Consider the following 144,179-nt stretch of genomic DNA (forward strand, 5'->3'; position numbering starts at 1 on the left):
AAAAGAATCGGGTGTACTGCAATAGTTCGTAATCGTCATAAGATAGAGAGCAAATCGCCTTTTTATATTTCAGGCGGTCAAATGAAAGAATCGTAGGTTCTTTGATCAATTTTGCAAGAAAGGATGTTGTGCCTTATTTTAAAATATTTTTTATCAATTATTTTAATAGTTAGGGTAATAGATTATGTTGAGGTTGGGCAGTGGGCACATTTATCGATTTAAATATTCGTATATTGAAGATCTTTGTAACCGAAATTATGCCACCAAACGGCTTTCTTCAAAGTATTCAAAAACAACAATAATGTTTCAAAATCTATTATTAAATCCATCAAAAGTTTTGTGCGAAATGTTCGTCAAACTTTGTTCCGGATAGACAATATTGAAAGGAGCAGATATGTAAACATCGCGTGACATCTCTATTTTTTACCAGGAGAAATGCATTATGCAGATGCACTGACCCAGCACACGCGTAGTAGTTGTCAAGCTACCACATGGAAGTGTACCGGAGTGTGGGACTCTCACGCACTAAACCCTCCTTGGACTCCAACCCTAATTTCCCCCCGGGACAGCTTTCTAGCATTACTTCTGGAGGATACTCTGTACTTAATGTACTCATTCATACTGACTCACTCACACCATTTGTTTGAAACTTACTTGGATGCTCACTCTAACACATGCCTCGAGGAGTCAATAGCGGTAACTGTCTGGGCCAACAGATACTTAGCGTATACGCTAAGACACTCCTACCATGTATAGTCTATGCCAGGCATTGAAAGCGTGAGTGAAGCGGACGAGCTTTGATCTAATTCAATCATAGCATCCTATGCCAGTGAGTGAACGAACAGCCTTGCTCAGATGGATACCAAACAACGATTATGAGCGATCGTTGCGTTGCTACGTAAACAACGAGCAACAGAGTTCGCCAAGCCAAACTTGGTATGGTATCTAGGGAATCTACGACTGCATTTGTGTTACGCTTGCTCTACTAGAATAAAACCAAAACACATAAGGTGTTCTGCGAACTTAATTTTCCTAATGTCTGAAAAGATTTTTCTAACAGCGTGTGGTAACAACACTCATTGTTAGGTTACCAAATGATTTGCCTCGCTCAGTTGTCTCCCATTGGTGAGCGATGAAGATCTTTTAACATTGAATCAACGAATGCCAAATTTCAACGATCTAGAAAGCATCAGCGATTAGGCCGCAGTAGAGCATCAAGTTGGCATGAATTTAGCCGATTTTTACTCATGATCTGATTTTTTGACGTAGGACTTACGTCTCTTTTTACTATTCCGGGTGTCATTTCAAAATATTCAAATCGACCGCGTTACGCTGCGTTAAAAGATTTTAAACGTTAATAGCGTTCGTCTCAGTGGACGAATTTCTGCGGTAAGCCCCTCAATCGACAGATTTCAAGTATGCCTTCCATGTCCATGCTTGATAAGACCCGAAAAACTTGTTTCAATAGGCATGAAACTGTTTTCAATGAAAAACATTGAGATCAAGGGAACCTATAAATATGGGTACCGCATAATTCTTGCATCATTCCATTACCACGTTCTGATTGGTGCAGACACCAGCGAATGAGCAACCGCTGGGTCTACCGAGAAGCCATAAAATAACGCAACGCGATTTTTTCCTTTCATTCTGACCGGGACAAGCGAAGCAACCGCATCATCGATTGAACAGCACTCACACCTTTTAGCAGGGAATGAAGTCTGCACCGACCGCTTTTTCGGCTCGACACTATCGAAGCGACGATCATCAGCCGAAACCTAGCCAGTACATCAGCACTCAGCAGTCCACCCTACCGACCCGACAAAGCAGCAATGCTGAGCAGATACCGGCAGCAGCAGCAGAGTCGAGCCGAGACCGGCCGGCATCGGTGCTGAGCCGAGACAGGCTGAAGAAAAGCCACATGATGCAGCATGTATTCAGAGAGCCAATAATAGAGATCAATATCAATGCTTTCAATACCCTTCGGGATAGAAATTGTACTTGGGTGCCAAATCCAATATTCTAGAGATAAAATTTTATGCGTGATTTTCATAAATAGCGTCCAGGCTTGTAAAATGTCATCTGCATGTCATTTGACTAATTTGCTCATAACTTTCTTTAGAAGCAAAATTTCTTCCATAATTTTGAATGTACTCATAACGCTTGAGTAGGGTTATATTTTTGTCCAAGGGTACATTGCTCTAAGTATAACATCAAAGGCTGGAGAGTGAAAACTCTCCAAAATGTCACGTGTCATTTGACATAATGTCATTTGAATGACATTTTGCCTCCCACGCCCCAGATTACATATTTACAGCAAAGTCTCGTTAGACAAAGTTGTAGGCCCATTTAACCGCTATAAGTTCGTCATACAACATAAATTGATAGCTACCTTCTGAAACAAGTTCTGAGAAAATTATACAAACGAATGCAAATGACATTTTACAACACTGCAAAACTAACAGTGGATAATTTTTCTGATTTAACCGCGAAGTGGACGAAGGACTTCACTTGACCATGCCTTTAAAAATTCATAAGATGTCCAAATCTCTCACATAATCTTATATGTAGATAAACATTGTTTGATACTGGCCGCACACAAAGCGAACGTGACTGAATGATCGTCCCATGTTACCAATTCTAAATCGTATCACCCGAAATCCCATGTCCGGGTGTTTCCTTCCTTCTACTACTAACAATGTTGTCTCAGAAAAGAACACGTACTTCCCACCTGAACTGCAATTCTAAGCTCGCTTGCCCGGCTTATTGGCCTGTATCTAGCGAAAAGTCCCGTTAGGAAATAGACGCCAGCAGCGAGCAACAAGCGTAAAAAAGAAGAAGCCCTTCTCGAACGCGTTGATGATGATGACGCTTTGGCTGACAAAGAAGCGGGATACAAGACACTAGCTGATTGGCCCACCAATTGGGAAGCAGAGAAGATTCAAAATAACATCTACATCCCCTGCTGAGCCAATTTGTGGTTTATTTCAGGCAGTCCTTCAGTGGGAAGGTTGCCACTGTCGAGGCTAATATTTCGTGACCGGGCAGATACTTCCTGAATTTTTTTTTGATGATTCTTGTTCGAGGTAGATTTGATTTCTGTGTCGGTTTGATGAGAAGATTTTGCCAAGGAATGGTATGCAACGCCGATTATTTATCCAAAATAGTTGATGTGAGAAATTTGGACATATTTTGTATCTTAAAGGCATGGTCAAGTCAAGTCCTACGTCCACTTAGCGGTTATGTCACAGACATTACCCACTGTTCATTTTTCAATGCCTGGTCTATGCAAGAACTGCAGCCATGCCTCGTGGTGACGATAGCGGTTACCCGCTACGACACTTCTTCTTCAGCACAGACCGATCACTCACTCTTCTGCCAAAGCAGGCACTGCCTCACTTTGGGTGTGTGGATTCAACGCACTACCACCTTGCCGCAGAAGCAGCTTCTCCAAATGTCACTCGTCCCATGTGAGTCATAATTGGGTGCTCACCCTAACACTCCACTGGCATGCCTCGAGGTGTCAATAGCAGTATGTAGGGACCAATCAACGATACTATACGCTACGACACTCAGAGCCCACTGCCAAACCCCACCACGTTTTAGGTAGGCCCCCTAACTCACAGAGGTCGTGGGGAGGGATTGTAAAGCCCTTGGACATTGTCTCTACTGCCCCTTTGACATCACTCATTGAAAATGAGAAATTCCAGTACTGCTCCAGAGTATTTAATCCCAGCAACTAATTTCGGTGTTCGAAAGGCGGTGAGAAAACATGCCTGAAATCATTCATTTCATTTATTTAGTCTACATCTAAACAGATAACACTGAATCAACAATTTGACGCCACAATACACGGTTCGAGGCCGCATCTCTCCATCCTCGCCAAGTCGTTCTGCACCTGGTCTGCCCATCTCGCTCGCTGCGCTCCACGTCGTCTCGTACCTGCCGGATCGGAAGCGAACACCATCTTTGCAGGGTTGCTGTCCGGCATTCTTGCAACATGCCCTGCCCATCGTACCCTTCCAGCTTTAGCTACCTTCTGGATACTGGGTTCACCGTAGAGCTGGGCGAGCTCATGGTTCATTCTTCGCCGCCACACACCGTCTTCTTGCACACCGCCAAAGATGTTCCTTAGCACCCGTCTCTCGAACACTCAGGATCCGAGGTAGACAAATTCCTCGACCACCTCAAGAAAAATTCCTCGACCACCATGCCTGAAATAACCTCATCAAATAAAAACCAAAAAATCTTATCCTCATTTTATTTGATTTTTCGCGGAAAGATTGTAAGAAAAAGTTTATTTACTTTGTGAACGCAATCTACAAAAGCTATAGCCATGCGAAAGCTGTAAAATTCTTCTAGGTAATGCAAAGGGAGATGATGTTTTTCAGTTGAATACTTCAAAAATGTGATATAATTTTCATTTTTGAAACCACCACATTGTTTTCAATTAAACATTATGTGGGCTGAGTATAATTATTCTCATGATTCTTGATTATTGGGTGAGAAATCAATGTAATTCAAGTGACCATTGCCTTATTGTTACAATGAACTCTCCCTTACTCGAAATTGAAGGGACCATCGAGTTCGGGAGGTATCGAGATAGGGAACACATTTATATTCAGCTGTTTGGTCAAATAGTTGAAATTCGTTTTCCTATTAAGTGAAGTGAAAAGCGAGATGTCCGAAATGAATAGTGAACAGCGAGAACCTAATAATGAGAAATCTGACGTTAGAAATGAGTACAAATTAGTGAGACGTGAGTACTGGGAAACGGAAGTGAGTATTGATTAGAGAGATGTGTGCAGTAACATGTGAGTAGTGGAAAGTGAGAATGAGAAGTGAGTAGTTAGAAGTGAGATGTGATAGTTGCGAAGTGAGCAGTCTATGTAAGTTGTGAGGTAGACAGATCCAAGTGGTGAGAAGTGACATATGATAATTGGGAAGTGGGAAGCGAGAAAATGAGTAGTGATAAGCTAGTGGAAAGACATAAGACAGAAAGAAGAAGGAAGAAGAAAAAAAGAAGGAAGGGAGAAAGAATCTCGTGTGTTACCTATCGTTCCTCGGTCATCACTTCTCTTACCACTCCCTTCTCACAACTGACTTCTCGCTCTTCATTTTTCACTTCTTATCACGTACTTCTCACGTCTCCTTTCGCACATCTCGCTTATCATCTCCCTTTTCTTATTACTTAGGATCTGTTCACAAATTACGTAACGCGTTTGGGGTGATGGGGGAGGTTGACCTTGCGTTATACTTTGTTACACAAAAAGGTGGGGGAGGTGGTGGGTACTACCAAATGTTACGCGTAATGCGATTGAATATTTATTTATTGGAATTTTTGAATAACTGATTGAAGCAATTGCTAACTTGTCTTGACCTAGAAGATAGATCCGCATTCACCTAACCTCTTTACTACCTTTTTACGCATAATTGTCTCATATAAGTCTCTAGAATAAATGAATTAGAATAATTTCAATGAAAAAAGTTTTCTTATCAATTCAGTGAGCCAAAGTTCTTAAATTTACCAGTTGGACGACAGCAATGAAAGATTTTTTTCAAACGTTTTTCTCCTGAACTAACATCCTCATCTGATAGAAGAAAGCTATTTCATGTACCGTGATTTCCCAGAAAATGCGTCGAGTCAAATACGGGACATTGAGGTCGAAATACGTATCTGCAAGATAACAAAACGTAGTGGAATTAAACGGAAAGTACTAAACTCGTCTTAGACAGTTGAAGACATTCCACTAAAATAGCTTAAATATTTTTTCCAGAAAATGTTTGTTTTAGCAGATATTTGGTTTCCAATGTTTGTTTTCAAAATAATGTATCCTCAAATCGCAAAGTTCGTAAGTGGCTTCACTGCTCGTAAAACTTGTCGTGATTTTTTTATATTTTTTCTTATGTATTCCCGACAGGCTATCTGGCTTTCGCACTTTAAAACAGCTAAAACCCATACGCGGCACAAAAAAAATCTGAATTTCAAATTTTCTAAGTTACGCGTTGGGTGGTGGGGGGGGAGGGGTATTAAAATGTTACTTTTTGTTACAAGGGGGAGAGAGGATGTCAAAAATTCCAATTTTTGCGTTACGTAATTTGTGAACAAAAACTTACTTCTCACCTCGCACTTCTCACTTAGCACATCTCACTTCACACTCTTCACTTCTCATTTTTCATTTTTTACTTCTCACTTCTCACTTATAACTTCTTATATCTCTCTTCTGACTTCTCATTTCGTACTTATCATTTCTCACTAAATTCTAACTTCTAACTTTTCACTACTACATACTACGCATCACTCTCTACTACTCTCATTTCTAACTTTTTTCTTCTCATTCCTCATTTTTCAATTTTTACTTCTCACTTTTAACTTGTTATATCTCATTGACTTCTAATTTCTCACTTTGCACATCTCACATTTAATTTTTTACTTCTTACTTTGCACTCCTCACTTCTCATTTCTCACTTCTTACATCGATTTTTTTACTACTCACTTCTAACTTTTGACTTCTCAAATTTTTCTCACTTTTTACCTTCAATTTCTCGTTTCTAATTTCTCGCTTACCATTCCAATTTTTTTATCTAACTTCTCACTTCTAATTTCCCATTTCCCACTACTCACTTCCTACTTCGCAATCCTCACTTCTAATTTTTTACTTCACACTTTTCACTTCTTATTTCGAATTTGTCCCTTCTCACTTCTCATTTCTCTCTTCTATTTTTAATTTCTCACTTGTCGTTTCTTATTTCTCGGCCCAAGGATCTTATAGATCATTCAGTAATTTGCGTTCGATCAATTAGTAGTTTGTCAATAATTCATTCCAGAAGCTGAATTTCAAAATGTGTTGTATTGTGGACTTCTAGTGCGAAGGTTTGTCTACAACTCTGCCTAATGGTTCGTTGTTAGAATTCAACTAATAACGGAGTTATAGCGCTAGTTGCAGCAACTTAAACTAAATGATTGGAATTTTGTTATCATTTAGTGTCTAAGTTACTGAAACTATAGCTATAACTCCGTTACTAGTGGAATTCAAACAATGAATCATAAGGCAGAGTTAAAAAAAAACCTTCGCACTAAAAGTCCAGCATACAAAACATTTTGAAATTCCGCTTTTGGTATGAGCTATTTGCAAACTACTAAATGATCGTACGCTAATTACTAAATGATCAATAAATTCCTTGTTTCTCGCTTATCACTTTTCAGAGTAAGAGTAAGGGAGAGTAAGGGAAAATATCGAGTTACGGAGAGTTCACTGTATTGATAAAGAACAGATACCCTTTTTAGGCTTGTGAAAAAATCGCAACTCTTTACTTTATACAAAAAAATCTTTTAGTTTTTTTAACATTTTTAGTTATTACTTTGCAGCCGTCGCTACTTTGTTTTTTTTCTGCCGACGTATATACTAATGTTTAATATCATTTTCTCTGTCTTCTCTTTTTGATGATTCGGTCAAAATTAGTGTCGATTGGTATTTGCTAAGATTTTCAACTCGACAAAACAGCCCACATAAAATTCGGCCCACCTACCCCACTGGATGATATCGAGAACAATCACGATTTACAAACAAAAAAGTGAGAAAAATATATAAAGCTCTGAAAAAGTGAGATTACCCTCGAAGCATTTATTCCATTTTGAAGGGTATTGGTTACGCTTTCCAGCATAACACGTTTTTGGAAATCGGATGAATATTGATTCGGTATACAAATATGACTTAACCATAACATAAATTTACTCACTAGCACCAAAATAGCAAAAAAACGTGGTCCTATGCAAACAGAAATACAAAAATATCTGAAATAACATCCATACAAGGGCGACCTAACACCCCACCAAAACCATCATAATGCACTTTAAAGCATTTTTACAAAAGTCACGCGCCCAACCTGCTTCGGTCTCCCCCACCACTTGAAACTTGATTTTTTATATTTATTTTATTTTGAAATTCTTAGAAATCTCTGATATTGGCAAACTTTCAAGCAATAACCCAAAACATCAGAAACTTCTGAGAATTCTTGCCTAATCTAATTTGGCGCAATTCCAGAAATATTCAGGGGTTGCAACATAAAAAAATACTCAGGGGTTGGAAACATACTGAAATTCTGAGAAAATCTTAAAAAATCACGTAAAGGAGCAACAATGCCAAGCCATTCACATTTATTTATGTATGTATAAATTTATGTATGATATATCTCTCGTGTTCTAGACTTCCTAGAAAATTTCCACCTCGATTCCCACTTATTTCCTGTGAATCCCTGATAGTGATAGTGTAGTTGTTTTCCGTTTATTTAATGTGCGAAAATAGTTTATTCCATTTAGTAAACTACTTTATTGGGTAAAAGATAAAACGCTTGCACAGCTTGCCTGCTAAAGTGGCTGCTAAATAATTGAGACACAGTGAGTGATTTTCCACGCTAGTTTATTACGTTCATCAGTTGAAGAAATATATGAATCTAACGTAAGGTAACTAAAATATGCTTGAAACACTTTTTAAACAAGCAGTAATAAATATCTCTTTCAAAAACCTTACCTTCCGTGTCCCTATACATTTGTTTATGCTGTATTTTGCAAGCAATTTTAAGCAGGCTCACATCTCTAGAGTTCGGTTTGCGAATTTGTCCCCATGTATTATCAAAATGGTGGGATTAATGGGCTTTCGACACGAAAAATCAAATATCCGGTCTATTTAAAATACATGAGGTATGTAGTATGAGACTACATTCGCTCAGTTTACATACTATATTTGAAATGAGCCAATAAAATAAGTTACTTTCGCAAATAACACACCATGCGTCTCCATCATTTGCACAGAACTTTCGTCGATTTTCCCGATTTTCCCTCACCAATTCCGATGGCTGCGTACTGTAGCCGCACGCTGCAAACGCGAAGCGTCGCTTTGACAGCTTCTCATAGTCCTTGGCCATATACAGATGAAGTCCTTGCCAGCTGGTCCGCTGTCTGCTCTCTGTGGTGGTAGTGAAGCTCGAATGGTGCATCCTTTCGCTTTCCCACAGCAGATTCATTGTAATGTGCGCATTCGCAATTTGAAAGCATTCGTGGTTCGACAGCTGGCTGACAAGATGGACCGTACACGGTGCAAAAGACAGACAACGGGCGTTGCTCGTGGTGGATGGTTGGCTTTGGGTTACTGTTTGAGGTACGCTATCCCAAAAGGATTCGTCCGGCTGAGCTTTGTAAATGCACAATTGGTTACGATGGTGTCTGAATGCTGCAGAGATGTGTTGCGTATAATTGTGTTTGTGCAGTATGCTGTTTGGAATGAAACCCGCACAGTGCGTTTTCAGGGGGCAATAATGGTTCTGTTTGCCATCGTTCATTTCCGCTGTTTGTAGAGAGGAAGGTCAGTTTTGATTGGGATGCCCAGTTGTATGTACTTTGTAGTCATTGGCTGAATAACAGCGCTTTTTTCCATTTACAGTTGGGTGTTGTATGACACAACAAAGAATCGCTTGTTTTATGTTATGCTTTCAAATGATGCAACATTTTACGCGACGAAATGGTATTAATATAATGTGATTACAGCCTGCAGTCATTTCGGGTTACATAGATAACAGAAGGCTCCCGCAAATGTATACCAATTGATTCTGGATTACCGTTTGCCATCAGATGTGCAACAGTCACTCATTTCAAATCATGAGTGAGCAAATGAGCAAAAATTCAATAGCGAACATACTTCATTCAAGTTATATTTATATCAGTTGGATGTTGTAACTGTAACTGAAATGGAGAAAATAAAACACAGAATAATTCATCTGGTAATGATGCTGCTTTTTGGTGTATTCAATCAATTAATTAGCTTACATTTAACCAGATAACACTGAATCAACAATCACAATACACGGTTTACCACCTACTGAATACTGGGTTCGTCCATCCAAGTCCATGGTCCATCCTTCGCCGCACCACACCGTTCTCTTGCACACCACCAAAGATGATCCTAAGCACGCGACGCGCCTCTCGAATACTTCGAGTGCTTGCAAGTCCTTCTCGAGCATGGTCCAACCCGCATAGAAAAATATCAAACATCAATTTTTCCACTAATCATTTTTCGATTATACATTTTATGATAAGATTATTTATGGTATAGTAGTAAATTATACACCAATTTTACCATGAATAATTTTGACGATAGCCTCTACAATTTTTGGAATTTGGATGATACACTGAACGGGTCGTTAAGTATCGTTACCATTCAAAAATTACCTTTTTTTGAACAAAAATTTCTGTATCATTGAGGTTACAATCACTTTATCATGCATTCAATGATTCTATGAATAATAATCGTTTGGTGTATGATCGAAATTTAATTATGAATAGTTTGACATTTTTCATCTGTATCATAGAATCATAAAAGCACTATTACTTGAAGAATTATCATTCCATGAATAGAAATTGAATAATATTACCGATTTGATGAATGGTTCATTTCTATTCGGGAAGTTTCATGTCCATATTAAGATCTACCGTATGAATATTTTGTATATAATACATTTGGTGCGGGTGTGAGTTCTTTTTTACCGCAGTTTCTTCTGGAGCCCGTAGTAGGCGTCGGGCCTCCACAGATGATGCGCCTTTGTATTTCACGACTATCATCCGTTAGCAAGAATCCAAAGTAAACGGATTCCTCGACTACCTTCGAAGATATTTATCCCCGTCAGTTGTAACAATGCCTACTGTCCTGTCGCGCTCAGTTCCGTCCACTAGCATTAACCTTTCTAACGTGTTCGGGTCAATATGACCCGAATCGCACTTTCAAATTGTAATAACTTTTCAACGCAACAATGTGAAGGTTTGAAACTTCTTAAATTTTCCTATTTCGTGGTAAACTATGTTCCTGAACGTTGACCTACTTTGAACGACGTTCCTGCAAAACTAAAAAAAAAACTCACACAGTTTCTCAGATATATACCCAATACTATTTCAGAGATGACAATTAAATTGCAGATAATATATCTACAGATGTTCTAGGTTCTTCAAACCATTCTGGATTTCAGAGCCTTTATCTACCAGGTAAATTACGCTTGGTACGAAACCAGTAGCAATCCATGATGCCCATACCGGCCCTTAGAGGCCATACGCCTAATTTACGATCTAGATATTGTGTATCCGGAATAAATCTAAACCGCTTTTTATACCGAAGTTGGATTTTTTTTTCCAGATTACAGGCAACTTTCCTAATTTCGGAAGTAGTGCGCTGAATTCGCTTAAAGATGCGCTAAACAACGCTTCAATTAGTTTGACAGATAAAACTTCGGAAGAAAGTTTGGTTCGGAAGTTCCGACTTCCGAATTCTAAGTTGGTGCTACGCCGACAATATACAGTATCCCCCCGCTTATCCGGACCTCGCTAGTCCGACGACTTGTTAGTCCGGATCTCGCTAATTCGGAATTTTCCGGATTAAAAAGTATCAACACCCATTTAAACACATTATGCTGTCAGTTTTCAAATTTATGCTGTGATTTTGTTTTGATTCATTTGTATGGATTTGACAGTCGGATTAACGAGAGAAACCCCGGTAGTCCGGCCACAGACAAACAGGCGTAACACTTCTCATTTCAACATCGTTCACGTGTTCAACGGTTGATTTGAAATACATCTGTGCTACGCGATTGTGCCAAGAGAGGCGCTAGTGTTCAATCGCTTTGACATTTGATTAATGTATATGCTGCTGAATGTTTTCTGTGTTGATGACGATGATGATGATGATTGATATAGATGTATGCGTTAGGAGAGTAATTCTCGCTGAAACCGGGCCACTATTTGCACGAGGTTCTTAAAAATACCTAAATTTATATTCTTTCGAAAGCTTTCGGCGAGTATATTAAGGATCCGAGTTAAATTCTTCAGAAAAATGAACCCATCGTTAGTTATACACGAAATAATTTTAATCGACCCCTTGATTTTTGTCAACTCTTGACTCACCAAAACTGTCATAACTCCAACAATTCTCAACCGAAAATAGAGATCAGCATATCGTTGGAAAGAGGAAAAGTGCATCCTCAATTTGCAATAATAAAAATAAAAGAAGCCATATTGAATTTGGCCGCCATCTTGAATTTCTTTTTAAAAACTATTTTTTCGCCAGGTTCGCAACCACCGATTTTTAATATTAATACATCGATGGAAAGCTTAGCTTATATTGTGCATTTTGTCCGAAAATCTCAGGTGTATGTTTTTTCTATCAAAAGTTATGTACGATTTACCAAATTATATTTTGAAGGGCCATCTGACCAACGAACATTAGTTTTATGGTTAATATGGTACTACGACGTCAGTTCCTTGATTTCATACACTATTCGAAGCCAAATATGTTTCAAAAATGAAAAGCATATCCACAACAGTATTTTATTTGAAGGGCTCAAAAGTTTTGAGCATAACGAAGCCGTATTCAAGTTATTGTATTAAATAATTCAAGAATTTTGGTATTGATAAATCGTACATAACTTTTGATAGAAAAAACATACACCTGAGATTTTCGGACACAATGCACAATATAAGCTAAGCTTTTCATCGATGTATTAATATTAAAAATTGGTGGTTGCGAACCTAGCGGAAAAATAGTTTTCAAGAACAAATCCAAGATGGCGGCCAAATTCAATATGACTGCTTATATTTTTATTATTGCAAATTGAGGATACACTCTTCCTCTTTCCAACGATATGCTTATCTCTATGATCGGTTGAGAATTGTTGGAGTTATGACAGTTTTGGTGAGTCAAGAATAGACAAAAATCGAGGGGTCCATTAAAATGATTTCGTGTATAACTAACGAGGGGTTCATATTTCTGAAGAATTTAACTCGGATCCTTAATATACTCGCCGAAAGCTTTCGAAAGAATATAAATTTAGATATTTTTAAGAACCTCGTGCAAATAGTGGCCCGGTTTCAGCGAGAATTACTCAGGAGCAAACGTCAAATGGGAAATAATCATGGCCGGCTGTGTTTCTCGCGATTCTGATAACAGATGGCAGTAGTGTTTTCCGAAAAGCGAATGACGATAATTTTTCGAACAGTTTGTATGAAGAGTTACGTCTGTTTGTCTGTGGTCCGGCCATACATTTGTCGGATCAGCGGGGTATACTGTATATGTATATTTTACCTACCTAAGCTGGATAGGGTTGCTACTCGGAACATGAAAGTATGTTTTCCGCGAGCGGTAATGGCCTCCAGCTAGCCTGCGGGTTAGTCTCTGATTTGACGTTTCTGGAGGTCAACTGCACCCACCGTTCGAGAATTTTGATCAATGTGGTATATATACGAAGGCTTGAATTCATTTAATCAGCACCTTCTTAAATGCCACAATGGTCAGAATGCTCGGAGCGGTGTGTGCAGTTGACCTCCAGAAACGTCAAATCAGAGACTAACCCGCAGGCTAGCTGGAGGCCATTACCGCTCGCGGAAAACATACTTTCATGTTCCGAGTAGCAACCCTATCCAGCTTTCCACGCTCGGTAATGGCGGCTTGTCGGTGTGTAAAAATCAATCGGTCGCTGTACTGTTTGACACTATCCAGCTTTCCACGCTCGGTAATGGCGGCTTGTCGGTGTGCAAAAGTCAATCAGTCACTGTACTTTTTGACACTAGCTGGAGGAAAACTCACTGGCGAAAAGGCCTTTTTTCCCTTCCCCTCACCCAGGAACGCCAGTGGGCTTTCCTCCAGCTAGTGTCAAACAGTGCAGTGACCGATTGATTTTTACATACCGACAAGCCGCCATTACCGAGCGTGGAAAGCTGGATAGCTGGAGGAAAACTCACTGTCATCGAAAAGGCCTTTTCTCCCTTCCCCTCACCCAGGAACGCCAGTGGGCTTTCCTCCAGCTAGTGTCAAACAGTACAGTGACCAATTGATTTTTACACACCGATAAGCCGCCATTACCGAGCGTGAAAAGCTGGATACACGGAGAAAAAACTTTGGTAAACACAACCATATTTTAGTTAATTTCAACCTAATGTTTAGGTTGATTTGAGTCCAAACAAAATTTTAGTTTGATTTGACCATATGTATAAATTGAAACAAACTAGAAAAATATGTAGTTATTTTTCTTATATATTGGTAGATTCAACCAAACTTTGTTTGAATTTGCTATTTTGTTGGTTGTTTCATTTTGACAGGTGATCAAGTAAACTAAAATGTTGGTAAAATCAAACAAAAAGTTTAGCTTGAAACAAATAAGAAATAGTTTGGAACAACGCTCAATTGTTGTTTGAATTAACCACATAGTTTGTTATTTTTAGTATACCCTCCACCCTTTCTCTTCAAGCAGTTTCTTTTTTCCATATATATTTTGAAGAAAACCAAATGTAGACAGATGCAGATCGAATTCATATTCGTATATTTTTTTAAAATAAAACACTCTATTTGTAAATAGTTTTGCGGCGCTTGGATGAATTCCACTGTATGTGGCGAATGTTGATTATTCGTCATCGGGCTGTTTTACAATCGACTTTGACTGAAACAGATACATTAATTAATTAGTTGTTGTTTAAGGCATATTGTTGTACGGCATTAGTAAAAGTATTTATTAATGCTTACCCGTTCTCACTCAGAAACTTCCACTGTTTGTGGAATAAAATGAAGACTCCTGAAAAAGCCGCCTCAATCGTAAGATTGATGACTTATCACTACATTCGTTTACCTCTACGCACGAAGATGGCTGAAATTATAGCGATACTCATTTGAGATTCTACGGTAAAAGGCAACAACAAAATATTAACTTACTCATTTATAGAACTACTTATAAGAAGCAGTTTAAACTTTTTAAAATAAATCACAATAATCACTAAAGAGTTGTGATCTGAACTGCCTTTTTTAATAGCTAACGGTAGCAACTTATAGTTTGTTTTGAAAATAATCAAAAACATATTTGATACAAATCCTCGTTTTGGTTGAATCAACCTAACAGAATGGTTTGTTAATACGTACAGACATACGCGGCGAACAACCTGATTTATGGTTAATACAAGCACAATTTTTAGTCGAAACAATACAAAATATTAGTTTAGAACAACCATATGCAATGTTGTTGTAAAGCAAAACAACTAGGTAGGAACAACCAACAAAAACGTTTAGCTTCAAACAAATTTGTTAGGTTGAAATAACAAATTTAAATATAAAAACAACTAAATTTGTAGTTTGAAAAACAACCAACAATTTGGTTGTTTCAAACTAAACAGTTTCTCCTCCGTGTAACCAGTGAGACCGGCAGTGAGACTGACGAAATGGCAACGTATGAAAATGCTTGAAATCGTGAAAATAATACTGGCAGCACTTAAACTTTTTGCTTGCTTCTTACACGGAAGAAAAAAAGTACCCAAAATTGAGTATTTTTAAACTTACTTCTGAGTTATTTTTTCTCTTCTCTTTCATCCACTCTTTCTTTTGTTGTCAAAAACAAAAGAGCCAAACAATCCAACGACGCCAGTTCAATACGGGAAGCCAATTTTGAGTTTTATTACCTGAGGTCGAAATTGAGTGAATTAAACTTAAATTTGGGTCAATAAATTTTCCGTTGGGTACTTTTTTAACATGGGAGTTGTTGATGTCTGAGCAATAAAGTTTAGCATAAAGATAAGAAAATGTACGTTTATGATAGGGTCGGAATGCGAATATGGTTTGGTGCGTCACCGAAAGACAATAAATAAACAAAGCCAAGAGACGACGAAAGAAATGATAAACTACCCGTGATGACGGCGTGGCGGGAAGATCGGCGTCAGGTCAGGTAAAGACGTTAGGATCAGGTAAAACTTAGACATAAGAAAATCCATAATTGTAAGTAGAAATAGGAAATAAAATTATTACCATCTCAGCATCGTTAGAGTAGAGTTCATTCTTCATTTGTCAGAAAAGAAAGACCGTCTCTCATTGATTTTTGCGAAATCGGTGTCATCGTGAGAAGAGTAGGTTTCTTGGTTAAAGAAACATTTGGTGGCTCCAGAGAGGAATTAAGTGTTTTCCTCACGGTGACCGTTGTGACTAGTTCTTGCTTTGATAGTGAAATCCTAAGACACGACGGGTGATTGGTCTAGGTAAAAGAACGATAACGGTGAAAGTGCATTGAGAGTAATCAATCAATTCTCGGAAGTAACCCGAGAATTATTTGCAACAAGCAAGAAGTGAAAAGGTCCTTGGACGCGACGGACAGTCGGCCAAGTCAAATTACAAAGAAGAAATTCGTGATTGTGGTGAAAAAGGCTCTTGGACGCGACGGACGGTCGGCCAAGTCAAATTACAAAGAAGAAATTCGTGACTGTGGTGAAAAAGGCTCTTGGGCGCGACGGACGGTCGACCAAGTCAATCCATCTAGAGACGAGTGGTAGCGAAGTTAGATCAGAGGGTTAGTAATAAGTGATAAGTTAGATCATTAGAGATTTAGGACGAAAGTTCTATCAGAAAGTTTCGTGTGAAAAATAATTTGTCAGTTTTGGTGCAGTGATCCCGTTTCAGTTAAAGTAGCAAAATGTTGCAAATTGTTTATAAAGAAAATAAGAAGGGAAATTGTAAGCTCTGCACTCGTTCCGATGAAAGAGAGTCAATGATTCAATGCGATGATTGCCTTTTATGGTTTCATCAATCTTGTGTCAATTTAGAATCTTTACCTAAGGAAGGAGAAACCTGGCAATGTCCACGATGTTTAGAGATTTACTCTAAACTAAAAATATTTGAAGAGAAAGAATCTAGAGGACTAGATACATTCTTGAAAATTCACAAGGAAACACAAGAAGCTCAAAATAAGATGTATCAAGAATTTTTTAAAATAATGAATCTGAAAATGGAAAAAAGTGAATCATCTTCAATTGTATCCCCTTCTACTTCTTATGCTTCTACTCCCTCAAATGTGCCGGTTAATCATACAACAGCCTCTTCGAATCAAATAGTAAATTTGCTAGCTAGACAATCTCTAGCAGAACTCCCATATTTTGATGGTTGTTATAAAGTATGGCCTCGTTTTAAGACAGCCTTCGATACAACTACAGTTGCTGGAGGATTTTCGAATTTAGACAATTTAAATAGACTGCATAAATATCTTAAAGGGAAAGCTATGACTTCAGTAGCCCCGCTTATGGTAGATGCGGATAACGTTCCATCCGTTTTAGTCCGCCTTGAGCAACAATTTGGTAGACCGCAAGTGGTTTACAATGGTTTATTAGACGAGTTGATGTCTGCTAAACCTCCTAGGATGGATAATCCCAAAACTATGATTGATTTCATTTCCGCTTTAGAAAACATGGTAACAAACATGAAACTTCTAAAGCAGGAAGATTACCTCAACGATCAGAGATTGTTAAAAGATTTAAGTGGTAGGCTGCCATCCAGTTTGTACCAGAGTTGGTTGAAACATGTTACAGAACTCCAGGCAGCGGCAAACGCTCATAATCAGGTAGCAGCTAATGCACAAAACCAAATTCAGTTAAGGGCTCCGACATTAGAAGTATTCTACAATTGGCTAAAACCGCAAGGGGATTCAGCGGTTATCATGTTGTCGGAGCAACCCAAACGGTTGAATAAGCCTGTGAATGTACATTCAATTAATAATGATCGAAAGCAGGTTACTGCTAAACCAGGTATTACTTGTTTTGTCTGCAAATTACGCCATAAAACAACAGAATGTGGAGAATTTAAACAAATGGATTTACAAGATAGGATGAAATTAGTTCAACAAAACAGATTATGTTTTACATGTTGCAATTCGTCGAGTCATAATGCTTACAATTGCAGATGGGGAAAAATATGTAATGTCGATGGATGTAAGTCAAAAACCCATCACTACCTTTTGCACAGAAGTCAAAAGGTGAATTTAGAGGAAAAGAACGTAAACCTACATTTGAATAAGGGCAGCACATTGTATCAGATAATGCCTGTAATAATTGAAAATGGTTCGGTCAGGATCGAAACATACGCTCTTTACGATCCCGGTTCATCTTCAACTTTGATATCAGAGAAGATAAGCAAACAGCTCAATGTTAAAGGGCAGATTAAACCACTTTCCATATCCTGGACAAACGGTAGTACCCAGGATGAAAATCAAAATCTAGAGATTGAGATGAAGATAAAGGGAACTAGTGGAAACAGTTTTTCTTAAAAGGGTAAGGACAGTTAACCAATTGTCATTACCGAAACAAACTGTAGACTTTGGTAAATTGAAACAAAAGTACCCATATTTGCGAGATGCAGAAGTTTCGAGCTATAGAAATGCAGTTCCTACAATTTTGTTAGGGTTTACCACATGCATACTTGATGAATGGTCTAGAATCTTGCAGTGGAAGATTTAATGAGCCCATTGCTATGCGAACAAGATTAGGTTGGGTAGTATATGGTTGCGAAAGCTCAAAATCTCATTCAACAACACAACATTTGTTTTAGCCATTGAAACAAAATCTGAAGAAAATCGCTTAATGAAATTGTCAAAGGTTATTTTTCAACTGAGCAATTTGGTGTTATGGCTCCTGAAAAACCTTTGTTATCGAAACATATAGTAAGAGCTAACGATATCATGCATAAAACTTTGAAATACAATAATGGTAGTTATGAAATTGGTTTATTATGGAAGGATCATGAGGTTCAGTTTCCTGATAGTTATCAATCTGCATTAGGAAGATTGAAAATTCAGGAAAAGAAAATGGCAAGTAATCCAGACATTAAAACCTGGTATACAAATAAAATTGAGGAATATGTAGATAAGGGTTATGCTCGCAAGCTCGATCCGAATGACATTAACCCTTTTGTTACCGACAGGGTACCCGGGTACCTTTTTCGTTTTCAAGTGAATTTTTTTTAGGGTTCTGAACATCGCAGGAAATTGAAACTCCGTGACATCTTCAAACTCGGCAAAATTAAGGTTTGGGTGGTACGAAAATGAAAATCCAGTAAGGGGGGCTTGGGGAGGGGCTTCTGAATATTTTTACCCCGTAACGTACCGACAGGGTACCCGGGTACCCACGTTTTGGTATGACCATAACTTCGTCAGTTTTCAACCGATTTTAACGATTCCGTTTGCTATGGATTAAGAAATTCATCCTCTATCCGATCCATGTTACATAGGACCGATCCGGATTACCTGGTTACCGGAGTTCCGGATTTGCTAGACCATGTCTCAAAAATGGAGAAGTTGATCTTATAGAATCCAAATGATGATTTCTTGGACCCTGAGCTACCAGTTTCGCAGAAAATTCGAGGATTATGACTTCCCAACGTATTAGGACCACGTGATCATATGGACTCGGAACGGACATCCCGGAATAGGTTCCCGTGGGCCCTATAGTGGCCGCAAATTCATTCCTGGCAATATGGGTATCAAAATTCTTGAAATTGTTTTGGGAACATGTTATTCATATAGTTGAAACCATAGGATGGATATGAACCGGAACGGTCATTCTGGAACAGGTTCCCGGAGGGCCCGTAGTGGCCAAAAACTCATTTTGAATAAACCCTAGCAATATGGGTATCAAACTTCTTGGAATTGTTCCGCAAACATAATTTCCATGTAGTTGAGACCATAGGATGGATATGAACCGGAACGGTCATTCTGGAACAGGTTCCCGGAGGGCCCGTAGTGGCCAAAAACTCATTTAGAATAAACCCTAGCAATATGGGTATCAAAATTCTTGGAATTGTTCTGGAAACATGTTTTCCATGTAGTTGAGACCATAGGATGGATATGAACCGGAACGGTCATTCTGGAACAGGTTCCCGGAGGGCCCGTAGTGGCCACAAACTCATTTAGAATAAACCCTGGCAATATGGGTATCAAAATTATTGAAATTGTTCCGGAAACATGTTTTCCATGTAGTTGAGACCATAGGATGGATATGAACCGGAACGGTCATTCTGGAACAGGTTCCCGGAGGGCCCGTAGTGGCCAAAAACTCATTTAGAATAAACCCCGGGCAATATGGGTATCAAAATTCTTGGAATTGTTCCGCAAACATAATTTCCATGTAGTTCAGACCATAGGATGGATATGAACCGGAACGGTCATTCTGGAACAGGTTCCCGGAGGGCCCGTAATGGCCAAAAACTCATTTAGAATAAACCCTAGCAATATGGGTATCAAAATTCTTGGAATTGTTCTGGAAACATGTTTTCCATGTACTTGAGACCATAGATTGGATATGACCCGGAACGGTCATTCTGGAACAGGTTCCCGGAGGTGAGGGCCTAAAGTGATCATTAATTCATTTGGTAGAATCCCTGGCAATATGGGTATAAATATTCTTGGAATTGTTCCGGAAACATGTTTTCCATGTAGTTGAGACCATAGGATGGATATCAACCGGAATGGTCATTTTGGAACACGTCCCCGGAGGGCCTACAATGACCATAAATTCATTTGGGAGAATCCCTGGCAATATGTGTATCAAAATTCTTGGAATTGTTCCGGAAACACGTTTCCATGAATTTGAGACCATAGGATGGATATCAACCGGAACGGTCATTCTGGAACAGGTTCCCGGAAGGCCAGTAGGGGCCAAAAACTCATTTAGAATAAACCCAGGCAATATGGGTATCAAAATTCTTGGAATTTTTCCTGAAACATATTATTCATAAAGTTGAAACCATAGGATGGATATCAATCAGAACAGTCATGCTAGAACAAGTTCCCGAAAGGCCTTTAGTGGCCACAAACTCATTTAGAAGACACCCTGGCATTAAAGTTCTTGAAATATTTTCGGAAACATGTTTTTCCAAGAAGATGGGACTGATGTTGGGTCATCAGGCTGAATGGCTGTTAGGCCGAATGGTTATTGGGTCGAATGAGAAGTGAGGAGTGAATAGTGAGAAGTGAGCAGTGAGAAATTGAAAGTAAAAAGTGAAAAGTGAAATGAGAGAAATGAGAAGAGAGAAGTGAAAAGTTACACAGTGTTGACCCGATTTTGTCACTCCTCGATTTTATCTACCTCCGACTTTATCACATTTTCGACCCGATTTCATCACGTTCCGCTTTTGTCACGTTTTTGCATCCATAACATTTTTTGAAAATTTCAGTCGTTCTTTTTATTTTTGTAAATTATTCAGCAAACACCAATGATACTTACAGCGTCTGTGGTTCATTATAAATCATTTCTGAGTACCTGTCAAGAATTTTTAAGTCTTTTTGACAAGAAATAACGGGAAAAGAAGATAGCAAGTGTTTCTTCTAAATGAGGGTCCCCTCGGAAACCTGTGTGAGAATGACCGGTCCATTGTCAAACTATCTTATGGCCTAATAACCCAAAAGATCATGCTTCCGAGACAATTTCATGAATTTTGATACCCACATTGCCTGGGCTTCTTCAAAATGAGTTTGTGGCCCTCTTTAGGCCCCACGGGAACCTGTTCCTGGATGACCGGTCCGTTGTCAAACCATCCAATGGTCCAATTACTTATCAGATCATGCTTCCGAAACAATTTCATGAATTTTGATACCCATATTGCCAGGGTTTCTTCAGAATGAGTTTGTGGCCACTTTAGGCCCCATGAGAACCTGTTCCAGGATGACCGGCCCGTTTTCAAACCATCCTATGGTCCAATTACTTATCGGATCATGCTTCCGATACAATTTCATGAATTTTGATACCCATATTGCCAGGGTTTCTTCAGAATAAGTTTGTGGCCACTTTAGGCCCCACGGGAACCTGTTCCAGGATGACCGGTCCGTTGTCAAACCATCCAATGATTCAATTACTTATCAGATCATGCTTCCGATACAATTTCATGAATTTTGATACCCATATTGCCAGGGTTTCTTCAGAATAAGTTTGTGGCCACTTTTAGGCCCGACGGGAACCTGTTTCCGGAATAACCGTTCCGGGATTAATTCATAAAATGGTCCTGTAACGTAGTTAAGTTATATTCATTAAATTTCTAACGAAGTTGATTAGTCATAACGCAAGAAATCTTCATTTGGTTGAATATATATCTTCAATTCACACATACTTTGGGACTTGGCCCAGTTAATCCGGAATTCCGGTTACCAGGTAATCCGAATCGGTTCTCTGTAACATGTATCGAATAGCGGGTAAGTTCCTGCATCCGTAGCAACCAAAATCGTCGAAATCGGTGAAAAACTGACAATGTTATGATCATTTTAAGTCCGTGGGTACCCGGGTACCCTGTCGGTAACGTAAGGGTGTTTTTTTTGTCGGTAACAAAAGGATTAAATATGCTGATAAAAAGACTTATTATTTACCATACTTTTTAGTAATTAATCAGCATAAAATGCCAAGATTGGTTTTTGATGCCAAGGCAGAAATTCATGGAGAGTCATTGAATTCAAAACTCCTAACTGGGCCTGATGCTACAGCATCATTGTTTGGTGTTCTCATTAGATTTAGAGAACACGGTGTCGCGGTAGTGGGTGATATTAAGGAGATGTTTCACCAGGTTAAAATTAGAGAAGCTGATCAGAAGGCTCAATGTTTTTTATTCCGCGATGACCCGAACAAAAAGCCAGAGGTTTATGTCATGCAAGTTATGACATTTGGAGCTACGTGTTCTCCCGCATGTGCTCAATTTGTAAAAAACACAAATGCCGCAAAGTTTTCAAAGAATTATCCAGATGCAGTTAACATCATTACGGAGAATCATTATGTTGATGATTGTCTTGCAAGTTTCCGAACGCCACAGGAAGCTATTAAGGTAATGAATGAGGTAATCAAAATTCATGATCACGCAAATTTCGAAATTCGAAAGTTTGTATCAAATTCAGATGAGGTTTTGAAAGGTTTACCTATAGATAGAATTGATAGTTCAAAACTTATACCATTGGATATGGACGAACCATCATATCAAAAGGTTTTGGGAATTTTGTGGAATACTGAAAACGATCAATTGGTGTATAAAGTTGATTATCCTTCATCTTCAGATACATTGACGAAACGTAAGCTGTTGTCAATTGTTGCGAGAATGTATGACCCACTTGGTTTAATTTCAAATGTCACCATAGAGAGTAGAATTATATTGCAAGATCTATGGAGAAGTGAAATTGGTTGGGATGATGAAGTACCTGAAAACATTAAGAATCGTTTAGATGCATGGTCTATTAGAGTTAAAGGTTTGGATTCACTTAAGTTTCAAAGGTGTTACTCCAAAGCTTTAGAGGTTACAAAAGCGAGGTGCACGTCTTTGTAGATGCATCAGATAAGGCATTTGCTGCCGTAGTATATTTGAGAACTTTATCAGGAGATGATATTGATGTAAGCATAGTCGCTGCTAAGGCTAGGGTGGCTCCTATGAGGGTGATGACCATTCCGAAATTAGAACTACAGGCAGCATTATTAGGTACACGTCTGGCTAATACTATCGCAAAAGAAATTAGATTAGAAATACATGAAACCGTGTATTGGTCGGATAATAGTACTGTCTTATCATGGATTAAATCGGATCCACGGAATTATAAACAATTCGTTGCTTTTCGAGTTAGTGAAATTCATGATAGTACTACCTTAAACCAATGGAGGTGGATTGATAGTGAAAGCAATCCAGCAGATGAAGCTACTAAGGTGATTAAAAGAAAATCCATTTGGTTAGATGGACCAAGTTTTCTAAAACAGCCCGAAGAAACTTGGCCCAAAATGAATGGTTCATTGAGAACAAATGAAGAATTAAGACATGTTAATCTCATAAAGAGTGCAGAAATATTTGATTTTGAAGGCATTTAAATTAATTGGTGTTCAAACTGGTTACGTTTAAAAAGGTCAGTTTGTATGGCCAAGAAATTCATCGATAGGTTACGCACAATAAGGCGTAAATTACCCTTTGATTTATATTTATCTAAAGGTGATTTTGACTGGGCAGAAACAATTCTTATCAAAAAGGCTCAAAGTGAAGTGTTCTCAGACGAAATTTCATGCTTAACGCTTTCTGGGAAAATTGATGAGCATAGTCATATCAGGAATTTAAACCCAGATCTAGATGACGAAGGTATATTGCGATCAAATGGAAGACTAACAAACGTTAAGTGCTTGTCTGCCCTAGCAAAAAGACATATTATATTGCCTCAAAAGCATCATGTGACGAAGCTAATTCTACAACACTATCATGAACGTTTTCATCATCAGAAATTCGAAGCGGTAATTGCAGCTACTCGCCAAAAATTCTGGGTTGTAAATATCAGAGTTGCCTTAAAGAAAGTGAAAAATCAATGTCAGGTTTGCAAAAATGCAAGAGCCAGACCAATCCCTCCATTGATGGCTCCTCTTCCTGAGTTCAGAACAACACCGAATATGAAAGTATTTACGTTCACTGGCGTTGATTACTTTGGTCCGATAACAATTTCAATAGGAAGAAGGACGGAGAAACGATGGGGAGCGCTTTTTACGTGTTTGGTAACGCGAGCTATCCATTTAGAAGTAGCCTTCGACGCAAGTACTGATTCTTTCTTTCTTTGTCTAATGAATTTACAACACTTACGCGGAAGAGTTGCTGAATTATATAGTGACAACGGTACAAATTTTATTGGTGCTAATAACGAGTTTAAGAAAATAAAACAAAGGTTGGCGACTAAAGGAATCGATTGGCATTTTAATCCTCCTTTGTCACCACATTTTGGCGGAGCTTAGGAAGTAATGGCTAGAGAAACGAAAAGTTTGATGAAATTCTTTCAGGGTACATATCGTGAACATACGCTTAGAGCCACGTTCAATGAGATTGCATTTATCATTAACTGCAGACCATTAACACACATTGCTTTAGATTCTGAGGAGGAAGATCCATTAACTCCGAATCATTTTATTTTAGGATGTTCAGGTGAGGCCGAATTATCTTTGAACGATGTTAGTCAAGCTGAAGCTTTGAAGCAACGGTGGAAAAGGGCGCAAATCTTGACATCTCACTTTTGGCAACGTTGGATTAAGGAATATTTACCAACCCAAGTTAAAAGAACAAAGTGGCAAGAACTTCAGAAACCCATTGAAGTCGGTGACGTTGTAGTAATGGCGGATGAAAATCGAAAAGGTTTCCATGAAAAGGGGATTATAACTGAGGTGAGACCGGGAAAAGATGGTCAAGTAAGATCAGCAGTTGTGAAAACTAATAAAGGGCATTTTATTAGACCTACTGTTAATATGGCGATTTTAGATGTTAAAAAGAGCACCAGCGAAATTCAAGAGGAGCGCAAGAATATTGCGACCAATAATTTAAGTAAAAAGAATGATGAGAAGGTTTCACGGCTTGGCACGTTTATGTCCGTATTATTGATTATGTTACACGTTAATACGGTGAATGGATTACAAATTAATCCTATTGACGAGGATGGAATAATATTTGATCATTTCGGAAGTTGCTTGATAAAACGAGGCATTTGGAGAACACAGATTACCAGTAATGTTGTTCCATCAGATGATATTCTTCAAATAAATCATATGCATAGAAATTTAAATGAAGCCTTGAAGTTTATTGGTAACAAAACAAATGATAAATCAATGGAAAGCCTAATTTTATCAATTGAGCAGCAATGCGATAATGTTCTTCAAGGGGTTAAGATCTCGCACAGGGAAAGGAGAAGTGGTGGAATTCTTGGTTTCTTGAAAGATTTATTATTTGGTGGTAATGACATGGAAGAGGAGTTACAAAGTGTCCGAGTACATGAAGAACAAAAGCTTCATGAATTATCTGAAATTACTAAAGCGATTGATGTCAAAGCAGAAAAGATGGGTAACGAATTCAACAATCGGATTTATAACATAAAGAAGGGTATGGTCGAACTACAACAACAAAATACTCCGCAACGTGTTGAAATGTTCAAGACCAAGGTACTTGAAACAGCTATGTTAGCAACACAAGTTCTACAAGCTATCTCTAATAAGTACAAAAATTTAAGATCACATCCATTGACCGGAGAAGAACTCAATAAGACTTTGAAGGGAATACAAGAGAAGATGCCAAATGGTTATTCTGTCTTATCTGATCCACAAGCTATTAAATTCGAAACAAAAATGGAGAATGGAACGATGATTATTTTCATGGACTCAATTATCGTGAATAGAGACAATTTTGAGCTTTTTAATGTGATTCCGGTACCCAATATAGATAATGGAACCATGATTGAGATAAAAGAATCAGTAATTGCTATCAATCATTTGGAAGAATTCTTTTATCCTAAGGAGAATATGAAGAGCTTTAATAAATCTCATTTTATGATTGACCAACCAGTAATAATGAGAAAGGCTGATTGTGTAGCTGCTGCAATCCTTCATAAAGGCTGCCTTACACCTCGGGAAAATTTTCCGCCGGAATTTGATCACCGTGTATTTTAAAGGGGGCCGGGATTTTGATTTTCCGTGCCCAAATTCCGAAAACATCGCATATGCAAAAATACATGGGGAAAAAATCCGCGGACCAAATTCCCGAGGTGTGAGGCTACCTTAAGAAACTTAAAATTAAATGCCCATCAAAACGATTTGATAAATTGGATACACGGTTGTTTTCTTTGAATGAGCAGAATGTTATTTTGTATTATACTAGCAATGCGAAAGATATAATTATTCATTGTGATAATGTTATCATCTCCCCTCCATATAAGATTGCGAAAGTAACTTTGAAACCGGATTGCTTCATTAGAACAAAACAGTTAGTTTATTATGCAAGAATAATTGGCGAGACAAAAGGAGCACATACATTTTTTAAACCAACGATTCAATTACCTTATGAAATAGATTATTCATTTGATAACACAACAAACGGAACAATGCTAGTAGAGAAGCTTAAAAATCCGTATGAAAAGGAAGTTATGGTGTTTACGGATATTCCAATTAAGACAGAAACAGCTCATATTGCCATGATAGGATCAGGATCAATAGTAATAATTATTATTACTGTCGGAATTATACTTTTTATATGTATAAAATAAAAGACGAAATGAAAATCAAGTTGAATCAGGAATAGAGGTTCCAACAATCGCAAACACTCCGAGACGTAGACATCCGAGAGTTTTAGACCAAGGAGTTTGATTTGGTAATCCAACGCGGTTGAATTACGGAAGGCGGCATGTTGATGTCTGAGCAATAAAGTTTAGCATAAAGATAAGAAAATGTACGTTTATGATAGGGTCGGAATGCGAATATGGTTTGGTGCGTCACCGAAAGACAATAAATAAACAAAGCCAAGAGACGACGAAAGAAATGATAAACTACCCGTGATGACGGCGTGGCGGGAAGATCGGCGTCAGGTCAGGTAAAGACGTTAGGATCAGGTAAAACTTAGACATAAGAAAATCCATAATTGTAAGTAGAAATAGGAAATAAAATTATTACCATCTCAGCATCGTTAGAGTAGAGTTCATTCTTCATTTGTCAGAAAAGAAAGACCGTCTCTCATTGATTTTGCGAAATCGGTGTCATCGTGAGAAGAGTAGGTTTCTTGGTTAAAGAAACAGATGGTTAGTTTATTCCCCATAAGCATACAAACTCTATTCCTTAGTAAAAACAATCAACAAAAGGCGTAGTCCTACGTCAGTATAGGTACTTTAGCTTTTCTTTTAAGTGAAACTGACGAGCGAATAAGACAAATCGAAAACCATCGAGCGTTCTTGAAAAAACAAAGTTTAAGAAGTGAGAATGTACGAGAACAATTAAATGTGGAATTGTGAGTCGCAGAAATAGACCTTATTTGTAAAATTATGCAAAATAATCGACTGAGGTTATGTTTTTTTTGCCTAAAACTACCGAAATATTCATTTGATTCTCCTCGCGTTATCAAAATGAATCAAAGTAGCCTTTGTACCACTTTTGATTACTTATTGAACCATCGAGATAGACAGTTTTAAAAGAGCTCCTAATCCAGAATCTCGTCCGGAATGCTTAAATATTTTCACTTATCTACTTTTGAATTTTCACCCTACTTATTGCACTTCATAATAATTCATCTTTGCTTCTAGATGCAAAGTCCCAAATTTCACCTAAACAATATCCGACGGCGACGAGGTGAGTGTTGCTGCTCTCGTCTGGATTTCACTTAGAAGAAAAGCTAAAGTACCTATACTGACGTAGGACTACGCCTTTTGTTGATTGTTTTTACTAAGGAATAGAGTTTGTATGCTTATGGGGAATAAACTAACCAAATGTTTCTTTAACCAAGAAACCTACTCTTCTCACGATGACACCGATTTCGCAAAAATCAATGAGAGACGGTCTTTCTTTTCTGACAAATGAAGAATGAACTCTACTCTAACGATGCTGAGATGGTAATAATTTTATTTCCTATTTCTACTTACACTACATTCGTTTACCTCTACGCACGAAGATGGCTGAAATTATAGCGATACTCATTTGAGATTCTACGGTAAAAGGCAACAACAAAATATTAACTTACTCATTTATAGAACTACTTATAAGAAGCAGTTTAAACTTTTTAAAATAAATCAAAATAATCACGCAAGAATTGTGATCTGGACTGCCTTTTTTAATAGCTAACGGCCGCAACTTATAGTTTGTTTTAAAAATAATCAAAAACGTATTTGATACAAACCTTCGTTTTGGTTGAATCAACCTAACAAAATGGTTCGTTAATACATACAGACATACTCGGCGAACAACCTTATTTATAGTTGATACAAACATTACTTTAGGTCGAAACAATACAAAATATTAGTTTGGAACAACTATATGTAATGTTGTTGTAAAGCAAAACAACTAGGTAGGAACAACCAACAAAAACGTTTAGCTTCAAACAAATTTGTTAGGTTGAAACAACAAATTTAAATATAGAAACAACTAAATTTATAGTTTGATAAACAACCAACAATTTGGTTGTTTCAAACTAAACAGTTTCTCCTCCGTGTAACCAGTGAGACCGGCAGTGAGACTGACGAAATGGCAACGTATGAAAATGCTTGAAATCGTGAAAATAATACTGGCAGCACTTAAACTTTTGCTTGCTTCTTACACGGAAGAAAAAAAGTACCCAAAATCGAGTATTTTTAAACTTACTTCTGAGTTATTTTTCTCTTCTCTTTCATCCACTCTTTCTTTTGTTGTCAAAACAAAAGAGCCAAACAATCCAACGACGCCAGTTCAATACGGGAAGCCAATTTTGAGTTTTATTACCTGAGGTCGAAATTGAGTGAATTAAACTTAAATTTGGGTCAATAAATTTTCCGTTGGGTACTTTTTTAACATGGGAGTAAAGGCAAACTACTTCGACCCTACTTACTCAATTTTGGCTTCCCGTACGGATGTTCGAGGTTGGGTGAATTAAACTCACTATTGGGTAGTTTATTTCTTCCGTGTAAGCAGACCCCACACGACGGAAAAAATTTGACAAACTGTTGAATATTGAAGAAAAAGATTGATGGTGTGAGTGCGAACCCAAAATATTGAAGTAAATATTGAGGGAAATCAGAAAAGTTTGATATTCTTTTCAATATTTCCCCTCATCTCCCCCCGCAGTTTGCCCACAGGAGTGGATGAGGGTTGAGTGTGTGCGTGTTTTGTGCGTTATACCGCTATTTAATTCGTATTAGTTCAAGAAAAAAATGAGTTTTTCTTCAGCTACGGCCATGCCGGCTAATCAGTGAAAATATTGAAGAAAAGTTTGATGAAAAGTTTGACGAAAAAAGTATTGTCAATATATGCCTCGTGTGGGGTCTGCTTTGAATATTAAATCTCAGTTATTAACTAAAATCAAGCTCTATCTGGTAAAAGGGCTAATGTCGCAAGAGAGAATTCTCTTCGTCGACTTTCCCTCATTTGAATAAAAGTGACAAACAGAGGATTTCTTTGCAGTTTATTACCTCAGAAGGCAAGTTTGCATTGTTTTCTATCGTTCTGAGGTGATAAACCACAAAAAAAAAAACAGCTGCTTGTCACTTTTATTTAAAAGAGGGGAAGTCTTCGAAGAGAATCCTCTTTTGCGACATTCGCCCTTATTCCAGATAGAGCTTGAAATATCTTTTGAATCCTTCGTTTCCGTCGTTTCCGTGTATATGGTGAAAAGGCTTTTTGTGACACCGACAGATCCGGAAACAACTCCTTTGCCCCTACTTTTTTGGCTACACATGGAGCAAATTACATGCGCGCTGATCAGGCATGTGCGCATTTAACAATTCAAAAACAGATCGCGAAATATTTTAAAATTTTTTGAAGAACATTATTTTGAATTTGCTTAAATTTACTTTTTTTTGTCAACGGTTACGTGAAAGTTTGCTTGAGGACAAAATAGTGAAATTACTGTTAAAAGACTTGGATATTCAATATAAAATCGCTTGTTGCTATAGTTTTCACTGCGCATTCAGAAATATAAAAAATGGCTAAGGACGTGCTACAAAAACTTTTGCGTTCCAAAAATAAACTACGAAAATCCGATTTGCTTTCCGATCAGGAATATCTTGAGCTATCGTAAGTAAATATACGTTCATGGCGTAAAATTTTTAATGATTTGAAATATTAATTACGGGAAACCGCTATTTATAGCTATAATAGAAATAAAAACAAAATCATTTAAATGTGATAGTATTTAGATTTACCTACCTGGTTCTCAATTTGAATTCTAGTTTTATTAAACGTAATTGCACTTCTGTCCGCTCCGCATAACAGTCCCATGCCATTTTCCTCAAGTTTTTAACGATAACCAGCTAGTATATACAATATTTTTTATCGGGTCAAGGAAGCAACTGTCTTAAAATATAATTACATTTAGATGGACTGATAGTTTAACAGAATTACGAGGAAAGCAGAGTAGCAAAGTACAAAAGTACAGAGTAAAAAAAAAACTAGAGAAAACTGCAAATATGTAGCTCTTTTTCACACATTTATGACACACAACATCATCTCATTGGATTTACTTTAAACAAATTTTATTCGACTTGTTGACTTGATTAACCCTTGTGTTCCGGAGGTACTGCCAAAACATCGTTATTTATCTCATGATAAAAATTTCAAAATCGGATTTGTTTTAAAACTGGTTTATTTTATTTATTCATCAACAGGCTATTTAAGCCCCAATGATGTTTCTACTAAATCTATTACATCAATAGCTAATTAGTATACTTTACAACATATTTTATGACGATTCTTTACGAACAACTTAATTTTTATCTGCTGGCATGAGTTACATCACACAAAAACATTCTAACTCCTAAATTCACAATAAATTCTGAATCATAAAATTACAACGAAGACAAATAAGAATTGATGAGAATAATCTGCCTTTCTTAAAAGTGTTATTTTGACCTTTGTAACATTATCATTTTTAATGCACGAGAAAGATACCATCATCGCTAGGTGAATTAATTGGGACTTTCAATTTTAGGACTATGTCCTTTGACGAATATTACAGAAGCAATTTTAACTCCGGGCAATTGCTGACAATTACAACATCAGAAGCAAATCACTTGGAAAGGTTTCACGAAGAGCTGGAAAGTATGTTAAAATAATATATTTGACCGGGATCGTATTGTTAATCATTTTGTTTTTTTTTTTTCAGAAAAAGTTGAGCGCACACAAAAGCGGATTCGTGACAAACGGGTTAAGAAAAAGACTCCTACAGATAAACATCCCGTTCCTGGTCCTATCGTTTCACACCCAAAAAATGCCGAAGTGGATACAACGCAACAAGATGCTCTTCAAGATTCCAGCACCATTCGTCATTTGGTAGACGATATTGAGAAGAGGATGGTGGAAGAACCGATACAAGATGCTGAACAACACCCTGCACCAGAACAGCAAGCGGTCGTGGAAATACGTCCTCCGACTGAGGATGACCTTGAACCAGCTCTACGGAATTTAAATGAGTCATTCAGCATGATAGATTTGCAGCAAAATTTTCCCCCGAAAGAGATGCTGATACAGGAATCCGACTTACCGTTGCATGACACAATCGACGATGAGATAGATCTTGGGCCTCCGGGAGATGCTGCAGCGTTTTTCGGAGCCGACCATCCCATGCCGCTGAGCGACCGTTCGGTTTACAATCAGCTGTTGCAGGAATTTCCAACTCTTGGTCGACCGAAGAGGGCAGGAAGATTCGAAGAGCTGGAAGTGGCACTTGCACCACCTCTGATAACGGATCTCAGAACGTCGACGCCCATTGGTTCTAATCCGGTCATGCGTCGATTCTACAAAACTGATCTCAGTGCAATCAAAGGACCAAGTACGATTGGTGATAATCGTAAGAGCGAAGAACAAGCAGAACAGGTATGTAACATACATCACATGGAATGTCTTTAGGGTATAGGATGAGGCACGATGGGTCACATGAGGAAAACTCTCTGCCTTAGAATATAGACATAAAAAAAAGGGATGGCGTTGATTCACGGTGGCTATGGGGAAATATTATTTTTCAAAAATCAGTATCTCTGAAACACCCACCACGCGAAAGTATATGCTCTCCTCTTTCATATGGTGGGTAAACTAAAATGTTCTATCGGGGGATCTAGAACAATTTTTATTTTTTTTCACTATTTTTGGTGCAAAATCCATAGAAATCTCAAATGATAGCCGATTTAACCCCCCCAAAAATGTATGGAAAAATGACCCCCGATAGAACATTTTAAAAATGCACCTACGTGACAGAGAAAACCCTATACTTTCTGTAGTGTGTGTTTCAGAGATACTGATTTTTTGAAAATAAGCCTCTTCGGACAAATGCACCGTGTGATTCAGTGGCAGTAATATCGAAAGTTCATCACTATAAAACCACAAATCAGTGCAAGCTAAGGGCAATAGATAATCTTGTTACTTTCTTCTTCATTTATTATCATTACTTCCCTCTAAAACGCCCCCATTTTCGATAAAATTGTGTTTGTGTTGTGTGTTGATTTTCAACTACCGTGAGCGTGGGCTCCTAATTCCCCACAATGTCATCAAAAAGTTGGGCATTTATTGTTGTCATTTTCATTCATTTATTTAGTTTACATCTAAATAGATAACACTGAATCAACAATTTGACGCCACAATACACGGTTCTAGGCCGCATCTCTCCATCCTCGAATACGCCCCACGCTCGCCAAGTCGTTTTGCACCTGGTCTGCCCATCTCGCCGGATCGGAAGCAAACACCATCTTTGCAGGGTTGCTGTCCGGCATTCTTGCAACATGTCCTGCCCATCGTACCCTTCCGGCTTTAGCTACGACCACCTCGTAGCACTACTTCCCAGGCGGGCCCTGTCGCGCTCGGTTCCGCCCACAAGCATGTACTTTGTCTTTGACGCATTCACCACCAGTCCAACTTTTATTGCTTCACGTTTCAGGCGGGTGTACAGTTCTGCCACCTTTGCAAATGTTCGGCCGACAATGTCCATGTCATCCGCGAAGCAAATAAATTGACTGGATCTGTTGAAAATCGTACCCCGGCTGTTACACCCGGCTCTCCGCATGACACCTTCGAGCGCAATGTTGAACAACAGGCACGAAAGTCCATCACCTTGTCTTAGTCCCCGGCGCGATTCGAACAAACTGGAGTGTTCGCCCGAAATCTTCACACAGTTTTGCACACCATGCACCGTTGCTTTGATCAGTCTGGTAAGCTTCCCAGGGAAGCTGTTCTCGTCCATAATTTTCCATAGCTCTACGCGGTCTATACTGTCGTATGCCGCCTTGAAATCAACGAACAGATGGTGCGTTGGGACCTGGTATTCACGGCATTTTTGAAGGATTTGTTGTACAGTAAAGATCTGGCCCGTTGTCGAGCGGCCGTCAACGAAGCCGGCTTGATAACTTCCCACGAATTCGTTCACTAATGGTGACAGACGACGGAAGATGATCTGGGATATCACTTTGTAGGCGGCATTAAGGATGGTGATCGCTCGAAAGATCTCACACTCCAGTTTGTCGCCTTTCTTGTAGATGGGGCATATAACCCCTTCCTTCCACTCCTCCGGTAGCTGTTCGGTTTCCCAGATTCTGATTATCAGTTTGTGCAGGCAAGTGGCCAGCTTTTCCGGGGCCATCTTGATGAGCTCAGCTCCGATACCATCCTTACCAGCTGCTTTATTGGTCTTTAGCTGTTGAAAGGCATCCTTAACTTCCCTCAAGGTGGGGGCTGGGTGGCTTCCATCGTCCGCTGAACTGACGTAGTCATCTCCTCCGCTGCCTTGACTTTCACTGCCTGTACTCTCAGCGCTATTCAGATGTTCCTCGTAGTGCTGCTTCCACCTTTCGATCACCACACGTTCGTCCGTCAAGATTCTCCCATCCTTATCCCGGCACATTTCGGCTCGCGGCACGCAGCCTTTGCGGGATGCGTTGAGCTTCTGATAGAACTTGCGTGTATCTTGAGAACGGCACAGCTGTTCCATCTCCTCGCACTCCGCTTCTTCCAGGCGGCATTTCTTCTCCTGAAAAAGGCGGGTCTGCTGTCTCCGCTTCCGTCTATAACGTTCCACGTTCTGCCGGGTACCTTGCTGCAGCGCGACCGCCCGCGCTGCGTCCTTCTCCTCCAGAATCTGTCTGCACTCTTCGTCGAACCAATCGTTCCGTCGACTTCGACCCAATACCCGACGTTGTTCTCCGTTGCGTTGTTAATGGCTGCTTTGACTGTATTCCAGCAGTCCTCAAGAGGGGCAAGGAGCAAGGAGCAAACCCCCCCTTCCCTGTCAGCATACGATCATAGTTCCCACCGGGGTTGGTTACCCGATCTTCCCTAAGGTTGCTCGTATTCCGGCCAGCACCGCGGGGAGGTAGGGATAGGAGTTGCTGGGTAAGAGGCTAAGGACCGCGAGATGGGGTCTATTTTATTCCTTCAGGTACGCGAAGTACCAATGGTACGCTTTACCCAGCATTTGCCGTGCCTGTTTATTGTTGTCATTTGGAGATAATAATTCAATAAATTAGCGTTGATAACGAAAATATAAAAAAAATATGAAAAATGTCAAAAAAATGGTTTCCATTAGCAGCAGTACTAAAACGCTGTTTTAGTTTTCTCAATTTTCAGCAAAAAAAAAAATGGATTCATTTTTTTAAAGATAAGTGTAAAAGCAGATTATTTGTAGCTTCGATATGATAAAAATCGGCTTTCAGAGAGATCTCTATCTTATAGAAAGCAATTTATGTTATGATTTATATTATGAATATGACACTAGATTTTCTTCCTGTTCCTAATTGTGCGCGCGAAATCGATACTAGGTACAATAAGCCCGGCTTGTCAACCGACATTGGACGTAGCAAATGTTTAGGCAAGGAAACATGTTCCAAAATGCTGGAATAAAAAAGAATAGCAAAAAATGCGAAGATAGATTATCCCGAATGAGACAAAAGACATCTGCTACTTGACCACAGCCACTGCCCAAATGGTCCCGCTCCCTATATCACGTGGCTAGCACGAATTCAATAATTTTCCCTGGAAAATCGCCATAATTTCCCACTCGAAAATTTCCTAGGTCGGACTGGGATTCCGACATTTGAGAAAATAGCACTTAGGGTAAGATGGGTCAGACCGTTTTTGAGTAATAATTTGGTTCTACTTTATTCCTACCCGTTATGCTGGGTAGACACCTTTACGTGGTGTGTTACGGGGTAAGATCTACCACGGTTACATTGTCAGCTACAGGCAAATCCTGACCCAACGAATACCTTCCTCATTATCCAACTCCGTGGTACTTATGAGCAGTGTTGTAAAATGTCATTTGCATTCGTTTGTATAATTTTTCCAGAACTTGTTCAGAAGTTGGCTATCGGCTCCTGAGGTATGTCGAACTTATAGCCCTTAAATGTGCCTACAACATTGTCTAATAAGACATTGCTGTAAATATGTAATCTGGGGCGTGTGAGGCAAAATGTCATTCAAATGACATTATGTCAAATGACACGTGACATTTTGGAGAGTTTTCACTCTCCAGCCTCAGATGTTATATTTAGAGCAATGTACCCTTGGACAAAAATATAGCCCTACTCAAGCGTTATGAGTACATCCAAAAATATGAAGTAAATTTGGCTTCTGAAAAAAGTTATGAACAAATTAGTCAAATGACATGCAGATGACATTTTACAAGCCTGCTTATGAGGGTGTCGCTAAGTCGGTGGCCTCTCGTTAAGTCAGTACCACATCAACACTTCTTTCCTCTCCCTAGTTACGGTGAAGATGGGCGTGGCCAGGAGTAGTAATCCTCATGCTTTTGTTATTTTTGTTTAAGACGAATCAAGGACCACTCCCCTTCTTGATTTCTGATCGCATTCTAGATAAGGATCTCAAAAGTAAAACATGAGTATCACTAGTGTCCAATCTACGAATTACACCGTAACAATGCAAAAAAAATGCAAATGCAAATGCAAAAATACTTTATTGTCAGATGTTAAAATTTCATTTTGGTAGAGTTTGGCAAGGTGAAATATTTTTCAGCATTGTTTCTTGAGTTGATTTGAATTGTATTTTCTTAAAAGTGATATACAATTAAACGGCAATGTTTGCGTCGTTATCGATCTCAACAGCATCAATGATGGCCGTCGGCGGTGGTTGCTGCAGGCAATTTATTCGCAACGGTAGCGTCTATCCAGTAATTTTCCGCGAGCGATAATGGCCGCCAGCTTGTCTGCGGGTTAGTCTCTGATTTGAGGTTTGTGGATCAATGTGGTATATAAGAAGGCTTGAATTCACTTCATCAGCACGTTCTGATATGCCACATTGGTCAGAATGCTCGGAGCGGTGGGTGCAGTTGGCCTCCACAAACGACAAATCAGAGACTAAACCGCCGGCAAGTTGGCGGCCATTGCCGCTCTTTAATAACTAAACGCCAACTAAAATATATTTTGTTCTTCTCTAAATCTCCATTTGAAACAAAAAAGAGTTGGTTTTAGGCGAAATTTCTTTAAAGTGAAATAAAATTAAATGGCTATAATTTCCTCGTTAGCGATTCCAACGGTATCAATGATCGGTCGTCATTTAGCTTCTTCTTCTTCAATGTCTCTACATACCAACTGGTCTGCTTTTCAACTTAGTATCCTATTAGCATTTCCTCAGTTATTATTTGAAAGCTTTTCTATGTCCGCCATTGCATGAGACTGTATCTAGTGTTATAAGTACAATGGATACACTATGCCTAGGGTGTCGAGAAGGTAAACAACCCGAAAACATCCTAGTGCGGAGCGAGAATCGAAGTCGCCATCTCCAGATTGGCAATCCTACGTTTTCGCTCGCAAGGCTACTGGAGAACCCCATATAGGATGTGAAATTTTCTCTTCAGATTCGGAAACTCGTTTGGTTGCTGTCAGTAATTGTAAAGGCTCATCAAGACGCATATATCGCTTCCTTTCATGATCCCCATTTTGATCGGAACATAGTTGATTTTAGACAAATTTTCTTCAAATTGAAAGTGGCAATTATGGCGTCGGTAGCAATTTCAGCAGCGTCAGAGCTGTCCGTCGGCGGTGTGGTTGCTGCGAAAAAATATTTGCCGCGCTATCGTCTGTAACCATTCAGCAGTATAAAGAGAAATCTTTTCGCAAATTCAAACACGGCAAATAAAACCCTTCTCTTTGTATAGTAATGAGTAATGGTCCTAATAAATGAAAATGACCGATTTTTGAAATGACGCGCCTTTGCAATTATTTACAGCGAGCAACGATTTCACTTGAGTGATGCTTTTACTGACGACGAGTTTTCTTTTTTGGCCGCCATTGTCGGATGAATTTTCACTTTGCTGGAAATTTTCGGTAAAACAAATTCTCTACTGTGTACAACGGTGGTCCTAACAAAAGACCGAATAATTTAATTATACCGTGTTATACCACAACCGCCGTCCGGTGATTCCTTGCTACGAACACCGGATGGTACACGCTCCGTGAAAATTCGACCGTAAATAACGCGCTGCTGTTGTTGCCACGACCGCTATACACACACACGACCACTACAGCCACACTCGCCGTGAAATTTCGATCGAAAATGGCGAGCGCACGCAAGACACGACTCTTTTTATGCAAAAGGAAAATGAAGCGGTGGGCCAAAAGTGCGTACCTAACAGCAATCTGATGTTCGTGCTGGGGATGCATGAACGGAATTGGAATTTTTACCAGGAGTTAAAGAACTTTAATAAAATTAGCGAAATGGTGGAAAGTTTGCAAAGTGATTGATATATAAATCTCAAAAATCCATTGAAAGATACAATTGTTATTAACGTTTGAAAACTTACATGATTTCGTGACGGTCCCCAATTTGAAAATTTTCATTTTGCACCTTGTATCCAAGGCTTTCCCTTAGACCAGCGGTTCTCAACCTTTTTCTTGAGAGGTACCCCTTGGAATTTTTGCATTAATTGAGGTACCCCCTCTCGAAATTAGGCTTCCAATTCTTTTGAAAGAATAATACCGAGCCCTTTGAAGAGAAGCTCTTTTAAGCTTTTGAATCCCTTTGAAGTAGACTCCCGCGCCTCTTCATTAGAGGCTTCTGAGCCTCTTGTAGAGAGGCTTCCGAGCTTCTTGAAGGCGGTTTTTGAGCCACTAAAAACGACGCTTCCAAGCCTCTTGAAAGAAGGCTTCCGAACCACTTGAAAGTAGACTTCTGAGCCTCTTCAGGGTGGCCAGTGAATCGGGAAAACGGGAAATGCGGGAAATATGCGGGAATTGGAAGTCCATGCGGGAAATGCGGGAAAAAGTCGGGAATTTCTTGAAATTACACAAAAAATCGGGAAAAAAGTCACCAGGTGTTCATTTCATTAAATCATGTATAATTATTGTAGTGTATAACATGAAAAACATTATTTACTATTTTAAATGCATATGTTTTTCAATGTAACGTTTAAAACTATTTGAGGAACTAATCGGCTTTGTCGAATGTAGGATATCTGTTCCCATATTAATAACAGCCCGTATATTAATCTCAACCGTCGATAAACCAAATAAAAAATCAATTTGGTAACAATTTCTCACATCGTATGTACACAATAATGAATAGACCACCTTCTCCAATGTTTGGAATATTATTTAAAATTCCGTTTGAGTAATGTTTTAGTTCACAAGACTCAAATTATTAAAAACAAAATTATAAAACACATTCATTTTCATTTTCCTACCTCTGAACTGTTGATTTGATGCACTGCTAGATTGCTACTAGCAGATTCATCTCATTTCACGCCGTTGTTTTCCACTCAACTTCAAGCTAAAATGAATGAATCCTTTAAAATACACTCCACAACACATAGAGCACATCACAATTTCACTATAAAAATAATCATACTTGAAAAACTAACGCGATTTCCTATAGTTTGATATAGGTTTATTTCGAACAACGTCTAAATTATTCTTGTCCGTATTCCAAACTATTTACATGGCTTGCAGCATCGGCAAGGGTTGCCGACCTAGATTTTTATTTCAAAAATGCTTGAATAAACTTTTACTGTGAAATTCAACTCTTATGTTTGTAAAACAAGGTATATCGAAGAGATAAGCTATGACAAACATACAATTAAACTGATAAGTTGGAAAACTACAACGAAAACTGGAATTTTGTAATTATATTTTAACTCAAATACAAAACAATGAAGAACTCGGCATCACTGCAATCATATCGTTACGTATACACACAAGTAATAGTGTGCGTATTTTATGTTGGAAACAGTATTATTGATATAGGTACAGGCATAGGATTAACTTTTTTTGAATGTTATTGAAATTAGGGATCCTATATGGGAATGTAGGATCCCTAATTGAAATAGGTGCATGGCAGTGATAATGTTTTTTAGCTAAATACTTCTAAATTGTGATAACAATTTCATTTTTGACGTTACCAAATTGTTATCAATTAAAAATGACGTGAGCCGATCATAATAATTCTCATGTTTCTTGATTATTGGGTGAGAAATAAATGCATTTCATATGCGCATTGGCTTATTGTTATTGATATAGGAACAGATACCCCATAATGAAAATGGTATTGAAATCAGAATTATCTAATGTTGAGTCTAGAGCCGTCGGCAATGACGATGGAAAGCAACATGTCACCTACGCTTCAGCAGGTTTCTGAGACCATAAATACAGTGGCGTTTCCCTAACCTCAATCTACCTGTGCACTAAGTTTAAATTTAAGGAATTGGTGTGCGGAAATGCCTAGAATAACTAGATTTTGATTAGTATAAACTACTCTAATAATTTTCTTTTCCATTTGGGCTGCCAAAATATCAAAATTTTCACTTTTTGGGTCAGTGCACAGGTAAAAAGTGAGGTTACGCGACGCCACTGCATAAATATCTCCAAGAGTCCGAGAAAAAGCTAATTAGCATTTCTTTGCAGCTTGTGGATTCCTGAAGATGCTTTATCGATATTCTCTTGAAAGCGACTCGAGTTTCGTCTGGAGACTTGTCGACATTGGTCGAGTATTTCCAATTATGTCCAATTCAAGGCACACTTCTCAACGATCTCTGGTCATTCGTCGTTACCATCTTAATTTTAACACATGGTAACGCTGTACAGAAAAAGTGCTTTAGATTAATGATTTAGATGTTTACATAACCAGCAAGAGGATGAATAGGTAGCAATAGTAGTAATAATCAAATCAATAATACATCAATGGTCAAAGTAAAATAAGTCTCAAAAACTGAAAATAGATTGAGGAAAAAAAAATAGAGATGTTGTTACCCATCTTGACGAATGAAGGTTATAATTATAATTATTTTTATTAAAGTGGTTTGCAGCAGAAGAGATGAGCCAGCCTAGGGCTGGAAGAAGATGGATGAAAAAATACTGGCAGACGCAAAAATGTTTATTCTCTCAACGGCTTCTTCACTTTATTTTAAGGTTTACTCTAGACCAACATTTGAAAAGAGCGTAACAGTCATATTTATTCTTCCCGGTTCCTCGTCTGCATATAGACAAAGAACTGGAAAGGATAAATTTTGGCTGTTACAAACTTTTCAAATGTTGATTTAGAACTATCGATTTTTAAAATACATTGTTAGAGGTCTTAAAAATTGAGCTTAAATTGAATTGACTGAGACAATAAAACTAAATAAATTTATGTCAGGAAACGAAAATTAAAAGCACTTTTTGAATAAAATATAATTAATCAGGATTTTTTTGAGATTAGAATAGAAATTTGAAATCTCCAAAATTGCATCGAGAATTTTCAAAAATATCGGGAAAAAGTCGGGAAATATGCGGGAATTTTAAAACGGAAGTTTAGTGGTCACCCTGCCTCTTGAAAGAAGGATTCTGAGCCTCTTGAATGGGGGCGTCCGAGCCTCTTGAAAGAAGGCTTCCGAGCCTCTCGAAAGGAGCCTTCCGAGCCTCTTGAAAGGAGGAGGCTTCTGAGCCTCTTGAAAGGACGCTTCCGAGCCTCTCAGAAGGAGGCTTTTGAGCCTCTTGAAAGGATGCTTTTAAGTCTCTAGAAAAGGAGGATTTTGAGCCTCTTGAAAGGAGGCTTCTAAGCCTCTTGTAAGGCTTCCGAACCTCTTGAAAGAAGGCTTCCGAGCCTCTTGAAAGGACACTTTAGAGCCTCTTAGAGGGAGGCTTTTGAGCCTCTTGAAAGGATGATTTTGAGTCTCTTCAAAGGGATTTTTGAGCCTCTTGAAAGGAGACTTCCGAGCCTCTTGAAGGAAGGCTTCCGAGCCTCTTGAAGGAAGGCTTCCGAGCCTCTTGAAACAAGGCTTCCGAGCCTCTTGAAAGGACGCTTCCGAGCCTCTTAGAAGGCGGCTTTTGTGCCTCTTGAAAGGATGCTTTCGAGCCTCTTGAAATGAGGCTTCCGAGCCTATTGAAAGGAGGCTTTTGAGCCTCTAGAAAAGGGGGCTTTTGAGCCTCAAGAAAAGAAGTTTTTTGAGCTTCTTGAATGGGAGGCTTCCGAGTCTCTTGAAAGGAGGCTTTTAGGCCTCCTAAAAGGGATTTTTGAGCATCTTGAAATGAGGTTTCCGATCCTCTTGAAAATAGGCTTCCGAGCTTCTTGGAAAGAGGCTTTTCAGCCACTTGAAAGAAGGCTTCTGAGCCTCTTGAAAAAGGCTTCCGAGCCTCTTTAAAGGAGTCTTCCGAGCCTCTTGAAAGGACACTTCCGAGCCTCTTAGAAGGAGGCTTTTGAGCCTCTTGAAATTAGGCTTCCTAGCCTCTTGAAAGGAGCCTTCCGAGCCTCTTGGAAGGAGGCTTCTGAACCTGGAAGGAGGTTTTTGAGCCTCTTGAAAGAAGACTTCTGAGCCTCTTGAAAGTAGGCTTCCGAGCCTCTTGAAAAGATATTGAAAGGAGGCTTCCGAGCCTCTTGAAAGGAGGCTTTTGAGCCTCTAGAAAAGGAGGCTTTTGAGCCTCTAGAAAAGAAGTCTTTTGAGCTTCTTGAGAGGGAGGCTTCCGAGCCTCATGAAATAAGGTTTTCGGGCCTCTTAAAAAAAATCGCTTAGGTCTGGGGGAGCCTTCAATTGAAGCAAAACCTATATGCTGATTTTATCAAAGATATTCCTCGAAGGACAATTGATTTTCCCATCTCTGAAGCCAACAGTTAATCACAAAACGAACTGATATTGAAGAAAGGATCTTGTGGTCAAACCAGGTCAAACGATTTGAAATTTGGTGAGAAAATTCCATTATATTTATTATTAACGTATATTGAAACTATATGACTATATATTCAAAACAAACCATCAGGGCACCCAATTGAAGCGATTTGGATAGGAAGAGTGGAATTGACAACTTCCTATTGTTAACATTTCGTGGATAAAGGGCGGGCTCTTCTCCCCATCTATTAGGTCAATCTGGGAATCGAGGGCTAGGCTATATTATTGTATGTACTAACTTTCTTCTGGAAGGAGATTCTCTATTTATCCCGTGGATTCTCATAAGTGTTTCTGCTTATGGAACCACCCCACCCATTTTTGGCCCTTCATACAGGAGTCTGATGAAATACAAACAATAGTATGATCATGATCAAATCGTTTGTCAGATATGGCCAGTGCTATCGGCAGGTGCCTTGCTCCAATAGATGGTAGTATCATCATCATCATCATCATCATCTAACAGATCCCCTTTGATTTTGCTGGGAAACGTTTTGTAACGAAAATTGCGTTTCAAACCGTTTCCCAGCAAAATCAAATAGGATCTGTTGGGCACACAAGTCGACATAGCAAATGCCCTACTAGATTGAAGATTGACATATCAAGCACTATCCGGAATAAGGGCGAATGTCTTTGTGGTTTATCACCTCAGAACTATAGGAAACAACGACGAAACAAATATCATTCAAAGTTCTTCAATTGTGATAGGCGGTAGCTGTAACTGGAACCAGTTTGCACAGCATATTGATTCATCTCTGGAAAACATAAAGTGGCGAATTAAGGTTGGCTCATAAAGACGAAAGCACAACGTTTGAGCAGGATGGATTGTGCTCGATTGCATGAAACGAACGAAGGACGGATAGCCTATCAGATATAGCAAGGCAGCTAGATTACGCCGATGTATGTTGTGTGATGATATGTCCCAGGTAGTATGATGGTTTCAGGGAAAATATATAACCAGAACTGGTACGTATTGAACGCGACGGTACACAACAATTAATACATAAAACAAGAAAAATTACAGGACTTGTAGGCATAGTTAAACGTTTATACTACTTTATTTGTAGGTATTTCAATGTTATTTCGCCTATTTTTAACATTTCTGCTGACTTCACATCTATGCCATTTGACACCGATTTATATGTTTGCATTTCTGATTTTCTACCGATAGAATTATCCCTCTCTCCCTTCCATCGACAACCACTATAATTGTAATGTACTAACTTCTCTTTTTCATGGTACGCCCTGAATACCATTTTTAAATATCCCTTTTGTCAGCGATCGTTTTGAAAGGCTGCTAAATAAAGTTCAAAATAGGTGTCATATGGTTTTTAACCTTACTTTAAGTAGTTTTCGATATATTTTCCAAATAAAAATAGCTTTCAAGAATGATTTGATGGTATTTTATATACCATAAATTAATCAATTATATTAATCAAATCAAATTTTTGCTATGGAGCTCTAGACCACTATTGCGAAAATAAAGATATGTTTCAAAAGAATGTAAAGGAAATTTCAGCCGTATTAAATCATATCTAAAATTTAAATGTTCAATCTAATCAAATCTATTACATCTTTTCAATTGGGATTCCATTTGCCAGCAAATAGAAAATCTCAATTGATTCGTTTATCCCATACAGTACAGTTTGCTAATTGTACATAGAAAAAAAGTGTACATTGAAAAATTTTACGCACCAAAGTAAATCGATCCCTCCAATCGCGAAAAGGAAATCTCAACCCTGTTTGGACATAACATTTCTATGTTTGACTGCTTTTTAATTAGGTTTTGCCAGGCTTTGCCTCAGTTAGTGAGCTGTTTAATAATAATTGTAAGACTTGTTTGTTTTACGATGTATTAAAAAAAGATTGTGAAAATACTTATTTTAATCATATTTATTTTACATATGTATTTATTTTAATCTAAACGCTTATGTTATTATGTATGATACTGCCATCCGTCTTTTTATTTCATCTTTTCAGAAATCAAGAAGTCTATTTTTCGATCTTTGAACTAGAATGAAGCATATTCCTTGATTCAAACCAGGCCATTTCTTGACGAACTATTTCCTTTCCATCTCTGAAGACAGCATACATCTAACGAGCTGGTCCCTCCTCATCCAGGACATGTGAATTGAAACTTGGTGAGAGATTTCCATTATATATACCTTTTTGACAAATTGTATTGGAACTATATGACTATATACTATAAAAAAACCATCAGGGTACCCGATTGAAGCGATTTGGATAGGAAGAGTGGAATCGCCAACTTCCTATTGTTAACATCTCGTGGATAAAGGGCGGGCTCTTCTCCCCATCTATTGGGTCAATCTGGAAAAGAAGGCTAGATTATAGTATTGTATGTACGAACTTTCTTCTGGAAGGAGATTCTCTATTCATCCCGTGGATTCGCATAAGTGTCTCTGCTTATGGACCCCCCCCACCCATTTTTGGTCCCTCACCCACAACTTTGATGAAATACAAACAATAGTATATGTCCTCCTGATCAAACCGTTTATCAGATATGACCAGTGCTATCGGCAGGTGCCTTGCTACAATAGATGGTAGTATCATCATCATCATCATCTTAAAGGATTTTTGAGCCTCTTGAAAGGAGGCTTCCGATCCTCTTGAAAGGAGGCTACCGCATCTCTTGAAAGGAGGTTTCCATGCCTCTTAAAAGGAGGCTTCCGAGCTGTCGTGTCGCTTTGCCGACATTTCTCCCACAGGGATGGGCTAAATATCCTACACGAGCCTCTTAAAAGAAGGCTTACATACCTCTTGAAAGGAGGCAACCTAATCACTTGAAAGGAGGCTTCTGAAGTGCCCAGGAGGCTTCCGAGCCTCTTGTAAGAAGGCCTTCAAGCTGCTTGGAAGAAGGCTTTCGAGATGCGTAGAAGGATGCTTCTAATCCTCTTGCAACGAAGCAACCGAGCATTAGTGAAAAAAAATTCATTTTGTTCATTCGACGTTTTGCTCGTTCGATCTTTTGTTCCGCAGCCCTTTATACATTGTGCTGGTTGTGGAAGGCAGAATTCAATTGGGATTTATTGATCACATTGCATATTATATACAATATAAATTTTTGAAATAAAAAGTTTTGATTGGAATTGTAATACGTCCGCCATTACGCATTTTTGTCCGAGGTACCCCCTAGTGCCAGCGAAGGTACCCCCAGGGGTACATGTACCCCAGGTTGAGAACCGCTGACTTAGACGTAGTTTACGTAAAAAAAACAGTTCGAGTCTCGCGGGAGAATTTCATTTTGTGCCGACAACATCCAAATCGTTGCAAATGCCACATTAGTGAATAAATTGCTGTAGCAACAACTTGCCGACAGCCGATGCTCGGACCGGCCCTAATGCTATGATTCCGCTAACGATGCCAAACCATTATGCTTTGGTATTTAAGGATAGTTTGTCTAATATCAACCTTCTGAATCACTAACATCATATAATCGAACTCAGAATCACGCTAAAATATTTCACTGAAGAATTTTCCGAATTTTCCAGTTCCTAGCGATTGCATTTTAGAAAATTTATTTCAACTTAACCTCCCTTCCAAACATAATGGTGGTCCTGAAAAGAGCCGATTAATTTCCGCTTGTGCCTCACTAACTGCAACCACTGCAGTATTACACTGTATTACGCGACCGCCATCCGATGATTCGGCGCTACGGACGCCGTCGATTGACGCCAGATCCGCCGACGATGCTGTTTGGTACACGTAAATGATGCGCTGCTGCTGCCACGGCCGAGCGAAAAAATTTTATCCGCACCACCACACCGTTGCGACAGCGACAGTGGGCCAAAAGGCCGATTCCTTACATCAATCTGATGTCCGTATTGGGGATGCATGAAAGGGATTGATTCTTTCTGATTTTTTTACCGGGTTGGGAAAGGAATTGATAATAAATAGTATCGATGGAATTGGTAAATTGCTAGAGAGTTTCTGAATCGATTGATAAGAAAATCTCAAAAATCCAACGGAAGATAAAGCCGCATTTAGTGTTTGAAATCTCTCCTAATTTCGTAACGGTCTCGAATTTAGAAATTTCCGTTTGACACTCTTCTGTATCCGAGTCTTAGGCTTAGACGTAGTTATGTAAAAAAAGCAACAAGCAGTTCTTTATCCTTCCATATTTTCTGGATAATGTGGTGGATCGATTGATGCAGATGCTCACTTCCGTGTTTGAGAAGCTCGACCGGGATCTCGTCCTTCACAGCAGCTTTACTGTTTTTCAGCTTATTTAGAGCCTTCTTTATCTCACCCAGAGTTGGTGGTTCCATAGCTTGACCGTCGCCGACTATGACCATCCTGCTTCTTAATACACCTTCATTTTCACCGTTCAACAAATCTTCGAAGTGCTCCTTCCACCTGGCTGCCACCATAATCTTGTCTGTCAACAAATTACCCTCCCGGTCATTGCACATGGCACTGGCGCAGTCTTATGTCGCACGCCATTGACAGTTGCGTAAAACCTCTGCATATCGTTTCTATTCATGTTCTCCTGCGCTTCAGCTATCACACTCTCTTCGTGTTGCCTTTTTTTCTGCGGTGGATTCGTTTCTTTTCTGCCCTTGCTACACTGTACCGCTCTCTGTTGGAACGGGTACGAGCCACTAGCATTCGACTCCTAGCCACATTTTTCTCGTCCGTCACTTGCTCTCACCATCGCTGGCTCATCAAACCAACCATTTCGTTGGTGTCGCTGTGCAGTGCCTAACACAGCTTCGGGATACTTTCCCACAAACTGTTGACGTCGCCAAATCCGGTAGCATCTCATATCCGCTCGTCCAGCTTCTGGTGGTATGTCGTTCGTAGAGATTGGTTTTGGGCCTGTACAAACCTCCTGTTTTGTAAGAGGGCCGTCGTGTCAGGTCTGTTTAGCGTCCCCACCTAACTACAGAACTTGGGCTTGTGCGCTTTGAGCGGTCTCTTTGGCGGAGCCTGCTTGCGGACATATGCAGCTTTTTATAAAAGGTTAACAGAGCCCACTGTCGAACTCCACCACATTCCAGGCAGGACTCGCAGTTGGCCTGGGGAGGGATCGTCAAGCCCTTGGACATAGTCCCTGCTACCCCCAAGAATAAAGGATCCTATGCCTGAATATGCATCTAGTCCTAGTCGAATGAGTTACTTACGTCTGTCTTTGCTGATTGTGAGTTGACTAAATTTCTTCGCAACGTGTCGTACTTTTACACAGCTATCCCTTCATATTTGTACTCGTTATGATAACGCTGTTCTTTTTCCCTATATTTTGCAGGTTGTTCCAACTGCCGTACCGGAAACAGCCGAAACACAAGCAATTTTACCCATTCAGGAAGCATTACCGTCGAGTGAAACCGTAAGGGAAAATGTAGTTTCCGAACCAATTCAAATTTCATCATTGACACAAGTGCAAACGACGGAAATGGAACCAACCGAAGAAATTATTGTTCCACCCGTACCCGGGATTGAGACGGGTACAACACCACCCAACCGTCATGTTCCAGTAGATATTGAGTCACATTCGTCCGCCGAACAGCCTGTGAAAAAACCTCGTCGTGTTTGTAAGCCCAAAAGGAGAGCTCGCATCTTCTCCGCACAACACAATCCCGCTGCTTCGCACTCAAGAACAACTTTTTCAAATTTCGACTTGAACAGAAACGACAGCATGGAAACGTTTGAGCAGACGCGTGCGTTGATCCAGACTATCCTCGATCAACGTGTCACGCGACCAGGTCCCACTATTCATTCATCCCTAATTAGGCGTGATATTTCCGATGCAGCCGATGAGTTGAACTCCATTAGAGGACCACGTGTTAACCAGTCCAATTTGTATCCGATTCAGGAGAGGCCCGAACGGGAAGAAGAACAACAATTCCAAGACGTGGCTCCATCTGTGATTGGTCCGGACATTACGTCGATTCAGACATTATCAGAGATCCTACCCGGTGACGCCAACACTATACTGGATACTGGCCTCGGTAATCAGATGCTGTTCCAGAATTCGTCCGTGGATTTGTCCTTGCGACAAGTCACCATTCCGGACATTCCGGTCACATCGTCCTACCTGAACCAGGGGACATCGGGCATCGGAAACAAATCGCCCGTTGGAAGGTCCCGATTGCAGGCCGAGCACGGCAATGCTGTCGATGAACAAAGGCAAGCTGTATCGACTTTCAGCATACCGCAGATACCGCAGCGTCGGACACCACCCAGTGAGCCCATCACTGCAACTGTAACGGAACAACCGCAGGTGGATCCGAATAATGAGGTGAGTACTTTTGACCTTGAGTCGTTAACGGTGTTCAGCCTTCCATGCAAAGGCGAATGACTGACCCAAAAATAGCAGAGCCCGATAGATAGACTTGTTTATTTACACGTTCCTACCCGGAACTACTCGTTTACTCATAAATAGGTACTTTACTCATTTATTCATTTAAATTTAAATTAATTTAATGTCATAAGAAGAATTTATTCCTTCATTCCTGCTGCCACCTGGAAAAGTTTAGAGAAAAAGTAGAACCATGGAAATTTGACATGGCATGATATAGAAACTGAGTATTAAAATGTCTCTATGACGTTATAGAAATTTTTTTGTCAAACAATTTTTAGTTTGTGGGGTTAGAATTTCAACAATCTTAAGCATTAACTGCTTATTCGAAAAAAAATATATAAATCGAGATTAGAGGTGTGCGCCGGTCCGAAAATCGTCGGCGGCGGCGTTTGTCAGAATTTTGGTCGGCGGCGGCGGCGTTTTCGGCGTCACGCCGAAAGCCATTTGAACCGGCGGCGGCGGCGTGAATCGGCGTGGTGATTTTTTTATAACGTTCTCGAAGATTTTTTTTTTCATTTTTTCGGGATATTTTCAAAACATCAACGGGAGCATCTTTTCCAAAAAAAAAATTCCAAAATATTCATTATTGGAAATTATTTTCGAATTTTCCACAGGAACTACTTTGCAGCTCTTTGTCATTCCCAAGGAAAATTGTTTGGAATTTCAGGGGGAAACAATTCAAAATTTGCATGAGAAACTTTTCAGAATTTTCATGAGAAATTGTTCTAAATTTTGTACTCAAGAATACTCAACAAAATATTTTGTCAAATTTACACTGAACATTTTTCGTCACATCCAAATGACACTCTAAGGAGTTTTTACAGGAAACTCGCTGGAGTTTTCACCAGAAATTTTTTATTAAAGAAAATTTTTCAAAATGAGGAAAAAAATTCTATTTCAATGGAAATCGTTAGCAGTTTTCATAGGAAATTTATTCTTATTGGCATGAAATTTTTTTAAATTGCCATGAAAGGTTCTTCGGAATTTGCAAGAATTCCCACAAGGTGACTACTACCTGGAAAACCTGGAAAAATGTTGGAATAAGGGACCGACTGTTTACTTCGATGACATTTACTTCCAGGGTGCAGCAGCCGTAAAAAGTGTAGACAACAACCTTCCGTGCACCATGTTTACGGTACTCGCCACTGAGTGGCGATACCGGCGTTTCTATCTGTGTTGTTAAGCCTGCTACTCTATGTTCTGAGATTTTCACAATTTTCACCATGAGCTCATGGAAGAATGGTAGTTGGAAATCGATAAAATGTATGGGAAAATCAAGTATTTTGCAAATTCATGGAAAATGGTGGTGTTTTAGAAGAAAGTAGTGATAAGGAATGAAGTATGAGGTGAAAACATTATCTCCTGCACTTAGTTTGTACTGATTAGTAGTCTCATAGTGATGAAATTTCGATTTTACTACCATTGAAAAAACGCCATCTCTTGCATTAATCGTTTTGACTGGTACCTTATTATCAGAGAACTTCTGACACAATCAGAGAACTTTCAAACATGAAAAAATAAAAAAATTAAAAATTGAACACGTATGGATCGTTGTTCCGATCTATGGACAAAAAAAAACGTTTATCCAACTTCAAAGGAACTTCTGAATAATTCCCGGAGCAATACCTAAAGAGAGCTAAGCATTTATTCGGGAAATCAATTAGGTTTTGCTTGTAAAATCTTCTGAGAATTCGCTCGGAAATTCTTCATGAATGTATTAAAAAATATGTAATAATTAAGGATTTCAAGGCAGTTTCTGGAAGACCTATCGAAGAAATTTCTGGATCAATTTTCAGATGGTTTTACAAAGGAATCAGGTGTCCTAGGAATTATAAGCGTAATTTTCTAAATTATTTTTGGGGGAATTTCCAAGATGAGTCCCCGAATGAATTCCTGGAGGAATTTCTAAAGGTAATTCAGGAGAAATTTCCGAAATGATTCTTTAAAGAATTCCCGCGGTAGAACATGAAGAGATTTTCAAGAAAAAAATCTAAAGGAAATTGTGAAGGATTTCTGCTAAAGGAATTTTCGATGGAATATCGAATGAATTTTCCAAGGAATTCCCAGAAGAATTTTCAAAACAATTTCTAAAGGTATTCTCGAACTAATTCTTAAATAAAAATCAAAGAATTCTTCAGAAGAATTCCAAAATGAATTTATGAATTGAATGATGAATGAATGAATGAATGAATGAACAAAATGAATTTTTTATGATTTTTTTTATGAAGATTCCCGAAGGAATTTCGAAACCAATTTCTATGGAAAATTAAAGAGAATTTCCGAATGTTCAATGGAATTTGTAGAAGAGAAACTGAAATGACCGAAAAAATTTCCGGAGAAGTTACTCGAGGAATTTCACAAAAATACCGAAAATAATCTCCTCTAGGAATTCTAGAAATAATTTCCAAAGAAATTCGTTAAGTAATTTATTAAAATTTCCTAAGAAATTCGTAAAGAAATTTTCGAAGGAATATTCCTAAGAATATCCAGAATAATTCCTTAAGGTGTTTTTGTAAATGAATTTTCGAATGAATTCCTAAAAAATCCCCAAGGATTTCAAAGAAATCCGAAGCATTTTTGGAATGTATTCCCAGTAGAGCATAAGTACTAAAACGCTATTGGCGCTGTAACCATGAAAATTATTTTGCCATTTAAAATTATTTGGCTTCAATAAGCTTAACTTGGCATATGTTGCCTATCATGTTGTAGTGTATGATTGGTTGCATCAAATTTCAGAAAGATACGAGGATGTTTCAAATTATTAGATTTTTTAAAAGTTTCATATGGGAGATGCGATTTGGAACTTCAATAGCTATTATCTCAGTATGTGAAAAAAAAGGTATGGGACTAATATGTGAGTTGAGCAGAGTAGATGTTGGTCACATGAACTGGAGCGCCATTAGCAGTTTTATACTTTTTCATTGTCTGTATTTCCGAACGAAATTCTAAAAGAACTAGTTTATTTGTGGACGCAATAGCGCCCGTGGCAAGTGTTTAGATTCCTTTCCGCATTAAAAAAATCAAAATTTTCCACGTCTGTTGTCTGTGATTTTTTTCATCAAATGCTGTGTCTGGTTGTCTAAGTTTGTCACTGGTTTTGTCTTCTGCATCTGATAGTAAAAAAGAATTGAAGTGTCAAATATTTTATTTTTTGTGAGAATTTCCCCGCGTGCTGCGTCTGGTTGGCTAGTCACCGGACAGACAAACAGGGCTATTATATATATGATGATTCCTTAAAACATTTCCGAGGAATCTGATATGAGCCAGCCGTGGGCTGAAAATCTCATTAATTAAGACATTCAAATTTCCGAGAAATGTGCTAAAGGAACTCGTAAAAGAATTTACAAGGGAATCGTGAAATGATTTTCTGAAAGAATATCCGTACGAAGTTCTGAAGCAATTCCCGAAGAAATTCCCAAACAAAGAAGTTTACTAAAGTTCCTCTAACGAAATTACTAATTAAAATCGGTTAAATTTTCGAAGAAATTTTAAAAGAATATCTGCAAAAATCTCCAAAGTATTTTACGAAGGATACCTAAACGAATTTTTATGGAATTTCAGAGGAAGTTCCGAAGGAATTCCTGAGGGAAATTATTTCGAAACAATTCTTAGAATGTCTCTTTGAAGGAATTTCCAATTTCATTTTCTGGAGAAATTTTCGAAGGAATACCTGAAGAAATTTTTGAGTGAATGATTGAAGCAATTTCTGGATGAACTAATTTACGAGTCAGGGCCATAAAGCAAAACCATGCAGAAGGTGGCTGGGTTCGATTTCCGATCAAGTCTAGGAAATTTTCAGGTTGGAATTTTTTTGACCTCCCTGGGAATATAAAAATGTATCACCGTGTTGGCCTCACGATTTATGAATGAAAAATCGCACATTCAACAACAGTGGAAGTGCTTAATTAACACTAAACTGCGAGGCGGCAATGTGCTAGTGGGGTATGCAACCTCTGCCAATATGAAGAAAAAGATGATGTTGTGAAGGCCACCAATAATTTCTTTTGAAAACGTGTTTCGTTTGACTTGTTTGAGCAAAAATCTGTCTGCAAGCCTGAAAAAAAAACTGGAAAAATTTGGAAAATTTGTTTTTACTATTAAGTAGACACCTTGTTCCACTAAAATTCAGAATTTACATGTGAAATTTTCGAATTTTCAATTTCGAAATTTCCGGATGGATTTTGGATTTCTACGGGAGGTTCTTTGTATTGTCCATAAGAAATTTTTAGAAAGTTCCATTCTAAAACATTTAAAACAGGAAAGGGTCGTCGACCAAATAACATTTTCGACCAAATAACTTTGGCTAGATGGACTTCGGTCAAATGATGTGCTTGGTCAAACTACATATTCGGCCTAACAACTTTCGGCCTTGTGGCTTTTGGCCAAATTACTTTCTGCCAAACGACAAAAATTCTATTTCAGCGAGAAATACTTCGGAATTTCCACTCACAGTTTTTCTGAGTTTTTACGGAGAGGTTTTCCGGAATTTCAACGGTAATTCTCGTGGAAATCATTGGTATTTTTACGAAAATTCTCTGGGGCTCCAACGTAATGATGTGGGGATCATTCGGGAAATTCTATGGAAATTCGACTGAAATTCTACGGAAATAAGAAATTTCCACGGAAAATTCTGCGGACTTCTTCAAATTTGAATCGGCGTGGAAAAATATAGATCAGCGGCGTGACAAAATTTTAAACGGCGGCGCGCCGATGCAAAAATGCCGGCGGCGGCGGCGTGCCAAAAACTGTCGTCGGCGGCGGCGTGGCGCGGCGGCGCACACCTCTAATCGAGATATCATGACACCGTGTGAAATTTCAATGATTTTACATTTTCTTATGATGACAGCTGGTGGTCTTCTAATCCCCTATCCCATTTTATTACACCCCTAGAGTCTTATGAAATAAGACATTCCACTAAAAAGCTCAAAATAATTTTCTTAACAAAAATGTCATGTCAATAATGCTACAAATGTCATCAAGATAGTCGCATAGGCATATCATGTTTCAAGGGGCACCAGAAACCACGTGGTCACTAGAAATACTAGAATAACAGACAAACAGACGTAACAGCTTGAACATTTTTATGAAAAATCCATCGTCCAACTCCTCCACCACCATCTTGCGAGCATGTTACACGAAACAATGTTCGTAAGACATTGTCACCAGAAGGCGCTGGAGTGAAATGTCAAACTCTAAGGATTACGACACTAGCGCCTCTAGTTGTGAAACGCGCAATCAATAAAATTCAAATGGATCGTTGAAGTCATGGTCGATGGTAATTTCTCTAGTGTTACGTCTGTTTGTCTGTGCTAGAATGGTTATAGTTGGTTATAGGGTTGCTAGTGGTCACATATTGGAAAAAAGATCACGATAAAACATTGAATAAAATAAAAAGCGACCGCAATCTACACTCAGGTCGTTTTTTTACGCGGATTGTCCACAAAATTTCTGTTTATGCGTTTTGTTAGTTCAGGTCGATTTTTAATCAATTTGTTTTTTACACGGTTTTTAAAATTAAAAAAAAACAAAAAACATACTTGAGTTTATTTATTCACATTTAATTTTCACATTTAAATCTCCGTTGACGTATACGTTTGGAATTGGCTGGAATTGAAAATTCCAATGTTTCAATATTTTCAACGCCTTGTGAAAAGGCCTTTCATTGCTTTCATCGTAGTAACCAATATTTTGTTTATTTATTGAAAACAAGAAAACCTGTTTTTTTGCTTCTTTTCTGTCATCACTCAATAATAATAAATATTCCATAGATAGAAATACCTAGTTAGAAAGGTTCTGCCGGCTATAACAAATTAGCTTAATTACTATTGTGTTTCCGAAAATGTCACGCTCTCGAAGAAGTACCATAAGAACCCGGCAAAGTGTAAATAGAAATTGTGAACCTCAAGCAAATGAATTTGACGATTCTAACGAATGGGCGCCTCCTCCAGCCGTTGCCAAAAATCTGGCGCATTTGAGTGATTCCCCTATGGTACAAGCTAAGGATTCACCGGGAAAAAAATCCGAAGCAACATCCGGGTTCCAGTCCTTTATTGGAGATTTTCTTGCTGGGGCTAATGGAAAACATGTCGATCACAGCGCTCGCTTATCGACAACCAAGTTTCAATTCAAGACATCTTCGGCCGCACCGGATCACACATCCCCACTTGGCAAACGACCGCTGAATGACAGCACCGATGTTGGGGAGCACGAGCTGCTGGTGGAGGAAGACGAAGAAGGCGTACCTCTGCCTCCTCCCCAGCGTACGGAGGATGACCGGAGGACATCAATTATCGCCGATTTCGATCTTTCCAAATCGACGTTCCAAACCCAGAACAATCCCATTCCATCGCCATCGCCTCGGGCCCCTAAAGTTTCACGCATATCATCACCAAACCCTCCACCTGTGGAGACCATCCATTTGGTCGATTCCGAGGAATTGCCAGCGCCTGTCGCAATGGAAGACTTCCGCTTCGATGAGACCCAAATGGGTCCCTTGGCTGGGACGAAGAAGTCTTTCACTCAAGACATTGTTACCGGATTTCTCAATACTCAATCGGATTTTTTCGAAACCCAAATGGGTAAAACCGTCGATCACGACTGCCTATTTCCTCCGGTTAGAGAACCGGTCAAGGTGAAGAAGTTCAACTCGGTCGGAACGATGACCGATCCCGTATCGGCGGAGTATCGGCAGTTGTTAACCGATAAAATCGTTCGCCAGCGAGAATCACTCCGCGCCATGGTGAACAGTCTCAATCGGGCCAATACTGCTATTGTTAGGTTTATGGGCCAGATTGATAAAGTTTGCAGTCGAAAATCCAATTCATCGTCATCAAGGCATGGCCACTAATTCGTTTATTTCTGTTTTCTTTTTCTTCCAGATCCTGATTTCGGTAAGTACTGACGATTAAGTTACATCTTCGGCAATTGCTTACACCAGTGGTGCTTAATTCTGAATGCCTTGATAACATTTTTTATTAGAACCGTCTGTATCACACAAATTTGGAAACATGGAAACATTTGCGATAAATTCAGTTGCAAATTTAAGGGATAAAACGTTTGTTCTACATCCCAACTGTAGCTTGGTATACCTTTAATTGCCAGAATGGTCACCACTGGTTTATTTCACAAATTAAATGTATTCTCGCTTAACTGTTCCCTCTTCGAAACTATTCAAGTTTTTATCAACCTTATTAATAATTATATTCATTGTCTGTGAATAGATGTTAAAACTTTACATCACACTGCAACGCGAATTGGTAGAACAGAATCGAAAATATGTTACGATGGATCGACTAACTCAAATTACGAACTCTGACAGGGTGCCCAGCGTCAGGCGTTTTCGTCAGTTGCTAACGTTGAAAAAGTGGGGCTTCATCGAAATAAAAGCTGATGAGACGTCTGGCATTCAGCGGATCTTGTTAGGTAAGTGTGATGAATAGCTTTTGCTTCTTTGTTGACTCTTCTTTAATTAAACCATTGACCAACCATGAGAGATGTATAGGAGATTCATAATCATAATATTGTAAATTGAACTTTGTTTTTAACTTAATTTTTTTTAAATTATCGTTTATTTTAACGATACTATTATACGATTTTCTTATTTATATGTTATAGTTTTGAATTTATTCTAGAGTAATGTCAAAATAAATATATTGCTAGCCACAAGATGTTTCATTGGGAAAAACAAATATTTGAGAAGAAAAATAAAGTACATCGTTGATCGAGAAGAACTTCTGTGAGCGGCTTTGCTGTCATCTTACAGGACGTCTTGAGAGTTCTTGATGCCCGTTCGATGCTTGATGTTGATGGAGTCGATACAGGCTAGTTCATGTAGCTCGCCAAGTGCATGGGGACAGCGATGAGTGAAGCGTGCCGTAACCTACGACTAGGAGCGATGAGTTGGGTCTCCGAGAGAAGATCCGAGCAATCTATGTATCCTTTGAGGATGTCGTGGACCAATAATCTTTTTAGTTTCAACCGTCTTCTTGACAAAAGTTCAAGATCAGGATAGCAGGATAGTCTGATAAATTTGCAGGGTTATTTCACGGTAAGTGACGAAGTGAAAAACAGATGAATGATTTTTGAATACGTTCAATGCGAATGACTTGCGAAGTGTGGTAAGGATCCCAAACAGGGGCAGCATACTCAAGAATGCTACGCACGAGGGCGCAGTACAGTGACTTCAATGCATATATGTCTGTAAACTGCGATGCATTACGACGAATGAATCCGAGAACTGCCCAAGCTTTAGCAGTAATTATACAAATATGCTCATTGAAACGCAGTCTAGAATCCATTACGACTCCCAAGTCTCGGATTGAAGCGACACGGTCCAGTTCCATTCCATCGATGGTATAGGCGAAGGTAGTTGAAGATAGGCATCGGCAGAAAGTGATCACCTTGCACTTCTTGATGTTAACGCACATCCCATTTTCATCGCACCAACGGAGAAGTTCATCAATGTCCGTCTGCAGAGCAACGCAGTCTAGTAATGATTTGATCAATCTGAAGATTTTGAGATCGTCGTCAAACAGTAGTTTTGCAGATGAGATTCGAAGGCTTAGGTCGTTTATGTAGAGAACGAAAATTAAAGGCCCTAGCACACTGCCTTGCGGAACACCCGAAGGAATGTTGAAGGCCTCGGGTCGGGAAGAGTTTGTTTAAACGTAAGCTTTTCTGCCAGTCAAATAGGATAAAATCAAGTCCGCTACCAAGTCTGGAAAGCCCATGTGTCGCAACTTATTGACGGCATGATGATGTGGTATGCAGTCGAACGCTTTCGAAAAGTCGAAGTAAATCGAATCCACCTGATTTCGCCGTTCGATTTCCCGGAACAGCACGCGTGTAGAAAACCGCACCGCTGCGTAGAAAAAGTTAAAATGCATTATCAGAACCAGTACTCCCCGCTTGGAGCCTTTTCGCCTGGAGTCGTTTGGGGGAAATTCAGCGTAGTTACCCCAAGTCACCGATGCGTAGATTAGCAAAGATCAAAGGCTTGCTTTCGTCGCCCCATGGAGTTGGCTTGCTATTGGTCTTGATTGATCTGCGGGAAAGATATCTAGCGACACGCCTCCTACTCACCAAATTCTTAAAAAGTTTTTCAGCAAACTACTTTACTGTAGAAAATCAGCAATTATGAAGTTTACTGAAAATCAGCATACTTTACTGAACGATCAGTTTTTTCTATCGACTGACAATTTACTGTCAAACTTCAGAAAAAAGTAACCATTTTTAATTATGACTTCTATCATGTTGTGTGATGTGGGAAATTCTTTTTCAATCCAACACGAACCCTCATTCCTGTAAGTAATTAACCAGTTATCTGTACCGCATACTTCATATTGATGAAAAACCAAGTGGAGAAAAGTCTATCACGTGACTTAATATTATATTATATAAGGTACACTGGGGGAAGTGGAAAAGGAAAAATCGATAGTGCATGTTTGAATTAGTGTAATACCAGTTTAAATGATCTAAATGGGTTCAATGCGGTTCAATCAAAATGGGCTATCAAAAACAGTCAATTTTGCACCAACTGTGCGGTAATTTTCACCATTCTGGTCGCTTGAGATTTGTGGAAAGATATTTAAAAATAAGGAGTTGTTTTTCCACTTAACCCAGTGGGATGAGGTAAGTGGAAAACCCATTTTACCTTGATCTTGATGAGTAGTTACATATAACTAAAATCAATACAATTATTGCTCTGAGTATCTTTTGTGGAATGATTTCATTACCTTAACTGAATAGATACTCAAGGAATTCTCGTAATAGCTAGGGAGGGCTGGTTTTGCCTTCTCGAACACTAAGTGAACGTAAAATCTATATGTTCGCCCCAAAGATGAACTTTTTATAGGAAAAATGGGACTTACAGGCAGGCTTGACAAAACTCCTCACCCTCGCTAGAGTCAAATAAAATCATCATCAGCAAAATGCTGCCTTCGCATCCTCACAATTGAGCGGAAGCGTAAAAAAGCAGAGGTACAAAAACGCAGAGTGAGGAAAAGCAAAATAAAAACACATGTGAGTGAGGCGTCGGGCGAAAGAGCATTCATTGAGCCTCCGGAGCGACGCTTTGTATGTGAAAAAATCTTGGAGGTTGTTTTGAGTGTGAGTGTAAGTGAGTGACGCACCACAAAAAAAAAGATGAACAGATAGACTCGCTCTTGTTTTGCGACGCACAAGCTCAGGTTTAATGATGCACAATGTTGTGAGTTTTGATGCTTATTTCTGCTCCTCAAAAAAACTCTTGCTCTTGCTCATTTTCTACTCGGCGAGGAGTTTTTGGCAAGCCTGCTTACAGGGTTATAAACTAATCAACTTAGTTTAACGAATTGAGATGATGTCTGTATGTGCGTATTTGTATGTATGTGTGTGCGCAAAGCACGTTCAAAATTATCAGCTATTCTTAAGCACTTGTCCTGAACCAATTTGTTCGCAAAAAAATTGCATTCAACGGCGATACTTGTTATGAATAAAAATTAATGTGAATTATAGAAGATATTTACCTATCAGTGCTATTTTTAACTTTTTTATACATTTTTTTTTTCATATGTGAAACATGTGAAAGGAATCAATACCGATAGGTGGATCAATCAGGCATTTTCTCATTTATATTAGTCCAATCACCACTGGAATCACAATGATAACAAAGAAGGAACATATTAAGATTCACAGCTATCGAAATTAACCCTGGAGGGAAGAAAAAATTTGCGTTATTAGAGCATTATCCACTTCCCCCGCAGTGTTTGATACCAGGGGTAAAGGTAAAATCTTTGAATTATTTGCTTTCATGGTACAAACTACTACAAATTGAATGGGATTAGTTTAATTGTATTGTAATAGTAACCTGTGATATAAATTCACTTGAAAAAGAACAATTGGTGCAAATAAGAATTGATTTTATGAATGCAAAAATCAACTTTTCGCGAAACCTTAAATTACAGTTCAAGCGTTAACCGTGTTAGTGTATGTATTATACAAATTTCAACATAGTATTAGTGTGAGCATCAAAGTATATTCTAGCATAATGTTATGATGTGGTAAAAACTGTAAAGTATGTGCAATTACAATTTTTCGAGTCGATTTTTACACTTACCCCCTTTTTCCACTTCCCCCAGTGTACCTTATATTATTTATTAATATTTTTCAGTCGGCGAGTCAGCGCAAACAATCTGGGAAATCGTTGGGGCAATCTTGGTCATTCCTATCCACAACATGAATGTTCACTGCATTCATTTTAAATTATGGATAATGTTTAATATATTTCTTGGGTACTTATTCAAAATGACGTATGTGGTTTTGTAAACAAAAATTCAAACGTCGATTTGTCCAATCTGATGGCACTCCCACGCAAACCAACACCACCAACAGGTAGCCGAAGGCTTCCCCTACCTGTCTGTGGTGATGGTTTGCGTGGGAGTGCAATCAGATTGGATCAATCGACGTTTAAATCTTTGTTTACAAAATCACATACGTCCTTTTGAATAAGTACCCGAGATTTAGGTAAATCAGGTGAATAAATAAAATAATAAACCTTAAAACCATATTATTATTTCTTCATTAATTGATTGGTAGTTTAAAACTGATTATATCAGCAGTTGGGTATATTTTGCTGAATTATTTCATCAAGCTGCTGTCAAATTCCATAGTGGCCCAATCTACTGAAATTTCAGCGAACTATTTGGATTTGCTAATGATTCAGCAAATAGCTGTCAAATGGAATGACTTTCACTTCGCTGAAATTTTCAGTAACTTTTTTTTTTGCTGAAATGATTGCTGATCATTCCTCGGATCATTCAGTTCGGCAAAATTATGCTGAATTTCGGCGAAAAAAATTTGGTGTGTAATGAATAATATAGACTGGGCTTTCCCAGCATTCGCCTTAATGTACCACTCACGTTTACATTTATCATAGTTGATTTGTTCTGCTTGTAGTTGAGTGTAGGGATCCTATATTAAGAGATGTGCGAATACTTTTCCAGACGATTTAGCAACGCTGTTACTTTCGTAAACAAACGCTGCCAGCACTTGCCGCCACAAAAAATGTTGGAGCTCGAACATGACTCTGCGTATAACGGCATTTTCAGAATTCGTTATCTAACGTCCAACAGTGCATTATCACAAAAATAAAAGTGCAATACAAATGAACAAATAACCATGCATAAATAGACTACTTCAACTTGCCAATGGAAAACAAATTGTTTATTCGACAAAACTTTCCGTAAAATCTTTTTTCTTATAATCGCAATACCTTTCAATCCGCAACAATAACAATGTTCATTTGGCTCAGATTCTGACAGCTCTCAATGCTCGATTGGCTCAAGATGGCCGCTTTCGCATATCTCTGAATGTAGGATCCCTAGTTGAGTGACGATAATATACACTCTAAATAAACATCACGTCATATTCACGTGAAAAATCACGTAACTGAACTGTCTTGAACAAACGACGATTGTTACGTGACGTTAGTAATGTTCACCTGAAATTCACGTAACTTTTACTAAAAATCTTGGTGAATATGTTTGTATGTACTCGTAAACAACTTAAGTGAGATTGTGTTAGTGTGATTGCAGCTTCGGCATTTGCGGAAAACCAGCATTGTAAACAATCTTCACGTCAGATTTACCTGAAAACAAACGTGGTTATCATCCACCATACTTTTCACGTGGAAGTGACTTGACAATCACGTAAGAATGAATGATACATAACCTAATCATTATTAGGCTTCGTAGAGGTAAGGGATATTTTAGGTGCAACTAGGCGAGAATTTTCAGAACCTACAGTTCCCTCCTTGGGAAAAATATCAACGGAAGTCGCATGAAATTTAGAAAATTCGTAGAAAAGTGATTTGGAAGAAGTTTAAGCTACATGAAGTCTAGAACTACAGTTTTTCGGTAGCGTTAGCATAAAAATAATATTTCAAATTTCAACGTCCAAGGATGGACTACTTTTGGATTGGTTCAACATCGGAAATAGCAGCATTTTTTTAGAAAGAATCTAGTTTCAACATTTCTGTCCAAATCTGATAAATTTCATTCGACATTCGTTGATTTGTTCTCCAACAGTGTTTTAGCGATAACTCCGAAGCGCAATTGCCGAATGACAGCATTCCTCGTCTAATATTGAAGGCATCATTTTGCATCAAATGCATTTCAACGCATCAAGCGCATCAGCAACGCGAAGAGGTTTCCTATTTACGGCTGCTGGCAGTTACTAACTCAATTTGCATTCATTTAAAACAAAACAATTTTGTAATATATTTCAAAGCATACCTGATATCATGTAGCTTTCACTAAAAGTTCACGTAACCAGTACGTAGCAATCACGTAAGGTTCACCTGATCAAACACGTAACTACTTTCAAAACTTCACGTCATTAGTACTGGAAATTCCAGTCAGATTCACCTGATGGATCACGTAACTCACCGAAGCTAAGTTTTTTTTAGGTTACATGCCATTCAGGTCACTCTTACGTGAAAAGTGTGGTGGATGAGAACCACATTTGTTTTCAAGTAAACATGACGTGAAGATTTTTCAGAGTGTATGATGGTCGATGTGTTTGTACGCATTCTCTGCGAATAACACTAAGTACCCTACATCGTACAAAGATGCGTACACTCAAAATAATCTTCACGTCATATTTACCTGAAAATAAATGTTATTCTCATCCACCATACTTTTCACGTAAGATTGACCTGAATGATACGTAACCTCAAATTTTTTTAGCTCTGACGAGTTACGTGAAAAGTCAGGTGAATCTGACTGGATTTTCCCGTACCAATGGCGTGAAAGTTTGAAATAGTTATGTGAGCGATTAGGTGAAGCTGACGTGATTTCTACGTACAGATTACGTGAACTTTTAGTAAAAACTACATGATTACCGGTAAGTTTTACCTGGTATTCCAGTATGTCTAAAAAGCATTTTAAGTAAATTGTACTAGATTTTAAAATAAATAAAACATAAATCACTAACTGCCCACTAATTGGGGGAGTCATTTGCGTAATTTCGATGCACTTTATTAAGAGCCTTGCACATAGCATACGTTTGCGTTTGACAATTTTCCCATGAGAAATTTGTCAAACGCAATCGTATCCTATATGCGGAGCTCTTTAATTCAAAGGATGAATCGATCACTACAAAATAAAAATTTAGTTTTGTATGTGAGCTGTCACATTAAATTGGATGCATAAAAAACGTGAAAACTCCTTTCCCAATTAGAGGGCAATATTGAATATTGGAAATTTCAACGGACATACATTATGTTTTCTATTTATTATACACGTTTTAAAAATTGTCATTATAATTATTCTTAACTCTAAACATATATGAATTATCAATACGATGCAGTGATATGGGCTGGCTGTCGAAAACATCAATACCAATTAGCTCGACTAACTTGACCCTATTTATGGCTGGATATGCTAAGAAATGTTCGTTGTATTGCCCTACGCGCCACATTTGTGCTATCAAATACAATGAACCCTCGTGTAACATGATTTCAACAATCTCATACAGATGTATTGCATCATTTTTAAACATAGTAACGAAATTTCCTTTTCGATAATTAGTTCCTTTGTAATTCGCGTAACTTGAAAGCATAACTTCATAATCTATTCGTATACTTAGTGGCTGAACTAGCTCACAGAAATATTCACGTAATCGAATATCACTTGCCTGAAATCCATTATTGGGTTCATTTTCAAGAAATGTGCCATTAATTGCATTGTAAGTGAATTGCAATGACGCTTTGACGCACAATGTGTAGCAAACATTTTTGCGTGAAGGCATTATATGTGCATGTTGTTTAAACCCGCGATGCTTGGCCTCATTTCTAAAGCACATCATTTTATACACAGGACCTGAATTTTCAATAACGGTGGGATAGTGAACCAAAAAATGATGTTTGGGTTTCAAGTCATCATTGAACAACTCAATGTATAATTTATGGTGCTTTTCTATGAGATGTCTGAGTCGTGAAAGATCATTCGAGGAAAAGGAAGATTTTAGACATAGTTCAACTAATCGAATCATTATAGTGCAAAACTTCCAAACTAAATCATCGCTGGGAACAAACTTGGCTACGATTAATGAAAAGTAATGCGTAAAATTGAGCATTTCACTTGACGTCATTTTGAGAATTACAGATTTCTGTTTTACGCGACTATTGAAATAATCTGATATATCAGCCATTCGTCTAAGCTCGTCGTTCATGCTTGTTTTGCTAATTTCTCTAAGAGCTTCGTTCAACTGATTCAAAGTAAAATATTTGTTGGCATAAATACAATGATTCAAAATGTTTGTGAACCCGTACTTGCATACACCCGAGCTAAAAAGGTCATGCATCGGGTCGACACTTATGTTCTTTGTGACATGGAACGACGGTAAAGAATTAAACACTGAATTTCCGACAACTCCTGTTTCGCTTAGTGAATTTGTTTGAACATCATATTCATAGTCTGATTTCCGTCTAAGACAATCAGTATGCTCAATAGTGTCTTTTTTCAAAAGTTCCTTGGGCCTTCTACAAATTCTACAATAAAATGTGGCATTGAACCCACTTGCGAATGATAGCATAGTATGCATGCCCAAATCGTCTCCTGTCAGTAGACTTAAAACGAATCTAACAGTCTTGTTTTCACCATCGATACAGAATTCAACACCGGTTTCTTCTAGATCTCTGAATACGTCAATTAGTGGAGAAATTAGCTTATTAATATCTTGATTTTTTATGTCTTGCTTTTTTAACATCCCAGCCACAAATATGTTTTTCAGTTTGGAGGAAAATTCATTTGGCAATGTTAAAAGATTGTAATAAATTCCACAAACGCTATGCCTATTGCTATGCGATCCCTGAGCATCGTTAATCTCAAATTCGTCAGCATATAGTGCAATTGGAACAATTATGTCACTTTCATATTTTGCCTTCACTTGTTCCCAGTTTTTCGCATTAACATAGTTTTTCAAGAGTGTGCTTGATTCCATTTTCTCTGCATTTGTTAATACTAGCTTCAGAGCGTCATTATTTTCAAGAAAACATTTTAGTTGATATCTTATTGGCATGATAACAAGAAAGTTTTTTTTTTCTCTTCATTTGTGTCACTGTAGTTCATCTGTTCTGAGCTAACTCTATTGTTATTTTCTATAGTAACTATCTGAGGCATTTCAAGTTTGTTATTTTTCTTTAAATATTCAAATAATTTATAATCAGTATCAATAGGATCAAACATATTTTTATCTTATCTAAGTATTTTTTAAAATTAAACTCATCTTGTGGGTTTTGGTGAACAACATTCAGAGCTTCCAAATCGTGAGCTATACCATGTAACAGTTGAGTTACGTCTTGTTGAATACTATGTACATCTTTACGATTCACGTTACTTTTCATATGTAGCCCAAGTGTGAATTGTACAGCAGATGACAACATGGTATCATTTTGAGTTATTAGTAGATTGCTACATTCAGCCTGATGGTTTTCCTCGTCTATTATAACTTTTTTTTTTGAGTGGTGATACATCGACGAGTACGACCGGATCAACATCTCTTTTCCTATCTCTGACTGGCGGAGTTGGTGATACTGACGGTAGATTTAACTGATTTTTTGCTCCATGTCCTTTGATATGTTTTTTGAATGAATGGTAGTTTGTAAATATCTGTCGGCAGGACAGCACAGTGCAATGGTATCGATACATTACAGGCACTTGGTGGTAGTCTTTCAAATGCTGGAAATATACTTCTGCCTCTTGGAATCTAGAAGTACATGATGTAATCATACAACCAATCATTATTGCTGTTCGGTGTCAGAAGTTGATCGCAGGTAAGTTTTAGTTTGTTGATGCTTGCATATGATTCTCGTTCGGCAATGCCATAGATTTCGCTGCTGATAAAGTGCCAAACCAATTTTGAAATTTTAGAGAAAGGTAGGCCAAACACAGCGGATGCTTTTATTATAACATCGATTGCACGAGCCGCTGTTGGTAATTCGTAGTGGAAATTCTCGAAGTACACAAAAAAACGTCCTCTAATGTCGTTCATCTTTTCCCAGAACTACCAATTTGGGGATCAGAGGCAACTTCCGATTAGTGTAATTTAGATAGGTATCTTGTATCTTGTCAGAAGCATCAATCTCCGATTCAGCAAATATGAGCGTGTCTTCTTGTGAAACACAGATTGTGGGCTTGAAATGTGTTCCGGCCGAAATAGGTGGCAACACAGTACTGAGCCCCAAGAGTAAAGCACAATGCTTTGTATCTGAAAAAGAACGAGCATAACAAATTATATATACAATCAACAATATATGAGAAACATTTTTTTTTTTTTTTTTGCTAATTAACTAATACATGCATTCATCTCTTAGACTAGGTGTTCCGTGTTTTCTTAACACTATCATCCTTATTTGCTATGTTACGCTTTTAGTTATTGTTAATACATTTCAATTGCCTCTAGCAGTTAGAATTTTTTCCTCTGGTTGAATTGAACCATGTAGGAATTACAATGTTTTCTACTTAAACTAAACTTAACCTATTTTATACTAAGGGTACAAGGAGTTAATCGTTGCAATAGAAGATTGCAACGATTTTTGTCTAAAATTGGTAATTATTTTGTTGGACATTTGTTGCAATGTCTCAATATTAGAAATTCTATGAAGTTCATTGGTACTATACCACGGAGGCAACTTCAGAATCATTTTCAAAATTTTATTTTGAATCCTCTGGAGTGCCTTCTTTCTGGTATTGCAGCAACTAGTCCATATTGGCACAGCATACAACATGGCAGGTCTAAAAATTTGTTTGTAAATCAAAAGTTTGTTCTTAAGACAAAGTTTTGATTTTCTGTTTATAAGTGGATATAGGCACTTAATATATTTGTTACATTTGGCTTGAAGGCCTTCAATGTGATTTTTAAAAGTTAATTTTTGATCTAGCAGAAGTCCTAAATATTTAGCTTCGCTAGACCAATTAATTGGAACCCCATTCATAGTAACAATATGTCTGCTAGAAGGTTTCAAATAAGAAGCTCTCGGCTTATGTGGGAAAATTAGAAGCTGAGTTTTGGAAGCATTCGGGGAAATTTTCCATTTTTGCAAGTAAGTGGAGAAAATATCCAAACTTTTTTGCAATCTACTACAAATGACACGAAGGCTACGCCCTTTGGCTGAGAGACCTGTGTCATCTGCAAACAAAGATTTTTGACACCCTGGTGGTAACTCAGGTAAGTCAGAAGTAAAAATGTTATACAAAATGGGCCCCAGTATGCTGCCTTGGGGAACACCAGCTCTTACAGGTAATCTATCAGATTTAGTATTCTGATAGTTTACCTGCAGTGAGCGATCTGATAAATAATTTTGGATCAGTTTAATGATGTACAGAGGAAAATTAAAATTCATCAATTTTACAATCAAACCTTCATGCCAAACACTGTCAAATGCTTTCTCTATATCAAGAAGAGCAACTCCAGTCGAATATCCTTCAGATTTGTTGAGCCGAATTAAGTTCGTAACTCTTAATAACTGATGAGTGGTTGAATGCCCATGGCGAAAACCAAATTGCTCATCAGCAAAAATAGAATTGTCATTAATATGAACCATCATTCTATTTAAAATAATCTTTTCAAACAGTTTGCTTATTGAAGAAAGCAAACTGATAGGGCGATAACTAGAAGCCTCAGCTGGATTTTTGTCCGGCTTCAAAATTGGAACAACTTTGGCGTTTTCCATTTATCTGGAAAGTATGCCAATTGAAAACATTTGTTAAATAAATTAACCAAAAAGGATAAAGAGCTCTCAGGAAGTTTTTGATAAGTATGTAGAAAATACCATCATCACCCGGGGCTTTCATGTTTTTAAATTTTCTAGTAATAGATCTCACTTCATCCAAATTGGTTCCCAACGAAGGGTCAAAAACATTCTCTTGATTGAGAATGTCTTCGAAGCTCCGTGTAACCTGATCCTCAATTGGACTAGTGAGACCTAGACTAAAATTATGGGCACTCTCGAACTGCTGAGCAAGTTTTGAGCCTTTTCGCCATTTGTTAATAAATTTTATTTCCTCTTTAAGCGCTGGAATTGGCTTTTGAGGTTTTTAAGAATTTTCGTTAATTTCCAAAGGGTTTCGAACTGGGATCCAACTTCGAGACATTATTCTCAAAGTTGGTATTTCTCAGAATAGCGAAACGTTTTTAATTTCATTTGCAAATCTCGCCAAATAACTTTCAACGCGGGATCGCGAGTTCTTTAGTATTGCCTTCTTCTCACATTTTAAGACGGATCAGTAGCTGGAGATCGTCGTCAATAATAATGGAGTTGAATTTAATTTCACATTTCAGGAATTGCAATGCCTCTGGCTTCGACAATTAAATTTGTCAAAGATACGAGAGCATTATCAATATCACTTTTCATATCGAGAGGAATATCAACATCAAAATTCCTATCGATATCCCAATCAGCTCTATGATAATTAAAAGTAGAGCTGATTGGATTATAAATGGCTTCTTGTGAGATTTCAAATGTCACAGGAAGGTGATCAGAGTCAAAGTCAGCATGAGTTACCAATTGGCCACACAGCTGACTTGAATCCGTTAAAACTAAATCAATTGTAGAAGGATTTCGACTGGAAGAAAAACAAGTTGGTCCATTGGGATATTGAATAGTATAATATCCCGCAGAACAATCTTCAAATAAAATTTTACCATTGGAATTGCTTTGAGCATTATTCCATGAACGGTGTTTGGCATTGAAGTCACCAATTACGAAGAATTTTGATTTGTTGCGAGTCAGAATTTGAAGATCAGCTTTCAACAAATTCTTTTGCTGCCCATTGCATTGAAAAGGCAAGTAGGCTGCAATGAAGGAAAATTGTCCAAAATTTGTTTCAACAGAAACTCCCAAGGTTTCAAAAACTTTGGTTTCAAACGAAGAAAATAATTTATGTTTGATACGTCTATAAATGACAATGGCGACCCCACCACAGGCGCTGTCAAGACGATCATTTCTGTAGATAAAATAGTTTGGATCTCTTTTAATGGAGAGTCCTGGTTTTAAATAGGTTTCAGTTATAATGGCAATATGCACATTATGAACTGAAAGGAAGTTGAATAATTCATCTTCCTTACCCTTTAGAGAGCGGGCATTCCAATTTAGAACTTTCACACAATTATTTGGATCCATTGAAACGGAGTCCGATAACAATTTTTGTGTGTACTTTATACCAACCTGAACAGCTTCAGGAATGGTATTTGCTTTGAACATTGCATCAATCATGTGATGCAATTGTTCAGTTAAAAATCAAAATCGGAAGCAGTCATGCTACCTGAATCGGCAACATGACCGTTATTTTCCGTTGGGACATGGGTATAAACCTCATTTTGAGAAGAGAAATTTGGTCTACCAGCAGCGATGTTTGCATACGTAGGTACATTCGAAAAATTGGAATTTACTGAAGTGCTTGCTACCCGTTGACGAGCGGCAAAATTTGTTTGTGAATTGTGGTGGGTATGAATTGCTCGACCGGTAACCGGTTTCGAAATTTGAGCGTTTGAAAATTTCTACCCGTCGAATCTGGGATCCGATTGGAATTTCCCGTCATCAATTTTGCACGGAATTCAAAACTTTTTGCGTAAAGGGCATTCCCAGAAATTGGATTTATGATTGCCCCACAGTTTGCGCACTTAAATTTATTGGAATCTTCTCTCACAGGACATGCGTCCTTGGCGTGAGAGGTTCCACCACAAATCATGCATTTAGCATCCATGTGACAATGTTTGGTTCCATGACCCCACTTTTGGCACTTACGGCACTGGGTAGGGTTTTGGAAATTTCCCCAGGCCTGCGGAAATGTTCCCATGTAACACGGACATGAGACATAATACAGGCCTTTTCCAAACTTTTCATATTATTTAGTTCACTTTTGTTAAAATGAACTAAATAAAATTCTTGAAATGCCCCTCTGGGAAGTACCAGAATGGGATTTCTTTTCATCTTAATTACTTGAACCGGCGAAAATCCACGCAATTGAGAAACCTCAACTTTCATCTCATCCACCGATTTGCCATCACTGGGCCGACCTTCAAAGACGACCTTGAACAAACGCTCAGTCTTGTCGTCCTATGTGAAGAATTTATGGCGCTTCTCAGTTAAATAGTGAAGAAGACGTTTGCGATCGTCAAAGGATCCCGGCAAAACGCGGCAGTCACCCTTCCTAGCAATCTGAAATGAAACCTTGATCCCCTGAAGGTTACTCAAAATCTCATTCCGGAAGCCAGAAAACTCGGCAACAGATACCACAATTGGCGGAATCCTTTGCTTTTTCGCATGATCGAATCACCTGGGCTAGAGGTAGATTCGATTTGCTCAATTTCATAATTTTCATTAATCAAATCGAACTGATTGCTCAGTTCGATTGGAGAAGAATTATTTCCGATATTAGAGTTAGAAGGAATATCTGAATTCTCCAGCTTCCTTCTATTTTTTCCGCGCTTGGGCAGGACGGTCTTGAAACCTTGTTTCTTTGAAGGAAGTGGAGAATTCAGAGACTCCCCCTCCTCTTGTTTTTGTTAATACTCATTGCTGAGCGTGGAGACGTGACCTTCTAAGAGGTTTTTTCCCAGAACGGTGTCCCTGCAGGATTACCACCGCTTGTCAAAATTTTACTTCCGCAAACGGGTCCAACGTAAAACGAAGGCACGGGTCCTTGCAAAGATCGTAACAGGATCAGTGGGTACAAATAGCGCTAAGAAGCACCGTTGAAATTAAAATAGCTTCGGGTAGTATTAAAAACTTCCTTCCGCAAAGAGAGAAAGAACCGCACAGCACGAAAGCACGATGCGGTCTGATATATGAGAAACATTATTTACCTTCGGGTGTGTCGTTGTTGGTAAGCAATTTGAGAATTTGCTCCTTAGATGAATCAAGAGCTTTCCTCGCAATGAACGCTGTGACACCTGGTTGCAACGCTTCAAGTTTCAGGATTTCATTCGATCCTCCACCGAATAGATGCTTGTAGTCAGTATCGATCTGTATTTAAATACAAGTAAATAAAAATATATGTGTTGGTTTTATTCGGATTCCCAATTCCGTTCAGCAAACGCAGATATTGTGTGGTACGTTAGCTTAAAGCTAAATTTGATTTTATTTGGTTTAATTCAGTTAATTATTCATCAAAACTTACAATTTTGGTTGACCGATAACAAAGGAGGTGTGGGTCGCAGATTCTCAAGCAGTTACAACAATGTGCCTACAGAATAGCATATTCGATTATATATATATCTTCACGATACTTAAATTTAGGCTTATTACATACCAAAGATCAATCCGTACTATTAGCAATTAGGCAATAGCTTTAATATTTCAATTAATAGTTTATATTTACTTTAGGATTAAGTTTTAGACAATAGAATTAGTAACTTCGACATGGGTGGTTTTCTATTCCATTCTCTTTTGTTTAGTCTTGTACACTACGTAGATGTATGGTGTTCTCTGGCGACGTACATCAATTTTCTTCTCTTTGCGCACTGTCATCGGGAAGCATAGCGCTGTGCCGGCCTGGGTTACCGAAACGAGGGGTCTTGTCGGCACATACCCCCGCCCGTAAACCTTGGTGAGGATCAGGAACATCCGAAACTCCAGGGAAAGGTTTACGTTCCTCCACGACATCTAGAACAGCTAGCTTCGCGGCTGCTCTTCGGATAACGCCTGTCGATGTTCGGACCAAAGCTTGCCGTACTCTACCATCTCGTCCGGGGTAGACCTCTTCGACTCGGCCCCGAATCCACTGGTTCTTTGCCTTCCCATCCACCACTAAGACCAGGTCTCCTACCGCAATATCTTTGACGTCCTGGAGCCACTTACATCTGCGCGTGATGACCGGCAGGTATTCTTTCAGCCACCGATTCCTGAACTCGCCGGTGATGTACCTGGCTAGCTTCCAGCTGCTACGAAGAGTCGAACAAACGTCCAAGTTCTCCGTAGCCAGAAATTTCATTCCAGAGGAATTGCCCAACAAAAAGTGGTTGGGCGTCAGGGCCTCTTGATCTGCAGACTCAAGCGGAACGTAGGTCAGAGGTCTAGAATTGATCATTGCCTCCGCCTCGAGCAGAATCGTTTCCAACGTTTCGTCGTTCGGTCTGCGTGGTCCATCTATTATTGCCCCGATCGCCACCTTAACTGAACGCACAAGTCTCTCCCACGCTCCACCCATGTGCGGAGTAGCGGGTGGGATGAACTTCCAGGTTGTCTGCGCTGTGGTGAACTTCTCGGTCAGGGCTTTCTTCGTTTCTTCGGTAAGCTTGTTCAACTCGTTGCTTGAAACATGTGGCATTGTCTGTCCAGAATTCTCTTGGAAGTCCGCGGCGGGAAACGAAGCGTTGAACAGCCATGATACATGACTCCGTGCTCAAGGAGTGTACCAGCTCCAGATGGATTGCTCTGGTAGTCAGGCAGGTGAATAGGGCCACCCACCGCTTGACGTTGCTTCGGCCTATCTTGACGAGCACTGGGCCGAAATAGTCCAACCCGGTGAACGTGAACGGTTGATTGAACGCTGCCAGACGCATTTCGGGAAGCGGAGCCATCGCGGGTGGTTTTGGAGCCGACTTTGCGATGCGGCACACTACGCAGTTACCAGCTACCTTATCCACCAATCTTCTTAGCATCGGGATATCGAAGCGCTGGCGGATCTCATTAACAACCGTCTCTCGGTTGACGGAAATGGCGGTGGAACCAGTCAACGATGAAGAAAGTGATCGCATGCTGCTTGGGGAGAATTACAGGAAACTTCGCTTCCATCGCTACGTAGGGGGCAGCTTCGATTCGACCACGACTCCGCAGAATTCCTCTCTCGTCAATGAAAGGCCATTTCGAGTAGATATTGCTGGACTTCTTCACCACGACGTGACGGCGATCCGGCGGACCTTGAGATGTAGCGAGAACGGCGACTTCATCAGGGTAGGCCTCGACTTGGGCTAGCTTCCACAGCATTTCTTCTGCTCGCCGTAGTTTGTCACTGTTGAGAACGCCAAGCTCCAACGCAAGTCCTTGCTTCTTTCTGCGAATGTTGTCGACGAAACGCAGCACGTAGGCTGTTGCACGGTGTAATTTGGTCCAACTGCTAAACCGAGCTAAATCCACAATCGGATCGAAATGTGCAGACAGAAAGTGTGCAGGTCGTAGCTCTTCGTCAGTTGAAGTGATCGTTCGTTGTTGCGGCCAGTCCTCTTCAGGGTCTTTAAGGAAGGTTGGCCCCTGGAACCAAGGGCTGTCCATGGTTAACTGCGGACTAGATCCCCACTTGGTAGCTAGATCGGCGACGTTGAGCTTCGTAGGCGCCCACCTCCACTCACGTTGCTCTGTGGAAGTCAGGATTTCACCGACGCGGACGGCGACAAACTTGTGAAAGCGCCTGTAATCATGGGAGCGAATCCACGCAAGTACCGTACCCGAATCACTCCAGCAGAAGCGACGGCTGATCGTGAAACTGTGCTGGTTCTGGATGGTCTCTAACAGTCGAACGCCGAGGACGGCTGCTTTCAGCTCGAGTCTAGGGATAGAGAGCGTTTTTAGCGGAGCTACTTTGGTCTTGGCGCCGACGAGCGCCACTTGTATACCACTGTCTGTCTCCTGGCGAAAGTGCACTGCGCAGGCGAATGCTGACTCGCTGGCGTCGACGAATAGATGTACTTGAAGACCGTCGAGACTTGCAGGGAAGGGCGAGCGGAAATAGCACCGAGGAATTCGAAGCTCACTCAGTCGTCCGAAGAGATTTGACCACTGCTGCCACCGCTCATATATGTCCTCCGGTATCTGTTGATCCCACTCCGTTCCTTTCGCCCAAATGTCTTGTAACAGAATTTTACCGTGTACGAGGAAGAAGGCGATGAACCCGAGAGGGTCGAACAAGCTCATCACAATCCTGGCGATTTCCCTCTTTGTCGGAATGTGACCTTCGGCGAGTATGGACTGTAGATCTTCCCTCAGGCCGAACGTGTACACGAAGACATCGTCGGATGGAATCCAATTCATGCCGAGCACCGATTCCAGCTTTTCTCCACGTTCTAGGTCCAGGTTCTTCGGCTCAATTTCGCATGTCGCACCGATTCCCTCGAGAACACCTGCTTCGTTGGACAAGAAGTGACGCAGCGTGAAACTAGCCAGAGAGTGGACCAACTTAACCTCGTTGACGACCTCGATCGCCTCCTGGACTGTCTCGAAGCTGTCCAGGTAGTCATCCACGTAGTGCTTGTTTTTGATAGCCGCGGCAGCCCGCGGATATTCGCCTGAACACTCTTCCGCGTTGAGGTTTTGACATACTGTGCAGAGGTTGGAGAACAGGTCGAACCAAACGTGGCGACGTCCATCACATACACCCTAGGTGGATCCGACGGGTTGTCGCGGAACAGAAACCGTTGCGACTGGCAGTCGGGTGCTCGAATCTTTATTTGGTGGAACATCTCCATGATATCTCCACACACGGCGACTGGAAACTGGCGAAACTGACGGAGAACTTGCGGAAGCGGGGACAGTAGGTCCGGGCCCTTGAGCAGCTTGGAGTTGAAGGAAACGTTGTTCTTTTTGGCTGCTGCATCCCAGATTAGCCGCACCTTGCCGGGTTTTCTGGGATTCGTAACGACGCCCAACAGGGAGATACCAGACTTGTTCAGCTGCTACGGACGTCAGTTCAGCCAGGCTTGCTTTGTGGGCGTATCCCTTACGCTCGTATTCCACGATCTGCTCTCGCACTCGTCGTTCCAATTCTGGATTCTGCTGCAGCTTTCGCTCTAGCGCCTCCAACCGACGTACAGCCATGGGGTAGCTATCAGGAAAACTGTGATCGTCCGCTCTCCAAAGCAGTCAGGTTTCGTACCCCGATCCAGAGGGAACGCGACGCGTTGTGTCCACCAGCAGCTGTCTAGCACGCTTATCTTCTTCCGACTCCGGAATCTCACGAGGACCCGAAACACCTGCAGTCTCCAAGGTGAAGTAGTCACGTAGCTGCTCGTTCAACTCTCGATCCGGATCAGATGCCGCCCCGACATGAAAGCTAACGATTGCCGTTTGCGGCGGCTGATCATAGATGCAGCCATAGATGCTCCACCCAAGTCTACATTTCGCCCCGATCGGATCCTTCGGTCCTCCTTCTCGTAGCTTCAGTGGGACGCACAGTCTGAGATTGTCTAGCCCTATCAGCAACTTAGGTTGGACGAGTTCGTAGTCCTCCAGGGAAGACCACGAAGGTGAGGAAACCGATTAGCCAGTTCCCATATTTCAGAGATTGCGAAGGTAGAACAAGCCGGCTGACCGTACGAGCATCCACCAGCTTGTGCCGATTGGCGGAACCCTTTCCGGCGATTTCGACCTGGACACGGTGTGATTTCGCCTCTTTCCGCTGTACGTTGCCGGTCCATTGGAGTGTTAGTGGCTCTAGCTGACCTCTAACTCCTAGCTGCTTCGCGACTGATTCCTCCAGCAGAGTGTAGGAAGAGCCCTCATCGATGAAGGCGAATATTGGTTGGGAGGATCTGTCGCTGAAAAGAACGACTGGCACGATGCGAAAGAGTGGCCATTTTAAATCGTCCGACAACACGTGACTCGCTGACATTCCTACGTTTCCCGAGGGGAGAGGAGGTGTGTAGGAGGGTGTTGTGCTTTTGCCTACAAGCTTCGACGCCGCATCCATTCCAGGAACGGCACGGCCATTTGCCGTGGTTATTCAGGCACGTCCGACATAAACCCTTCAGCTGAACAAGTTTCCAGCGTTCGTCCAAAGTCGCACCCTTGAACTGATGACATTCTGCCACCCGATGGCCGCTCCGACCGCACGCTGCGCATGGCTTGCTAGCCTTCGTGTTGACTGGAGAATTTAGCCCGCCGGTTGCTCCAGGGGTAGCTGATCCACCGGACGCGGAAAGGGGGATTCGTTCACCGGAATGTGCGTAGACGTTCCCGGTTTCCCTGGACTTTCGCTTGTCATTTCTTGCTGTTGCACTTTCTCCTGGGAGCTCGAAAGACACCTCACTCGCCGCCGTTACCAGCCCGGCCATGAAGTCCCCGAATGTTTCGAGGCTCGCCGGCTGGTTTTTGTTCTTGTAGATTGCCCAGTCGAGTCGCATCGAACCAGGCAGTTTCTCTACAAGCTCCTGCATCAACGCCGGATTCGAAAGATGGTTCAGCTGGTTTGCTGCTTTGATATGGTCGACCAGATTTTGCACCGAGAGACCGAATTGGATCAGTTTTTCCATTCGATCGTGCGTAGGAGCTGGAACCTGGCGGATCTTCGTCATCAGAGTACGGATAAGCAGCTCTGGCCTACCGTAAAGCGTACGCAGGGTCTGAATGACGTGCGGTACACTTCCTGGTAGGAGAAGTCGGCTGCGAACCGACTCCAGCGCGTGCCCCTTCAAACATCGTTGAAGACGGACTAGATTCTCCGCTTCTGAGTATCCACAGGTTGCTGTTGGTTGAAGTTGCTGATGAAGATAGGCCAGTCTTCTGGATTCCCTCCAAAGGTAGGAAGCTCCTTTCCCAGAACCTGCCGCGCAGCGATTTGCACCTGTGTGAGCGTGTGAACCGGTGGACGAATGGTCAATGAGCGTCGCAAAGGATTTTGCGTTAATTGACTTAGCGCGTTCGGAAAGCGGGGAAAGTCCGGCCCGACCGGAAGCGCTCCGATACCAGGGTACTGAAATGCTGGGTCCGCGGGATGTTCCCGTGGATCGTGATCGGCAGACTGTCTTGACGAGCGCCGTAAAGGATTTTGCATCATTTGAGCTGACGCGTTCGGAAAGCGGGAAGGTCCGGCACGACCGAAAGCGCTCTGATATCAGGGGTATTCGAATGCTGGGTCTACAGGATTTTCTAGTGGATCGTGATTGGCAGGCTGTCGTTGTCCATTGCCGTCGTCCCCTAGTTCTCCTTTGGATCCTCCAACACCGTTCTGCAAATCTAGCCACTGTTTCACCTTCTCGCTTGAATTCTGGACCGAACCACTCCTGTTGCTCGTCAACGCCGCTTCTCGGATGAGAGCCTGGCGTTTCTCGAGCGACTCCTTCCGAATCTGCATCTTCTTCCGCTTCAACTCCAGCTCTTCCTGCAGTTTTCGCCCGCGCATCTCACTTTCCTCTTGCGCTAGTCGCCGTTTTTCCTCCAGTCGGCGTTCCTCTTCGGCCAACTGGCGCCGTCGAATATCTTCTTGCTCATGTAGTGCTTCTTCTTGCAGCCGCTGCTCTTCCGCGACGAGCTTTAACTCTTCATCCAATAGCTTCTCCCGGATACTGGACGAGACACTCTTCGGTGGATCAGCAGCCGTTTTCCCCTTTCGACGTTGTTCTAGAACTTCCTTTCGCGACTTTCTTCTTCGTCTTGTCGTCCCTGGGGACTTGAGGGCCCCTCCGGTAGAAGGTCCCTGGTTGGCCATGCACTTCCACAGACATACCTTATATCAGGTTGTTTCACGCTCCCATCGACTCCAGTGCTCCCATAGTTTGCAGGCGCTGCACTGGACCATCTCGCTCTCCGCTGTATCGGGCCGATCGCAGGACTGGCAGTTCCGTGGGGCGTCCGGGTTTTGGGATTTTTCACCATCCATCCTTGCTTGCCACAACAAAATTCTTTAAGTTTGTTGGTTTTATTCGGATTCCCAATTCCGTTCAGCAAACGCAGATATTGTGTGGTACGTTAGCTTAAAGCTAAATTAGATTTTATTTGGTTTAATTCAGTTAATTATTCATCAAAACTTACAATTTTGGTTGACCGATAACAAAGGAGGTGTGGGTCGCAGATTCTCAAGCAGTTACAACAATGTGCCTACAGAATAGCATATTCGATTATATATATCTTCACGATACTTAAATTTAGGCTTATTACATACCAAAGATCAATCCGTACTATTAGCAATTAGGCAATAGCTTTAATATTTCAATTAATAGTTTATATTTACTTTAGGATTAAGTTTTAGACAATAGAATTAGTAACTTCGACATGGGTGGTTTTTCTATTCCATTCTCTTTTGTTTAGTCTTGTACACTACGTAGATGTATGGTGTTCTCTGGCGACGTACATCAATTTTCTCCTCTTTGCGCACTGTCATCGGGAAGCATAGCGCTGAGCCGGCCTGGGTTACCGAAACGAGGGGTCTTGTCGGCACAATATGAGTACACAATGAACGTAGTGATATGAGAATTCAACTCACCAACTGATAACCGTATTGATTTTTGTAGTGAGGAAAAACCGTAAAAATCCTACTCGCGGTTGAGTTTGCTTGTAAGTAGGGCTTTCGCTTCGGTATGCTTAAAGGCCACTTATCGATTACGGTTGTCCAGGGTTCTTGATTGAGTATGAGCCATTCATAAGCTTGGATGCTTGCTTCATCTAGATGACTTACTGTTTCACATGACTGTGTATTTCGCTTGAGGCATTTGGCGTGTTGTACTTCTAGTTCCTCCGTCTTACGTTTTTTCTTTTTTAAATTGCTGACCTTGTTTGCAATTTTTCCACCATGATTTTTTCTATCACCTCCTCTGGCAATATAGTAGTTCTCCTTTGATAATGGATATGGAATATTTTAAATATGAAATGTCAAAATTTGATAGCTACTGGAAGCGCTAGAAATTATAATTTTTGTTTAGTTTAAAATATTTACCGGCCGCTCAGATTTAAACAAAGTGCAAATCGCAAGGCTGTAGGTTTTCAAATCTTCGGCGCTTAGTTTGTCTCGGTGGGTCAGGTGATATTTGGCAACTATTCCTGCAAGTTGCAGTTGCTTCGCTTCGGATAGCTCACCATTCTGGGCTTTTGCATTGATGTCCTTACCTTCCTCAGACCGATTAAGTATTTCTAGAAGAACTGTACAGTTGAACGAGTTAGAACCACTGCGATCCGAAAATGCTTCTGCCGAAATCCTATTTGAGCTACAAGCAGCTACCTGTGGAGAACACTCTGGAACCACAAGATCACAATTGCTGACATTAGTGATAAAGTCACCATGGACATCACTTTCAGCGCAGGACGAAGTATTCAATGAACCTTGCTCCACAGCATATACAACAATTTGTTTAGAGGTTCCTGGTTGTGGAGTAATTGTTTCTTTCTCCGGGATTTCTGATATTGCTGACACAAGCTGAGGTACTGAATGACGAATTGCCGACGAGTCGAGTTGGCCAGCTACTTGACAAGTGGCTTTCGGCGGTTGGAAAGGGGTTTCCTGCTCGGGAGCTTTTTGCGATGCTTCTGTTAATTCAGTGAGAAAACAGTTCGGACTTGAAATCTCGATCGGTTCGCGATTTCCAGAGAGTGCTTGCGACAAGTGCTGTGACTGTCCTGTGTATAATTGAGGGCGAATCGTGGGTTGGCAAGCAACTTGACAAGTGGCTTTCAGAGGTTGGCAAGTTCTTTCCTGCTTAAAAGCTTTCGGTGATGTTGCTGTTAACCTAGGGACAAAATTGGTTGGACTTGAATTTTTGACTTTTGCGCGATTTCCAGAAAGTACTAGCGACAAGGGCTGAGCCTGTCCTTCTGTGGATATTTGAGGGCGAATTACAGACGAGATGAGTTGGCAAGCGACTTTATCATTATTTTTGGGTGGTGGGCGAGTGATTTCCTGCTCGGGAGCTTCTGGCGATGTTACAGTTAATCCAGCGACAAAATAGTTCGTGCTTGGAATCTCGAACGGTGCGCGATTCCCAGAGAGCGCTTGCTCTATGTGCTGTACCTGTGACTGTCCTACTGCGGATACTTGAGGGTGAATCGCCGACGGGGCGAGTTGGTAAGAAACTTGACAAGTGGCTTTCGGTGGTTGGCAAGGAGTTTTCTTATCGGGAGCTTCTGTTGATGGGAGCTTCTGTTGATGGGAGCTTCTGTTGAATATGCTGTTGCTGTCGCAATGTTGCTGTTAATCCAGGGACAACATAGTTTGGATTTGGAATCTCGAACGGTGCGCGATTCTCAGAGAGCGCTTGCTGTGCCTGTGACTGTCCTACTGCAGATACTTGAGGACGAACCGCTGACGGGACGAGTTGGCAAGTCGAGTCGGGAGCTTCTGGCGATGGTTCTGTTAATCCAATGACAAAAGAGTTCGAACTTAGATTCTCGATCGGTGCACGATTTTCAGATAGTATTAACGACAAGGGCTGCGATTGTCCTCCTACGGAAATCTGATTGATTGCTGGTGGGCTAAGTTGAGAAGTAAGCTTGACCAGATGATGGCGAAATAATTCCTTCTTCTTCGGCTGCAGGTAATGTCGATTTCACAAAACAGTTCCCACTTGAAATGTCCAGTGGCACTAAAGCTGTATCGGACGCTGCGGCCTGAAAAATCTGTTTTCTGTGAGTATGTCAGTGCGAATTACCGACGCTGTGGATTGACATGGCGCTCGGCAAGAAACATCGACTGGTGGGTCAATGATTCCCTTCGGAGTTGCAGGTGGTTCCGCTGCAAAATCTTTGTATATGCACCAACTCACTAAGCGCTGTATAGCTGGCTTCTGTGGGAACAAAAAACACACTTGAACGTAAACATAAAACGATAAATTTTCAAATATTCTTACATTTCGAGCTCTCCAGGACTGCAAGAGCTCGTAGTAGTATGATGAATCGAAATCAGTGTCGTCCAGATCCAAAAGTCGCAAATAATCTCTTAACTGTTCTTCAGAAATAGTTATAAGGCTTAGTATACCTATTCCAGAATCTAAAACAGAAATAAGTAATATTATAATTGATTTGCTTAATATAAACATGAATTACCGTCCAATTTTTGCAGTAAATTGCGTGGAAATTGCAAATCCGTCAGAAGGTTATTTATTAAATCCGCACTCGACGCCATTTTGATTTTTTTTTCTTACGTGAATATCACGTAACGCAAGCTGTAACACTAACACAAACTCATTCAAATTGTGTACTTACACACACAGTTATATTCACCTATTTGTTTAGTAATTGTGACGTGAATTTCAGGTGAATGTTACTAACGTCAAGTAACAATCGACATTTCTTCCAAAAATATCAGTTACGTGATTTTTCAGGTGGATATGACATGAGGATTATTTAGAGTGTAGTATTCCTCAGGTAATAAATCGAGGATAGCGTGTTTGAAAGTGAAGTGCTAATAAAAATTGTTTTTTCTAGAGTTAGTTTCTACCAGGGCTGACAATAGTCATTCTCGTCGTATGAAGAAAGCGAAAAAAAATTAGTCTTCGTCATAACATTGCACGACGCAACACCTATTCGTTTCCTTCGCGCCGCATGCGTACCACGACGATAGTCGCGCAGCCAAAAGTTATGACGATTTTCGTCGTCACTTCTTCACACAATTGATTGCACGTCATTATAGACGGACTGGTTAAAAACATAATAGCGTTTCAAATAAACAAATAGTAGGAAATTTGGTAACATAAATGTATCGATAGCATTCATAACGCTATCATACATTGCTTCAAATTCATTATAACAAAGAATTAGTAAAAATCTTCGCATGGCAGCTGCCGCTGGAAGAATAACGGTATGAAGTCTTCGTTCTTCGATGTCGTCAGGACGATTAAAATTTTGGTTACACGACGAAAGCTAACGTCGTGCGCGTCATTGACGATGTGTAGAGTAGCAATGAAGACAATAGTGCTGTCCAATGACCAGCTCGAAGTAGCTCGAAGTTGTTCCCGTTCTGCTCGTTCTTTTTTGTCAACAAATGGGCATGAGCATGACAGGGAGAAACTTCGAGCTACTTCGAGCTCTCATTGGACAGCACTAATGCAACTCCTTGCTACTGTGGCATTTCGTGCTATGACGATAACGATTGTCAGCCCTGGTTTCTACACCCAACCGGCGGATGTTAGATTTTCTAACAATTTTGTATAAGAATCTACCAAAAGCTGTATAAGAACTGGGCATATGCGAAAATGTTAGATTCTTATACAAGTATTGTATAAGAATCTAACAATTTTGTAAGCTTTTCTAACAATATTTGTATGATAGCTTACATTTTTTGTATAAGAATCTAACAATTTCGCATATGCCCAGTTCTTATACAGGTTTTGGTAGATTCTTATACAGAATTGTTAGAAAATCTAACAACCGCCGGTTGGGTGTATCAGTGCGTCTGAAGATTGCGTGACTTCACGTCATTTGCCGGAGTTGTAGTAAGCGACCAGCAGAGTCATTTCGGTGTTGCCGTCCTCTCGTTGCAGAGCGATCATTCGAGCTCATGTATCCGCTAAGGGGGCCTTTTGAGATGACCAATCGAAGGGGAGTGAAATTTATCGGTTGGTCGAACGATATCACCCGATAGTTACCAAAAACTGTTGCAGAAACCACCACCAGAAATTACTATCTCGAGTGAACGGTTATTCCGGGCGCTCTCGAAGATTTCAAATCGTAAGCCTTCCGTCCAGTCGCCATTCCCTCTGCACTTTTGCAAACGAGCTCACGCCGCCATCTTGTGAGGTAGCGATCGCCCACTGGCCCATGGACGAAGCATGGACGTCTTTGACAAAACGCCAGATAGAACTACGTTTCGGCATTCCGCCGGAGAAACTCCTCGTCTTTGGCACACCGTCGGATTGAATACGTTTCGGCCCCTGGAAAACCCTCCGTCTTCGGCACCCTGCCGGAATATCTCCACCGCTACGAACATCTTGCGCAGGTACGCGGAAACATTACATCATGGTCATGCATATTTTCCCAGGTTCGTTTTAAGTCAGTACAAAAACTCGTCCAACTAGAATGCTTAAGGCTCAAGAAAAAATGGGCGATGAAAAGAGCCTTCTGAATGATTTAACACCGGCGGTGTGTCTCTTCCCGTTCTTCGGGAAATTATGATTGTGATAGTGCAATATCGACAAATAACACAACCACTCATTCAAAAAATACTGATTTGTGTAGTGATTTGTTGGCAATCTGTGTTCCCTTAAGCGAGTGCGAGAGGTGAGTTTGGGTTTCCGCAGATTGCTGGTAGTTTTTAGTATTTAGCCAGCAACCGTTCATGAATATCCCCGAGATATCGCCTCAAGAAAGTCGGGCAAAACGACAGACGACGGGTGGTTACTCGCACGCGATAGCGGCTCTTAAGCCACCAAAGTTATTAAAACATCTGAACAATTTTGCGAACGATTGCAATGCTACCAACACTTTGTGCCACGCTATTGGCTAGAAACAATCATACCAGACACACAAACAAACAATGTTCGATTCGTATTGCTCACCTTCCCATTTTCATTTTTTTTTCATTCCACGATTTTTGCCATAGCTCACCTTCCCATTAATCTTATTTCAGACAAGAACAAACGGAAGAAGACACGTGGCTACACACCGATGGACTAACCATTACACCACTCTTTAAACAATCTACACAATGGAAACCTTACAATCTACAAACGACGGCTACATGAAACCTCAATACCTACAATAGCTTAGAACACGCTCCTCACTCAATCCATGCATTTTCCCTAATAATCTAATAATCCTTCACATACCTTTCATAGCTAGCTAGTTACATTTGCACTGTGTCACAAATGTGAAACAAAACAAAAAATAGAACCATTGTAGGAGTATAAAAGAAACGATTAATTAATAAGAATTATTCAGGTTTTAACATCGGAACTAAACGAAGCATTTCACCTTTTCCGAAAGCAAGAACTACCAACAGAAGAATTGGCTCCCCGCAGCTTAGTGTTCATTTGGCACTCCCAGAGTTTTTGACTGCAATTTACTCACTTACTTACTTAGGTCCTGTTCACCTGTGATGCAAAGGACCGACTTGAAAGATCTTCATACTGCGCGACGTTCAGCTATTGCTTTAATCTGTTGTCAGGTTTGATTTCGGTCGACTTCTTTTATTTCTTTATTGAGGCTGCGCCGCCTTGAGCCTCTGAGTCCTTTGCTGCGATGTCTCGCTCGGTTCCAGTCTACTACTTGTTTACGGTTTTCTTTCCGTCCCTACGTAAGGTGTGACCTAGCCAGCCCCACTTTCGAATTTCGAATGTCAGTTGTGAGGTCACCAGGCCCGAATAATGTACCGCAAGCAACTGTTGATAAACACCTGTAGTAGCCGTTGAGTGTTCTCCACTGATACACACCATGTATTGTTGGCGTATAGTAGCACAGATTTCACGTTAGAATTAAAAAATCGGATTTTGGTACGTTCACTTATCTGCCTGTATTTCCAGGTATTCCGTAAACACGCAAAGACAGCCAAGTAGGCTGACCAGATCATTTCGGTAAAAAACGGGACAAACGCGCTTGTAAAACGGTACATTTCAATGAACTTTGTGATTAAATTCAAGAGCTGTGGAAATTTCAAAATGTATAGGTTTAATTTTCATTTTCAGAAATTGGAAATATTTTAGAGCGAATCATTCACCACCATAACATTCTATAAATTAATTTCTTGTATTAAGTTAGTTGTGAAAAAATACTAAACTACAAATATTTTACTCTTCAAAGGGAAGAAGCAAGAAGCAGAAAATTACGCATCTTTCAATGGCAAATGCGCTTAGATGTTCTGCAAATGCCTTCTATTGTATTTGTGTTGAAAAATCATGAAGTTCGATGTGTCACAAGCTGGGTTTCAGAACCACTCAAAAAGTGACCACTTCCCTGGGGGCATCAGATTCCCAGGGAACTTCCGGAAGTGGCAAATGCGCTCAAATGTTCTGCAAATGTCTTCTATTATATTTGTGTTGCAAAATCATGAAGTTTTATGTGTCGCAAGCTGGGTTTCAGAATCAATCAAAAGGTGACCACTTCCCTGGGGGCACCAGGTTCCCGGAACATCTGTAACAAGATTTTGGATGTCCAAACGTGCAGTTTCAATTCCCACTATTGCATAATGATGAATAAAAACGAATTCATCATTATTAAGAGCATTTACTACTAATTATCAACGATTAAAAGGAAGTTGACCTATTTTTGACCCAGGGAACTCCCTCGGTGAAACCGTCCCCAAGGACTCAATCTCCTAATCAATACATATACACAAAAATACAGGGTTTAATGCATCTTTCCTCCAAATTTCATGCATTTCATTCATCGGTCGAAAAACAAGAGAACGGTGGATTTTATAATTTGAAATCGTAGCCCAGGCCGAAACGGGTTAAAAAAAAGTGGAATTTTGAAATTATATTTTGATCTACTCTTAGATGCGATGGATGGATTTTATTATTGACCAATATCAGAACCTTTTCCAATTCTGAACAATTGAAAATAACAAACAAAAGTCAAAGCGCGAGTCAAAGGGGCATTAGAAGGCTGAGAAAAAATAGTTTTAGGAAAAAATGTCAAAAGACAAATACGAAAAGAGAAATAGGGTGAGATTAAAGATTTACCATGTCAAATCCCTTTTTTTATAAATATAAGTGGGAAAAAATATGCGGATAAAAATAACAACAATCTAAATAAGGAAAAAAAAATCTATAAAATGTAATTTTAATTATTTCTATGAATATGGTTGGCGCATGATAATAAATGTCGAATTTATTCAATTCAAAATTTATTCAAATGACGCTAAAAGTAGCGTAGCGGGAATCTTGTCCATTGATTTTGTTCCCATAAGCTCCAAAAAAAAAGCGGGACTCATGCAATTTTGTCGCGAAGAGTAAAAAATCCTGGCCAATTTATAGTCTGGTTTACAGCTCGGACTCTCCGAGATTTCCGCCGGATTGTATTGTGAATCGGGCCGAATTTCAAATTTTTCATAACGGAATCCCATAAATCCCATCCACACACATGGAAGCGAAATGCGCAGACAAACTCTTGTGTAAACTAGCCTGAAAGTACGTGAGGACCTTGAATCTAGCCTTTGATCCGACCAAATTTTCCCTCGGTTTGAAACTACCCCAAACTCGATTTTGTTCAGTGAATTTATAATTTTTTTTTTATGTCGTCGTTTTTTTTACGGTGGATGATTTCGAAATATTCAAAATTATTCAGGAAGACTGAAGAATTCTTAATATTTCGAAAAGAATCAAATGATTGGACCTACTTCGGAAAATAAACCTAATCTGAAAATTAGAATGTCTGTACCTGCGCTTTATCTTATTTACGTTGAGGCGTGACCTGATTGTCATTGAATACTTGCCTACCAAGTTACTAATTCCGTTTAATCCGCTAATAAATTGGCCAAATTTTAATGCCCCGGAATAGGCAGAAAAAAATCATTGAAATGAAACTGTATTAAAAAATCTCTCGTAGAAGCACCTGTTGTCATTAACTGTTAAGAAAAGTCGATCATTAGAAAATGCGAAACGGCATAGATAGCTTTATTTTAAAAGGAACACTAATAACATATAATCTTGATGGATTTCGTCCACTTTCTTTATTGAGAGAAAAAAATCTCTTATAAAGATACAAAAAAGGACTTTCTATGTATAGGGGTTAGACAAAAAGGTTGAGATAGGCAAAAATTTGTCGAAGTTCAAATCAGCATAACTTTGCGTAGAATGATACGATTTTGATCAAACTGGGACCATCGGACGCGAAAACTCTTCTAGTATAGTGGCCTTATGCGAAACCTCCGATTGGCCCTTGGCCACCGGTGGTGTTCCGGGTTTTCCGAGGGTATGTTAAAAATGCATTTTTTCTGTTGCTTGTCATTTTATATGACGTTTACTGCCATCATGTTTTATGTTTTCCCCAGAAACTAGAACTAATATGCTGACCAATGCTGGCTGCAGATCGAAAATCCGTTAGATATACGCAGAGATATGGCCATTTTCGTGAAAACGATACGGGATTGGCCATACACCCTGAACAAATGTCACTTTCGCAGAACTTCCGGAACCTGTTACAAATTAGCCAAAGAGGCTTACAGTCCTCAAAATATATCTCTAATAAAGATTCTATATTCATCGTCTTGAGAAAACATGAATTTTGACACCCATATATGCATGGTTTCAGATGGTGCCAAAACCTGCCCCTCCTGGAAGGCCCATGGAACCTGCTATAAGGGTGGCAGTGGACACTATCATTCTGGAAATGTTTCTGTAATCATCGTCTCGGAAAGCCATGAGGTCAGATACTCATATTTGCACTATTCCGATCTGTTATCATTTCATCATGTTCCCGGTACCGTTTTTACGGAAATGGCCGTATCTCTGTGTATTTTAGATGGATTCTCGATCTACAGCCACCATTGGCCGGCATATTAGCATAAAACGGAGAAAGCATAAAACGTGATAAAAGTTAACGTCACATAAAATGACAAGCAGTGGAAACAATGCATCTTGAACATACCTTCGGAAAACCCGGAACATTTCCGGTGGCCAAGGACCAATTTCAGATTTTGCAGTATACTAGAAGAGTCCGCTTCTGATGGTCCTTGTTTCATCAAAATCGGATTATTATACGCAAAGTTATGCTGATTTGAATTTCGACTTATTTTTACCTATCTCAACCTTTTTGTCTAACCCCTGTATTTAATTTAAGATTCCATTCCTGCCTAAAATATTAAATTTGTTTGAATAATATTTTGAAGCTCTTTGGAAGAATCCTTGAAAAAACGGGACAAATTGAGGATTTTTTAGATTACGACGGGACAGCAGAAGAAGGTCTAAAAAACGGGACTGTCCCGTTAAATACGGTACGTATGGTCAGCCTACTGCCAAGGGGTTGGAAGCTACCAACATTCTCCACTGATTGCCCAGTTACTGTGAAACTGGAATGATTCGCCGTGTTTACATTCAACGTTTTGTTTTTGCCGAAGAGGAGCGCTCGTCAAGGTCGGTGAGCTTACCCTGCGTATCAGAGTGCCGTTGAGCGAGAAGTGCAACGTCATCCGCCAATTTGAAGTCGTAAAGGTGCTCCATGGTTATAGACTGCCATAGCAGCCCTCGGTTTGATTCACGATCAATCGCACCTACCGGAATCTCGTCTATTACGATGAGGTACAATTAATAGAGATGATAGAATACATCCTTGCACCACATCAGCTACTACAGTCGGGATTCGCTGGTTGGGATTTTAATACTTGGGTCACTTTTAGATGGGCCTCCGCTAGTTGGGTTATGGCCCTACTAAAAAGCTACCGTACGTCAAAATTCAATGTAAACACGGAAAACGGGATTGGGTGTCACTGGACATCATTTGTGATGTTCAAGTCGAAATACACGTGTTCAAATGGCTGTCAGTTGACCCAACTAAAAAACCGAATTCGTTAGTTGGGCCGAGGTCGTGGCCCAACCAGCGAATCGCGACTGTATTCGGATGGGGTCGGACAAGATCCCGTTGTTCAGCACTCTAGATAGACAGATAGACAACATAGAACAAATTACCGTTTTCAAAATTAACTCGCTGTGTATCAAAGTACTAACAACCGACGAACGGGAAGGTCCGTATACCCTAGGTGAAAGAAAACGATAGAAAAGCATGCGCTGCTGTTTAGTAAAGCTTGACTTCCACCAGTAGGTTTGCTAGTGTTCCAAAATCAAAGATGAACCACATTTCAAAACAATGATGCACCCATATGTTATGTGCCAGAAGGCCTTGTATAGTGCCTCGGTGAGGCCGATGGTTTTATCTCTTGTGTCTCAAGGCGCCCCCATCGGGATTAAGGCGGTCGAAAGCTTTTTCGTAGTCAATAAAAACCAAGTAAAGGGACTCTTGAAACTCGTTGACCTGCTTCAAAATGATACGAAGCGTGATAATGTAGTCCATACATGAACAACCTCGCCAGTAGTTATCGCATACAGTCAGGTCACCCTTTTTGGGCACCTTCCTTCACTAAGATACCCTGCATCCAGTCGACCGTTGCGGTGTCCCAGATATTATGAAACAAACGATTCAGTAGTTTATCGGATGTAATGGTCTCAGCTTTGAGCATTTCGGCTGATTTGCGATCGACCCCTGGGGCTTTGTTCGATTTTATGCTTAGGATGGCTGTTTGAATATCTAGCACTGAAGGGACTTTGGTATTGACACGTGTAGTCGGATCCTAAGCAGATCATGCCGAGGTAGTGGTGGCCTGGCTGACCCTGGAAAAAAAGTTGTTCGAAGTGTTCGAACCAGCGTTTCAGCTGGTCAATTGAGTTTGTCAATAACATATCATTCGCGTCTTTCGCAGCCATCGTTGCATTCATCGTCGTCGGAGGTGAATGTCCCCGGTTGCGTTTCACTTACTTTTCCAGAGCCGAGTATCGTTGACGGGCTAAGACTTTGGCTCCTCTGGTTTTTGTTCCGTCTATCGCGGCTTTGGTGTCTCTTCGCTCCTCTCGCTTCCTCCAGGTCTCATCGGTGATCCATTGTTTTTTTTTATGGGTGCGCAGTTTGCCCAAATCATTCTCGCTTGTAGCGAAAGGCATTCTTGATGACAATTGGTCTTTCACGCTGCCACCTTCCGGAATATCTGCAGCACATGTCTCCAGTTCTTCAACGAAGTACCGTTTCACCTTGGCATCTTCCAGTAGTTGGTGTGTGTTGAATCGTCGTCCAACTCTCTCCTCTTGCCGACGAATCCGCGCAATGCGCAGGCGTATTCTGCCGATGAGGAGGTGATGATCGGACGCGATATTGGCACTAAGTTTATTCCGTACATCAAGAAGGCTCCGTTTCCATTTTCGGCTGACGCAGATGTGGTTGATTTGATTTTCTATGAAGCCGTCACGGGAGACCAACGTGACCTTGTGAACCGGTCGATGGGAGAAGACCAATCACCATATCGGTACTTCCACAGAATTCTGCAAACAGCTCTCGGTTTCGCTCATTTCTCCGAGACCATGTCGTTCCATGATGCGCTCATGGTTCACGTTGTCACGATCTTCGCATTGAAGTCGCCCATACAGATCTTGATATCACGCTTCGGAATTTTATCTACGACGGCATTGAGTAGGCAGTAGAAGTTCTCTTTGTCTTCGGCAGATCGGCAGCATCGGTTGGCGCATTACATTGGATTATAGTAAGGCTTCGGACTCGTTTTCTAAATCTGAGAACGATTATCCTCCTATGTGTAGGTTCACACTTTATAAGCGCAGAGTGTGACTGTGAGCTTAGTAGGAAACCAGCTCCTCGATGCGTTTACGATCACCTCGTAAACCAGAGTATAGCACAATTTGTCCCGAAGGCATTCTGTGTTCACCAAAGACTTCACTCAGTCCCATGATATCAAGCTTCATGCAGCGTGCCTCATTGGCAAATTGTGCCAATTAACTCTGCTGGGCTAGGATTAAAACGTTCTGTTGGCAATAGAAATACGCTTCTATTTAGAGGTTGTGAAGACAGTACGATGTCACTTACTTTAGTAGCTCTTCGTATCTAACAACGATATAATCCCCGATATATTCACGGCAGTACAGTGGTCTGAATTATGACATCTACGGAATTGTATAATGAATAATAAAACTGATGCTTCCTCATTGTACACCATAAGGGATAAGTTAACAGTACTATGAAATACATTCGAGATTAACATCAGGTTAGCCAATTTTAGACTATATCGGTACAAAATATAGAGGTAAATAAAAAAGCGTGACGAATAGGAGATTTCAGAAATTTCCAGGTTTTGCATGACGTACTTCTGGACCATTGGCCTTGCTTTTTACATCTTCCAAAAGCATTCCTATTATACGCAACACGTTACTGACATCTACAAGGTGTGCCCACTACGTTGCATTTGGTAGTCTCTAGCCATTTCCTAGCCACCAGCAATCATCCATCATCGTTTCCCCGATATGACACATTGTATCTATCCATATTGTTTGCACGCGAGTATCCACCCAGCACTCCTAGGTATAGAAGATTATACCGATGTCTAATCGTATGGCAAAGCAACGCACCCTAGCATAAATCGACCGCGACGATGACGGTGGATGTAAAAGAACGATACCACCGCCCGCACAACTCGGACTAGAAAATTGATTGAAAACTGAGAAGCGCTTGAAATACGATACGAAACGGCGAACGATAAACTCACGTCGCACCGTCATAACGAGGAAACCCTCGGAAAATGAAGCACAGTAAATCAGCCAAATTAGCATGTCTTCCGCTGGCAAACATCACGCACCGAGCCGAGCCACATTTTCGCTGTCATATGGATCGGAGCGGTTAGCGGAAGGGTGTGACAGCCTTTCTGGGATGGATGTTAGTTTTAAGATTTATTTGGTACGCGTTGAATCGATATACAATACCGGTTGTGATTCATTGCATCTCATAGCCTATAAGGACTACGAGCTTCATCATTTGATAAACAGTATCAGTCAGGTTATCAGTAACAGATGGCACCATAAAATTTGAAGTAAAATGAATTTCCTTGTATGGACTAATCGCCTATTCTCACTAACAACGTAAGTGTTAGTGCAGTGCAGTGTTAAAAATCTTGGTCAAAAAATTGTAAATATTTTTTACATTTTGACGTTGGACGAAGTCTTACCCGAAGGTACTGGGTGACAAATCAGAATTCAGAATTGAGGACCGTCACGAAATCATGTATGATTTTGAACGTTAATAGAGCCTTTATTTTTCATTGGATTTTGGAGATTCATATATCAATCGAATCGAAAACTCTTCAGCAATTCGTCAATTTCATTGAAACTTTTTATTATTTACGATAAACTATTAAACATTTCAATTCTTGTCCTATCCAGTAAACATATCAGAACCAATCAATCCCGTACATGCATTCCTAACACGGACATCAGAATCATGTAAGTTACGGGCCTTTTGATCCACCGTTTCATTTTCTCTGGGTATAAAAAGACCCGTGTTTCGCGCTCGCTCGTCATTCCTGTTCGAAGATCCACGCTGAGTGGTCACGGAGATCGGACAGAACGATGGCGTCGGTAGCGGTCCCAGCATCGAAAATGGTGGTTTCTGCATCTGTACACTCAAACCAAACTGCTGATACATTCTATGTGCACAAAGCGCATAGATTATAAGATGGGGCAAGAATTTTCATTCTATGTGCGGCTAATAAAACATATGAATTGTATTTATAAAGTATATTATTCCTGAATTAGATTTGAAGTGTACCAACATAAAAAGCATGAGCACCCCGCAATATTTTTATTGATCGCAAAATAAACAATGTTTGGGCGCGAGCGACAGTCTGGAACGTCTTGAAGAACATTAAATTCAACAAAATTGGAATTGTGGAGCACTAGCGAAACTAGTCGAGGTAATTATTATGTTTTATTCTTACATCCATTATTCAACTTTCCGTTATTCTATTACAGGCAGCACCAGCATCGGAATACGTTGTCGCCAATTGGGCATCGAAGAAAATTCGACGAAACCAGTTCCCAGACCAGAATCGAGAATCCGGACTCAGATACAGCGAGCGACATATGCAATATCTCACCAAATCGTCCGATAAATTTGTCCGGGCCGGACATTGGAAGGGCCAATTATGTTTGCAACCATAGACAACAGAAAGTGAGGATTTTATTTGAGCCGTGAAAGCTTCATTGAAACGATTGGATCATTCAAGCCGTCGCCCCCTCGCAAAAGACCCCTCACCATATTGTTCGCATTCGTTCTTCCCCTGAAGCTTGGTCGTAAAGATAGGATTTACAAAAAAAAAAACTAAATAAAATAACAATTTAACCAAATGTCCATTTCCAACAAGATTGAATTAAAGATTTACTTTCCATATAATCATTGCCATTATAAATAGCAATTCATTTGGGGGTATAATTTATCTGTTCCTAATCCGAATAAAGCAAGACCCGAGGCAAGGCCATTACACTATTATTTTCATTACTCTAATAAATGTAATCCATTTGAGCTTCTTAATATGAATTAAAAGGCCGCACATAAAATCCATCATGACGATATCGGCAATAATTCAATAGCGTTGCACATAGTTTTCATGTACGAAAGTAACTGGTCATATTTTAAGTGCAGGGCATATATATGTAATGTGCGTTTTTATTTGAGTGTAGCGGTTCTCGCAAACTATCGAGTGGCTATCGTCGGCGTCAGCAGCACTCCAGTGAAATTTTCTCGCATGGTTCTGGATCTGGTTTTGCTATAGTCAATTGAGAACGCGCATTATTGAGAATAAATCAGTTTTTTCAGAACCTCTATTTTATAGTAGAAAAGGTTGAGCAAATCATCATCGCTTGGCGACAGCAGAAATTTGAAAGTGCGCGTCGGACTATTGTGTGGTTGCTGTTAGTGATTCGGAAAGCGTATTATTGGAAATTTATTGGTTTATTGGTTATTCTATACAAGGGAAGGTTGAGCCTGGGCTAATTTGATTCAAAGCGAAAATTAATCGCTTGGCGACCGCAGAAAGCTGCCGTTCGTAGCAGAATTAAAAGCGCGTGTTGGATGGAGATGCTTCAAAAATTTATTCGCATGGATGACATCAGTAAAAGTAATGTAAAAATTTATTTCATGATTCCGATTTGGTTTTGTTCCTGTCAGTGACTGGAATGGCGCAGTATGAAAATAATTCGTTTCTTACCAGAACCACAATTTTATAGAAGAGAAGATCAAACTGAGAATTTGTTTTATCAAAGTGCAAACCATAATGGCGGCATGGATCGCGCGCGCAGGAGAACACCTTTCTTGTAATCAATAAAGAAACCCCGTTAGTCCCGCCTCTTTGTTAATCGGTATGGGTGCAAATTTTATGTGGGGATACAGGGCTTACTTTATTGACTACAAGAAAGCTGCTTTCCCGCGCACGCGAGCCATTTCGTTCGGGATGTCACGGTGACGCCCTTTCGCCCTGTTATTGGTACGGAAAGCCTTCATTCCGCTACCAATGATAACGGTCTGCGACTTGTAACCTTTGCTGCTGCTAGAGGGATGGCAAACACGTAAGAATATCCGCAAACACACCTGGCAACATCCGATGAAGACACTTGCTCACAGATAGACCACTTGCTGGTCGACGGACGACATTTCCCGGATGTTATAGATGTAAGGTTCTTCAGAGGTCCGAATATTGACTCGGATCACATTATACTTGCAAAAATTCGGGCGCGACTCCAGCGTCAGCAAATTCAAGAAACAACAGAACGATGCGTTTCAATATCCAACGCTTGTCAGTTGAAGGAGTTGCTGAACAGTACCATCAGAAGCTGGACGAGCGGATTGGAGCTCCCGCCGGATCTGGCGACGTCAACAGATTGTGGGAAAATATCCATGAAGCTGTGACTATAACAGCGAAGGAAGTGTTAGGCACTGCACAGCGATGCCAACGAAATGGTTGGTTTGATGAGGAGTGCCAGCGAGTGACGTACGAGAAAAATGTTGCTAGGAGTCGAATGCTAGTGGCTCGTACCCGTTCTAACAGAGAGCGGTACATTGTAGCAAGGACAAGGACAGAAGAGAATCGAATCCACCGCAGAAAAAAAGACAACACGAAAAGAGTGTGATAGCTGAAGCGCAGGAGACCATGGATAGGAACGATATGCGGAAGTTTTACCCAACTGTGCCCGCCATGTGCAATGACCGAAAGAGGAATTTGCTGACAGACAAGCCTGGTGGAAGGAGCACCTCGAAGATTTGTTGAACGGTGAGCAACGCTGGACGAGGTAAAGAAGGCTCTAAACGAGCTGAAAATCAGTGAAGCTGCTGGGATGAAAGAGATCCCGGTCGTGCTTCTCGGCCCTCACGAAAACCTGCCTGGTATTCGCCGACAAAGGACTCCTCAAGCGGTCTCAGTCTGTTAAACAGAATACGCGACAGGATTTTGTACGCCGAGCTCAGAAAGGTGATCCCTCTGTAATTGGCACACTCTAGTCTATGCCCTTTCTTTTAGATTGGGCATATGAGGCCATCCAACCAGCCGGCAGGCAGTTCTCCCATATTTTCTGGATAATGTGGTGGATTGATTGATGCAGCTGCTCACTTCCGTGACTAGTGACCCTTTATGGACATGAAGCATGGACGTTAAAAGAGGCGGACCGGAGAGCTTGTTACGTTAGTACTCATTAGCATACATAATTAGTAGAATTATATAAATGTACAATCATTCACTGTATCATCCTAAACGATAACTGTGTGCAATCAAAATATGCCGCATGGGCCAAACGAGATGTGGCGAAAATGAAACGTCAACAAAGTCAGCGAAATACAACTGTCATCGAGCAGCAACGACTTCCGCCAAACCTCTTTCGTTTTGTTCTCTCGATCGCCGCCAGAAAAATTGCACAGCAGGTGTTAAAAGTGGCAGCTGGGAGATTTGGTGCTAATAAAAGTGCAGGTGAAGATTTCTACACCAAACGAAAGGTAAGAAAATCGAGAAAATAGAGTACACACGTATTTGCACAAGTCTACAAAAGACAATCATTCTTGATGATCGTTTGTTCGCAGATCAATAGTTTTGACATCCATTGCACGTGCACGACACAAAGAAAATTGCACCAAATTCCTCGCTTACGAAAAACGAAGTCGTTCTCCACGATACGAATCGGCAAGATAGATCACAAAGGTGAGTTTATTCATGCAAATAAGGTAAAATTAGGCCTACCGATTTGTTTTGTGCAGCACAGGATTAGGCAATTTGCTTGTCAACCAACTTCCCCTCGCCATTTGCACAAATAAAGGCTTCCAAAGCAAAGTCGCATTCCTCTGAAACCACGAGACAAACCAGAAAAGAATACGGAGGTGAGTCAATCAATATAAACCATCAATCACCTTCCCGTCACCACTCGCACAGCAAAAGGCCTCCAGAAGCAGTAAGTCTAATGGAATCTGAGACAAGCAAGAACCAACACTAACAGGTCCAATCCGTCAGGGCCTTTTTATTCTTTCACGAATTCTAGTTTCTGGAAAGGTGCACGGCCGAGGTGGCACAGGACCAATAGTGTGAGGTTTCCGGGAGACGGCAACGGGAATTTGCATCAAGCGGGATCGGAATCCAAGGCCGATGCGGCACAAGCACGACGTTCCTGAGAAGAACGAGATCCGAGTCGGCGCCAAGTAACCAAAAGTTCCTTTAAGAGTTCGTTTTTCGCTTAAGCAGCTCAGTGAACTTTTGGCTCAGCTCAGGAACTTTTGGTTACTTGGGGATTGCCTCGAGGCGCCGCAGGAGCCAGCAAAAGCGCATCGATATTGGTGATCCCAACCAGCAAAGCAGCTGGCGTGTCACTGCCGAAATACGGAGCCATTTGGAGTCAAGTCCTTGTACGCAATCACGCCGGGGTTCTCAATCCCCTCGTCACGCGGTGTAGTTGGACGATCGCAGGTAGGGGGCACGATGCAGTTGCTGACGATCCGGCGAACGTGAGTGCTAGCTTTAAGAAAGTGAAGAGAAGAAGATGAAAGAAGACAGGGAATGCAGTGTTTAGGAGAATAGGGTGACCCGGATAAAATGGTATGATGATGGAGAAAATATAAGATGATTGCACACTGAATTATGTTTTGTGGCGTTTGTAGTTGACTAGCCGGACCGACTAATCCCCCTTTTTCTACGAAAAGGTCGTTTCACAACAAGCTTTCGGGGTTTTCTAGCGAAAAGTACTGCGTACAATACTCGAAGAGAAACTAGAAAATAGTGTGTAACGCAGACGCATGAATCATGAGCTGTAGAGTAGAGTGGGGCAAGAGTACGCACTTAGTTTTATATACCAATCGACTCAGCTCGTCGAACTGAACAAATGTCTGTCTGCCCGTGTGTATGTGTGTGTGCACACGAAAACCGAAGAACATTAGCCACTTTTTCATATAGTAATTCTCAAAGCCTTGTTGATCACTATTGAATTTGCGTTTAAAAGTTATTAAGAAAATGGAATCGAACTATTTAAGCGTCATATAACGTTTGTGTTTTGGCTAAATGCGAGAAAGGCAGTATCATCACTCGGTGAGTCAAGTTGGGTTTTTTTATATGTGTAGAAGAAGAAAAAAAGATGGCGTAATCTGAATAGGCTTTAATGTTACTAATGCTCTGCTTTATTACGTGGAGATAGAAAAAAAATATTTATGGGTAATAACATCAAGTTACTCTCTATCATATAATAAATAGCGTAATTTGAATATACTATAAGGGGCTCGAGTGTTGTGGGTGCCAAAGCTTTAAAGAGAAAGGATGCTCAACCCTTCACAGAACCCTGTTGTGCATGTGCACGCAGTTTGCCGTTGCACTCTTCATCTGTCAATGAGGTTATTGTTTTCCTCTGGGGTGAAATGGAAATCGAACAAGTCTGTCATTTAATTAGGCTCAGCCTGGTGACACTAGCGTTAGCGTTGCAAAGTGAGATTGACTATTTATTGAACGGTGATCGACCGAACGGCTGAACGGCCAATCCATGCTGCAGCAACAACGGTCAACCAACCGACGACGTCAACGGAAGACATCGCGGTCCAATGAAGCGGTTGACGGTTCACACACCACACTTTGGGAATGCGCCTTGCAAGAAGGTGGACAACTTAGCTGGCGGGGCGGGTTTGGGCAGTCATGAATATGTTCAGACTCGAGTACGATATTTTGCCATCCGAACTCCCATTGTGTGCCGGCTGCATCAGATTCAGCACCAGCGGACATCATTCTACTCATTATCCAATGAGGATGAGTCGGTGCCATTCAAACTATCGGCTGGTAACCCCAAGCGGTGACACGGGACGGCGTGGTATCATGATGAACGAAAGAAGCTTATATCTCATTTGGGTTCGCTAACCATCAGGAACCAGGCAATGCAATGGTAAAAGAGAACAAGGTACGTGCCACGTTCGAGTCTCCGGAAATTGTATCCAGAATCTCCTTCGGGCGTCGATGGCTATTTCTGGCGCTAATGGTCGATTGGCGGGCTGTGGGAGAAGTTGGTAAACAAGAACCTCAAGCGTTTTCAAGACTTTGCTCGAATCAATCTGATATGTAGATACATAATTTCTAAATTCGTAACTTATTGAAATTATGGTGGAATATAGGACTGGTGCAAAACGGCCAATATGTTGGTTGTTTAACTTACATGCGAAACATAAGTTTCCTGTTCTGTGAATTAATAAGTGATGAACTTCCCATCAAGAAAAATCACTAGGCGAAAAGACGGCTTTGGCAGGTTTTGTTCTTTTATTGCCAGGGGGGTTTTTGTCGACCAAATTTTATGAAATTTGGCCACAATGTTCTTCGATATGCAAAGAATGTTTAGACCAAATTTGAGCATAATCAGTCATAAAAAACCCTGACAATAATAGAACAAAACCTGCCAAAGCCGTCATTCCCCCTATAACAAAGCTTAAAAAATCTGTGAATTAAATGACATTTCAACGATGGTGCCATTAAATCAGTGACGGTGAAGTTTAGGATTGTTTTTGAACTTTTATTGTGTAAGTGATTTCATTCAATGAGCCATTTTTCATCCGGTGCGGTTTAGGCCAGACTCCTGTACGCGTAAACCCACTAGGATCTACACCGAGATAAAAAAAATTAAGCTTTTAATAAGTTGCCACTTATGAATGATAATGTTTTTAGATTCATTAGTGGCTTATGCGTTCCTCAATAACTGATTATGAGTTTCATAACCAAAACTTATGAATTTCGTGATCACGGCTTATGAATGACATAAGTGCAGTTATTGTGAAAAAAATCATTCAGATTTCAAAGATGGCGTATCCAACGAGCACCGTTCTGGACGAGCAGCAATTATTGCTTGATTTATTTTCGGAAACTCCCGCTGAGTGTCTAGAAGTGTTTCAAAAAGCACAATTGGGAATATCCGATCTCTTGACAGTGAATGAATCTGACTTCATTGCTAAACTATCCACTTGTCACCTTCCGTTTGAAGTTGGAAAAATCTGGGACTGGATTACCAGTTGGCGCAAAAGAAACGTAAGTTATAGTTATTTCATAATTTAAGAACAGTTGACTTAAATATTGTTTGTCTCATAATACATAATCCAGAACCTGCAAAATTGTGTATTTGTGCATGAGGTCGCGAGTCACCCATTCGGTGAAACTCTTGGACAGCAACAAGCTGTATCAGATGCACCGGAATGCAGTAAACCTTCTTGTGACGTGGTTTCGACATTAAATGTCCCAGAAGACGCTCAAACAAATTGTGGAATCATAAATAATTCGGACGATCCTTTCGATCGAGGCGAAACTCAGATCACCGATACCGCTGCTACAGAGGGAGATTTGCTGAACATAAAAACTGAGCAATCTGACGACGATGACGTCCAGGTTTGTTGTTTTTAATGCTTTGCATTGTATACTACTGTTATTCATAGTATATGATAAGTACTTTTTTTTTATTATGTGATTGATTTTTATAATCTTTTTCAGTTTCTAGCCAATGATGCATCGGTAAACAGATCATATGGACCACCAGCAACGCTTACGCCGAAATACTTTCGTTACCTTCTAACACAGTCTGATCACGGTAAAAGGGTACTGGAAACTGCAGCTACTCACACACTATCCGACGCCGGACAAAAGCTAGTTGCCGATACCGTAGCCAGGTTCCATTTGTGTCAAAAGCGGAAGACCACTGCAGAATCATTGAATGATCTCAGTGACATCATAGTACGTGTTTTTGTGAAAGAGTCTAAGGTAAATCATAGTGAGCATATCACATAACACATATAACTGTCATATTAATTGTTATACAGGACACATACTACATTCCAAAAGGAAATCGATCGAATCCTGGCGGTAAATTGTTCAGCCGGATCAACTACATAAAGCAATCCGAGCGTATAAAGATAAAAAAGGAAGAAGCACACGCGTCTCAATCGAACGGTACGGAAACTGACAATCAAGAACTATCTGCAGACGTAGAAGCAGCAGTACAGTGGCTTGCGATCAACATTGCTCCCTGGGCAACTGTGCTCAGCTTATGGGAAGTCAGCTACCCGGCACGGCAGCAGCACTTGAAACAGTTTAGCCGGGCCCAGTCTGTAATCGACCGTTACCCCCAATTGCGTGAAGAGTTTGGATTTCAATTGGTAAACGACTAAAATTAACTATAATGCACTATCTTCAATATCTGTATGTATCAAAATTATTAGCTGGATATCGATTACCGGAAGCTCGGTTTGGGGAATCCTGCAGAGCCTTCATCGAAGTGGGAAACACTGTACGAACCTGTTGCGCGATACGTCACCAAGTTTGGCAAAGATTGCTCTTCACAACGTCTGGCTCAAAGCTTAAAAAACAATTCCTTATCCTCAGGTATGGTATCACACTATGATATATTCACTGCAGTAATACACTTTCACTCATTGGCATTGGTTTATTTACTATATACTTAGAATTCTCAGTTAATTCAGAACAATAATTCAGATTAAACTACACAACAACCCGTTACTGAAAAAAAAACTACTTTGCGGATATGGGGCAGTGCATAGTTTCATTATTTGACGTTTGAGCGGTGCCGAAATTCATTTTGAATGAACTCGATATATGAAAGAGTGTTGATTTTCAGTAAACAGCGCACCGCTCAAACGTCATTGTGTTCATTCGATGCACCTCCCCATGAGTGCGCAGCTGAATGTCAAAAATAATAAAAGTCAAGACTCTTTACACATTATAGACTAGCGAAAATCATGAAGAATGTTAACGCGTGAGATAAATTAGACCATGAGATCCCTTTGCACGAAAACTTAATGTGCAAAGTGAAGGATTTTCGTTACTTTAATTTTACCTAATTTAGTAATTAACGAATGTATTTAATATGAAGTTCTAGAAATCTCTACAAATCTAAATCAAATTCGGCAAAATTATTTTTTCCATTGTTCGCGGCTGACTGCTTATATTTACATCTTTTTTTTTGCAAAATTAGAAAAGCTGTTTTTGTTAACTTTTTGCTTAAGCTGTCGCAATTATTTTTATCGGTTTTTATTTCATTCAATCACTCTGTCTGCCAGACTATTTGTGAAGTCACCATCATCGAGTGATCTTATTTGAATTCGTTGTTTATTTGGATAATAAGATAGTGTCTTAACGCAGCATTCAATATTCGTTTTGTTGAATGCTAGGTTCTTTATTATCGAATTTCATTGTAAGTATTCATGCCTTTACTCAAATTTCATGTAAGTGAAAATGATATTGTTATTTACAGAAAATCTACCGCGACCTATGTAATGCATGCATAAAGCGTTTGGAGTTCCTTGAATCCTGTATGGTTTTGCATTGAAGTATTTCGATACCTTTTCATCAGATAAGTATAATTTGAAATAGAACATGAGAAGTTGACTCTGATTTTTTTTTTGTACAGGGACTTCAACAACATTTCCTATGGAGGATGCAGATTTTCAGTTTTTTTCTTGGCGACATTTTTATTCATTGAAAATATACCAAAGTACGAATGTTATAGCGAGTATACAGCTGCATATTGAATATATTGAGTAAAGTTATGAAATAATAAAACTTATTTAGTTTAATTTTTTATTGTTTTACTGCACTCAGGCAAATGAACGTACGAAATACATAAGGCAAACATTATGGATCTACAAGATTGTTGAAAATTGTTGAAACATAAGTCTCTTATGCTTTTCATCTTGAGCTCTTTAAATTTCATTATTGGGACGTATGTTTTTTAAAAGTTGCATGTAGTGAATTTCATAAGACACCTTTTAGTATTTTGTTCAAAACTGATTTGAAGGAAATCATAAGGCATTCTATGAAAGACATGATGCTCATTTTAGTTACCCTAATCGGAAGGAAGGAGCTTAGGTCAAGAGAATCATGTTCTCACATATTGCAAAGTTTTCAAGTCGTGCGGTTGTATCCAACATCTAGGGGGTCTTGAAAAAAGATTAAGTGTTCTCAAGTGTCAACGGTAAATAATATAAGTGTTGAACGGTATAATAATAATTGCATCATGTGCAAAGGAACCTTTTCTATTCGATTAAGATAAGTGATGCCACTTATTTATTCATACCCCCTTGATGTCTTCGATACAACTGAAAAGCGAATTCGAAATTACTTGTATATGCATAATTATGAATGAACCAAAATTTTTAAATATCTGACATTTACCACGTGCTCATTATTCAAGAAAATTTTCAATGTACTCGATTTAGATATTCATAAAGCAGCATTATGAATTGATTAATATATGCTATAACGAATTCATAAATCTGCATTATGAATTGATTCAGATGTTTCCGTAAAATTACGAAATTCATAAGGCGTGGTTATGGCCTACAAATGCTACTTCCGTAATTCATAAGGCAGGGTTATGGATTTATTAGTGCCTAGCATAAAGGTTCATAATGCTTCATTGTGATTTCATAAATGTGCCTTAAGAAAATATTATGTTTTGTATTGACCATGAAAATTTATTTCATAATGAATCCTTTTGAATTTTAAATCTAAAACTTGTGGCAAATTTCCAAAAGGCAGAATTATGATATTCGATAGCCAATTTGCCTGAGTGTGCTTGCAATCGCATACTAGCCCTATATTGATGTTTATATGAGACTGATTAACGATCATGGGTTCACTTGTCATAAGACGAGTTTGTACAATCCCATTTAATTCCACCACTTAATTGTACCTTGACAGATACGTATTTCGACCTCAACAGTAAGGTCGTCTTCAGTGTCTCGTACTTGGAAGTCGAGTCAAGTACGAGGCACTGAAGATGACCTTACTGTTGAGGTCGAAATACGTATCTGTCAAGGTACAATTAAGTGGTGGAATAAAATGGGATTGTACAAACTCGTCATATGACAAGTGAAGATATTCCACTAAAAAGCGCAAAATAATTTTCTTAACGATCATGGGTTGTTCAACTTACAATGTATGTATTTTTCTTCAAAAAATATTTTTTATTGTTTCATTTGTTCTAGATGTTCGTTTGTTGCAGGGGTCTGCGAAGCGGCCATGTTTCTGATGCCAGCATCAAAATCATCGATTAATTTAATACGAAGGCGTAATCATAATCGTTGAAACCTGCCATTGAAAATGTATTTTGAATATCGTGATATTTTGGCGAAGTAGAGCGCCTGGTTCCGATTGAAATATGAAAATTTATTAAAAGCATCAATATTCTTGTTGAAATAGCACCTCGCATTCATACTTTCGCACAAGTTCTTGAAAAATGATGAAAAATAATTACGTCTATTTGGAAAAAATCACTGCGTAATAGTGGTTTGTTTACGAAATAGAATTGTCAGTGGGAAACACAATTTCAATAGAACAATGGGAAACTCAAAGATGTTGGCTATTGTCAAACGTAGTGGGTAGGATTGGGGTTGCCAGATACCTGGTTTGTTGCATCTGTTGCATGCATTGAGTACAGTTCTCATCCCCATCAAAGCAGCACAAGGGTTCAAACCGATCATTGCAATTGCCCAATCTGATTCATTTCTTTTGGCAAGTAACATAGAAACCGGCCGAATTGAATTGCAAAAAACTCTGGAGATCTACAAAAACCGAAGATTCCTGCAGTGCCAAAGCTGATTGTTATCAGTGAAGCATTAGAAACAGCATCTGGACTATGCTTTGTAGTGTACAAATCGATTCAATATCAGCTTCCTTGTATTTCGCGTGGTGTCGATGTTTTGCTGAAACTTCATATCGTTTTAGGACTGCCCGTTTCTAGCTGGTCTAAATTGGTCTGGATATTTATAGAGAAATATATCTACGGCGTGCAGCCAACACAAGGAGGATATTTGAATGTAAACAAATTAACTAACTATTTGCAAAATCAAGCGCAATGATTTCTTGTAACGTTTCTAATTGTAAAACTGTATTCAACACAGTTTCTCAGTTCATAGATCACATTTCAAGTGTCCACAAGTTGCCATTAGAAAATCGTTTTAAGTGCCCTTTTCAACATTGTATACAAGTGTTCACTAATCTAAAAAGCTTCAAAAAACATGTGAGTAAGCATAATATTATGCAGAAAACCCATGATTCGGTATTAAACGTAATTCCAAAGGCAATCATTCAGGCAGATATATCTAGTGAAATAACAAGAACAGAAATCAAGCCAACTATTGGAGATGAAATACAATTCGACAAAAATATGAATTCCATTCAGCAATCGGCAATACAATTCACACTGAATATGCATCATAAAAATAATTTTACAAGGCAAGACGTAAGATACATCCAAGAGGCGTCAGAAGAGTTCTGCTCACGATCAGTAGACATTATAAAGGAACTAAATATCGATGCTCTAAGTGAGCAAACCAAATATGAGTTAGAAACGTACTTGAAACAACTCAAGGACGCATTTCACTTCATTGATAGTGAGCACAAATTGTTTGCGCAGTTAAAGCATTTGAGAATATTTGAAAAACCAACAACGTTCGTTTTTGACCAAAATGAAGTAACAGAATCGACTGAGACTGGCAGAGTATCGTGTTTGGTTTTGAATCCGATTATTTTTCAGATCCAGTCGTTTTTTGAAACAAGTGATGTTCTAGAAAAAACTCTGCAAAATACTAACGATTTGGAAAAATCAGAAAACAATGGACATTTCGTGAATGGAGAACTATGGAAAAACATTAAATCACGATATGCTAATGATACTTTCGTGCTTCCAATCTGGATATATGCGGATGAATTTGAGGTGAACGATCCGTTAAGTTCTCACAACAGTGTAGATGCAGTTTGTGGAATCTATTATACATTTCCAACCATACCTGACGCTTTCCGGTCAAAGCTTTGTAATATCTTCGTGGCAGGTTTTATAAGAAAACTAACAATATCTCAAGCCGGGGTTAACCAACTAGTAGAAAAATTGATAATTCCGTTTAAAACTTTGGAAAATGATGGCTTAACCTTCACATTAGATTCGCAATTGGTGAGAGTCCGTTTTGTACTGTGCCTAGTCCAAGGAGACAACCTTGGAGTGCATACACTTTTGCAAATGTCCAGTGGCTTCAACGCCAATTATTATTGTCGTTTCTGTCATAGGCATCGCTTAGATCTACAAAGGGATTGTGAAGAGTGTGCAGAGGTTCTACGTAACAGAATCAATTATGAAGAAGACGTTAATATCAACAAGCACTCAGAAACAGGCATTGCTGGATATTCTGCATTTAATCAGCTTCCATCCTTTCATGTGGTCGAAAATCTGAGTGTAGATGCGATGCATGACTTATTTTGTACGGGAGTATGCAAGTATGGATTCCAATCAGCTTTGCATTATTTCATATATGTAAAAAAATATTTCAGTCGAACCAACTTAAACACCAGAATCAGCTATGTAGGGAAGATATCAACTGACGCAAGTTTGCGCCGAATCCCAGATATTGAAGAAGTTCACAGCAAGAAAATCAAAGGCAAGACGATTAACTTGAGAATGACGGCAGCTGAAATGAAGGCATTCTGTAGGAATTTTACTTTTATTGTTGGACTTTTAGTACCACATGACGATCCTGTATGGACGTTTTGCAAAGTGTTAATCAGGTCGGTTGATCTAATTCTGAAGAAAACGTTTACCGAAAACGATTTAGTAGAACTTAAAAATTTGATCCAATCACATAATTATTTGTACAAAATGCTTTTTGAAGACACTCTCAAGCCTAAGCAACACTTCCTCCTCCACTATCCTCGCATAATTAGAAATAGTGGACCAGTTGAACGAATGATGTGTTTCCGCAATGAAGCCAAACATCAGGGGTTTAAGGAGTATGCACACGTCATATCTTCGCGAATGAACATTGCATATACATTATCTATGAAATCGTGTTTACAGTTTAGCTATGATTTGTATCAGAAGAATTTTTTTGATTTGGTCATTGAAGGTGAATTTGTACCTAACACATTACAGTCCAGACCTTATCATTCAAAAATTATTAACGTTTTTTCCTTCTCCTTCAAGCCCACTGACAAAGTTCTATTTAGTCATTCCGTTCAGTTTAAAGGATCACAATTCAAAAGTGGCCAATTTATAACTATATCCACAATATCTGTTAACAGTGAATTTGAATTGCTCGAAATGGAAGAATTTATAAAACACGAAGGAACGCTTTTTGTGATATGTAGGATGTGGAATACCGGGGAATATTACGAGCATTTGTTAGCCTATAAGGCATTGAATAGATGTGAGTCTATGAGGATTATTAATATGAGTTTGATAAACGGTTCATCATTCGCTATCCATCAAGTAGGGGAAGATTTTTTTTTCAGAATCAATAACGATTTTTGTTAAATTTTGTGAACAAACTGTTAGAGCTAAAATTTGTAATAAATGCAATAAATGAATGAAAAAAACATGTCTAAAAGTAAGAGTAAATAATGTGAATATTTTATTAAAATGTTAGTGTATTGAAAAAAATATCGAAAATAAAAAGAAAAGTCCCCCGGGAGGGAGAGGGGGTCTTGGGAAGGGTTTGGGGGGATGGATTATTCCTAAATTCAATCGTAAATATAAATTTCGTAATTCATATTTATGTTTTATGTTGCCCATAGCAATTATGATTGAATTTTATATCAAAATCGTTATGAAACTCATAATTTTTATTTATAGTTTAGGTTAATTTTGCTTATGATGCCAATAACTTTTGCTCATGATATTCATAAGTCAAGTAATGGAAATCGTATGTAATTGGGTTATGATTTTTTCATTCGGAATCATAAGTCAAATTTATGACTTTCACAAATAATCGTTGTGGCGCCAAATCATAAGTGGTTTATGTGAAGTTCCTAAGCTTTTTTTGCTGGGTGTATCAGATTAGGATACATTTCGAGGCAAAAGAGAGAGGGTTGCTAGCTTGCTTTAGGTACATTTCATTATACTCGGCAGCTGGTGACGGGGGAGCTCTAAATGGTTCGAAAGCAATCACAGGGATTACTAGAGGGTTTCAATTTAAAATCCGTCCTATGAGCGGATTAGGTAGGATCGGTGGCTCGGACCTAGTGCGGTGGTGTTTGGACCAACAGGTAACTAGGATGGAGAAAATTTTAATAGGGAAATTAAGTTCGATCCTCGTACATGATTTGAGCGTCAAGTTTGCCAGTTCAGATGTTGCAACGTTTGTTAGATTTTCTTACAATCTATATAAGAGCAGGAGATACGCGATGCTTACACAAATATTGTACTGTCCCTATTCGTCCTGTCACAAGTCAGTTTTCTTCAACTTGAGTGCTTGACCGTTGATTTTTTCAAACTCGTTTTACATGGAGGGATACAAACATTTTAATAAAATGATATAATCTGCAATCATTTCGAAACTGTGACATAATATTTGTTATCTGTATACACATTGTTATGGAACTATTAAACGGGTCTTAACTATGTATTTTCATTTTTTGTGTAGAAGCGTATCAACATTTAGAATGTGATTGTTATGCGAATAAATATCAAGAATGGACTACAAAAGTCGGGTTTGATTTTCATTTTTTTTTAACGAAGCTCATCATTTTGTCAGTTTATCATATGAGGTAATTTAAGTTTGTTTCTGAGAGAAAATCAAAATCGTCAAGCATCGACATGAGACTATATGATAGATAGGCGTTTTCGTCTTTTCGTCATAGTCTTGAAAGCAAGTAAAAGAGACACTTTTTTTTGCCAAAGTCAGCCGTACCAAATCGTAAGCTCAGGAGCAGGGTTTGAGAAATCGCTCTCAATAGATAACAAACAAATCTATCGACCATCAAAGCCATGTAATAATCAAAATAAATGTTCTTCTACATTCAAAGTATGTCATGAAAATGGAAGAAAAGATTGAACAGGTTTGAACCTGTATAGGGTATTGAATCATGGTTTGAACCAAATGGCAGGCATCAGATGAGCCGTCAGAACATAGTTCATCTATTTCATTATAGAGACATGTTACAACTGCGAACTCTAGTTTATATGAAAGCTTAGTTCATTATAATTCTAAACACATCATGGGTTCACATATTTATGCTTATTTTCACATAATAATTACATAACTTTGATTTGTGTCATGGTTTGAACTACACTGTTCACGGTATGAACTAAATTCGTACCATGGTTTGGACTAATAGCAACAGCTCCTAAATATAATACTAATTACATGCATGAAACGCTGAGGAATGGGAGTAAAGGCAAACTACTTCGACCCTACTTACTCATTTTTGGCTTCCCGTACGGATGTTCGAGTTTGGGTGAATTAAACACACTAGTGGCTTATTTCTTCCGTGTATATAAAATTAGGGCATTCTGGCATTAGGGTGAAATCAGGAGTGATTCAGTTTGATTCTAAATTTTCGACCACTATTCTAGTTTGCATCTGGAGCAAAATAGAACAAACTCGCTGGTTTCCCCAGCAGTGTTCTATTCATGTTTTTCAAATTTTCAATTAATTGAAACCATTATGTTAATGCCAAGAAAGGCGCCGGAATTGCAAAGTGGATTGATCCGTAGATAAAATGACGCACCCATACACCAAAACAATTGAAAAATATTTGAATCTCGTGATTCAATCGTGGTTCAAATCTGCAGAAAATAGAACGGAGCGTTATACCAGTTTTATTTTTTGACAGTTGACTGGTATAAAAACTGAATCTAGAACAGCTGCTGGGAAATTCAATGTTTCAGATTCATATTCAAATTGACAGCCCCGAACGATTTGAATCACTGCTGATTTTACTCTTAGATTTAGTAATTCGAATCGTGTGAAAATCGTCTAAATCAGCGGTTCTCAACCTTTTTCTTGGGAGGTACCCCTTCAAACGTATGCTTTCATTCAATTTATTTTCGCTGTAAGCGTGTTTCATAAGATATATTAAAAAGAAAACAACAAAACTAAAAAATTGTTTGATGTTTTCATTATTCCGTGGAACTTTCTGATTCAAATTGATTTTATACGTCGACACAAGACTTTTGGAGGCTTCCGAGTCTCCTGAAACTAGGATTACAATTAACGGGCCTCTTGAGGCATTTATGCATTTTGAAAGAAGGCTTCCGAGCCTTTTGAAAGAAGGCTTCCGAGCCTTTTGAAAGAAGGCTTCCGAGCCTCTTGAAAAGAGGCTTCCGAGCCTCTTGAAAGGAGGCTTCCGAGCCTCTTGAAAGGAGGCTTCCGAGCCTCTTGAAAGGAGGCTTCCGAGCCTCTTGAAAGGAGGCTTCCGAGCCTCTTGAGAGGAGGCTTCCGAGCCTCTTGAGAGGAGGCTTCCGAGCCTCTTGAAAGGAGGCTTCCGAGCCTCTTGAAAGGAGGCTTCCGAGCCTCTTGAAAGGAGGCTTCCGAGCCTCTTGAAAGGAGGCTTCCGGGCCTCTTGAAAGGAGGCTTGAGCCTCTTGAAAGGAGGCTTCTGAGCCTCTTGAAAGGAGGCTGGAGCCTCTTGAAAGGAGGTTTCTGAGCCTCTTGAAAGGAGGCTTGAGCCTCTTGAAAGGAGGCTTGAGGCCTCTTGAAGGAGGCTTCCGAGCCTCTTGAAAGGAGGCTGAGTCTCTTGAAGGAGGCTTCCTGAGCCTCTTGAAAGGATGCTTCCGAGCCTCTTGAAAGGAGACTTCCTGGCCTCTTGGAAGGAGGCTACCGAGCCGCTCTTGAAAGGAGACTTCCTGGCCTCTTGGAAGGAGGCTACCGAGCCGCTTGAAAGGAGGCTTCCAGGCCTCTTGAAAGGAGGCTTCCGGGCCTCTTGAAAAGACTTCCGAGCATCTTGAAAGGAGGCTTCCAGGCCTCTTGAAAGGAGGCTTCCGAGCCTCTTGAAAAGACTTCCGAGCATCTTGAAAGGAGGCTTCCGAGCCGCTTGAAAGGAGGCTTGAGCCTCTTGAAGGAGGCTTCCAGGCCTCTTGAAAGGAGGCTTCCGAGCCTCTTGAAGGAGGCTTTCGAGGCCTCTTGAAAGGAGGCTTTCAGGCCTCTTGAAAGGAGGCTTCCGAGCCTCTTGAAGGAGGCTTCCAGGCCTCTTGAAAGGAGGCTTCCAGGCCTCTTGAAGGAGGCTTCCAGGCCTCTTGAAAGGAGGCTTGAGCCTCTTGAAAGGAGGCTCTGAGGCCTCTTGAAAGGAGGCCTGAGCCTCTTGAAAGGAGGCTTCCTGAGCCTCTTGAAAGGAGGTTTGAAGCCTCTTGAAAGGAGGCTTCCGAGCCTCTTGAAAGGAGGCTTCCGAGCCTCTTGAGAGGAGGCTTCCGAGCCTCTTGAAAGGAGGCTTCCGAGCCTCTTGAAAGGAGGCTTCCGAGCCTCTTGAAAGGAGGCTTCCGAGCCTCTTGAAAGGAGGCTTCCGAGCCTCTTGAAAGGAGGCTTCCGAGCCTCTTGAAAGGAGGCTTCCGAAATGTAAACAAACTGCTCCAGCTAGGCGCCTGCAGCGCTCCTTACATGATCCCTGGTTAGAGTGCAATTGTGGAAAGCTAGAACGCACTGTCTCAGTTAGTGTGGTCTCGAGTGTGGTAGTATCTTACATGCAACCAATTAGAACACACGCTCAATAAGATGTTTTGATATTCTCCATTTGTTTACATGCTGCCTTTATTCAACTCAAGCAACCCATCTTTATTTTTCGTATGTTCGAAATCAGCAATCACTCGTCCCAAGTGGGCTGAAAAAACGTCCCCTGCAGAGCCATGTTTGGGGACAATTGGCCAACATTTTGTCGGGACTTTCGATTTTGTGTACATTCTTCGTTTGGCGTCAAAACCAATAGTAAGCAAGACGGCTGGTGGTATTTTTGTTGAAACTGAAATATATGAAGATTTAAAATGTTAAACGTGCTTCTCAGTATATTAGGCCAAGGTTTGAGTTTGATGATGAACCATTTCTTGCTGTATTTTTTTATTGATTCCAATTTAATAAACCAGGATTAAAGTTTACAACAAAATATCTGCAGCACATGTTTTTCGTTATGCCAGAATCAACCGTATGGGTCGAACTAATCGGAAGCTAACGGTAGCAGCCCTCGCCTCAGTCCATGATGGCTGAGTGAATCCGACCGCTTTTGAAATTGAATCACACGGCTCGACGGTTGGCGTTGGTTGGATATGCCATCATCATTGTCGGCTTCATCGCCACCGCTGAACTCCACACCCGTGCAGGTCGATGCATCAACGATCCACTCCCTTGCGGCTGGATCCGGCTAGACACTGCAAATGTGATTAAATTATTTTTATTCCACTTGTTTGGTTACGCCATCGACATCACCATCAGCATCATCATAGTATTACACTCCGAACCATTGCAATGCATATTACGACACACAGTGGCGAATCTACATTTAAAATCCCGTCAGAAGCATATATGACATGAGAGTTCACTCGTATTTAAACACAATTATATAAAAGCAATTTTCCATAATCTTGTACAGCTGTACCGGTACCCCTAACCGAAGTAACGATTTCGCGATCTTCGCCCAGCAGCCTGCTATTGAATACGCACTTCAAGCGTTATCACTGCGCAGTAGCGGATGCAGCGTCGCTTGCATTCGATGGCGATCTCCTCAGTGCCAAGCATCAATAATGGCGCCTAAAGAATACCTTCTTTCCGAATCTCTCGCTGAACAATCCATCCGCTTCCTCCACGTACGGCGACAATCCGCTCAAGATAAACTTCTCCAGTAGCTTTCCTACAATCGAACAGATTGGTCTGTACGTCGAGGAGTCACCTGATGGCTTTCCAGAATTCGGTAACAGAACCAAATGTTGTCTCTTTCATATACCCGGGAGTATCCTCCCGGCCAGGCACCTCTGCATAACTAACTTGAGCATATCATGATTTTACTTTATCGTCATGGTCGGGATCTCATCTGTTCCAGGTGCTTTACTCGGGTCGAGTGACTTCGCCGCCTGTTGCTCTTCTATCGTTGCTCTTCTATCGTCACCCTTGCTAGCGGTCCACTGCAGGTCACCGACTAGACATGATCTGCAGAACGTTACGTCCATTTTCGATTCCACCCGTTTTGCTGGAAGGTACTTCTGGAGCCATCAATGCGCAGTGCGTATTAATCTAGGTAAGAGCCTCTAGCAGCGTTTGCCCTTTCCGGTTAGTACAGCGACTTCCCCACTCTATCGCCCACGCATTGAGTCTCCTGCAATGACTTGCTTCCCACCAGCTCTGAGTCGGTCAATTGAGGACCTCGCTGGGAGATAGCCGTGTATGTATCTTCGCTATAACTGCGCCTTCCGCCCTCGTGTTCGCCACTTCATGCATCGTGAATCTTCCCGTCGTACAGATAGCCGCTGATTAGGATCCTTCCGCTGCCCAGTTCTGTACTAGTACTTGTTTGGTCTTATAAATTTTGTAATGATGAAAACTGTCAAACTGAATAGAAACGAAGTTTTTATCCGATCTCGGCCACTGAATATTGCCAAAGAAGTTACTGAACGCCACCATACTCTGATAGAATCAGGAAAAAATGTAACTAGTTTACGGTAGATCCATCCATTCACAACCACCCACCAACGTGTATGCATAAGCTGGGCTCGGTATGCGGTTCATCAACCCATGGGAAACCACTTTGATGACTCCTAGCAGCCAGCGCAGTAGTGGCGGTGCTGTGCGGTGAGAACATATTGCAGATGAATGGAAACCATCAGTCAGTCTGAAAAAAAAAACGATACACATCACGTGTGGATGGGAAAGGATGTATTCCATTTCGATATTGTGTGTTCCTCATCGGGTCATGTCTCGAAAGTCTGCTGTAGTGATTTTGATTTCGTTTGGATTCTATTTTTGTGGAGTGCACGCTACCGGACGTGAACGTGTTATACAAGCCCTGAGGATTGCACATGCTTCCTCAATTCGATTCCTGTATGATTGACGGTGGCCTCCATGGTACGGCATCCGTATAGAAATTGTGTTGACCAGGATAAAAGTAAAGCCTGTGGAGAATTAGATGAAAAAGCGGATTTGCTTGAAACAACATACACCTTTCAAGAATAAAGAAAGGCTTCCAATACATTTGAACACTGAATGTTATACAATTTGGAAATATTTATTTCCTATTGGTGCTATTTCTGAAAAGCAGCACCGACCGCGTCTAACGATCCTCTCGTCGAATTGGGAAGTTCAACAAATCAACTTCTGGATTTGACGTAGCGTCCCGAACGACCCGAACTTTCCCGGGCTTATTTAGATTATGTACGTGTTCCAACGGTGAATACCAGACTCTTTTGTTCTGACTGCTGCTTGCTTCGTCTTCGGTAAGCCCGCCTGCGGTTAAAAAAATCCTTCAGTAACCTGTTACGCTAGTTAGAAATATCTTGGTGTGGTGTGTAACGGAGTGTGGATTTCTTATAGGATACTTGCATTACTGCTGGTATGCTCGCTACTACAATAGGTTAGTGGTGGCCCGGAAGGAGACGGAAGCAGATTTATTAATACATGAGGCATGGTGGTTGGCATTCCTGTCAATCCGTAAGAAACAAGAAGGGAGAAGAAAATAGAGGTGAAGTGAAGGTAGATCTTTTTATTCGTCACTTTTTGCTTCTTTCTTCCCATTCCTCGGTCTAATGACTCTTTGGCCTAATGACTGTTCAGCCTAATGACCTTCGGCATAATGTCCTGATATCGTTTGGGGCTAACATCATCCTCAATGTGTAAAAATGGGTGACCAAAAATTGAACAATACAAGTGCCGGCCGTGTACGAATGCTCTTCCACAAGCAATCACTGGTATGTTGGAATGGGGTTAGGGTAGGGAGGTAGCGATGTTCGTTTTGGTAAACGGTATGCCGGACGTAATGTTAAGCTTTACCGCACAAAGCGGAACAAAATAACACGAATCTCGAGACTGTTCTGCACATCCAAATCATGATCGACCGCGCACCAATAATTAGCTTTTCGACCGCACACAGCAGAACAAAGTAACGCGTATCTCGAGACCGTTCTCCACATCTAAATCATGTTCGGTCGCGCACCAATTTTTTGATCACCTATGTCACTGGTTTCGACGAACCCTGTGACAAGCGTGGTGTCATCATTATCAATAGGCATGGCCCGCTGTAATCATTGGAAAGCAATATGAAAAAAGAGCGGTTAATGTATCTCAAAGCTTATTGCCTGCAGCTAGACGAATTATTACTTTGATGCTAATTTAAAGGGTATTTCCCAAATGGTGTAATCTCCTTGTTTACCGTTGTTAACCAAAACTTTTAATAACGTATTTACATTTAACTTCTATGAAATTTCTTTAAATTCTACTATGGTTTCAGAGAAATTCACCACTGTTTCAGTTCATGTGACAACCTGGGACGGGACTTGCAAAGAGGAAAAAATGTAACTTCATCTGCAACCAGCAAGCGCTGTCACCAATTGTCAGATGCAACCAGCACCTGTTTTGTGTAAAAGTATTGGTGTCCCTCAAAAAGTATTCCGAATGATTTTGTTTAACGAGTACTTTTTCACTTTGAAAAGTATTCTAGAAAAGCCGGACAGATGATTATTAAACAGTTATAAATACATGTTTTATTTCCGATAGGAAAATCTTTATAAAAATAAGTTTACTAATTCGTAAATTGCAAACACGTTTATTGTGCTCAGAAGATTCTACCCGCCATTTAGGTGAAACACTCAAGGAAACAGTTGAGAATTGATGATCAACTGTGATGAAAAGAAGAACAAGTGTCAAAACAAGGAAAAAGAAAGCCGTCTTTGCAGGTCTCGTCTCAGGTGACAACATTCCGCAATGGTCACAGTTGATTTTTACTGGGCGCATGGTAAAATCAATCGGGTTTGTTTTCTGCTGAAAATCGTCGGTACATATTCTTAAAATAACCCTCGGAATGGTAGTTTCGACCGCAATTTTTTTTTTGCGTGTGGCAATTTGTTTATTCAAAACTTCAGGAAATAAAACTTATAATTTAATTCATAATTAGAATTGATTTGTTTCTAACTATTAAGCCCTTATTTACTCAAGCAAATGTAGGGCATATAAATATTTCTTATTGATAATAATATTTGAAGTTTAAAAATTCTATTAATAAAATTTTCAGACCTTGGTAAAATGTGCTTTTTTGGGAGAACTGTCCCGTTTTCCAAACAAAGAAATACAGCACCAATTTCGTTGCTTCTGTTTGCTAAAATGCGTGCTTACTGCTGAAAAAATCACAACAATAAGAAACAAGTCAAGGAGCAGTAACCCTACTAAAATAGAGGGGGTACTGCTAATACGTCAACGAAAAATTATTTAATTAATATTAAACCAATCACTTTTCGTGGATTCACAGACCGACTCTACGACACTACCCATAATTCCATTACCCATAATGCCATTACCCCGAAGGCCACCACCCCGAACGCCACAACCTCGAATGAGTCACTACCCCTAATGGGACACTACCCCGAATGAGCCAGCACCCCGAATTAGTCATTATTTCAAGTTACCTTCATTTCAATGAAAAAAATGTTACTCAATAAAAGTTTATTCAAATTTCATATGAATGAACAATAATTGGAACTGAAACTGTTTTAATGCAGTATGGAACTAAGTATTCTTACTAAGTAAGATCCCGTTCCACTTCGTATGGCACTCTTCAATATTCCTGAATGGCAGGGCGAGATTATGCGGCACGTTTTCATGCGCAATGCAGAGAGTTGGAGGCAATTGCGGTCCATGTCAGCATGGCTACTAGGGCAACAAGATAGAAGTTGTTCCTTGGTCGCTGTAGGTGTTATCATCTCCTCTGTCTGCCTTATACCGGGCAAACCCGTCCATTTAAAGAAGGCATCATCTCCTCTGTCTGCCTTATACCGGGCAAACCCGTCCATTTAAAGAAGGCTTAATCTCCTCTGTCTGCCTTATACCGGGCAAACGCGTTCATTTAAACAAGGCATAATTTCTTCTGTGCGCCTTATACCGGCAAACCCGTCCATTTATAGAAAGCATCATCTCCTCTGTCTGCCTTATACCGAGAAAACGCGTCCATTTAAAGAAGGCATCATCTCCTCTGTCTGCCTTATACCGGACCAACGCGTCCATTTAAACAAGGAATAATCTCCTCTTTGTTCCTTTATACCGGGCAAACCCGTCCATTTGAAGAAGGCATCATCTTTTCTGTCTGCTTTATACCGGGCAAACGCGTCTATTTGAAGAATGCATCATCTTCTCTGTCTGCCTTATAGCGGGCAAACGCGTCCATTTAAAGAATGCATCATCTCCTCTGTCTGCCTTATACCGGGCAAACGCGTCCATTTAAAGAAGGCATCATCTCCTCTGTCTGCCTTATACCGGACCAACGCGTCCATTTAAACAAGGAATAATCTCCTCTCTGTTCCTTTATACCGGGCGAACCCGTCCATTTGAAGAAGGCATCATCTCCTCTGTTTGCCTTATATCGGGCAAACGCGTCCATTGAAAGAATGCATCATCTTCTCTGTCTGCCTTATACCGGGCAAAAGCGTCCATTTAAAGAAGGCATCATCTCTGTCTGCCTTATACCGGGCAAACGCGTTAATTTAAACGAGGAATAATTTCCTCTTTGTTCCTCTATACCGGGCAAACCCGTCAATTTAAAGAAGGCATCATCTCCTCTGTCTGCATTATACCGGGCAAACGCGTCCATTTAAAAAATGCATCATCTCCTCTGTCTGCCTTATACCGGGCAAACGCGTCCATTTAAAGAATGCATCATCTCCTCTGTCTGCCTTATACCGGGCAAAAGCGTCCATTTAAAGAAGGCATCATCTCCTCCCTGTTCCTTTATACCGGGCGAACCCGTCCATTTGAAGAAGGCATCATCTCCTCTGTCTGCCTTATATCGGGCAAACGCGTCCATTGAAAGAATGCATAATCTTCTCTGTCTGCCTTATAACGGGCAAAAGCGTCCATTTAAGGAAGGCATCATCTCCTCTGTCTGCCTTATACCGGGCCAACGCGTCCATTTAAAGAATGCATCATCTCCTCTGTCTGCCTTATACCGGACCAACGCGTCCATTTAAACAAGGAATAATCTCCTCTCTGTTCCTTTATACCGGGCGAACCCGTCCATTGGAAGAAGGCATCATCTCCTCTGTCTGCCTTATATCGGGCAAACGCGTCCATTGAAAGAATGCATAATCTTCTCTGTCTGCCTTATACCGGGCAAAAGCGTCCATTTGAAGAAGGCATCATCTCCTCTGTCTGCCTTATACCGGGCAAACGCGTTAATTTAAACGAGGAATAATTTCCTCTTTGTTCCTCTATACCGGGCAAACCCGTCAATTTAAAGAAGGCATCATCTCCTCTGTCTGCATTATACCGGGCAAACGCGTCCATTTAAAGAAGGCATCATCTCCTCTGTCTGCCTTATACCGGGCAAACGCGTTAATTTAAACGAGGAATAATTTCCCCTTTGTTCCTCTATACCGGGCAAACCCGTCAATTTAAAGAAGGCATCATCTCCTCTGTCTGCATTATACCGGGCAAACGCGTCCATTTAAAGAAGGCATCATCTCCTCTGTCTTATACCGGACCAACGCGTCCATTTAAACAAGGAATAATCTCCTCTTTGTTCCTTTATACCGGGCAAACCCGTCCATTTGAAGAAGGCATCATCTCCTCTGTCTGCCTTATACCGGGCAAACGCGTCCATTTGAAGAATGCATCATCTTCTCTGTCTGCCTTATAGCGGTCAAACGCGTCCATTTAAAAAATGCATCATCTCCTCTGTCTGCCTTATATCGGACAAACGTGTCCATTGAAAGAATGCATCATCTCTTCTGTCTGCCTTATACCGGACCAACGCGTCCATTTAAACAAGGAATAATCTCCTCTCTGTTCCTTTATACCGGGCGAACCCGTCCATTTGAAGAAGGCATCATCTCCTCTGTCTGCCTTATATCGGGCAAACGTGTCCATTTAAAGAAGGCATCATCTCCTCTGTCTGCCTTATACCGGGCAAACGCGTCCATTTAAAGAAGGCATCATCTCTTCTGTCTGCCTTATACCGGACCAACGCGTCCATTTAAACAAGGAATAATCTCCTCTCTGTTCCTTTATACCGGGCGAACCCGTCCATTTGAAGAAGGCATCATCTCCTCTGTCTGCCTTATATCGGGCAAACGTGTCCATTGAAAGAATGCATCATCTTCTCTGTCTGCCTTATACCGGGCAAACCCGTCAATTTAAAGAAGGCATCATCTCCTCTTTTCCTTTTTGTTTTTTTTTTTTTTTTTTTTTTTATATAGAGGGATGAAGGCAAATCTGCATACAGACACCTGAAATTATCACTCAGGGAGTGGGGTTGACGCGGTTGGCAGAAGGCCAGACCGCCGGACCCACTAAACCCACCCAAGCAACAGAAGGTTACCCTCAGTTACTTGAGTTACCCTCTCTTCTAATGCACAATTCCCCCCGGGACTACCTTTCAGTATTACTTCTGTGGGGGAAAGCAGTACTAAAAGTACTCCTCCCAAAACAACACCTTTCACAGTGCCTCTCTTCGATGTTTTGTCATACGTCTGAGCCCTTTGGCTCCCTTATTGGTGCCAGCAAGCACACAAAAGCGTGGGCCCTTAAGCCCTTTACTTTTTTTTTCCTTGTGCCATTCAGCAACGCATCTACTTTCCTTTTTATATTTAGAGCCATTTAGCTCTCAACGTGCTCGCAAGCTACTCAGATAGTCCCCGGCGGCGGATCTACCCTACTCCGACGGGGAGTCCCCGGCGGCGGAAGCTCCCCCGATACCGACGACCCGCATTCGTGGATGGCTGTTACATTACCAACACTACACATTCACCTGGTATGCATGTTCATAGATTCGCTCAAGTCCTACGCACATTCTCACTTCAACGGGTGACCGGACGAGTGCCGAGGTCAGGCCAAAGATTCCGGGTGGAGATAGCTTCCGGTTCAGTGGTGCCCCGACGACCCGAAGCAGGTGCATTCACGCGGCACGATCTACTCAACTGGTCCCCGGCGGTGGACCTAGCCTACTCCGATAACCGAGTTTCATTTGCCTTGAGCCATTCAGCTCTCACCTTATTCATTGAGCCATTTAGCTCCCGCCTCGGTCGCGATCGCGAACGACTCGGATAGTCCCCGACGGCGGATCTAACCTACTCCGACGAGAAGTTCCCCGAAAGCGGGAGCTCCTCCGAACCCGGCCGTTTCGCCACGTTCTGCGGCTACGCGCTCGCCGCAAGCTGAATACAGTTGCGACGCTGTCGTTCCCATCCATTATCGACATATATATTCACGACTTCCACGACTCATGGTCCGCTATCCGTAACGGCTGCCTGCTGCTGCTCTATGCGCCAACTTCGTTGCAGGATGTCGGCTATCCTGGACGTCGCTCTTGCAACCGCTCTCCACTGTTCTGGGCTCTGGCACATTTTTATGACGATGTTATCGGTGTTGGTGTCCGTTCCGCATGCCCCCAACATCGCACTCCTCTCCGTTTCGAACCGAGGACATGTGAACAGGATGTGTTCAGCCGTTTCTGTCACGTCTGGGCATTGCGGACAGGTGGGAGAAGCCGCGTGACCAAACCTGTGTTGGTACCACTTGAAGCATTCATGGCCTGTTAAGAACTGGGTCAAGCCAAAGTTTAGCTCCCCATGAGGTCTGCTAATCCATGCCGACACACTTGGGACTAAGCGATGGGTCCACCTTCCCTTAGGCGAGTTGTCCCACTCTCTCTGCCATTTGGCTACCGTTGCTGCCTTTATATTCCTTCGAGCGTTATCGGTGCCCCTGAGGGCGTAGCACTCCTCGTCTTCCTCTACCACCAGTTTGATAGGCATCATGCCCGCGAGTACACATGCCGCTTCGCGAGATACGGTGCGATATGCGCTGATAACTCTCAGGCACATTAGCCTATGAGTACTCTCCAGCTTTCGCACGTTGCAGTTTACGCTCAACGCTGACACCCAAGCTGGTCCTCCGTATCGTAGTATTGAAACCGCCACGCTTGCCAGCAGCTTGCGCTTGCTGGAGCACACCCTAGAGTTGTTCGCCAACATCCTCGATAGTGCCGCTATCGCCGTCGACGCGCGCTGGCAGGCGTAGTCGACATGACTTTTAAAGCTCAACTTATCGTCGAGCATCACCCCCAATTGTTTCAGAGATCTCTTAGAGGTGATGTCGCAGCCGCTGACTCTAATTGTCGCCTCCTGAACCGATTTCCGATTGTTAACGACTATCATCTCCGTTTTATGATGCGCCAACTGTAGCTTCTTGCTGCGCAACCATTCCTCCACTAGGCTGATCGAATAGGCTGCAGTCAATTCGACCTCTTCGACGGATTCTCCGTACACGGTCATGGTTACGTCATCGGCGAATCCCACTAACTTGACTCCTGGCGGGAGCTTCAACCGCAGCACGCCATCGTACATCACGTTCCACAGCAATGGACCCAAAATTGATCCCTGTGGGACACCTGCCGTGATGGGGGCGGTAGCCAAGCCTTCGTCTGTCTCGTAGATCAATAATCGATTCTGAAAGTAGCTTCCCAGAATCTTAAACAGCCCTACCGGTACTCCCAGCCGAAGCAACGAGTTCGCGATCTCCATCCAGCACGCACTGTTGAATGCATTCCGCACGTCGAGTGTTATTACTGCGCAGTAACGTATACCGCGCCGCTTGCATTCGATGGCGACCTTTGCAGTGTCAACCACCGATTTAATGGCACCCAGAGTAGACCTTCCTCTCCGAAAGCCGAATTGCTCGCTCGATAATCCTCCTACCTCCTCGACGTACGGCGACAGTCTGTTCAGGATCAACTTCTCCAGTAGCTTCCCTACCGTGTCTATAAGACAGATTGGTCTGTACGCTGAGGGGTCTCCTGGTGGCTTGCCAGGTTTCGGTAACAGGACCAAACGCTGTCTCTTCCATATATCCGGGAATGTCTTCTCGTCCAGACACTTCGGCATGGCCAACCTAAACATGTTCGGGTTAGTCGTTATGGCTGCCTTCAATGCCATATTCGGGATCCCGTCCGGACCAGGAGCTTTACTCGGGTCGAGGGACTTTGCCACCGTCAATATCTCTTCTACCGTCACCCTCTCCACCGCTTCATCATTTGCTACCCTCGCTGCTGGCGGCCAGTGGGTTGGGCCGTGGTGCGGGAATAGTGCCTCGATTATAGTCTTCAGCCTCGTTGGACATCGCTCGGGAGGAGCCAGTGCCCCTCTTGTTTTGGCCATCACCACCCGATAGGCGTCTCCCCATGGGTTCGAGTTGGCGCTCTGGCACAGTCTGTCGAAGCAGGCTTTCTTGCTTTCTTTGATGGCCTTGTTTAGAGCCAGTCTCGCTGCTTTGAATTGCTCGATGCGTTCCTCCCTCACTTCCGCCAAGCGTGTCCTTTGCGTTTTTCTTCTAGCCCGGAGACAGGCTGCTCGAAGGGCTGCAATTTCATCGCTCCACCAGTATACCTGTGGCCTGCAGTTCCGTGGTCGCACCTTCCTCGGCATGGTCGCGTCACAAGCTCGAGACAGGACCGCAACCAGTTCGTCGCCGCTTAAACTTCCCGTGTTTTCTTCCAGACCCATAGCTTCACTGAAGGTCCCACCGTCGAAGTGGGCGACCTTCCACGACCGGGTTGTGGGAGTAGCTCTCCGGCTTTCTTCTTGCCTCGCTGCCTATCCTGTACCGGATAGCTAGATGGTCACTGTGGGTGTAACCGTCGTCGACCATCCACTGCATATCACCGACCAAACTTGGACTGCAGAACGTTACGTCTATTATCGATTCCACTCCGTTTCGCTGGAAGGTACTTTTGGAGCCTTCGTTGCACAGCACGACATCCAGCTTGGCGAAAGCCTCTAGCAGCGTTTGCCCTCTCCGGTTAGTAAAGCGACTTCCCACTCTATCGCCCACGCATTGAAGTCTCCTGCAATTACTACTGGCTTGCTACCCACTAGGTCTGATGTTAGCCGATCGACCATCTCGGTGAATTGTTCTATCGGCCACCTTGGTGGGGCGTAGCAGCTGCAGTAGTACACTCCATTTATTTTCGCTATAACAGTACCCTCCGCTCTTGTGTTCAGCACTTCCTGGATCGGGTATCTTCCCGTCGTACAAATCGCCGCTGATTTGGATCTATCCGCTACCCAGTTCCCACTATCCGCGGGGATGCGGTACGGGTCCGACAAGATAGCGACGTCCGTTCTCGCTTCTACTACCGACTGCCACAGCAACTGCTGGGCGGCCGCACAATGGTTGAGGTTGAGCTGCGTTACTTGCACGGCTTCCTCGTATAACCATTCAACGGGCACGCAGGTCCACCCATAGCGTGGTTATGTTCCTGCTTCCTGCTCGCGCATAGCGTACACGATGGTGCTTTCTCGCACGTGTGCGCCTTATGGCCCTCTTCGCCGCATCGCCTACATAGGTTACTCCTATCCGGCCCTTTGCACGCCCACGATTTGTGTCCCGGTTCGAGGCAGCGGAAGCACTTGTCGACTACCGGTGGTTGGTAGAGGCTGACTGGACATACTGACCAGCCAACTTTCAGCTTACCAACTTTGATCACCTTGTTAGCGTCGATGGCCGGTAACTTCACCGTGGCAATCTGCGTCCCCTGCGGTCCTCTTCGCAGACGGATGGACGCATTTGCTACCACCACTCCACCTTGGTCCTTGATGGCCGAGGCGATCTCTTCCGATGTCGTGACCTCGTCCAGCTGCTTGCATTGGAGAGTCACTTCGTCGTGTAGAGCCCTCACTTCTACGCTCTCGCCTAGGACTTCCTGGGCTAGCGCTCCATATGAGGTACCGTTCGCCTGTGAGCCCTTCCTTAAGACAAGGATCATCTCGCCCGCTCTCGTCCGCCTTATGCTACGAACCTCTATACCAAGGTCCGCCAGTTTCTCGGCGCTGCGCATCGCCTTGAGCACGTCGGCGTAGCGCTCTTTCTCTGTTTTAATGAGAAGTGATTCACCCTTCTGTCTGGCTCTCGCCGGGCGCGTGATTGCCACTTTCACCTTCGGTTTATTTACTACCGTTTGCCAGGGACCGTCCGACCGCAGGTTGTCTTGGTCGGGTTGGCTTCTCCTCCGGTGGCCGACTGGCTCGTTTCGTCCTCGCTTTCTTCTTACGCCGTTCTCCCACGTTTGCAACTTCCGTGGGCCCGCTCTTCCTGATTTGCGCTCTCCCGACGCCTTTTTGCGTTCTGTTTAAAGCGCTTAATGCCAGGCGAGTCCCTGGCTCGCTTATCTGTTCTCCTCTCTACCGCTCTGTCGCTGAGGGCAAAATCTAACGCCTCCTGTGCCATGGTTGTGGTACTATGGAAGGAGAAGGGAGCAGTCTGTACTCTTCTCCGCTTTACCACAGCCTTCCAGCCTGGCCGCAAGCACTTCCTGTTCTTGCTTGGCAGCAAGAACCAAATTGCGAAGCTTAAGCAATTTCAGCTTCAGCTCCCTCGACATATTGCCCCGTTCATTGGTGAAGTCGATAATGTCATCGAGTTGCACCATGACGACGGTCAAGCTCGGCAGGATGCCACTCGACCCTATCTCCACTGCATTGTGCTGCTGCTTATCGACTATTGGCGTTAAGGGTATGCGATAACACACTTTTTCCTAACGATACGAAACGAAACGAAATTAAAAAGGTCTATGTTGATTCGAAACGAATCGAAACGAAATATAGATTTACTTCCGAGATTTCGAAACGATACGAAATCAAGGTCCATTGAATTCGAAATTTTACGAAACGAAACGAAATTTAAATTTTTTTCCGCGGAATTTTTTTTAGTTGGTTTTACATTAAGGCCGTTACAAATATTTAATTAACTTTTTGTCCTACTGGACTCCGAAAGGTAAAGGGGGGGGAGATAATAAAAAATTAATATTAAAATGAAAGAAATAAAAAAAAACTCCTCGGATTTGTTAAAGATTGTTTTGAAAATCCTCAAAGTATCCGATTTTTTTTTGCCCCTTCAAAATATTATTTTTTGGCAAAAAACCGAGGGGAGGGGGGACAAAATAGATTTTAAGTATTTGTATCGGCCTTATATATACGAAATTCTAATTTAACTTTTTCGAAGCTAAATATCTGTTTTGCAACCAATAGAGCTATAATTACAGAAGAAGCAGTATGTGATAAATTGCCGCGTTCCCGTTTAAATACTATTGGCGATAAGGCGATACCCCAACATTTTTGTCGCTTTTAAATTAATTCATCGTGGAGCAAGTGGTCCTGAATTTGATCATGTTTTTTATCAGTTCAGTTTTATATCAGTAAGTATGTGTAAGTAAGTATGTGTGGGTGTGCATATGAGGCATGCAAAAAGCCCACGACTCCGCAATGTTCCTTACATACTGTGCAAATCGTAAAAAAAAGCTAAGCTTAGCTTGATTAATTGTACACATCGTAGTTGCTAATCATGATTGGCCGAGAAACAGCGAATATGCAGAGCTTACCAATAGCTTACCAATTGAATAATGTTCTTGGGATAAAAAAAAATCTCATTGTACTTGCTACGAAGTTTCCAATTCATGATACATAACGAAGCTGGTCACGTCCCTACAGTCATCCCATTTTTTAATTTGATCACATTGACATGATCATGACATGATCACAAATTGAGCTGCTAGGGTTGACACTCATTCTTATAAGAGACAGAGGAATGCTTTGCATATCCGTGAGCGCCACGGGAAAGGAATCGTTGGTTAGTTGAAAAGGTAATTCATGTGAAGCCACCTTGGTAAGCGACTAAAAAAAGTTATTTTGAAAACCCGAAGACGAAAACCGAGTTTCAAATCAATCTGACGCATAATCATTGTGTTTCGTTGAATTGATGATTAAAGGTTGCATGAAGAAGAAGAAGTCGAAAGATGATATTTGAAAAATATTGCATGGAGGAGCATACGGGAAGGTTTTTAAAACTCTTCTCAAAAATTCTAGGAGCAATTTAATTAAAAACGGGGTTGGACTTTCCTTCTACTGCACAGTTAAAAATTCTGAAAATTACACGCCATGGAAATATTTGAATCCATATTTTTGTGTTCAATAGCCTCTGATTTTACATCCAACTTTTTCTTGTATACAATATTGAAAACAAGCTCCATAGTAACGACAAACTATAATTTTAAAAAGTGATGGAAAAATGAGTCAAATCGTTCGGAGCTTTTTTGTTACATCATATATGCTGTAACATTTTTATACTGTGTGCACACAGTATAAAAAAGTTACAGCATATATGATGTAACAAAAGGCTCCGTTCGATTCGACTCATTTTTCCATCACTTTTTAAAATTACAGGTCGTCATTACTATGGAGCTTGTATTAAATATTGCATACAAGAAAAAGTTGGATGTAAAATTAGAGGCTATTGAACACAAAAATAATCGTTTAAATATTTCCATGGCGTGTAATTTTCAGAATTTTTAACTGTGCATAATAAACGCAATTTTTCGATTTCAAATTTTATTTTATGATATCATACTTGATACATAGTAGAAAAAAGTCCAACCCTGTACTGCTTTCCGTTTTTAATTAAATCGCTTCTAGAACTTTTGAGAAGAATATTAAAAAAAGTTCCGTATGTTTCCCCGTGCAATATTTTTCTAATATCATCCTTCGACTTCTTCTTCTTTATGCAACTTTTAATCGCCAATAAACTTCTACAACACGATTTTGTGCTCTTCGATGCAGACATTTTTTTTTCATCTCGTATTCTCCCGCACTAGCTAGCATGACCAGCATCAACACGATCGATAGCACACTGATTAAAAAAATTCTGCTCGCTAGGCAGATTTTTTCAGTTTGCGTTTCCTAGACTAGCTGCCGTCCCGTGACCAGCAGCAACACGATCGATTCTATTCTATTGTGCAAATAGTCAAATAATATCACAGAGTTTAAATCTTGGGGGCTGTATGTACATTTCGATGATTCGCCGAATATTGACTGTTGTGTGGAGTACCTTTAATCCTCTGAACTTTTTAATCTTTCTTTTAGGTAAGATTCTTATTGTTGCTTGAACGTAAAACGTTGCATTATGTTTTCCTTAGGTCCTTCCTAACTGATTGCTCATGCGCTTAAACCTGGTTTGAGGCCTAAGCGGAGGTGAACAAATTGGCCTTTAATAAGAAAGAGGCGCTAAAAACTTAAAAGGGCCCTAGGAATCCACCCCACGACTTTGCCGCTTTAACAAAGTTATACTTAATTGATTTATATCTAATTAAATTTACACCCTAAGTCTGACGTCTTAAATATTGAGTCGAATCACTTTTGTAAAACATAAGATAGTTAAAGATACTTTCCGTTTTCTTTTAGATATTTCTAATAAAACACCATAGACGTTTCATAGAAGAAAACTATACACGTATGTGTCGACTCATAATGGGATTATGTAGTAAACGTTAATAGAAAAGCTGTATAACATAAAAATGTAAAATAATAAAGCTGTTTTTTTATTATTTTGTTCAGCGGCGCAGCCAAATTTTTTAATAATATAAAGTATGGTTCAAGTTTAAATTTGTTTCGAAATTCCGTTAAATTTCGTTAGAAGCTAGTTTTTTTCTAGCGAAATTTTTGTAATTTTACGAAACGAAACGAAATCAAGAAATCAGATTCCGCCATGCTCAAATTCCGCGAAATTCCGCGGAATTTCGTTTCGAACCACCTGAAACGAAATTTTTCGAAATACCGCATATGCTTAATTGGCGTATCGTTATCGCTCTCCACGACGACTACTTCGCTACTCGTGTCCTTCATCTCCATTTCTCTCGCACCCGATGCGTTGGGTGGAGATCTCTCCAGACCTCTCCTTGCGAAGGGGTTCACTTCCGATGCTTGTTTGTTTAATTTAGCTTTATTCATGTTTGTTGGGTCCCCCTTAGGGCTGCCCTCGAACCCAACTGGAATAGTCGCCTTCTTGATCCCATGGTTATCTTTGCAGATGCAGTGAGGCCATGCGGGGTTCGACACCTCGGTGTTCAGAGCCGGATCGGCGTAAGCCAGGAAGGAATCAACTGGTCCTACTCCCATCTGGTTGGTTAAGCCAGACGGCTGGATTGGGACGGCGTGCCCCAAGGCCTGCCACGGTTTTACGGGACGGAAGGCAGCTGTGGCATTAGCCCACCCGCCATTTCAAGACGGTGTCACCCGGCTTTACTCAAGGAGTGGAATGACACAACTGTCAGCCCTAGATTCGTTGTATATCTCGATTTCCGCTCGTGTCCGTTGACGTTGCCGTTGTCGATGCCACTGGGTTGGGCTAGTGTGCTTTGAGCGGCGCACGGTCGCTTTGATAGGACCTGCTTACGGATACATGCAGCTTTTTGTAGAAGTTTAACAGAGCCCACTGTCAAACCCCACCACATCCTAGGCAGGTCCCCTAACTCGCAGTGGGGAGGGCTCGTCAAGCCCTTGGACATAGTCCCTGCTGCCCTATCTCCTCTGTCTGCCTTATACCGGCATCATCTCCTCTGTCTGCCTTATACCGGGCAAACGCGTCCATTGAAAGAATGCATCATCTTCTCTGTCTGCCTTATACCGGGCAAACCCGTCAATTTAAAGAAGGCATCATCTCCTCTGTCTGCATTATATCGGTCAAACGCGTCCATTTGAAGAAGGCATCATCTTCTCTGTCTCCCATATACCGGGCAAACGCGTCCATTTAAAGAAGGCATCATCTCCTCTGTCTGCCTTATACCGGACAAACGCGTCCATTCAAACAAGGAATAATTTCCTCTTTGTTCCTTTATACAGTGAACGTTCGCTTATTGGGGTTTTTCTAGTTGGGTCGCTTTTTAGTTGGGGGTTCGCTAATTGGGGCGAAACCCAATTAAAAAGCAGCTAAACGTCAGAAAGTGATGTCAAAAACGCGTTGACGTTTTGTTTCCGTGTTTGGCAGGGTCGATATTTTCTGGCGCGTAAGATTTTCCTTTGTTCAATGCAAAAAGTAAACAACATTGACGCTTGTCAAAGCGCCCCAATTAGCGAACGGCATTCGTTAGTTGGGGTGAGGTTGTGCCCCAATTAGCGAACGATCACTGTACTGGGCAAACCCGTCCATTTAAAGAAGGCATAATCTCCTCTGTCTGCCTTATACCGGGCAAACGCGTCCATTGAAAGAAGGCATCATCTCCTCTGGCTGCCTTGTACCGGGCAAACACGTCCATTTAAAGAAGTCATGATCTCCCCTTTCTGCCTTATACCGGACAAACGCGTTTATTAAAAAAAAGATCATATTTACCCTGTATGCCTTATACCGGGCAAACTCGTTCATTAAAACAAGGCATCATTTCCTCTGTTCGCCTTATATTCTGTTGGAAAAAAGGATCTCTTACTCCATTTCGTAGAATAGTACTTTTCTAGGTCATAATGACAGAAATGACAGTTAAATCTAATTAGAAGAAAAATCAAAACCGTTGCGATTCACCGATATCTGTTGGTGTTAAACATAATAATAGAATACAATAGATTCTAAATGTTTTCGGGGTAATGGATTTCGGGGTAGTGTCCCATTCGGGGTAATGACTTTCGGGGAACTGTCCCATTCGGGGTAGTGGCCTTCGGGGTAATGGCATTCGGGGTACTGGGGTGAACTATGGGGAATTCTCATACAAATGGGCGGCCAAAAATATGTTTTCAATGAAAACTGTTTCTATGCAACATATGTTATGTGAAGAAATATTCAAAACCTTTTTTTAACCCTTCAAGTGCCATCGCCTTCAAAAAATGTCAACCACGAAAAAAAAAAATTATCAATTTTTTTTGGGCATTTTTTTTTGTTATGTTTCCAATACAGCATGAATAAAATAGCAAATAACCATATTTCTAGTAATAATGTTGTTCATTTTCTAATCATTACGAGGTGTAGAGAATAAAAACCACAATTTTCAAGAAAACTTTGATTGCAGCGTTCTCGTAAAAGCGCAAATATGCGCAAGCAAATCACTCACTAAAAGGTAGTACTAGGGTTATATTTCAATCCCCCATGTACAGATGAGGGGACATTTGGGGACATTAGGTTTGCGGGACCATTTTATCGCGAAGTATTATGATAATTAAAGTTTTTCTTCTACAACTTTTTAATATTAATCTTCGCGTGCAAAACAAACCAAACTATCAAAAAGCTAAGGTTTTAAGCTTTGAAATGGTATATAAAACTTTATATTTGGAGAAAATTTGACTTCATAACATACATTTCAAAGTAAGGAACGATTTTTTATTTTTATCAGCTTTTTTCACTTCGCCAGCCCATATCTTTTGACAGAATAAACATAGCGCTTCAATATTTTCCGATTCTCTTATCTAGTGTATACACTTTCGTATGATATATAAATTAGACAAATTGGAGATAGCAAATTGTTCGATTAATGGTCACCCCTTTCCCCATAGTGGGGTGGAGTCTCACAAACCAAATCTCTCTAATTTTATTCTTCTTCATCCACCACCGCTGCCCTCGCTGCCTCAGCCATCATCGGCCTCCAGCCGTGAACTCCGAGCGATGCGATGGGCGATTGCATCCATCGCAACCGGCACCACTGCATCCGACCATCACCAAGCACTGAATGGCAAAAAATGCGCCCACTTCTTTCATGCATATTTGCAGACCCACCGGCAGTTCTACCGCTGGCGACTGCATGCTGTGTAGGTAAACACAGCAAACGAACGAAACGAAAAATGCGCGAGCAAAAAGCACGTCAGTACGCGCTGCTGTCACAAATTGTAATGACTCGCACACGGCAGGCAATGCTTCTTTTATACACAAAGAAAATCTTGCGGTGGACCCGAAGGCCCGTGACATACCGCATTTTGATGTCCGTGTTAGGAATGCACGGGATTGGTTACATATGAAATTTTTACTGGCTTTGAGAAGAATTGAAATTTTCAATAGCTTATCGTTAATAAGCTTAAGTGTCAGTGAAATGAGCAAGTTGCTGGAGAGTGTCCGAGTCGATTGATATATGAAGCTTAAAAATCCATCGAAAGATAAAGGCGCTAGCTACGTTCGAAATCTTCCCTTCCAGCGTAACGCTCTCGATATCCAACAATCTAAATGAAACCCAGTATAGTAAAGAAAGACGTAAGTCCTACGTCAAAACAAAGGCGCTATTAACGTTCAAAATCTTACATGATTTCGTGACGGTCCTCAATTTTAAAATTTTCATTTTACACTCATCTTATACCATTAGACTTTGTTTACGTAAAAAAAACATTTTTCACACTTGGTTTTTTTAGAGAAATAGTCTCAGGTCAAGTCAGGAAAAGTTACGGAACTTTATTCTCAAATTTTAGTTGGCATCCTCCATAGGGAAAAGACATTCATGAAAACCTGCTGTTAATGATTGTTATATTTCCCTAATTTCATAAACAGATGTTGTTCGTTGTATTGTTGAAGCATATTTTTATATATTCTCCAATGAGAATCTCCGTATTTGATTAATTAAAATCAATCTTTGTTACATAGTCCTTTAAGTACATTGGTGCTCTAGGATGACGACGGTCTCGTGTTTTCTCCGTATCTTCTTGATTCCTATTTTCATCCGACGTAAGGTTACCAGACGATATCTCCGCTGTGCCTGATTCGGATTCGTTAGTTGAATCAGAAACAACTGGTTTAAGATGGGATACGTTGCGATAATATATCTTTCCGATCGATCTTGATTGTATTTGAGCTTCGGTTCCTGAGCGACTTATGACGTCGGGCAATTCTGTCCCAAAGTTGCTGCAGAGCTTGTTCTCCTTCATAGTACGCTTCGCTATTACTGTGTCACCTTGCTTCAGAATATTTTTCTTCGCATCTCTCCGTTTATCTGTTGTTCCAGCTCCTTGTAACTTTCTATCCCAACCTCGTGGTCTCTTATTCCTTCAGTCATTTGAGTTACTCTCCCATCCACACTTGGCAGCTTGTCCCTCAAGATTCTCCCGAACATCAGCATTGAAGGCTCAACTCCAGTTGTAGAACGAGGGGTAGAATTGAACATGAGAAGAAAGTTTCTCAGGTCCCATCTCCAGTCAACACATGTTGGACGCAGTCTCTTTAATATGGTGTTATTCATGCGCTCGACGTCGTTATTGACCTGTGGCCAATATGGGGTTGTTCGCTGTTGCTCGATTCCAAATTCTTTACAAAATTTCTTCATTGCATCGCTTATGAATTGTGGTCCGTGATCCGATCGAAGAACGTCAGGAATTCCAAACCGACTGAATGTTTCGAAAAGTGCTTTCACCGTAAGCTCTGCTGTAGTTTGTCTCATAATAATGACTTCCGCGAACCGGCTAAAATAGTCGATTAGCACAAGTAAGCTGTATCCATTAGGAAGCGGTCCGAGAAAATCAATGGCAATTTCCGACCAGGGTTTTGTAGGCATCTTAGTTCTTTGCATAGGTTCTGGAGGTCCAGTTGTCGATACCATGGTGCAAAGATTGCAACTCTTGACGAATTTCTCCACTTGCTCATCCATTTTCAACCACCACACCTTTTGACGTAAGCGGCGCTTCATGACAGTCATACCAGGATGTCCCTCATGTGCACATGCAACAATGCGAGATCGAAGAATTTCGGGAATAACTAGACGATCTCCACGCATAACACCACTTGTAATTACATGTAGTTCCGCCTTGAACTGTTTGTATCCTTTAACGCTTTCTGTCCATGTGTTTTTTTAAGGCATTAATAAGCGCCTGGAGGACTTCGTCAGTCTTTGTCGTTTGTATTACATTATTCAGTAGAACTGCAACTAAAACTGAATGATCTACTAAATGACGAATATCCGCTGGGGTGTCGAACGCTTTGGGTGATGATAGTGATAGTCGAGATAAGGAATCAGCCAGATTACTAGATCTTGGTTCATATTTTATCTCGTAATCGTATGCTTGGACGTTCGAACGTTCGATTCTCGGACAAGGCCGAGAACGGGGATTGAACAGATAAGCCTTACAATCAGTAATTAGCTGAAACCGTGTACCCAGCAAATATAGGGTGAATTTCTCGACTTTCCAAACGATGGCAAGTGCCTCCCTTTCCGTCTGGAAATATTTTCGCTCCAGATCTGTTAACACCTTGCTAGCAAACGCAATTATTCTAGTTTCGCCATTGTCATTTTCTTGCAGGAGACAGCACCTAACCCTTCTGGGCTAGCATCTGGTGCAAGCTTTGTGAGGCTACCGCGATTGAAAAAACCTAAATAATCAATATTTGATACTGATTCTTTTTCTTGATTTCTTTGAATGCTGAACTTTGTTCTTGGCCCCAACGGTATTGTGATCCGGTTCGTAGAAGGTGTCGGAGCGGTCCTGTTTTCGAAGCAAGGTTGGGCATAAAACGACCAACATAAGTGACAAGAACTAAAAAACTCCTAAGTTCCGAAATGTTTTTAGGTTCTCGGAAGCGCTTGATTGCTATGATTCTATTTTCTGTTGGTTTAACTCCCTCTGCATTAATAACGTGTTCCAGGAACGCCATAAACACATTTTTGATTGTTTATCAGAACGCCGTATTGCTCCAATCGCTTTAGTAACGCTTGCAATCTTCTATTATACTCTGCTTCTGTAATGCCGAATACTACAATATCGTCGAGATAGATAATAATGCCGTCCAAGCCTGCTAGAATGGTTTCCATTGTTTTCTAGAAAATTTCAGGAGCACACGATACGCCGAACATTAACCTTTTATATCTAGAACAATATGAGTAAAATATACATATTTTTGTAGTAAATTGAATTTTATTTTACAAAAAAAATTCAGTATGCGTTTCACAGATTTTTCGCAAAACCTTCAACAATCTTAAAAGGTAATCTACCGGTATAAATCGGTCTTCGTAATGAACGTTGTGATAGGACGTGACTCCTTAGAAATCTCCAGCTGACGGTAAGCGTCCTTTATATCTATGTATTTAAGAGAAGACAGTTGCTCCATCGACGGATCCCAAAAGTTCATCTACTAGCAGAAGTGGGTGAGCCTCTCTCATTGCGGTTTTGTTAGCGCGACGCATATCAATGCACAAGTGTACATCTCCTGAGTCCTTGAGAACTGGGACTATCGGAGAGACGCAAGGGGATGGCTCGTGAACTTTTTCAATAATCCCTTGGTTGAGCAGCATGTCCAATTTCTCCTTCACAGGTCTTCTAGCGCGTAGGGAACTCGTCTGTAAGCTTGACGCACTGGCTGAATCCACTGGATCCACTGGAATTTCGACAACTACGTCTCTCATTTTTGGGAATTCCATTGAAGTGGTTTCTGTAACACGACCAACATCGAATCCAACCTTCAATACTTTGAGTAATTTGGCTGTTTCATCTCCAAGGAGACACTGTTTTCCTTTTTTGGCGACATAGAACTGTGCTTCTGTTTCGTGTCCTCCTCCTACAACTGTTGCCGTAAAACAGCCAGCTATCTACATGGCTTCATCTGATCCATAACACTTCAGAGTACGATCAACATTAGTTGTCATGTTGTGAACCACGGCCCCTTTCTGTTTCATCTCCGTCCATGTTGGCTGACTTATTATGTTTGCAGCAGCGCCGAAATCAATCACCATTGGAATGTCAACTCCTCCAACTACGAAAGAGAACATATTGTTGCCCATCGCATAGAAGATATAATTGCTTTCTTTGCTACTCCCAGCCGCGGCCTCGGCGTCCTGCACTACGCGAATTTTCTTCGAAGCTGGCTCTTGTTGAGGATCTCTATTATAGGACGCTTGCGGCATTGTCTTGCAAAATGTCCTATTCTTCTGCAGCTCATACATGTGGCTTGCTTGGTAGGACAGTATGTGGCTCCTATAACGTGTCCACGGCGACCACAAGCGAAGCATACAGGCTCCGAGCGACTTCCACTTGGTTTCCATTGGTTCGGAACATACACTTGAGAGGTATCCTTTTTCCATTTCGGTCGGATGTTCGACTCACGATCCTGTACGTATCTTGTACCTCTTCCCGAAACTCTACTTATGTTTTCGGCAACTTTAGAACCCTCAAATTCCTTCAGCTTCTTCTCACTCTCCTCCAGGCTAGTTCCTATAGCCTACACCTCATCTAGAGTCATGTCTTTCTTGAGCATTTTCTGTCGCAACTTCGTCGAAGTGCATTTTTCGACGATTTGATCAAGTATAATATTATCTGGTTTATCATACTAGCACCGTTTGATTTGTGTTCTTAAGGTCACTCCTGACGGAATCCAAATTGAAAAGTGCTCGCGTTTTCGGGGGCACACCACTCGATACAGAAGCAACGCTCAACTGTCATTTTTATTATGTCACGCATGCTGCGACGCAGCAAAGCTAAATCAACAAAAATGACAGTTGTGCGCCGCCTCTGAATCGAGTGGTGTGCCCCCGAAAACGCGAGCACTTTGGATCTTGGATTCCGTCAGGAGTGACCTTAAGCGGAGAACAAAATCCGAGAATCGCTCCAAGGGCTTCTGCGCAATTTGTCGGAACTGGTGGCGTTCATAAGTCCGACGGTGAAACGGCTCAAAATGCGAGTCTAACTTAGCAATCGCCGCATCGTAATACGGAAGGTCACTCAAAACGTAGGAAATCGTACCACACTCTGATAAATTGTCGTAGATATCACGCAGATCAGAGCCGCCCAAATACGACAGTTTCGATCTCCTGTCATAATGCGAGTCATTTTTTTCGGAATTGAAATACGCTTCCAAATCTCTCTTCCACTTCCATTGAGCAGACTCAACATTTGTTTGGAATGGCTTGATTCTGCAGTCCAATCCAGCCCTGAAGATAGTGAATTGTAATGGAGTCAATTATAATTTGACTCATTACAATAAAAAAAAACAACTTACATCATTCATCTCTGTGGTTAATATTTGAGTAAAAATACTTTCAAATTACTAATAACTCATAGTATAAAAGATTATTTATTTTCAATTTGAGACTTTTAAGGGAAAACCAATTGCAATAACCTGTTACATATGATACAATGATCTTTCCATTATATATTATACCATTTGTACATGTTTTTCACTCATACAGTCACTCTCAAAATTGAGCGTACAGCATGGATTAGATGAATATATCCGAAAATTCCACAGGAAATTTAATTGTTGGCTCGGTTGTTTTTAATGCATTTCAATATTCATCCCTTCCTTCAATGAATGCGTACATAAAATGACTGAAATTTTATCTCCAAAGTTAATTTATTTGAAAATAACCTCAAAATACGCCTTAGATGTGACAAAATTGAGCATACAGTAAATTTTTTTCAATCAAATTTCTTATTCTAAACACGATTAATGTATTTTAATATTGTTTTTTCGTGATTATATTTATAATAATAAGCATCCGCTATTTAAACATTCAATGTTTTGAAATTAAACCATGTATTAATCAAAATGGCGAACAAGTAAGATGCATAAACAATGCTATTTAACAATTCAATGCTGCTGGGAAAAATAGATGCTTTAAGATATGTATTTCACTCTTTTTTTTAATCAGGAATACCAGTTAGACAACTATCCCCTTGTCGCTGAGTCTGGGGCTGAGTGCTTGGCGCGTTAACCCAAGATGGGAATAAAGTTTTGGAATTTAAGCACCCTACCATCTTTTTCCATTCATAGCGAACCCGCCAAAACTTTTAGTTTACATTGACGCCTTATTTTTAATAAATGGCGGATTTTTAATAGGTTTGACCAACTCTATATAGCGAACACGATATTTTGTCTGTGTGCTTTAAGCTACAAATAAACTATATTTAGTTTGATAAATTTTATATAGGTTGAGTAACTCACATTTGGTGTACAATTAGATGTTTGGAAGGGTCGTATCTACAATTCACTAGTACAAATTTTGCCTGAATATAGAATTGATTGAATTAGATAACAATAAAGAATGTGCATGTTTATGTCCGTACTCACATAGGAATAAATCAGTTTAGAAATTTAGTATAATTGCACGATAGATTTAAGTTTTACACCCTTTAGGTTTAGCACTGTAAATAGTAGAAATAGTATAAATTCAATTTAGCCTAGGTATACAAATTCATTTTATAATTACAACTATAATTCTCGGTCGTAACCACATTAACAACAATGTTTCACTTTTGATGTAGCTTCGATTGTTTCAGCTTTGAATAGAAGATTCGTGAGCTATGCCAGTGTTGCCGGATCGTTAGTTCTTGTCGTTACATACCCCCTCCCGTAAACCATGATGTGGGCCGAAGGTTTCCAGAAGATGGTCACTTGATGGTTTAAGGTCCCCAAACACACGCGACACGACAGTCGCGACGCGATTCTATCGCTTGGCGACAGCGATTCTGTCGCCGTTGGTATGGAAGCGTAAATAGAGTATTGCCTGCAGCGACCCAACGATAGAATCGCGGCGACTAGTTGTCGCCGTCGCGGTGATGAAATCGCTTTGGTTTGGGGGAGCCTTTACCCTTTTCTACGACGTCAAGAACTGCCTTATCCTGCCTGCCTGCTGCCTGTCTGCCTGCCCTCCGAACGGGTTAGGGACAAAAGGTCGAAAGGACAAAACGTCGAAAGACAAAACGTCGAAAGACAAAAGGTCGAAGGGACAAATGGTCGAAAAGGACAAAAGGTCGAAAGGGACAAAAGGTCGAAAGGACAAAACGTCGAACGGGACAAAAGGTCGAAAGAACAAAAAGTCGAACGGGACAAAAGGCCGAAAAAACAAAACATCAAAAAGAAAAACAGGTCGAAAGGGACAAAAGGTCGAAATAGACAAGAAACTGAAACGGAGAGAATCAATCTCGCACTAGAGTTGTCTTACACAGTTGGCAAAAACTCTGCTCTATTTCTTTTTTACAATTTTAAATAATTAAATAAAATTCAATCAGTGAGTACAACTAATAGATGGAGCACGTGCACATCACATACACCGGAGTGTACCTAGCGTAGTATATATAATGTAAGTTGCGATTGTTTTCTTCAAGTCAAGTCAAGTACGAGACATTGAAGACGACCACACGGTTGTGGTCGAAATACGTATCTGCAAAGATATCGAAATAATTGGTGGAATTAAATGGAGTTACTTAACTCATCTTAGACGATTGAACTATCTAGATAATTATAGGATTGTTTCATAGTAATTACCGTGCAAACTCAAACTTCGGACGCTTAAGCACTTTCTGAAATACAATCATCCTGTTAACTCACATTTTAAATCACACCGTTTAAATCACCATTGCAATCACTAAGTACAGTATTCATTGTTGAGCTACGTATTTAATATGTGCATGATTTTGCGAAGAATGCTTGCAATTTATGAAAATGTCCGGCTTCGATTTGATTCAAACCTCGGACACCGGCCAGGTTGGATTCATATTTCGGACACAAAGATTCAAACTTCGGACACCTGATTACACAGTACCGGGAAGAATAATTGAAAACAATTTTCACTGCACAGTTCAGACTGTCTTTTAATCATTTCGTCGCATTGTTTTAACATGTCCTATTAAAAAGTAACTATACTAAAACAAGCAAAAACTATTAGTCTTTCCGATCTAGCTTGACGAAACATTTCGATGAAATATTTCAGAAAATTTCCCATACGAATTGTAGCGTCCGAAGTTTAAGTGTGTCCGAATTTTGATTATCCACGGCACTCCTTCTTTAAAAAATGCTCATTCTTCAAATTTGATTGATGAGATTAGTGTGCTAGTTCTGCTTGAAAATAAATGCATTTCACAAATTCTTTCGGAATACACCCAACTTGTTATCAACTTGTTCTTGATCGACCTTTTGTCCCTTTCAACATTTTGTCCTTTTCGACATTTTGTCCCTTTCGACATTCTGTCCCTTTCGACCTTTTGTCCTTTCGACCTTCTGTCCCTTCCAACGTTTTGTCTTTTCGACCTTTTGTCCTTTCGACCTTTTGTCTTTCCGACCTTTTGTCTTTCGGCCTTTTGTTCTTTCGACCTTTTGTCTTTCGACCTTTTGTCATAGATTCGCTTGCTGTTCACAGCTTTGCTGGAACAAATCAAACAATTGGGAGGGTTCGTGCAGCATTGTGCCTTATGTCCCTCCAATCCGCAGCGTCGGCAGAGATTGCTTCTGTCAGGGCCTTTGCAGTCCCATTGCTTGTGCCCCGGTTCCAGGCACTTGAAGCAAACTTCGGGTTGCTCGTGTATGCCCACAGGGCATACTGACCATCCCACCTTGACGCTCCCTAACTTGACTACCTTGGAGGCGTCCGCTGCAGATAGCCGAACCAATGCTACCTGCGTCCCTGCCGGACCTTTCCGTAGCCAAACGGCTGCGGTGGGCGTCTCCACTTCACACTGTCGCCGCAGTGCCGTGACGAGCTCTTCGACTTCGGTGATCTCGTCCAGGTCTTTAACCCTTAGATTCACCTCCGTCGTGAGTGCCCTCACCTTGACCGTCTCGCCTAGGACTTGCTCCGCCAACTTCTTGTAGGCGGCGCCCTTTTGCGAGACGCCCCGCTTTAGCTCGAGGATCATCTCGCCCATCCGGGTACGTCTTATTCGACGTACGTCGGCGCCGAGTTCACCGAGCTTGACGTCACTCCTCATCGCCTTCAAGACGTCCAAGAGTACTTAGCCTCGTCCGCCGTGATGACTAGGGCATCGCCCCTGGAGTGATTGGCGCCTACCCTAGACTTCTTGCTACCCTCATTCACCTGGGCCTTCTTTTCGGCCCTTGCCGTCTTTGGTTTCCTCTTGTTCTTGACCAGGATCCAGGAGGTGTCATCCCCCTCTATTTCCCTGGTCTGGTGCGGCTGAGAACTTTGCCGTAACCCCTTACCTCCGTCTTTCCTGGGTGGACGGAACTTTCCAGGTCCTTCCTCCCCCGGTTTTGGAGGTACCTGGCCGGGGTTCAGCTTCCCAGCCCCACTACCCTTGTTCGGGGTATAGTAACCCTCCGCGTTTTGGAGCCGTCCCCAGGGAGCTCATTCCCTGGAGACTGTCTCCCCCGCTTTTGTGTCTGCTCCGTTGGAGCAGTCACCCCCGACGTAGCCGCAAATACTTGAGCCTCAGTCTGGGTAGACTCTGGTACCACCGTCTTCGCTGGCACGCCTTCGGTCGATTCGACCTTGCCCGAGTCCGCGAATCCTTGGGCCTCAGTCTGGGTAGACCTCGACTCCACCGATTTCACGGGTTTACACTTGGCCGTCCCGACCGCCCTCTCCAGCTTGGCGTCCAGCATCGACTTTCGAAGTTTCTGCAAGCTTCTCTTGAGGTCCTTGCTGATATTATGCTTCGATGACGCAAAGTCGATGATGGCATCCAGCTGTTCCGTCGCCACCTCGAAGGCCGAAAGCCCATCGCGTTTGCGGTTCATCGCCTCCACAAGCCATGGGCCGTCAATAACCCCTACCGGCGTTTTTATAGCCGAGAGGAAGATTGAGTGACCCACGCTGGCGCTGCGCACTGAGCTGCCGATTATTGCCTCTGGCCTCCTAGACGAAGACCTGAACAACCCACCTCTTGCGAAGGGGTTGTCGCCTACACTACTACCACTATTTGAAGAATTGACTTGGTTTTCCATTTTGGTCCCACGAGTTGCTCGGGGAACGTTGAACTCGATGGAATTGAACAGACCGTAATTCTTCTTGAGTGGTGAAGACCTGTCGTTGCTCTGGCCACAAAGCTTCCTTTTGTTTCAAAAAATCGGGACCGCAGAACCAAGGTGAATCGGGTTTAAGATTTGGGCCATTTTTCCATTTTGTTGCTTCGTCCGCCGGATTGAGTTTCGAAGGTACCCAATTCCATTGATTCATATCAGTAGAGAGCAGAATCTCTCCAACACGTACTGCTACGAATTTATGATAACGGCGGTGTTCGGATTGTATCCACGCAAGTACCGTCTTCGAATCGCTCCATAGAACAATGCGTGTAATTGGAAAGGTATGATAATTTCTAATGGATTCAAGAAGCCGAGTACCGAGAACCGCAGCTTTGAGCTCCAAGCGCGGAATGGAAATGGTGTTTATGGGAGCTACTTTAGTTTTGGCCGCAACCAGCGTCACCTGAAATTCGTCTTCTACTGGTAATCGAAAGTACGCCATACACGAGTATGCCGATTCGCTGGCGTCGACAAATACGTGCAGCTGTAGAAGTTCAATTTTTTTTTTGGAAAAGGTGCACGAAAGTAACAGCGTGGGATCCTGAGCAGTGGTAGTTGGTCGAACAGTGCGATCCATTGTTTCCACCGTGCAAGGCATTTCTCATTGATCGGATCGTCCCAGTCGACTTAAGAAATCCATATATCCTGGATGAGAATCTTTCCATGAACCAAAAAGAAGGAGATGCAGCCTAGCGGATCAAACAAACTCATCACTACTTTCAGAACCTCTCTTTTCGTAGGTACATGACTGGTATTCAGCACAAAATGTATATCGGAGCGAGGAACGAACGTATATGCAAACGCGTCCTCTATTGGAAACCATTTCATTCCAAGAACAGATTCAGAGCACTCACTACGCATTAAAAGTAGGTTCTTGGAATTTTCGTCTGGGAACACACCTACCCCTTGAAGTAGTTCTGGAGAATTCGACATTATGTTGTGAATTTCAAATCCACCCATCGAATGAACATATTTGACGTCCTTCACAACCTGGATCGCTTCCTCGATGGTTTGAAAACTGTCCAGGTAATCGTCCACGTAGTGGTTTTCGTGGATAGCCACTGCTGAAATTTTTGAAACACTTCTTTAAAATTCTAGAAGCAATTTAATTAAAATCGGTAAGCAGTACGGGGTTAGTCTTGTTTCCTACTGCACAACCCGGATAAAAAATATCATGAAAATATCATAAATTTTACTGTTACATCACCATTTAAAACATAGTAACCACCATTGAATATAATGGAATCCACACAATTAAATCACATAAGAAATAATGGTTTTCCACGATTAAATGGTAAATGAGACTTTTACAATAAAAAATGGGGGTTGTTATGTATCTTGACAATAAAAAAATCGAAAATTTTCCATACAAAATTGAGAGCAAATCAATTGATTTTACGGTTTTTCAATGGGATGATTTCAAAGGACAAAACCATATAAAACTATGTGTTTCAAATGTTTTTCATACTTTTTTTCATTGTTTTACAGTAGAAATACAATACGATTTGGAATACATTTCACACTAATACTACAATAGAAATACAATACAATTAAAGGTTTTACAATTCATTTTATTTCTATGATTTGAAATTTAGTTTTAACTTAATTTTAGAGTTTAATTTATTCTGTTGTTGAGCGCTCTTCAAAGCTACTCGCTGAGCATGCCGTAAGCTGGGTACTGCGGATAGAGCCGCTTTTTTGCTCTCAAGCGAGTAGAGGGATGGTTTGAAATCAATCTCATAAGCAAAATTATTTTGCAGTTGCTTGGCTGTCAAAAATGTCTCGCTCTTCGAATTTCTCTTTCCACGCTGCATGAGGGCGCACAAGTGCGCGAGACTCTACATGACTTTACGATGGTTTACATACATTCCCGCTCCAATCAGCTGTTGTATCTCGTGAAAATTAGTAACGAGTGCTTTTTAATTGCATTCCTACTAATTTTCCACTCGAAATATAATGTGAAAATATTTGTTACAAAGAATACAAAACTCTGACAAAATTTTTTTAAATTTTTTCCCAAATAATAACAATACTTCTCAATATAGGATCTGAAACGAACATAACCACAATCTTCAATGTTTGGCTCCGGCACAATAGAAAAGTTTGGCTTCAGTTTGACAACCAAATCGATTCTATTCGCACCACCCAGGCCGTAAGTGTTGCTGCTGGTGAAGAGTACTGCGATGTTCGTAGTCTAATTGCAGGGAATCCATTTTTCTTGGATGCGCATGCGAAACAAGCGACAAAACTCAACCAACGACAAAGCTTTGTTTTTGTCGGAGATAACCAGGGGAACGACACCCAATTTTTTCACTATGGATTTTGACAGGTTCGCCTGTTCGTGCTTTTTTGGGTGATAAATTTATCCCCCAGTGTCAAATCACCCCAATACTGATTTAGTTTGCAATAGTATGTGCGCGAATTTTGAATGTTTACGTTTTTACAGGAGAATATGATGCAAAACGCCCATTTCACTCAATAATGCAACATGATACAATCATGAGAAAATAGAGAAAAAATGAACGAACTATAAATTAAAACTATTTTGGACTCGATTCCATGCTTTAAACTTAAGAATGTTCAACTTATTTGCTCAATTCTTAAGAATGTTACTTGCGTAAGGCACTTTCTATGCCTTCGTTCGTTTTATATCATTTTCACCCTGGAAGTTGTTTGTGTTGCATTCGCAGTGCACTCGTATTGGTGACTCAGAAAAGATGTGACAAAGATGGCGTAGCTTGTCATCCCCGCACACTTAATTTTATTCACCGGGCTCGGTTACCAGATTACCGATTTCTCAACAGCTGAGCTCTCGGTACCTACCTCGGTAAAAAGTTCAATTCATTACCGAGGTCTCGGTTCTGAGCGCTTGGTGGCGAAATGTCAATTATTACTGAGCACTCGGTAAAACACTACCGATTGATCTGCAAAAAAAGTACGGACTTCGGTTATGAAAAATACCGAATAAATTGTAAAAATTGATTTCTTTTTTCCTCGCTTTTTTCAATATCAGAAATGATAAAACAAAACATTCTATTTTTTTTTATTCATTCATTTTTATTATTATTATAAATTATATTCATTCATACTCGGTCAACCAGAATGGGCGATTAATGAAGTTGGAATTTTCTCGCGATCCGCACGTTAAATTTAGCTTCGCTTATAGTACCCCAGAATTGATTAGAGCACTTCTATATCGAAATTAGGTATAACACACGGATTTCGTGAAAACCCCGGCTTCATTAGTTGCCGACTCGCTGAAACAGTAAAAATATTTCCGACCTATGCTATAATCCCGTTCAGAGAAATGGGGAGGAAATGCAGGCATTCATCTGAAATTGGAGAATATAAATTATACAACACAATTTACAAAGTAAATCAACACAAGAAAGATTTTTACTTACCAGAACTATGATTAAATTTGTCTAACGAATTGAACAAATATAACAAGTAGTATATACTTTGTCCAAAAAATCAGAAGTCTCCAAATCCAGGCTATTTTCACTTCTAAAATATGGCGTCAGAGCGGCACGTGATCTAAACTGAGGGCTCGGTATTCATTTTACCGAGTACTCAGTGAAGTGCTTTGGATTTACTGAACGATCGGTATTTTTTTGACAAGTATGGGAAGAACAGAGTTGATCGGTAATGTATATTCCCGAAGCTCAGTATTAAACTTTAAACTACTGAGGCATCGGTAGAAATTAATGCAGAAATCAGTAAATTAACCACACATAACTGAGCTCTTTTTATTTTACCGTATAAAACCAGTAAAAATATTTACCGAGCTGCAATTCTCGATCTAAGTGTGCGTGGAGATAACAATGACAAAGATCCGAAATTTTTTGTCAGCAACAAAAAAGAAGACAATTTTGTTGTTAACTTTTTATCCCGTTATTTTGCATTATCTCTACAGTAAATCTCGGTTCTCAGCTATCATAGTTTCTGCTTTTATGGAAATATTCAACAATCTAACTATGATTACAAAATTAGTATCGTATTCTCGGAAATATCAGAGCATGCAAGCCAAATGATTCTTGTCATATTGTGTTTGGGTTCCGACAAAGGCTTGTTGTGTGGCGCGTTTGTCAGTAACAAAATCTGTTGACGACAAAGGGTATATTGTTAGGCGTTTCTCGAATATTGATTCCCTGTCTAATTGTAATAATTGCGACGCTATTTGCGGATGCTATCTTCCGGCTTCATTTTTGGGACTGATCTTTATTAACCATGCTCTGGAACTTCCGTGGTTATGCGCCTGTGGATGATGAACATTATAAATAAATGTCAATGGTCTTCGAGAGGACATAGAAAATATAAAGAAAAGTTATATGTATCAGCTCTTATATTCGGTGGATATGACAAACAAATAGCAGCTGCTGTTCTGTGTGGAAAACGTTGACGATTAATGGCAAACAGCGGTTTCCAGTGAGCTTCATTGTCCTGAAAGAAACGAGTTAACTAAAACGTCAGAACTGCTTTGGTGATAACAATCAAGAACTACCCGGGAAGTTTTTACAGATATTTCCGCATGGTCAGTTGATCGAAATCATCACACTTAGGCTGTGAACCATTCCACCGATTCGTTTAACTTTTAGTTAAAATTTGACAGTTCGATGGTTATTTCGCCGTGGTTAAAAATAACCCTGCTCCGGAGCATGCAAGAGAGTGAAACGCCTGTCATCCGCGGTACAATGGCACCCTACCCAACATCGTTTTTGGTACTTCTGTTTTTGGTACCCAGTTTCTGGGTGGTATACCCGAATTCAGCGCTCATTATGGGTGATTGGTTCATACGCAGTTAGTGCTAATTATCGGCAATTAACTTCTCCTGGCGAAAACTTGCAATTAGTTGAAGTACATCGAGACTTTTGTGTTTGTATGGCTTCCTCATGTCGACAAATAGCTCGTCGATACTTCCAAAGTTTTGTTATCATGAATTAAACGAAATTAAAACAAAAACATTGTACGCCATATTGAATGAATGGTGGGTAGGCGTATTAGCCTTCTCTTCAGTCCCCTGGGAGCATGGTTAGATTTGACAGTTCGATAGTTAAACTTTGTTCGCGAGAAAATTGGCGCCAAATCCATTTCGTTCCGAATAACTATCAATCTGTCAAAACTCAAATGGGTCGGCTTCGGAGTAAAATTTTAACCACGATAGGAAAATAACCATCGGAGTGTCAAATTTTAACTAAAAGTTAAACGAATCGGTGGAATGGTTCACAGCCTTAGGCACTTACCATCATTACAAGGCACAGTAGCCAACGATTCACTATTTAAGCACTAGCAGAATTTAAAAACGAGCAATGGGTAATGTTTTCAACATAACCGCGAGTAGACGTAGGACTTGTATAAACGTAGCGTATTTACATTTAACTTCTAACTTTTGGATCTATGGAGTTTGAGTA

General features: G+C 40.7%; 3 protein-coding genes and 2 long non-coding RNA genes across 6 annotated transcripts; 4 read left to right on the plus strand and 1 right to left on the minus strand.

Annotated features, from left to right (window-relative positions):
* Positions 1-15,328: 15,328 nt before the first annotated feature.
* LOC134205653 (uncharacterized) lies at positions 15,329-26,821 on the plus strand. 2 transcript variants are annotated; one of them, XM_062681124.1, is made up of 3 exons: positions 15,329-16,100; positions 16,141-16,353; positions 24,735-26,310. In XM_062681124.1, the coding sequence occupies exon 3, from the start codon at positions 24,929-24,931 to the stop codon at positions 26,249-26,251; it is 1,323 nt and encodes a 440-aa protein (XP_062537108.1). In that variant the 5' UTR covers positions 15,329-16,100; positions 16,141-16,353; positions 24,735-24,928; the 3' UTR covers positions 26,252-26,310. The 2 variants fall into 2 exon arrangements, with proteins under 2 accessions (XP_062537108.1, XP_062537107.1); XM_062681123.1 differs by lacking the exons at positions 15,329-16,100; positions 16,141-16,353 and adding an exon at positions 26,347-26,821 and having other exon boundaries at positions 24,576-26,168.
* A 3,199-nt stretch (positions 26,822-30,020) lies between these two features.
* On the plus strand, positions 30,021-83,217 carry LOC134206868 (uncharacterized). Its single transcript, XM_062682606.1, has 8 exons — positions 30,021-30,328; positions 31,242-31,351; positions 31,416-32,125; positions 47,644-48,636; positions 54,830-55,277; positions 55,447-55,589; positions 55,920-56,121; positions 82,944-83,217. The coding sequence occupies exons 1-8, from the start codon at positions 30,237-30,239 to the stop codon at positions 82,988-82,990; spliced, it is 2,745 nt and encodes a 914-aa protein (XP_062538590.1). The 5' UTR covers positions 30,021-30,236; the 3' UTR covers positions 82,991-83,217.
* On the minus strand, positions 80,089-80,593 carry LOC134209618 (uncharacterized). The gene is made up of 3 exons (XR_009978764.1): positions 80,423-80,593; positions 80,227-80,366; positions 80,089-80,163 (listed from the first exon to the last, which is right to left on the minus strand). It is a non-coding gene; the product is annotated as an uncharacterized LOC134209618 (long non-coding RNA).
* Positions 83,218-94,787: 11,570 nt separating the features above from the next.
* Positions 94,788-95,251, plus strand: LOC134209624 (uncharacterized). The gene is made up of 3 exons (XR_009978765.1): positions 94,788-94,837; positions 94,922-95,039; positions 95,096-95,251. It is a non-coding gene; the product is annotated as an uncharacterized LOC134209624 (long non-coding RNA).
* A 2,899-nt stretch (positions 95,252-98,150) lies between these two features.
* LOC134206869 (uncharacterized) lies at positions 98,151-99,505 on the plus strand. Its single transcript, XM_062682607.1, has 4 exons — positions 98,151-98,375; positions 98,448-98,729; positions 98,832-99,098; positions 99,158-99,505. The coding sequence occupies exons 1-4, from the start codon at positions 98,151-98,153 to the stop codon at positions 99,503-99,505; spliced, it is 1,122 nt and encodes a 373-aa protein (XP_062538591.1).
* The last annotated feature ends 44,674 nt before the right edge of the window (positions 99,506-144,179 follow it).

Source organism: Armigeres subalbatus, chromosome 1, assembly GCF_024139115.2.
Source record: "Armigeres subalbatus isolate Guangzhou_Male chromosome 1, GZ_Asu_2, whole genome shotgun sequence".
Classification (NCBI taxonomy): domain Eukaryota; kingdom Metazoa; phylum Arthropoda; class Insecta; order Diptera; family Culicidae; genus Armigeres; species Armigeres subalbatus.

What these genes read in the sequence shown, in the direction of transcription:
- LOC134205653 (XM_062681123.1), top strand. Translation starts at nt 24,587, where the DNA reads ATGAAATTCTTTCAGGGTACATATCGTGAACATACGCTTAGAGCCACG.
- LOC134206868 (XM_062682606.1), top strand. Translation starts at nt 30,237, where the DNA reads ATGGCTAAGGACGTGCTACAAAAACTTTTGCGTTCCAAAAATAAACTA. An exon ending in CAGGAATATCTTGAGCTATC is followed by an intron (nt 30,329 to 31,241) that starts GTAAGTAAATAT and finishes TTTCAATTTTAG; the next exon opens with GACTATGTCCTTTGACGAAT. An exon ending in AGGTGGATCCGAATAATGAG is followed by an intron (nt 48,637 to 54,829) that starts GTGAGTACTTTT and finishes TTTCAATTCAAG; the next exon opens with ACATCTTCGGCCGCACCGGA.
- LOC134206869 (XM_062682607.1), top strand. Translation starts at nt 98,151, where the DNA reads ATGGCGTATCCAACGAGCACCGTTCTGGACGAGCAGCAATTATTGCTT. An exon ending in CTGACGACGATGACGTCCAG is followed by an intron (nt 98,730 to 98,831) that starts GTTTGTTGTTTT and finishes AATCTTTTTCAG; the next exon opens with TTTCTAGCCAATGATGCATC. An exon ending in TTTTTGTGAAAGAGTCTAAG is followed by an intron (nt 99,099 to 99,157) that starts GTAAATCATAGT and finishes ATTGTTATACAG; the next exon opens with GACACATACTACATTCCAAA.